Source organism: Anser anser (genome assembly GCF_964211835.1).
Source record: "Anser anser genome assembly, chromosome: 16".
NCBI lineage: Eukaryota > Metazoa > Chordata > Aves > Anseriformes > Anatidae > Anser > Anser anser.
In genome coordinates this window covers 10,770,825-10,882,356 of record NC_139737.1, presented here as the reverse complement: position 1 = coordinate 10,882,356, position 111,532 = coordinate 10,770,825, and the positions used below count along the sequence as shown (strand labels likewise).

The 111,532-nt window shown below is 40.3% G+C and overlaps 1 protein-coding gene and 3 long non-coding RNA genes across 8 annotated transcripts; 1 reads left to right on the top strand and 3 right to left on the bottom strand.

Moving 5' to 3' along the window:
* Positions 1 to 14,725: 14,725 nt before the first annotated feature.
* Positions 14,726 to 23,560, bottom strand: LOC310882459. 2 transcript variants are annotated; one of them, XR_014572980.1, is made up of 3 exons: positions 22,199 to 23,560; positions 21,413 to 21,593; positions 14,726 to 18,025 (listed from the first exon to the last, which is right to left on the bottom strand). It is a non-coding gene; the product is annotated as an uncharacterized lncRNA (long non-coding RNA). The 2 variants fall into 2 exon arrangements; XR_014572981.1 differs by having other exon boundaries at positions 21,413 to 21,590.
* Positions 23,561 to 23,710: 150 nt separating this feature from the next.
* Positions 23,711 to 109,133, top strand: ASIP (agouti signaling protein). 4 transcript variants are annotated; one of them, XM_083801216.1, is made up of 5 exons: positions 23,711 to 24,272; positions 25,596 to 25,716; positions 101,873 to 102,027; positions 105,508 to 105,569; positions 107,873 to 109,133. In XM_083801216.1, exons 3-5 carry the CDS (start codon positions 101,874 to 101,876, stop codon positions 108,047 to 108,049), a joined length of 393 nt encoding a protein of 130 aa, XP_083657342.1. In that variant the 5' UTR covers positions 23,711 to 24,272; positions 25,596 to 25,716; position 101,873; the 3' UTR covers positions 108,050 to 109,133. The 4 variants fall into 4 exon arrangements, with proteins under 4 accessions (XP_083657342.1, XP_083657341.1, XP_083657340.1 ...); XM_083801215.1 differs by having other exon boundaries at positions 23,711 to 25,453; XM_083801214.1 differs by having other exon boundaries at positions 23,711 to 25,716.
* On the bottom strand, positions 52,743 to 94,535 carry LOC310882447. The gene is made up of 2 exons (XR_014572971.1): positions 94,292 to 94,535; positions 52,743 to 54,296 (listed from the first exon to the last, which is right to left on the bottom strand). It is a non-coding gene; the product is annotated as an uncharacterized lncRNA (long non-coding RNA).
* Positions 67,202 to 77,516, bottom strand: LOC310882446. Its single transcript, XR_014572970.1, has 2 exons — positions 75,243 to 77,516; positions 67,202 to 70,417 (listed from the first exon to the last, which is right to left on the bottom strand). It is a non-coding gene; the product is annotated as an uncharacterized lncRNA (long non-coding RNA).
* Positions 109,134 to 111,532: the final 2,399 nt, after the last annotated feature.

Sequence of the window (111,532 nt, the reverse complement as noted above, 5' to 3'; positions counted from 1 at the left end):
ACAGTCGCTTTGCTAATATAGCCCTTGGAAGTTCCTGGGGCTCTGTGTGCAGCTAACCCAGTTCCTGCTCAGTCCAAGAGCTGTTCTGCAATCTGCCCACTCTTCCTAAAGTGGCATTAACAGGAGAAGAGCTCAGGTGATTGCTGTGGTTTTGCAATGCACAATGAAGTTAAGAAAACACAGATCGAGTCATATTCTTTCTGAACAGGCAACAACAGAAAGATTCTTCTTGGAGAGTCTAGAAAAAAGTCTTCTAACATTACAAAATATTAACAATATTTAAAAAATCTCTTAATCTAGGCCATCTTGTTGCAAGAAACCTGAACCTGAAATGAAAGTAGAAATTGAATCCTGATCACATAGTTCACTGGTGAACTTCCATTTGCAGGCGGGAGACAAATGCTTTCTAAAATGTAAACTGATAACATATTTTCTTAAGAAAGTACACACTTGCCACCAATTTTTTATTTTTAAACCTAATGTGAAAAATTGTAGCTCCTCAGTGTAGCCTTACAGGAGATCTGAGAACTACCAGCAAGTGGTAATCATCATCAGGTAATGAAATGAATACGCAGCTGTTTATTTTTATTTTTTTTCTCAAAGGAACATTTTCACTTCATTTTATCATCATCTTTGGCCACACAAAATAACTTCTTGCTTACCCCATCTTTAGAACACACATTAGAAAAATATATATACTAAAGGTATGTACTACATTTAAAATTAGGTGATTTTAATGAAGTTTATATGTTACTCAGACTCCTTACAGAAAAAAAGAAAGACATGGCTGTTAAGGAAAATTGGAGATAGTTTGCTCTTGGTCAGTATTCTTCCAATATTGCAAAACTGTTAACACTATCGGAAAGACAGAGACTTGACCTATTTCCAAAGCAATATTTTGGCCAGTAATAGGATCATATCAGTGATCCTATTATGCTCATCTTTGTATGTTATCGCACACTCACTTTTGTCTGTCTTACTGTGAACAGGTCAGTTCAAACAGGGTACTTGCAATAACAAGGTCTTCTTATGGTCTCTAACAACAGACACACCAACAAACCATGAAGATCAATAATCATCCATGCAGTGCTTGGCCACTAATGGAGCATTGCCTGTTTATCCTTCAATGTGTTATCTTTTTTGTCTGCTTCATCACTTACGTGTTGCAATATAGAGAAGTTTCACAGAGTGCTTTTGTGGATAACAGTGTATCAAGATATGCCTCTTAATTGGGAAACCAGACATGCCAGTAATTTTATGTAGGGTATCTAGTTTGCACATCTGATAAGCTACTGTTCAGTAGCTTATCATCCACTGAATTGCAATAACTCTCTGTATTTGAGTGTTTGGTCAATGGTAAAGACACAGTGATGCACTTTAGCTAGACACACTTTAATGAGGGATGAAGAGAAGCAGCATTTGCTATGGGTACAGAGTATTCACTTGACAGTTGCTGTGATGATGCTGAACACTTTGGGATAGCCTGCCTGCCAAAGTTAACTGCTTAAACTAACTTTGCAGGTAAAACAAGTCCTGAGACCAAAACCAAAACAAGACAAAACACAAACAGGGAAAAGAAACAGAAACCTCTTTACTCAGGAACCCACTCAAGTTCTGCTGATGCTGAGACAGGGAACAAGGTAAAAGGCGTTGGTTCTGTAGGTGTAGCTAACACAATTGTATGTTAACCACAAGGACAGGACGACCCTGAAGATAAGGGAGTAAAAGACTGTATGCATAGATAATGGAACCAGCAAGAACTGGCTTGACTGCTGAAGTCTGTCAAAGAAAGGAAAGGTCAGAAGTTTAGCAGTGAGGAAGACTTCTGGCCTTCATCAAAAGACCACCAGAGTACGCCGGACGACCACCCAAGGACTCCAGTACTCATGTGAATAGGGGCAGGAGCCTATGTTAATGATTCTTTGGATACCTAATTAATATGCAAGAAACTTACGGAGAAATGAGATGAATATGTATATATCTCACTAATATAAGACCCCTGCCAGTAACCCTTTTGTGTGTGTGTTAGGCGGAGCAATCCCACACACACCCGGTACCGTAATAAAGAATACCTCCTTAATAACTTTGGTTATTGAGTTTTCACTGCATCAGTGCCACCACTTCTGCCTCTGCCATTCAGGTGGCTGCTTTCCCACAGGCTTTTCCCAATACAAGAGTCATCTTCTGCCCTTATGGAAATCTCTAATGGCTTTCCCAGTAACAGAGGGTGCTGCCACTTTCCTTTTTATGACCCCTTTATCTCCGGGCAATCATAAAGCAATGTCTTTCTTTTGGTTCACAGTACTCTCTGACATGGTGTCTGCCATTCATCACGGTATTTGAAGTCTAAGAAGCCAGTTGCTCACCATGAGTTTGCAGACAGAGATGAAGAAGAACATCAGAGCCTGGATCCTCACAGGCATGAAGGAGCCTGTTTTATTTTCTCAGTTCAGCACTGTAAGAGTAAGTAAGAGCATGACCCCTTTTCACTGCATTTTCCAGTGCTGGCTTATCCTGTACTTACTAGTCAACACAATTTATCTGTTTTAAGAATTCAACTCAAAACTAACCCACAACTTTACAAATAATACTAATACTACTACTAATAATAAACAAGAAAAAGCTAGTTAAAACTTGCCAAAGATTCAGAAGTACCTTCTCCTACAGGTTAGTTTTGAGATGAAACTCATATGGTATTCCTATGGTGCTGTGGTAGCATGGTAGCAACTAAACATTTTCAGAAGCCCTGCTGTGTTTCCACATCCTCCTTCACCAGATTCTTGCAAAAAGCCCCAAGCTGTCAAGCACTGAAATAACATGCCGTCCTCCATGCCACCCCGCACCCCCACCATTGTAGTTGCAGGCAAGCAGAGACCGCAGAGTTCCATCTTCCACAGAACTTGTGCAGGAATAACATTCAAGTTTCAGCAGCCTAGTCCCTTTGTCATTTAGTTGGAGACTGCATCTTGCCATATGTAACTATTTAATCTTCTTCTCATTTTATATTTCCATGCTTGACACTGATTTTCTGTTATGTTTTTTTTTTACTAAGAAGCAGTTAAGACAGCAAAACAAACAACAGCAATACCCTTCCCAGAAATGCACCCGAGGGCAGAATACAATAGCTTTCAACACCCGGTAAACAGACATTCACAGGATGTCAGCTTTAGCCTTCCCCTCAAAGCTAACCAAAACTCAAGAGGTTCTGATTGCTCAATCTCTCCTCCCAGGAGGCCCCTGGTCTGCAGGCCAGAAAAGATGTGGAAACAAAACACAGCTCTCTGAGATTTCAAGAGATGCTCTGATTTAGTCATTTGGTATTTGAACTAGAAACAAAGTCACATCCTCACAGATTAGTCACAATCGTTCTCATTAGCTGTCTCCTCCAGGGAGGCCATCACACGTGGCCACACCAAAGCAGACCCAGAAGCCCTCCGTGACATTCTGCTGCAATGGCCGAGATGCTGGGTTCCTGCTCCCCAAAGGAGAATTAATGAAACTGCTCCGCTCTTGGGGAGTCTGAGCAGATTTTATCTCCAAAGTAGAGTGCCAAAAAAGATGAAGACAGCACAAACCTTCTTTGCTTTTTACCAACTGTTTCTCAGGTTCATGTGGAGACATCTCCCAAGCAAAAGGTCTCACCTGTGAGAAAAAGTGTCTTATTTATCATAGGATCTCTGCTGTCACAAGCATTCAAGATAATAAAATTAAACTCAACTTTAGAACTTACTCACCTTTATTACTCTATTTTAGCCCAATGAAGTCTTTATTCTTATTCAGGATCACTATTAGGAAAATAACGATCACCTGTCCTTGAGAATTACTTACTTTGTCCTAACTTAAGAATATTTGCATTTTTATCCCCCAGCAAAGAAAACAATCTTGTGGTTGGTTTGATGCAACCGAACAGGGCAAACAGGAATATTTTTGTTATGATGACAGGAAACTGACCAATACTTTGATGTTATGGACTTTGATTTTCTGAGCTCCGTTGGCTGTTTCTAATTTTATTTTCCTCCATCTCTCTCGTACCAGGGTCTTAGCTCAGTGCTTATTTCATTATTTGAATATTAGTTGTATTCATATACTCACAACAGGTACATATACATACAGTTACGGTGAAACAATGTCCATTTACTATTGGTTATATGGGCAAGGCTCATGTCTTTGACCCAAAGAACGTATTCTTCCTTGCCTGTATAGCTTGTCATGAGGAAAGCCTATGACCGTAACAATGCCTCTTCAGAGCTGTACTCTGTCAGTTACCACATTGTTTTTGTGCCTCTTTCTTCCTTCTTGCCTGTTTGTCCCTCCACAGCAGCTGGGAATGGTTTTGTTGGGCCCTGAGGCACCAAGACACTGGTCCCTTGTAATCACAAATTGCACCGTGCCTCTGGTAGATCTGTTTCTCTGCTGAAGGGATGCCTTGCCCCTTAATTCCTATGTGTAAGACAATCGTAGCAGTTTTAGGAGCTAGATCGGCTTTACCTTTGCATCGGCTCTGGCACAACGGCATGATGGGAGTGAACTGCTATCCACAGGTAAAACACGGGAACTCTTTCTGGCAGACTGAGGCACCTGAAATTCTGTCCTTTGTCTGGTGGGACAGTACCTGCGGAACTGTCCAGCAGTCTCTGCTAAGAAGATATAATCTACTGGAACAAAATTCTCTTCTAATTTATTTCTGTCTTTACTTTTGATCATGAGATTGGTTTAAATTTAGGAACTAACCTAAAGGACTACTGACATATACTAAACCAACAGCTCAAACTGGTATAAACGGACCCAAAGTCCAGATGGAAAGCCTCCCACTGCCTTTAGTGGGTTTTAGATCAGAACATGGAAGCAATTCTGCTGGATCACACTGCGTCTGAGACTACACCAGATTTACTCACACTCTCGCAATCTTCTCATCATTGACTATTTCAGACACTGGCAGAGTGACAGCGTTTCCCACATCCAGCACAGGGACACGGAGGCCTCATGTAGTTGTTAATGGGACCGGACCAGCACCTTTGGGCTGAGATGACAAGATTGAACTGAAAGCAGTGCAACAAAACGCAGCAGCAATAAGCTATAACTTCTGCCCTGAGAGCTACATTCATATGCCTGTAGCTGCCACACCACATAGCTGGTGCTTCTTAGCAATATGCTAACCCTACAAAAGATATTCATTAAAGAACAGCTGAGTTTCTCAAAGACTAAATTTAAGGCATTGAACTGGGATTCCTAACTTTGCTATTGACTCTGGAAAATCATCCAAATGAGCTAGGACTAGATTCCTAGCACCACTAGGCAATCCTTCGCAGCTTGTTGGAAATCCAAAACCCAAGTCACACACCTGAGGTGCCCAGAGCAATGGATAGGTACAGCCAAGTGGCCAGAGCTTCAGAGCCTGAACAAGGACTTTAGGAGCAGCACACTTAGAAAGCGCAACAGAGTACTCAGGGAAAAAAAAGTATGCTTTTCCGATCTCTTCTCCAATTTCTGCTTTGTTGAGGCATAAATGTATTTTAATAAGTAACTGCTTCTTTTCAGACAAATACTTTGCTTGTCCAGGAGGAAAGTCCAAACGTTACGTTAACAATTGCAATATCATTCACCATGGATATACCAAAAAGACTCCTAACTTGTACATAATAATTCTACTAAAAGTCTGTCTGTTCTTTCATATTAGGACATGACTCTGCATGAGCTCTGAGTACAAAGGACATCACATGTCAAACTTGACATGGGAACACTGCAATACAACACTGGGGATTGCTGAGATTTGCAATGTCCTTAGCCACTAGTATCCACTTCTGTGGAAATTTGAGGCACATCTCCAAGACCAGCAGGCAAAACATGCAACAAAACATGCATAAAATGCATAGGGGATAAACAGCAGGCTTTGGAAGTGGATCTCTTTGTACATGACCCAATTTAGGAGAAGAGTAACACTTCCTTAATCAACAAGGTGCCCTTCCAGATGCAGGTTTTGGCTTAAGCCTGCTTTATTCCTTCCCATCCTATACAATTTCTGTAAGATTTCTGATTGAACTCATGCCAGTTTTGTACACGTTGCTCCACTGAGGCTGTATCCCTGGGGGAAAACTACTGAATTGTTCCAGATGCTTTAATTCATAAATTTCAACAACTGTAATTCCCCAGCAAACCTTCCATTTCCCTGGGTCAACATGATCAAGGTTGTATTCTCAGCATATCTGTTTCTTTCCTAAAATTGGCCAAGTTGACCTACAACAGTTTTCCATCTTAAGTAGAACATTACAGGAAAGAAAGAGAAAAGTAAAAGACAGATTCTAATGTATTTGTGAGCAGCAAATGGTCCTTTGTACCACATTGGTTTATAGTACAAAAAAATGACAAAAGCTGTATTAAAATGTGCACTGCAGCAAACAGGAATATCTGGAGATGCTGAAAATTGTGCATTTTTGTAACTCTGCATTTGTAAATGAAGATGCTGCAAAATTGGCTCTCGTCTTATGGTGTTTTATGAGGACTTCCTAGACTCTGCTGATATAAAAACTTTTAAATAGGCAGGAATCAGGTGATGCTTTCTTCAGTCCATTTTCACATTTCTGTTTTGTGGTTTTTTGTTTGTTTGTTTTTTAACTTACGTTCCTCAGTTTGTTTTGTTTGTTTGTTTGTTTTTTTCCCCTCTTGGTTGTACTTTGACTTTGTTCCTCCACTAGCTTTTTCATCATTTAAAATGCTATAAATGGAGTTTATGATAATCTGCAACATAAAATAGGATCAAGCACATCCCAGGTTGTAGTGTAGCCCCAGTATGGTCTTAAAGGAGAGGAATGGGGATGACATCCTCCACCTGTTGGGTGAAATGTGGAAGATGACAACGTGTCTGTCCTGGAAAAACAATGTTGTTTTTCTTTGCTAAAGAATGGGTCTTTCAACCTTAAAAAGGAAGACTTCAGAAGAAAGATCTTGGAGATGGAAAATAGCACACTTAAGGAAACTCTAAATATAGTGAGAGGAAGTCAGAAACAGGACTGTCAGCATTTCAGAGAAAACACGGGTTGATAAAGCAGATAGCCCCTTTTGTCTTGAAGTTATTTGATGTCATATCACATCTGCAAGCACTCACATGAAACTTTATTCTTGGGATTATCTTGTTACTTCTAGTGAAGCTTTGCTCACTAAGTACCCTATGCTGTTTTTCAGATTTCTGTCAATGGCTCGTCAAAGCTAAGGGCTAAGAAACAACTCTGCCTGACACTTCAGGCTGAAAATAACTTCACCACCTTTAGATTTTTGTACAAAGAAACTCAACAAGGTTCTGATTGTCTATCAAGCAGGAAAGAAACAAATGTGAATGAACAGTGGTACTTTCTCTTTCAATATTTATATATGTAAACAGCAAAATTGATCGCAAATATTACAATGGGAAGCATCTGTTCATCCCACACTTTCATATGCCACTAGGAGTTGTAATGTTTGGATGTCTTTTCTGTAAAAATCACAGAAAATTTTATCGAGTTTCTAGAAAAAATGTCTTTTATGTTCATAAGTATTCTCAAATCATCCTTTTGAATCTGAAGAAACTTTACATTTGTTTGTAATGAAAGATTTCAAAAGCAAATGTTTCTTCAGACATTGACATCTTTTCTTCTAATGGACACACTTTTTAAAGGGTATGAACAACTCTGCATGAAGTTTCTATAACAATGAAAGAATTCTGATTTATTGTCAGAATGGTCCCAAATAGGAAACTTGATTTTCAATTTGAGCCAAAACTAAACGGCTCCAATTTTCATTCCTTCTTTAACTGGATTCTATTCTCTGAAATTTGAATCAAGCTATTTCCTTTGATGGAATCCTGAACAAAGCTTTATTTATTAAGATTTCGTGGAAATAGAGCCATCTGCAAATATATATATATATTTATGACTAAAAATACTGTCTTTGTTCAAAGAAATGTAAATGTTCAGCCGAGCAAATCACAAAAAAAAAAAAAAGATTAAAATAGCACAGTTTCCACAAGTACTTAGCACTGAAATGTCTTTCACATGTTTGTTGCATAAATTGTTACAGCACAGCTATAATAATTATTGAGTTCCACTAAGAAACTATGTAAAAGAACAGGTGAAAAGATAGGAAAAATACCTACGAAATCATGTGTGTTGTTATGAAAATTGGAGTAGATATATCTATGCAATAATAACAAGGGAAGATACAAGAAAATGAAAGGCAACAGATTTGAAATGGACAAAAAAAGGTGTTTTAGTACCTTGACGAAATAAATTTGAAATCCAGTCATGAAATAAAATTGTAGTTAAGAGCTTAAGAGGATCCAGAAAAGGACTAGAGACTTACATGACTAACAAGAATATTCATATTTACCAGAAAGAGGACAGAAATTCAGAAGAGTTCTGTGCCCTTCTGCTCCATGAACTAAGCCTTCTCCGTGCTGGTGATGGGTGAGTCACTAGCCCAGTGCAGGGCAGCATATTTTACGTAGTTACAAATCACATCCTGCTGACCTTTATGTATTTTTCAATTTCTTTGGACAAGGAAACTGAATCACCTCACTGCCTGTGGCATCTCCTGGGAGGTTCATGTCACAGTCACAGAAGAATTATTATATCATCTGAGATTATCAGAGATGCTGTAGTTGTGTGCTCCATTAGATGCACTCAGTTCCAGATGGGTCATTCAAGGGAAAATAAACAACAGTTAAAAGCAAATTAGTTCTAGGTGTTGCAAAGAAAATAATTTTCTATTCCTGGTGCAGTGGTCAGTGAATTAAGAACAGAAGCATGGAGCAAAAATGGATCTCAACCACATAGAAAAGGTGAGAGACAGGTCTACGGCATTACAATTATCCAGAGCCACACTGATGCCAGAACTGTGCACCACCCAAAACATATACCAAACGTTACATAGAATTTGTTCACTGTTAACTGCTCACTCATTCTTAAAAGTCAACATTTGCCCACACTGCAACCTTTAAATCTGGTGCTTCAAAAGAATGAAAAATACGTATTTTTGATAGCTTAAGAAAGGAATTAAATCAGCATATTTTTTGTACCTTACATGTGAATTACAAAGGATGTGGTAACCTTACTTCCATGTTTATAAAACATATTATGATGTAACATGGCTCCTATTTGATTTTTTTAGTGCAATTGGTAGAGTTTGAATAAGACTAATTCAAGAAAGTTTACATTTTTATTCATGCAATATGTGGGGGATGAACACTGGAGGGGATCAGAACATCAACGTTAACCAACCAGCAATGACTGTGACACAGTTCATTCTCATTTACTGGGGTACAGTGCACTGAAACACATCTTTATCTGTAGTACAGAAGGGGTCTACAGCAAAAGTTCCAACAATCATACCTGAAAAATAGCTAATCTTGTTAAGTCGTCTAGTACAAGTGACCCCAGTCTTTCAGACTGTTCTCTCCCAAACACAAAAACCTTTGGGAAAGTGAAGGGTCTATGACAAGCTGTACTGATGCATTACATTTGCGGAGTTATATTGCTGTATTATATCAGTACAGATTTTTGAAAAATAAATCTGTACAGAAAGTAAAATACAGAGAAGAGAAAACTAGTGAGGGGGAAACAGAGAAAGAAAGAAATGGAGGATAGGGGAAAGAAAAAAAGAGAGAAAGGAAGAACAAGGAAAGAGCAGACATTTTTCTGCAATAAATGTAAAGCCTGGCATAATAGGAGATCTAACAAATTCTTGGCCAGGAAAGAAGGAATTTTCTAGAACCTCCAAAACCAAATCAGGGATAGAAATCCAGCTGCAAAGGTTTATCTTCTCCATTAATCTCCTGCAGGTTTCCTATTTCTACACCTAATTTTTAAAGCCTGCCATCTGGTCTCTTCTTTGCTTCGGCTGCTTCATGTGTGCAAAACATGAAAATGACATTTCTGTTTCCAATTTGCATTACTTCCTGCCTGATTTGTAGTCCCATCACAAATCTGAAAAAATCAACATCTACAACTGGACCAGTGCACTCTTGGCTCATTAGCATTTTATAGAAGTGCCTTGGTACTTCAGTTCAACAGCACTGGTGCTGCTTTCCACATACTTCATCCTGTAGAGGCTCAGGAAAGAGCCAGGGCAAATTCAAGTCTCTTAAAGGAAATTCCTCTCCCCTAGATGTCTGTACTAGAAGTACTCAACTCACCTTCCTCGCCCTTCTTTAACACGGGTACAGAGTACGAGCAGGCTTCATGCAAAGGCTACACTCGATATGCTGTCCACTGTCAAGATGTCACGAGGGCATCATAGGTGGACAGTGGGAGAAGAGCCACGTGTTCCTCAAAGGCTCTGTAGGTTTATAGCCATCTAAGTACTGTGACTCTGTTGGTTACAGTTCTAACTGGTATGGCTTGTACAGTTTCTATCAATTTCCGCTAGGACAGAAACAAGATACTAAAAATTTTGCTGGCTTTTGTTGAGATTGTATCTAAGAATTTCATGCTTTTGAATGTATGCATTTGAAATTGAGAAGAGGGAGGAAATAAGAAAATGATGTACACACCATTATAATTTAGTCTGTGAGAGTTCTTTAAGCCAGACTGATTTAAAGCTATTTGAGTTAATGTTTATATAGGGTCTAATGTAATTTAAGCACCCCATTTTAGATTATGACCTTATTTTTTTTCTTAGGTGAATTCTGAGATTGACAGGACTCCTTGCTTTTTTGAGGGGCTCGTGTATTCCTAAAAGTGAAGGGCTTAATTTCATATTCCCCCATACCTTTTCACCAGTGTAATTCTGACTGATTTTGCAGGCAAACTAAACAAGAATTAGTTACGTGGTGGGCCTTTTGAATTGAACTGAACAACAGTGCAGGATTGAACGAGAACAGCTTGGATCCCTGCCTGGAAACAGGCAGGATTTCACTATTTGCCAGCATGGGACTACATTGTTGTTGTTGTTAAAACAGAAATTGAGGGAGGGGAAACAAACAAACAGGGCATGATGCTTACACGTAGATAGACACACACAGAGTTCTTCTCATTCATACTACAAGGGTCATGGGCCCTTGAAATTCAAGGGCCTTGAATTTTATCCTTCTGCAAGGGGGTTGGGTTGTATAACAAAGCAAAGCATGTCTGCAACACTTTCTTTCTGCTGCTGTCCTTGCATGGTAACAAACCAGTAACTAACTTCATCCCCAGCCTTCTTGCTGAGGCATCAGCTTTGTACCCGTATTCAGCATGTTTGCAGATGCACCGTCCACATTGGCATAGCTGGTGCTGCCTCTCCGCTGGGCAGCAGCGTTGTAGTCACTGCTGAAATGCCAGTGGGGATGTTTCTGCAAAGAACTCCCTTTTGGAGGAGCATGGAAGTGATGGGGGGGGGGGGGGGCGGGGGGGGGGGATGTTGTCTAACAATTACGCAGATCAGACCTAGCTGGTTCAGGCAGTACTCGTACACCATTGCTGGTCTGAAGTTGCAAGCATGCCTCTAGACGACCCGTTTTGAAGACGGCCTTCTTGTCCAAAACTATTACCAGGAATTTTATTTTGGTCTGTACCAGGTAGGCATCTTCCCAGCTCACTGTAAATCCTGTTTCCATAATTATAGCTAGCATTTGTTTAGTTGGAATTTTAACTTTTCTTTGAGTGTGACCATGAAACACTAAATTATCTGCACGTGAAACATGGGTTTGATCTGCTTTCACTGGGTTTTTCAGCATCCAGTTTATGGCAGGATGACATAGATAGGTCCTGTGAAATTCTTGGGCAACTGGAGTAACGCACTACTGCTGTCCTTTTCTTGTAAAGACGAACGTGTTCTAACACTTCTCTGCTTAGTGGTGGGGCAAGTAATGCATTAGTTAAGCTCACTATACTGAACCACTTTGCCCCAAACATTGCGGCAGTTAGGGCTTCTAACATTTATTTACACTACAACAAGTGCTGCTGTTTGGCGCATAATACCATTTAATACAAATTTGTATTAGCAATGTTAACACAAGTGTTATTGCTATGTAATAAATCAGAACTAAACAAAAACATGTTAGCTGGTGAGGTTTGCCATCTGCTTTCAGGGCATATCGAACTGGATCCTACAGGCACGTGCGCTGTACAGCTACTCCTTAGTCCGATAAGCCCCTGAGGTCTGGCTCCAGGCCTTCCACTGTGGCCAAAGATACTTTGGCTTTCTCTAAGAGACAATCAGGATGTTGGGCCGCTAAATCCTGCGTCAATTCATACTCTCATGGGAAGACTAAATACAAAAGGCCTTGCTCTCCTGGTAGCACACAGCCTATGCCTGCAGCCTGAGTGTTGTAGTTCATCCTGTGAAGTCAATATGTGCTTCACTATGGTTTTTGTTTTGTTTTGTTTTTTTGATTTTTCTATGTTCACTGAGAGATTTGAGCTTCACAGTTGTTGTAGCCCTGCTGGAGGGAGGTTTGGTGGGCAGGTGCCCCTGACTACACTGATGGGCACACCAGTACCCAGCACCATCCTGTACCCCATCACCTTGTAAATTCACTGCACCCACAGGCCCAGAGAAGACAGGTGACGGACATCCCTTTTTCACAACCAGTACAATGGAGGCCCAAGGCTCACCTCCTCATTTTTTATTTTTTATCCTGACCTCTATCAAGTGATCCAGCAGGACATGTCCTGGAGACTTGTCCCATATCCTCCCCAACCCTGAGGGGCCATTTCCACATGTGAGCTCACGTTTGCTCCTGTTGCAGGTTCATTGCTGTTATTGTTCTAACGCTCCCCATAGGGTTACTTTACTTTGTCCCTCCTTTTCTGTCCTTCCCAGGGAAAGGTGTCAGGGAATTACATTAGCAAAAGCTGTTCCTTTTCCTGACAGGTACTTTTTGTTAGCTATTTCTATTCTTTCCCAGCCTACTCCTGCCTGCCTTCCAAGAGCTTCCAACACATCTCATGCTGTTTCCAAGTCTACACATCTTAAGGCTAGACACAGACACATTCCTGGGGTTAGGCTATCAAACTAAAGCTGTTTTAAATGCAGCCAGGTTACAGTTTGGAGCCTGTCTGGCTCTTATTTAAAAAACCACAAACAAACTTTTCAGCCCCAAATATATTTCCGTACTTTCATTGGACTTGTACTCCCCTTGCTTTTGAAGCTTGCATATAGCATAGTGACCATTCGCTGCTGCAGGAGCTACATCTAATTGATAAGAGCAACAAAGCTGGTGAAGGGACTAGAAAACACCAAGTATGAGCAGCAGCTGAGGGACCAAGGGCTGTTTAGTCTGGAGAAAAGGGGGCTGAAGGCAGAGCTCCTCACTCTCTACAAACACCTGGCAGGAGGCTGCTGTGAGGAGGTGCAGGTCTCTTTTCTCAAGTGACAGGATGTGAGGAAATGGCCTCAAGTTGGGCCTGGGAAGGTTTAGATAGATATTGGGAAGAATTTCTTCACAGAGAAGATGGTAAAGCATTGTAATGGGATGCCCAGGGTGATCATGGTTGAGTCCCCACCCCTGAAGGTATTTAAGAGACATGTAGATATGGCACTAAGGGACGTAATTTAGTGAGGGGACTTGGTTGGTCATGCAGATGGTTGCACTCAATGATTTTGAAGATATTTTCCAACCCAAATGATTCTATGATTTTTTTAATTTTTTTTTTATTTTTAAATTTTATTTATATATATATATATATTTTTTTTTTTACAACTGCTGGGTCAGAAGCAGCTGCACAGCACTGGCTGGGCTTTCCTGGTCACTAATGGCTAAGTTGGTTGCCTGACCTTGGAGAGGATGCTATTTAATACATTTTTTTTTTTTTTAAAGGACTTAGTTGCTGGGCCAAAGCTTTTAATTGTTTTGGATCAGCTAAGCAATAAAGTGTTTCTCTGAATGTCTGAATATTTGGCATATCAGAAGATACCAGCTATAGGCGATATTTTCACATTCTTGCTTGTTCTTTCCTCTTCTGTTTTCACAGTAACCTAATAATAACCAGTGTTCCAGGATTCATTCATGTAAATGCTTCCAGCTCCTCAAAACAGAAATGAAACTCTTTAGATCTCATTTTTCTGTATTTTTTTTTTTCTTTTAAGAGTTCTTACTAACCCCTTCTGCACCCTACTTTACTTCTTTCAGCATCCAACATGGAATATATCGCAACAGCAAGGACCTAAGCAGTTTGGAGGGGAAAGTCTATTCCAAATTTGTTATACATGATATAGCTTCTTATACTCTCTGGTGTAATGTCTGCCTTTCCATTGTATCATGACACTGTAGGGGATCAGAAACAGCTTGTGAACAATTGCTGCAATGGTTCACAAGCTGGATCCAAGCCCACAGCATCTGTGGGCTCTGCTGCCTGCCACTTTTCTGCAGAACTGTTGTGTGGCCATTTGATCCCTGGTCCTTAATTTGAGAAATTGATTATTCCTGCTCCACATCAAGCATCCTCCACACAGCTATACTCTTTCACAGGAAGCCATTGTCAGAGCTTCCCCCCCCCCCCCTTTTTTTTTCCAGTAGTTTTACAGCTTAGTAGTTTCATTCAAAAATTGTTTCTCCATGCTCACACAAGTGTCATGTTTCTTAAGCCAACACACAAAACGTGCTGCTTCAGAATAGCCACGGGGGTTGTTTTTTTTTTTTTTTTTTTTGTCTTGTCAGCAGCTTGTTTGATGGTTGGAGAAACCAGTAGAAACATTACTCTCCCGCTCATCCTCTTTTTTCCTTTTGATGGTTAGGTGCTACACTTGCTGATTACATTCAGTCTTCTTCCTCAAATTCACATTGAAGTGAAATACATCAAGCCCACCTGATGTGAAAATCTTGAAATGAGCTAACCTCTGTACTAAGCCAGTGCAACATTAACATTTTTCCCCTGCTTACAACCCCCTGGAGGTCTTTCTAGACCAGAAAAATGGGAAATGGTAATAAAACAGCATTAGGTTAAAGTCACAAAAATACCTCTTACCAGCTGGAAAGGATATCTTGGCTAGGTCAAGAACATTTAGAAGTGGTGGTTCTCAGACATGTTTTAATGTCAAATACCACTATGGGTACTCATGTGCATCAGCAGAGGATAACAATTTTCAGCCCAGATGAGCTGTTGACAGCCTCCATACATTTCGTGAGTCCTTTGACAAGTCCGTCCCCAGAATAACAGCAACCTGCCCCATCTAAAACACAAAAACTCTCTTGAACATCACCAGGTAATTGCACCACCATCCTAGCCTCAGCAACAAGTTTGCCAGTTCCAGGCTTAGCTGTTGACATAGACCTGCCTTTAGTGAAGAACTAAGGTAGACTTTCATGCAGGTTATCTTTTGATGTGCAAGTTCTGAAAACCACAGGGTATGACATGCTGGTCACGCTATACCTGCATAACAAGGCAATCTCTGCACTCAGTGCTGCAGGGCTTGTTCCAGAATGAACACCCGGCTATTAAATTCTGCATTGGTTATCTCCTCTGCCACATACATTCATTCTGGTCTCACTGGCAGAACACGCTATGTCAGCACTTCTTCCACTCTGTCTTACAAGTTGGATCTCTCCCCTTTCTCTCTAAGGGGATGTGTAGCAACCAACAGGGCCTGTTGGTTTCTGGCAATTACATTAACTGATATAGAAGCTAAAAATGCACTCCTACAGATGCTGGGAAAGGCCAGCCAAGTTCTTCCACATTATACTGTGACTGAACATATTGATCAACCAAGAATCAATCAATACAGCAAAACTTAGAACAGAGGTATAGCCTAATATAGTACCAGCTACAGCCCAGAGTGACCTATACCTACTGAGGCCAAGCAAGCCAACAGTTTCCTCTGTGGTAGAGACAAATGCCAAGCACAGACACCTAACTCCAGGAGTGGTGAACACAGCCGGCTCCAATAATTTCCAGGTCACAGGTCAACATCTGCTATTCTTTTGCCTCCATCTGGTGTACAGATGGAGATAGCTGTGTCTGCGCTTGGGAGGGCCTGAGAGCTCTATCTCCAAGTTCAAAGGCAGCCTTGCAAAAAGTGTCACTTGCAACTTTTATTTGAAACAGCTTCATCCTTAGAAGAACAGCAAAGCAGTATGGACAATATTAGCACTAACAGACCTGGACCAGTAGGACTGATCATTTGCACATACACATTGAGTTGCTTTATGCCATGCTGTCTTAAAAAGAAAAAAAAAAGCTACACCACATGAGGTTTTTATTATTTTTTTAAAAAAATCATTAAAAAATGAGACAAATAACATAATTCACTTCTGCCTATCCAGCAATCAAGTAGCTTAGACCCAACAGCAGTATTTAGGCTTCCAGCTTAGACACTTTTACCAACCCCCGGCTGGGCTCTCTGTGTAGTCAGGTGAGAGCAGCTTCTCCATGGCAGCCCTTTTTCCATTCTCTGTTTAGAGCAAATCCATGCTTTGCAGCCTCCAGATATCTAAGCCTAATTAAAAAAAAAAAAAAAAGAGTCTCCCTGATCAAACTTAATGCAATTTGTATCTGATGCAATTTCAGAGAGCATTCTCAAACACCTAATTAAGTTACTTACAGTGCTTGTATTGGAGACCCTAGGACACTGCTTATCCATTCCTGTTTAACTGCTACATCCTTTGTACAGTTGCTGATTTCCATTTGGCCATTCTTTATGTATGGCCTGCATGCTTTCTTTCTAGACATGCAGTTTTGCATCTGGTTTTACTAAGTCAGATTTATTGGTTGAATGGGCACAGGTTTTCATGCAATCCTGATTTGTGACATTTCCCTATTTCCTTCAGCTTTTTGTCTTTGCAAGACATCCTGGTGAGCTGCATGGAGTTTATGGACAGAGCTGATCCCAATGCCCATCAGCACAATCAAAGGAACACTTCAGATAATTTACTATTGCAAAACACCCAGTCTGAGAATAAGACACATCACTGCCAAGAAGCCCCAGGCTGCCATGCTGGACCATACTGTTGCATCTAAACATTCCTTTACCATGTCCATTCAAGTTCCCACTTGTACTCCTGCTAGTCCCCAGCAGGAATGCAGTCACTGAACATTCAACAGCCCCTGGAGGAAGATAGTCAAGGATAAGTTGGTTTGCTCTCCACTTAATTTGCCCCTCTCCACACACATGTACTGTCAAAACTCATCTTTTTTTGCAGTTTTGATGCAAAGTTTTGATTCAAGTCCAGCATCCAAGCCAAAGAAACATCCTTGTCAGGATACAAAGATGATTTGCTCATCACAACTGTTGCTTTGGTTCACATGGCTGACAGCTTTGTTTCTGAATCTGATCTAGAGACAGTGGCTCTGTTCCCATCTTGGAACAATACAGCTGTGTGTCCATGGGCAAGGAAAAAATCTAGCCAGTGAGGAAGAAATCCTGTGGACACAGTGCATGGAACTGGGCCCCTGAACCTGTTTTGTATCTGGCTTTAGTAAAATAAAGTATACATCTAGAGCCTGTTCCTGCCATAGGAAAGCACAATCTTGCCTCTTATCAACAGGGATTAAGGAATTTGTCAAACCACATTCCTGGTTGCATGTAGTTCACAGAGGTGTCATGATACAGTCAAACAGGAGCACAAGGGGCTGTAGTTTACAGTTCCAAAATATGGAGCCTGAATTTTGACCCTGGAAGCACACGTGAAAAGATAACTCACCCCCTCCGGCTGCAACCCAAGCAGCTGTGGGTAAATGGTTACTTAGCATCATGGCCAGAGCTGGCAGACCCACACAGAAGGGCTTTGTCTGAGGATCAGCCAGTATATCTCATCTTCGCTCTTTTGAGGAGACTTTGACCCCAAGGAGAATGCACTGTTTACACTGTTTTTTTCTCTAAGGGCAAGAGATGTTCTCTAGTGCTTGGAAGAACAGAGTAAATGCGGAAGTCTGAGTTATGCAAGGTATTCTCCCAGATTACTGTTCTTCTACACTACAGAAAAAAGTTAATAGAAGTCCAAAGTCAGGCACAGAATGAAGCCCTAGCCCTACTGAAGTCACACTTGCCATCATTTCCCAAGTACGCTTTCTGTACAATTTCTTCCTTTCTTCTGTTCTCCTTAATACCAACACAGCTTGGCGTCTAGTTATAAAACTACCTAAAATTAGAACAAAACCAAATGTTAGTACTGAGGGTGGGCTGCTCCCCTCCCTCCCTCATGTAGGCATGACAGTTACCTTGCTCCCTACCTTCCCCCTCTATGCTATCAAGAACACAAGTAAGATGCTCCAGCAGCAGCAACCAGAAAATTAAAAATTGATTCTGGAACAAGCAGAGTTGTGAAATATTTCTTCTCATGCTGAAATCCCCACAGATTTCCAAGCATCTTTCAGCAAATAGATGTTTCAAGGCACCTTCCATGTAGAAAGGCTTAAGCTGCATCTAATCAAGCCTGACTACTTTGGATTTAAATTCTCCAGACAGAAATTGTTACTAGACAAAAGTACCAAATTTTAAAATAAAAGTTTGTTTGTTTTCCCTTGGCCCGAGTGACTACTTCATCTTTCTTTACTTAACTACTTTTTGTCAGGTAGAAGTGTCTCAGGACAGTTACCAGCCACCATAGATATTCACATTTTTCCTTTGAAACAGATAGCAGAAAAGCTCCTGGACTTATAATCAAAGATTATCAATAAAAAGCTGAAGACTCTCAAAACATCTGTATGAAACATAGAACATATAAAATATAGTAATTTCATTGGGCAACGTTCAACATAAGCACATTTACACCTCCTGAAAACGGTCTGAATCTCACTCGGTGGAGAGGTTTTGACAGTGGTCAAAAGTTTTGGCCCACATACTATATTTGGAGAACTTCTACTGCAGGGAAAACTATTAGAGTTTATCATTAACTCATCTGAAAGGGTAAGAATAGATGTCCATTAAATCTATAGATTATATTTTTTGCTAATAGCAAGTTGATAAAATTCTATTAATTAACAGTTTTCAATAAGTACTTTTTCTCCATCAACACTGATTCAGAACAGCAAATCCACAGGCATAGTTACTAATTAGGAGTCAAACTAAAAGTTTGTTTTAATAATTGCTTTTATACTTCTTTTACCATACTACCTCAGTATTATGAATTTTAGTTCATCATTCTACAGTTACTGGAAGTCAAAATATTTATCTTTCAGTAACCACGGTCTCTCCAATTAGTAATTTAAGACTGGAATTTGGGCATGTAATCTTGGAAAGTCTGAATTATCTTAAACTTTTATCTTAATGCTTATGTTCTGGATGGAGTTGCATTCCTATGTTAACATATCCATCTTCTTTATCTATTTTCACATAGCTGCAAAAGTTCTTTTTATGATGTAGCCTCAATAAATGTCTTGAAGTTATTTTACAGCAGCCTCCAAGGGTACATTTTGACTTCAGTGGATCCTGCTCCAACACAGATGTTCTGCAGAGAGGAGGGTACAGCAGCCTCATCCTTACAGTGAGGCAGGCCATAGGGAAGCACTCACGGAGAGCAGGGATACCCATCTGTGGATCTGGGGGCCATGCACTGAACAGACAACTGCTGCAGGTTGCCCTGAGAGCTGGGCCTGTTTAGCCTGGAAAAGAGAAGACTGAGGGAAGACCTCATCAATGTGTATAAATATCCGAGGGGAGGGTGTCGAGAGGATGGAGCCCATCTCTTTTCAGTTGTGCCCAGCGACAGGATGAGAGGCAATGGGTACAAACTGAAGCACAGGAGGTTCCGGCTCAATACGAGGGGGCACTTCTGTACTGGGAGGGTGGCAGAGCACTGGGACAGGCTGCCCAGAGAGGCTGTGCAGTCTCCTTCCCTGGAGATATTCAAACCCTGCCTGGATGCCATCCTGCGCAGTGTGCTCTAGGTGATCCTGCCTGGCAGGGGGGTTGGACTGGATGATCTTCAGAGGTCCCTTCCCACCTCGGCCGTTCTGGGGTATATCCTAGGTCCTCACTCCTCATTCCTGCACCAGTTGCAGAATTCAATGGCAACTGCAGGTCATTCAAATCTTCCTTTGCCAAATTTCTAAATTCCTCTTACATATCCTGCAGTATAAACATCTTGTGCTATTTTGTTTTAAACTACTATGTCCAAACAGGCTTTGAAAAGAAAGCAGAACCAGTATTTTGACATGCTCCTTGTTTCTGGAGCAGTCTGGAAGAGACTCATGTTTTCACAAGATCTCTCAGTAACCAGAAGACTTTAACTCTCCTTTACATCCTCTAAGTCTGCTCCTTCTTTTTAACTACACCACTGAAAGACCAAAGATGAGAACCAATAATTCTGGTATTCACATTGCACACAAAGGATTTATTTATTATTTTTTTTTATGTACAGACAAGGTTATTTTAAATAACATTTGTGATGAATTAAGTGGAGACAGATTCTTATTGGCTGTCTCCCAGAAGACCTCTATTGCTTCAAAGTTTGCCAAACTACGGAAAATAATAAGCCTAACAAAGAGACTTTGTATTGTCCTCCTTTATATTGTCGTAGGAACGCAAGGATTTATGAGGACGTCCATCCTGATCTGGCTTTGAGTCTTGGCAAATAGAAGATATTACTGACTTCCAAAAATTGCATGCTTTTTGAGGGGCACTGCTGCAGGGGTGAGCATCGAAGAGACTTCGAAGTGGCTGTCATGTTCACAGCATCAGAAAGCAACAATTGTTGCAGCTTTCCTACAGCATGTCTATGCTATGATTATTACTTTGCTGGTCACTAAACATCGGTCTCTGGCATTTGTTGCTTCTATTAACTAGTATTCGATATATTGCCTATCTGAATTTGAGTAAACATTATATGGATTTCCTTCAGACTTAGCTTGACTTGTAGAACACGCTGAAATTTAAATGTTGTAGCTGAAGATACACAGAATGTACTGTAATATATTCATTTTTAAAAGCTGAACACAAAAATATGTGAATTCCTAATTACATGGCAAACAACTAAATATCATAATTAAAGAGCATTTTATGACTATAAATATAATGGGGTAGAGCCAAGCTTAATAATTTAATTATGTAAAAATTTACTTTATGAAAGAACTTCATCCCTGTAAGCCTCATATTGTATTTCACCTCCATGTTCTTTAACTACCACAATTGTTTCCCTTCAGGTTTAAGTCAGATCAATTGACATTTATCTGTCCATACAATGTGCTTCCTCCTTATTTAGGGTACCTTCTGCCTGGGCTGCAATTCTACTCTAGTCTGGGATTGAGAGTATTCTTTCTCTTACCATTCATCTTTGCTTTCTTCTATTTATTTATTTTTCCAATCCATACTTTAACCCTCTTATCATATCTGCTTTTGCTTATCAGCCACAGTGGAAACCCAAAAGTATTCATTCAGTTCTCAGGCCATATCCAAGTTACCTCCCATAGTTCTTTAACATCAATACTTTCTTGCCTTCAGCCCTTTCATTTTAAATAATCAAGCAATCTTTTTCTCATATAGAAGATGAGATTATTTATAAGCTTTCTTTAGGCAACACTGCACCTACCCACTGCATACAGATGCTGGCAGTTTGAGTCATGATGGCCATGCTCCTGAACAGCTCTTCACCCAGGCCTCCTCTTCTTCCATGCAGAGGAGGGAATGACCCTGCCAGCACTTATCTACCTCAGGCAGGCAATACGATTCCTTGAAATCACAGTTAGAGGTGGTTTGGACCAGAAGACCTGCTGGTGACATTACACCTTGTGAGCTCAGCCCCGGTGACTGGTACCAAGCCAGCAAAGAAGCAGTGTCAGACAGCTTGGAGCCCATGGTACCTTCAATTACTGCAGCTGCTTTTGTAGCAAGCCTGACTGCTGCTTCTGAACTGCACTGTCATATTTGTTGAAATATTACATTTTAATCTATTGCTCAACTTACAGTAACAAAGCAAAATAAAGATGAATCATGCATGCTTTCAAGAGAAGGAGCTTCAAAATGACTGAAACATAAGACATCTAAGCCATCTTCTGCTACAGCTGCCATCCTGCCATTTAGTTCCATATTCACATCAGAAAGCAACAACAATGGGACTGTCCTGGGGCAAGGACAAGCCAAAAGGCCATGAGCACAGCGCAAGCCCTCACCAGCAAGGCACAGTACCACAGAATCTAACAGAACAGCTAACAGAGAATTTAACAGAGGTACGCATCGCTAACTGGAGCTATCAATAATCCAAGACAAGGCCAGCAATGAAGCAGGCCCAGGGTCAACCCGGGGGTCCAGTCAGGAGCAAAAGGAAGCAGGACTACACATGTCTGAAACCCCCCCAGGAGATATGTATGGGTACAACCTGCCTCCAAGGTGGGGTGGAGGTGTCTATCCAGCAGACCAGCTGCCTGCAGCATGCTTTCAAGGCCCATGCAGGAGAGCAGCCGTCTTTCAACACAGCTCAAGCAAATACTGAAAAAACCGCCTTGAGCTTAAATGGGACTCAGGGGCTCATGCGGAGGGCACATGGGTGGGAGCCTCAGGTGAGCCTGGGTAGGGCCTAAATTAAGACCTATTAGTGCAGCCAGGGCCCTGACATTATGCATCTGTGCTCAAGGTGTGAAGCCCACAGACAACTTTTGCTGCTACAAACCCCTCCTTCAGTGTAGGCACGTGCTAATATTCTCTGTGCTATTTTTGCTTAGCAAAGACTATAGGTTCAGTCTGGCTCCAGAGCTATTAAAACTGTAACGAGATAGCATCACTATATCACTATCAAATTCCCATAATTAGGTCTAAATCTGCAGAATCCCTACTTTCCCATCTGCTCATACCATATACAAAGGAAACATACAGCAGCTGCAATGGCACAGCCAAGGATTCCCAACTGCCAGCTGGAAGACTAGTGCTGAGGCTAGCTATAATCCGGTTCCTTGATAGACTCCGCACACATACCTGGGACTAGCATTTTTGGAGGTATTATTAGTCTCCTTGGAGAAACAAGGAAGAATAGGGCACAGATTTATCCATAGAAAATTTTGATGAATTTTTATTTTTAAAAGGGGAAAAGTAGGACAGGGAGAGAAGTGCAAAATAGTCTTGGAAATAATACTGCAAGAGAAAATGATGTGACTTTAGCGGTATGCAGGGAGAGGGGCAGGGCAGGGGGACACATGAAAAAAGAACAGGCAGCTGCTCCAGTTACAGCCTTCCCATTATAGTTCCTTGCCCTGAGCTCCCAGCATTTGCACCCAAGACTAGAACAGTTCAATTTCTTGCTTTTGATGTCCATGGATGGGATTGCTTGTCTTAAGCTAAAAATGAGTTGCTTGCAAACATAGAGATGGTCTGAGAATATACATTGCATAAACTGGCATCATGACATTGATCTTAGCAAAATTAGCTACATAAAAGAAAATAAAATCCCTAGTGTACACAAAAAAACTTGAGGAAAACATGGGTGACTTTTTTCATTGTGTCAGATTTCACAAATAAGTGAATATAAATTCATAATTCCTAAATAAATCTCAGCAGGTCATGGTTTCTACACTTTTGAATAAAATGGGATCTGCTTGAAATAATGATGAAGGAGGAAGGAAAAGATAAAGAGCCACGTTCTTATGGTTTTAAGTAACCTAGTCCTTCATTTTCTTTCAATTTTTTCTAAAAACCCTCCCATTTATCAATTCCACTTCCACATGGCCTATCAATGACATGCTTCCTGTGTTATTCTTGTAATTAATCTGTAATGTACTTTCCAGCATTGGTGGAATTTAATGTTACCTTTGTCATTATATGACTTTACGAAAAAATGAGACAAAACAGAGATAGTTTTGTACAGTGTTCTGAATATTTATTTCCAGTTTAAGGCAGCAGACTAATGAAAGCGCAACATAAGCAATATTTGAGAAAGGAAAAGGTAGTGCCTCTAAAAAGAAGGATTTCTGAAGAAAGCTGCTTTCCAGAAATACAGAAGTTATGTCAGCCACTGGACAAACTGGTGTATTAGTGAGAATAAAAGGACATTGATAGCTTGGTAGTCCATGACAGGAGTCAGGGAAGCAATTCAAGCAGAAGCACAACTGATTGTAAAATGAATGTACTTCCATTGCAAAACTTCATCTCAGAGCAAAGGGACGTAGTAGATAGTTTAAAAAGAGGCTTACGATGATGTGTTACAGTCCTACATCTCAGAGTAGGTAATAGGTAACAAAAAGAAGCCAATGGGTTTTATGTCTCAGGTCTTATTGAAAAATGCAAAGTGTATACACTCAAAGTGTAGCCTCAAAGTATTAGCGAGCTGGGACAGAAGATATCTCATAAGCTCCAGATGTCTTCCAAAAGAAAACAAGGACAAAAATTTCATATCTATCAATTTTAGACTTGTGAAAGAGGAAAACACCCACAAACAAACACATTGGCATAATTATGATAAGGTAAATAAGGAATGAATCAGGAATAAAATATGAATAAAACGAGAATTAAATTAGAAGAGTGGAGCAGCAATTTGGCACTGCAAACATGTTAAAAACAATTGTATTTCACCTATGCTTAAAGAGTGTATTTTAAAATCCTTGAAATGGGCTTGGTATGGATCTGAGATACAGTTCTGGCAAGTACTTCTGAGGATATTGTGGACAGATTGCCAGATAATATATTTTACAGCTCTTCTGTTCTCATTATTCTATTAATTCTCAGCTTCACTGCCTTTCAGGTCTTCTGCACTGTGATGACAAAGAATGATTTAGTCCTAACTGGCATCAGCAATGCTACTAATTTATTCCATATTTACTGTAGCTTTAGAAAAGTTTTGAGGGAAAAACAACAACAACAACAACAACAACAACAACAAAACAAACAAAAAAAACTTTTTATCTACAGTATTATAAGGTGAGAAGAAATATGTTCCAAAAGGCAAGACTCTGGTCTGCAAGTTGCAAGATGTCCTTAATTTATTAGTAATTTGCAAAAACTGCATAAGAAAAAGACTATATTAATGCAAGTTTTAACTTGAAAATGGCAAAAACAGCTAGTCCTTGAGCTCAGGTCAAAGAGCTGAAAGAAAAGGCCTGCAAAAATTAGTTATGCCCCTTTGACATGAACGCTAGACCTCCTGTATTTTTACAAAACCAGATTCAATTTGAAGGAGACTGATGCAGACTGAACAACTGAACCCGTAAAAATACATGGGTTTGTTGCCTGATAACTGCAGGACTAGACCCTGAAGCAGGTGAGAAAAGGAAAAAATACACACACACAAACAAAAAATAAAAAATAAAAAATAAAAAATAAAAAATAAAAATACAAACAGACATAAAGCTCTGAAATATCACGTCAGCCAGGTTATTATCAGGTATCGTAAAGAATGCTGTCTTTCTGCTCCAAAAAAAACAAACAAAAATTGACTGATTTTGTAAAGAGTAAATCTGTACCTTGATTTTCAAGGGATGGGAAATGAATCAAACTGACCTATGAATTTCACTGAAAATTAGAACCAGGAAAGAGATCCTAAACTATACTGCAATCATTGACTACATCTGGAAAAGAAAAAAAAAAAAACATACTAAGATGACTGTACACTGGTGTATTTCCTTCTCAGATGAGTTACATTTTAGAGGTAGCAATAAAAGCTTCTCAGACAGGGGATCAGAAAACCGATGGATTTGTGGTGCAGGCAGTATTTTTGTCCTTTGTTGACTGTTTTGGGGTTGACTCTTTTTTTCTTTCTTATGTTTGCATGCGTGTGCATTTTATGGAAGATGGTGCCAGATTTCCTCCTGTCTGAGAGGCTATAGCTTCTTAAAAGTGAAGGCTGTTCCAGTTACACCAGAGAGAATCCGGAGTCTTTGAGTTGAATGATTGGATCTGCTCTCTTCTCAGGTAGGAACAGAGCCTGTTGACTGTATTTCTCAAGTGTGTAACAAATCTTATTCCTATTCTTTCCTGTTCCTAAGAGTCCATTTATCTCAAAATCCTTTAGAGATATTGCAGGTTTTAGCGGAAGATGGAATCTCTTGTTTGTTCAGGAAATTGTTTTGTGCTGTTCTGTATGTTTTCTTTTTCAGCCCCAAATGTATGAAGACTTTTGGGAGAGGCTAATGGTTATTGTGTGATTAGAAGATAGCCAATTCATGCGTATCATTTGTGAAGGCAACATTTTGAGTTAAAACTGACTATTTTAATGGCTAACTGATCTTTTGAATGAGTTGCTGATAGCATCTATCATTTATGGCGACTAGAACATTAACTTGTTTTGCAGATAGAAAACCATCAGCTTTGCTATTTAGCTAAGCCTATAAACAGAGGTGCCAGAAATCACCTTATATTTTGAGTTGCTGATGAAAACACTAAGTTTTTTTTTCCTTTCAATACCTGTGAATCTACTTGTACGTAAAGAAACTCAGAAAACATTCAAAAAGTATTTAAATGTACTGATCATTGGGTATGACAGTGTGTACCTACAGGGTTCAATATGACAGTTTCTGTTTGGAAGGAATTTATTTTTCTCGAATTCTTTTCCAACAAGCACAATCTAAATTATCTTAGATTATTAATGAATCAGATTTGAATGTGATTATTATTGGTAACATAAAGCAGAAGATAAATAAATTTCTATGATATGCATATGCAGCCACACAAAATTCCAGTTGATGCTGCACTGATACTCAATACATTTTAATTTGAAATACATGCTTATGTTTTGTAGTATATTTCTACTTTTTTACTTTCTGAATCATTCTCAATTAAGATTTTATTATCCACTTTTAATTCTGAGTAGAATGCACAGAATCTTTTACCGCTTTAAAATACAATGTGCTATTTTTCCGAGACTCTTGGATTTATGGCATTTCTTGAACTACTGAAGTAGCGATAAAGAACAGTGGTTTTCTTCCTATTTTTATACTTACTCTTTAACTCACAGTTTTGTAAGGATACTTGGGAAATGATTTGACCAAATGATCTTTTACTGTGTTATTTTAATTACCAATGAAACCTAAATGTTTCCAACATGCAGTATGTAGGGATCATCTGTTTTATTTATTTCATGTTATAAGTAGATAGTAATAAAACCTAGCTATAACAAAAACAATTGATATTAGATGTGCTAAAGGAACCTTGAAATACAAAAAGGACCTCTTTAAAACTAATGAACGTATTTTTCCATGTTTTGCTTTGTCTTTCTTTTTTCTTAGTTTTCTCAATTAGTATTAATTTGGAATGTATCAAAAGATTAGAGAGGATAATGCAGCTCATTTCTTAAAGTTACTGCGTTTTACAAACTGAACTTCCTTAAAGCCTTCTGCTAAGAAATGTTTCACTTTTCCTGGGAAGATAACTGCAGCAATGACATATGTCCATTTACAAAACTCTTTAGAAATTCTTCTTAAGAACTGCTCGGTGACTTCACATTCTCAGTATATTGCAGGTATCTACGAGGAGATGAAAGTATGTATCCATATCAATAGATTTTTTTTATATTTGGGGGAAAATCCAATGTCTGTCTTTTAAGAGTATTTCAGTAACTGTTTTTCTCTATATGTACCTAGAATGTCTGATGTAGATCCTGCCTAGTCTGAGTCAATTTATTGCATTCCAATGTCATGGAGTTCCATGATGACAGTAGATTGTGAACTAAGTACCCAGTTCCAGATTATTTTAAAATAAGAAGCCCAAGAAGTGCCATCTTGTTAAAACTCTTATTACAGTTCTTTTTAGTCTTAAAAGTATAATAATGCTCAAAGACTGCATATTAAAGTTTCAATTGAAATGTATACTTATAGCAAACTTAATGCGTAATGTTCTTTTCATGACTTTACTAATGTCACAGATATGTGCTAGCTGTGCATTTACAGATAGCTTTGAGTTATTAAAATGGCAAAATTAATTTCAAACATACTATAACAGTTTTAACATTCTGATTTAAATTATTGCTGGAGAGTTCTTAAACAAGAATTAAGGTGCAATTTAAACAGCTTTTCTGTTTCATTTGACATCTATTGAGATGTTTTAAAGTCTATAACTAAGCACAGGTTAATTCTTTCCTGGCTCTCACATAATTAATAGATTTACTCCTTATTTTTTCTTGCTTTCTTTTCCAAAATATAAGTTTTATGTGATTGGCTTAAAGTTGTCTTTCAAAATGCCATATTTCTACCCCTTTAGTATATGAACCTTGCTTTGCACAGTGCATTTCAACAGTCTTCATGTTGAAGAAATGCAAGCTACGAGTTTAAGTCTTTTTCTCAATGTAAAAGTTAAAGTGGTCTTACTGTCCGTTCATGTTCCGTATGCACAAAAGCAGTCTAAGACTTATACAACTGTAGAAAATAACCTTGCTATTTTTGATAAGGTGGAGTCCTTTTTGAAACATGTAGTTGAAATCTGAAACTTTAATTTAGTTTAGGAAAGAAATAAGTACGTATCTGTTTAGAAGGCAAAAGCAGCCTTGCAGGTAAAATTGTACTTGCCTCATTGATTTTTTCAGATTTTCCATAAAGTTGAAGAAACAAAAACTTTACTGATAGAGAAAGCTGTTTCTGCTCATGAAACAAAAACAAACAAATAAACAGAAAATAAATAAATAAATAAATAAAAGTCTAGATTCATATTCATACCAGGAACAAATTTTAACAATGTTGTAGAGCATCTCAAAGCTTAATATATAGTTAAGTACTGACAGAAATGGAGTTCTCACTGTCCTGTCAAAAATATGAACTTCTTACATATCCAAGTCATAAAGGATCTTAAATAACCATTGCTTTTTAATAACCTGAAAATTAAACTCTTACATGTTTACCATAGTCATCTTTCTTAGAGTCATGCTTTCAATCTCCTATGTGGTATAACAGATTGTTATCATATTTGGAAACTTCTAAATCTCATTTTCTACGCAACTGACATCCACAACTCACTCAATGTCTCACTGAAACATGGAGAATCCTCCCTAGTAGGTTGGTGAGGTGAAGAACCTTTCTACAGAGTTTTCCATGTGGGACCACAGGTGTCAAAAGACATGTCGAAATGGTCCATGTCTTGCAAAACCTGATTTACGTGCTTAACTTTACACACTCCAGATGGGATAATTGGCTTCAGTAAAGTGTTGTACAGTATTTAAGCAAGGATTTTTATTATTATTGATAATTATAGTGTATATTATATATTATTTTAATTATTTAAACAAGTAAAAATATCTTTGTAGGATCTAGGCTTGTCCACCATAAAACCAAAATCAACACATTTCCAGTCATTCTGTAGACCGAAACCCAGCTTGACTCTCCCCTGCTCCCCCTCTCTCCCAGTCTCTGTCTCCATCCCCAGCCCATCAGCTTCGGCAAGTGTTTGGCTTCAGGGTTGGGGTTTTGGTGTTGTTTCAGATTAGTACTTTAGAAGTGAACTTAGAATTTTCCTAGCACAGGTAAATGAGCAAACTCTGTTTACAGCAATGTTGGACACCATCTTATAGTACTAGTTTATCCAAGAACCCATTACTGCATTAATTGAAAGCAGGAGCAATAATTTTTTAAAGTGGCAGAATAAGTTTGAAAAGTATGCCCAAGGTGAAAACGAAAGACAAGAGAAATGTATTAAAGGACATAATTGTGGGATCCAAGAATGTGCAAACCCTGTGGAAATCCATACCTGTACTTCCATTTAACGATGACATAAAAAATTTCCAGTCTAAACTTCCTGGGGAAAGAAAGGAGGAGAAAGATTCTGCAAGATTTTTATTTTTTTCTTTTCTTTTTTTACAAGCTATACAAAATTCACCAAAAATTTTATTTTATGGAGACAAAATACACTAGCACGTTTGGCTAAAAGAAAGGAAATGACAATGTCAAAATATAACACTTATGAAAAATGTTGCCTTTCAACATTTCCTTTATGAAATGTATTGACACCTTCATTCTGTGTGTACCTTAAACAAAAGTGCTAAAGAATCTAGGCAACAGACAGGAATGTCAAGATGTGTTCATTTAACTAAAATTTCTTTTGCTATTTTCCCTAATATATTTGATTTTTAAAAATATATAAAATACAAAATCAGCACTTAACGTATTTCATTTTCGAGGAAAGAGTCTGTGGTGCAAACACTTTGAGAAACTTTAATTTTATTTTCTGTTTTGATGTTAAATAGGAATTATGGATTTGTCCTGGATCTACTTTGATATAATTTTCTCATCACTTTAAATATTCTTGGAATAAGGGTTTGTTGCAGACCTTCTGGTTAGAAAGCCTTGCTCCCCATGGTATCTGAAGTTAGAAGGTCAACCTGCATCTCCTTTTGGGAAGGGGTACGTTTGAACCATGCCTGGAGCCCCTTAAATGTTTTTCTTTTCCATGAGAAATCCTCTGTCCAAGAGTAAATGCCTGAAGGCATGCACAACATGGACTCCTGATGGCTCTTCAACAGCAGGGCCTTTATTACCATTTTTCACCACTACGTATACCTTCCCCGTAGCCCCACACGCTGTCCGTGCGCCCGAATCTGTCTTACCATTGGTTAGAGACCCTCAGACACACGCCTCGAGCCAGCCAGAAATTGGCCACTGCCAATTCCACTCATCTTTTTCAATTCCACTCATCACTGCCAGTTCCACTCATCTTTAACACTGTAGCCAATTTACTTTATCTCATCCTTGCTCAAGTTTTTGGTTCTGCCGCTGTTTTCCTCATTATCTGTAACTCAGGGACGTGTGAAACAGCACGAAGCCACCTGTGAATTCCTTTCCCACAAAACAGCACAAAGCTCCCTGCGAATTCTTCTCCCACAATTCCCCCTTTTTTATTTTCAATCAACCAAACGCTTTCTATAGATTTTTCTATCAATCACCGCAGACACTGCAATAAGCAAGGTACAATAAGCAACAGGGTGAAAATCACATGCAGAGCTACGATTGTAAAGTAGCGTGCCTACTAGAATCTACATCAGTCAACAAGCCACTAAGTGCTAGGAATGTTGCTTTGCAGCGATACTGCTTTTTACTCACACAGCACAATCACACAATCATGCAAAGAGGCCTCTTGCACTTCTCATTCATACCACAAGAAAACATCACTTAAAATAATTTGTGTGCGGCTTCAGGAGGTCCTTGTCTGCTCCCGTGGAGAGCGGCTGAGAGTGGAGACCCCTCCGAGGAAAAAATGCTCGGGGTGCACCTAGGGGCGTCCGTTCCACAGTCGATCCCACAGCCGAGCAGAGCGGCTCCTGGTGCAAGGAAGGATGCTATTAAAGTTTTGTATAATTACAGCAAAGAGATGCATTGCAATAAGAACCGTGTGGCGTTGACCATTTGTTTCATGATTTGTTTTTTTGCCTGAGCAATTAAACCTTACACATGCTGTTGCTGTTACACATCCCAGGATGTCTAATTCCTGTGGCTCTAGGGGCGCTTGCGGCAAGTAGACAGTGCAGTCTTTGTTATCTGCTGGGTTCCCCACCAGACATGTCGTGAATGGATCGTTAGCACTAGCCCGGGACAGGCACATCGCTTCTTGTCCTGTCATATTGGCAAGGGTGACCCAGATGTTGTGGCGTGGTTGGATGGAGACCCAGGGCTGGCAATAACTGATGACGGCGGTGATTGTGAGGAGGAGACCAACCATGGCCTTACCCCCCTTGCTGGTACCCATCTTGGTCCGTGACCTGTGGAGACACAAGCATACCCTTGACCCCAAGTTATTAGAGGCTGGGGTCCCTCCCAAAGACCTGTATTTAAATTTACTATTACTAAGGCCTGCTCTGACCGTGGCACCCGTGACAGTGCGGAATTCATATTTTTGTAATGTTTTACTATGGGCGGTACCTCTTTGTGAGGAAAGGGTAATGATAGGTGAGTCATTACGTGAAGTGCCTTTCCCAACCTGTTCTGTGGTGTTTCCTGGGTGTCTCCCCCTTTTTGTTTATTTGGCAGTGTTTTCAAGGTGCGATGTGTGCGCTCAACAATGGCTTGACCCGTAGGGGAATGAGGAATGCCTGTGACGTGTCGGATACCCCAAGTTTGAAAAAAGGTTTGCAGGGAGTGACTACCATAGGCGGGGCTACTGTCGGGTTTTATTTCTTTTGGGATGCCTAGTGCCACGAAAGCAACACGGAAGTGAGCCTGGACATGGCGACTACTTTCACCCACCACAACTGTCACCCAAATAGCATGAGAGAAAGTATCTACCGATACGTGAACATATTTCAAGTGACCAAATTCTGGAATATGCATTACATCGGTCCGCCATAACTGTAAGGACCGTAGACCTCTATGGTTTACAATTAAAGACAGGGTCGAAACATGTTGTTGACAGTCATGACATGTTTGGACAATCAATTTGGCGTCAGTGACTGATATAGTGGATTGTTTCGCCAAGACTTTGGCGGATTGATGGAAAAAGGCATGGGATAACCGAGCTTGCTCCAGCACCTTAGGCACCAGGGCAGTCAGGGTCATATTAGTTAGCTGGTCAGCGTGTGTGTTGCCCTCTGCAAAAATACCGGGTAACATGGTGTGGCTCTGCTTATGTATAATACCATACAGGTGCACTCGCTGCTCTACCAAAAATAACAGCTCTTTAAATTTTAGAAACAAGTTTTCCTTTGGGATGTGTCTCAAATGTGCCCTCTCAATGCGCTGAGCAACACCTACAGCATATTGCTAGTCCAATGCAATATTCAAAGGTACTGTTTTTTTTTCTTTTTTCCTTTTTTTTTTCTCTTTTTTGTCCCTTTTTTTTTCTCTTTTTTTTTTTTTTTTATTTTCTGGCTGCAATGTCCTCGATCACTGCATTGATTCGTCACAAATCATGCAGTAATCTCCATTTCCCGCTCTTCTTCTTGATAACAAACACTGGTGAATTCCATGGGCTGTTTGTCGGAACAATATGTCCTTGTTGGAGTTGTTCTTGAACCAAGTCCTGCAGACTACTGCTCGGAAAAGAATTAATTGAGCAATTCTAGTTCCCTTTGGTATTGACAATGGTGGAGACGGTGTCCAAGCCATAGTTTGGATTTGTCCATTATAATCGACATCAATTATCCCCGGCAAAACAAACAATCCGGTCAAAGTTGTACTTGATCATCCTAGCAGCAATACACTACAGTCATTCGCTATTGGTCCTTTGACATTAAATGGAATTTTATGAATGTGAGTACACCACAACGTGGCATCTGTTACTGTGGAGGCATCCACTCTGGCACTCTCTCTGGTTCTTGCTGAAAGGGTGTCCACGGTGGTAACCGTGGCAGTGGGGCTGCAGCGCGGAACCCTGCTCCACCGTGGTACTCCGTGGGCTGCAGGGGGACAGCCTGCTTCACCGTGGCCCTCACCACAGGCCTCAGGGGACTTCTGCTCCGGTGCCTGGAGCACCTCTCCCCCTCCTCCTTCACTGACCTTGGCGCCTGCAAGGCTGTTTCTCACTCCTCTCACTCTCCCAGCTGCTGTGTGACAGTGTTTTTTTCCCTTTTTTTTTTTTTTTTCCTTTTCTTTTCTCTTTCTTACATCTGCTCTCACAGAGGCTCAAACAACATCGCTTATTGGCTCGGCTCTGTTCAGCACCGGGGCCCTTACCTAACATGGGGCAGCTTTGAGATTCTTCTCACAGAAGCCACCCCTATGGCTCCCTGCTACCAATACCTTGCCACGTAAACACTACATTCCATATACTCTTACTTTACAATTATCACAGTCTTCACAAACTTCACTTACATCAAAAAGAAAAAGAATTCCCCACACCAAAATAAACATAACATCATCACAACACTGACAAGGTGGACAACTGACACACAGACCACCCCTCGTCCCTTCACCATGCTAATATGAAACATATTCCTCACAATTGCTGCTTTCTTAAATTCTTCACAACACTTACATTCATAAAAAAGATCCAGTCCATGTTTTGCCCGCTACTTCTCTCGACTATCATCCTATCTCAAATTCCTTGAGCCCCATGTTGGGCGAATAAAAACCATAAGAAGTTATCACGGATTTGGGGTGGGAGGTTTAAAGAAACCAATCTTCCAGCAGTATCGGACAATGAATGGCACAGAAACTATAGTAATGCTGAGTCGTACTGGAGCAAACAATTTGTGAATAGCATATGCCAACAGAAATGTGCCTGTACCAGCAGCCCTTTTAGATTGCAGCGATGATTCACTGAAACCAAGTTTGAAGAGAACCGCAGTCATGTCCACACCACTTGACACGGCCAGGTAGAAGATTCCTAGAGATACTAATGAAATTCCAACGCGGAAGGAAACTCCTACAGCACCATATTCTTTGAAAACGTTTTTCAGCCGCTGGGATTTATTGAGCTTGTGTTCACTGCTGAGAGCCGGGGCTGCCTTTCCAGCGCATCCACCCACACCCTTGGCCGAGCTGCCGGCGGCGGCCCGCAGCGCCAGCAGAAGGGCCGGCGGGCTGAGGGGGGGGGGAGGACCGGGGCCGGGCGGGGTGGATAGCAGCGGCGGCGGCGCTTGCGGCCGTGGGGGCTGTCGCGGGGCGCGGCTCTGTCCGGCCTCGGAGGGCAGGCGGAGCGGGGGGCCGCGGGGCCGGCGGAACGCGGCAGCGCCCGGTGCGCGCGGGCGGGCGGGCGCCCAAACCGGAGAAACGCCGCAGCCGCCGGCGGGTGCCCGGAGCTGACAACGGGGCGGGCGGCGGCGCTGGCGGCAGTCGTACGGCACCGAAAACCGACCGGTCGTAACGTTTTCTGACAACGGCTGAGTAAACGGTGCGGGTAACCCGTAGGTAGTCACAGTCTTTCTTAATTCTTTAATTAGGTCCCCGTGGAAGGCATTATATTCATTTGGACCGTTGGGCCGCACCTGCATCGGGAAAGCCGTTCCTACCGGGTCCCCGTCCCTTAGCGCTCCCCGGCGCACCAGCTCCCCTCGTTGCCGCGGGCCGAAAGCTCGGGCCCGCAGGGAGGCGTTATGGGGGCAGGCAAGGGGGGAGCCGAGGGGCTCAGCGGGCAGGGGCCCTCTTCCTTGTCATCCCCCAGGTCTATCAAATCGCACCGCTCTGGTGACCTTGCAGGCTCCGATCTCGGTTCGGCTGCTGTTATTGCCTGGGCAGCGGCGTTCTGTAATTCCTTTTCTGCCTGCCACGATCTTAAAGTCTCTGTCACTAGCCGCCACATAGTCATCACCTCAGCAGCATTAGTATCCCCACTGGACGCTGCTTCCCATATTTTTTCCCCCGCTTGGTCCCAAGTTTTTACATCAAATACTGTGGAAGCCATTGAGGGGAACCCTTGTTTTCGCAAAAATTTCAATAATAGCTTTATCTCAAACAGATCAGATTTTACTCCCCTGTCTATTAGGAGTTGCGTTAGTAGTTTCACTATAGCCTCTTCCTCTGCCGAAAGGCTAGCTCCTTGATCAATGCCCAGCCGCTCACCTGTCCTTCAGGTGATGTCCCGGGGTTGAAGCTGCAGTCCAGCTGCGAGCTTGACTCGTTCGGCTGGCTTCCCTTCGGACGCTTGTGCCGCGCTGCTCCTCCCCTATCACATCGGGGTCACCAATTGAAGGCATGCACGACATGGACTCCTGATGGCTCTTCAACAGCAGGGCCTTTATTGCCATTTTTCACCACTACGTATACTTTCCCCGTAGCCCCACACGCTGTCCGTGCGCCCGAATCTGTCTTACCATTGGTTAGAGACCCTCAGACACGCGCCCCGAGCCAGCCAGAAATTGGCCACTGCCCAAAACTCATCTTTAACACTGTAGCCAATTTACTTTATCTCATCCTTGCTCAAGTTTTTGGTTCTACCGCTATTTTCCTCATTATCTGTAACTCAGGGACATGTGAAACAGCACGAAGCCACCTGTGAATTCCTTTCCCACAAAACAGCACAAAGCTCCCTGCGAATTCTTCTCCCACAAATGCCAACAATTTATCTGCAGTGAATAGCAAAGTCAAATAAACAAATACTGGTCCTTAACGTAGCACTGGTGCATGTTGAGATCTTGTACCTTGATTTAGTTGGTCCAAACTGACACCACTATTAAGCCAAGGATCAAACTATGATAATTTCAATTGAGATAAAAGGTACTACCCTGCATCCAAGCCAGGAAAAATGTTTGACGATCTAATTCATGGTAACCAGAACTTTTTAGGAGTCTCTTTTCTGTTCTAAGCAGGTTCTATGGTCTATGCAATGAAAAACACAGATTTTAGCTAGTGGTTGAGATCTAAATCTAGGTCTGCACTGATATTACTTGATGATTTAACAGTCCCGGTTACAGAACTATGCCAAACAATAGAATAAGAGTAGTGCAGTTTATCATTAAAGCTTCTTTTGCCTGGAAATGATATATATTGCATCAGTAGAAGAGGACATGGGGATACAAACACACAATCTCAACATACACCAAGTTTTGTTAGTGTGCTTTCGACCTTGATTTTTCTTACTGGAGGAGATGCGTGCTGCCTCTAGTATAGCGGGCCAGTCATTGCAAAGAATAAATCAGTCTCAACAGGTTGTGAACTACTAAGAAGTTTGTCTTTTGGCTACAATGGCAGCAAAACTTCTAGCAGTGAAAAAGACTGCCCATACCAGGTATAGGTTGAATGTTAAGAATGTATCTATATATTATATATTAAGACAAATGCAATGAGAGTCACCCTTAGGCAACACAACAGAAATCACCTCTTGCTTTTTTCTTGCTTTTTGTTATTGGTAGGGAAAAAAAAAAAAAAACAGTCATTGTAGGTTGACAAACTTCTTCACAGCTGAATAAAAAATTTCTGAGCGTTTTTTTTAAATGAAGCTTTCAATTAAAAAATAAAAAAATAAAAATACATAGTGATTGATACCTGAAGGATGGGAGCCTGGATTTCTGTCTTCCCACTTATCATAAGAACAAATGTCACCTATCTCTCATGTGCGGTGGGAGTCAGGCAAGTACCTGATGCAGAGGCACCATTCATAAACAGGTCCTTGTCAGCTCGAACAGGCAGCAGAAGGCTAGCAAAGATGCTGCTCTGGATTTTGCCCTGAGCTGTGTGTAGCAGCAGCTCAAACTATCAGTTCTGAAGAGCCAGTCTATTGCTACAAGCTGTATGCAGGAGTCAGGACTCCTGCAGAGCAAAATAAAGAAGAGGCTGATGTGATTATGGAGCAGAAGAGAATGAATATACAATAATAAAAACTAACAGTGAGCTAATAAAATATGTTATATGTTAAAATATGAGTTAAGGTAGACCCAAGTATTTAGATAAGAGCCAACATAGCTTTTGCAGAGCAAAATCTTTCCCAGAAATACAAAAAGGTTAAGGCATTAAGAGGCAGAGATAAATATCAGCTGCTGACATAGCACAGATTTTTTTAAAATGTGACTTTCAGCAGTGACTTTATGAACATGTTTAAAGAAACCGTGCTGTTACAGAACAAGAATTAACTGCAAGACTTTATGCTAGCTTTGTATCACCAGTTTAAAAGGTAGGAAGGAATGGTTGCTTTTCAGAAAGAAGAGTAGAAGTCCAAAGGGATTTATGGGATGCTCATAGTTGCCACGTGATCTCTCTCCCTTTTCCAGGTTACTTAATACAAAGTTTGTTTTTAAGTACAGTTATTCAGAATAACGATGCACAGAGCAGAGATTTTGCAACAAAGGTCAATAAATTTCATCAGTGAGAAGAAACAGATATGGAAAGTGAAGTCTGAGTCTGGAAAGAGTTCATGGAGTCGTCAGAGTGACTTTCTAAATCAATTCTTAGAACTGAAATAATAAAGTTAGCAAAAAAAAAAGAAAGAAAATCTGGCTGCGTAAACCAATGAAGTACCTATGTTTGGAACTCTACATGCAGTTATAAACATCAAAAAAGTCCACAAAGAGGCAAAAAAGATTACTAGAGCTGGGGAACCACTTCCTATCCAAATAAAACTGTAACACAGGTTCTCAGAAGAGATGACAGAGGAACATGTAAGTGAAAGGCCTAAAACACAGTCAACAATGCAGAGGGGAAATGATTGTTCAATATTTATTGAATTCAGGAATTCAACTACATTATCAGACAGCTGTTTCAGTAAAAGATACATAAAATAAGTAAGCAAGTTGTCAATCTCCTTGGCACAGGACACTGTTGAAAAAGTAAAAAAATAATGTACTTACTGTACTTTTGACCAATTATGGCAGTTCTTCAGAAAGGGGTATCATCTAATTTTCTCAGATCCAGAGCCGTATTTAAAGAAATAGTTTCCTTCTAGTCTGGCAGCAGAACAAAATGTTGTGATAAAAACATTATTCACACTTCCCCATACAAGTGCTTGTTTTACCCAGACAACCCAAGCTGTGCCATGCTGATAGGGCATTGAATTCTTACATTTTTTGAAAAGAAATTTTATGTATGTAGAACAAATGAATATTAAAATCTGAATCACTACACACAAGTAGAACTTCTGAAAATCATTCCAATTAGCTGCAGTCATAGAAATGCACAAGCAATTGTGCTCTCACCTTCTGGTGTGCCCAGTGGAAAAAGCACCAAGCAGGAGCAGTTGTCAGTTGTGACATTTTCAGCTCCTGGGTTTTTGATGCAATGCTGTATACTTCTCAGTGTCGACTTTTGGGTAAGCACACTAATATCTTGTGCCCAAAGGCACTGGCATATATATTGCTGTAGGCAATGTAAGATAAAATAGTGCAAAAGGTGGGCTATTTTTAACTGAGATTCTTCTGTTTAGAGGCCTGGATGTATAGCACTTTTCCTCTGGCAAGCTAAAGTTCTCTAAAGTAATGAATCTGACTCCCCAAAGGAAAGAAGTTCATGCTAGTCTTTCAGCTGGGCCTGTTGCAGTTGAAATAATGGCCTGGGTCTGAACCTCATCCCGTTGGTCTCTGCCCATCGACCCAACCTGTCCAGGGCCCTCTGCAGGGCCTTCCCACAGTCTGGCAGATCGACACTTCCCCCAACTTGGTGTCATCTGCAAACTTACCGAGGGTGCACTCAATTCCCTCTTCCAAATCATCAATAAAGATATTAAAGAGGATGGGCCCCAACACCGACCCCTGGGGAACACTACTCATGACCGGCTGGCAGCTGGATTTCACTCCATTCACCACCACTCTGGGCCCAGCCATCCAGCCAGTTTTTAACCCAGCAAAAAGTGTACCTGTCAACAAAAATGACTGAGAACAGCATTTTCTGCACAGGTCTTGGCACCAGTAGAGACGCTCACTCTCTTTTGTGTCTTTAGCAGCTGATCTAAATTGTAATGACTGCAATGTCTTACCCAAAGTGGCTGTTCCTGTTCTGTCTGCATCACATCTTAATTCTGAGAAAAAAAGTGTGGTTTTTTTTTTTGTTTTTGTTTTTTGTTTTAAATAGCCAGCTATTTTCTTAATGCTATTTGTAAATAGCTATGCTAGAGTCTGTGTTGCTATAGTGTTTGGTATGAAACAATCTATCCAATATTTAAATGTTTTGGCAGTAAACAGCTTTCTGCTAGCTCATTACTACCAACAGGAGCAGTACAGAACAGAACTCTGCAGATCCTTGGCACATAACAGTGGTCACGTTTGTACAACCATGCAGGCACAACCCCTTAGTGTATATCACCAAATACAGCTTTAATCTGAATTCAGCGATTAGTAAGTATTTGAAGCAATACAATTTTATAGTCCCATGCCATATAGAAATTGTTGAACTAATATCTTTCTAATGCTGTATAAATGCCAACACTGTAGGACTGAGCCCCCTGTTTGTCTGATTGTAAGGATATAGGTACTCTGAATGGTAACACCTGTAATGTCAGGTACTTATTTCTTGAGTAGAGCGCTGGCATGTGTCTTAGTACAGTATTTAGTTGTCCTACAATGTCTCCATTGAGTATCATTTGACTAACATTACTAGTGACACCAGAGGTATCTTCTAGCATTAGGGTTGTTTTCCCAGGGCTTTTGGATTCATCAAGCTTGCATTCTCTGCTCTAAGCATGCTAGTAGTCTGCAGACCTCACTTCAGCCTTCACTTATGTTACACTCCCTCAGAGCTCATGCAGGCCAAGTCCTCATCCTACACAAGATTTTCAGTACTGACTACTCATACATAGTTTTCAAATCACACTAAACCAACAATCAAAACCAAGCATGGGCTCACAGGGTACTGGCAGGGACAACAACAGAAGCTGCATGTTGGAAGACGATCTTCATTTTCAGTTTATGCTGTAGATAGGCAGGAATGCTGAATGCCATTCACTGAAGTGCAGCAAGCAATGGTGCAGACAAAGGACTGCATCAGCTCATACAATGGATCCTTCCCTCTTTTTAAGATCATTTGGGTACCCTCACCAGTCCATTGCCAGCAGAGCAACTCCAGAGATGCACAAACACTCCGAAATACCACTGCATAGCATTAGTTCAGGTACTTAAAGACACCTAGATGTGTTAGAGTGAAGCGATGGATGGATCTGTTGAGCCGTTTGCTTTACCTGGTGAAGCAAAGACACTTAGTCCCTAGGATCTACACTTCAGTAATTAAAGTGCTATCAGTAACATTAGTTTGTTTCAAGATTCAGTGTTATTTCCAACAGAGCTTTTGTTTCCTTGTTTGTTTTTCTTATTATTACTTCTTTTATAGATCTACAAGCCTTCACAGGCCAGTTACCAGGTGGCTTCTTCATTCAACCCTGACATATAGGAGTGTCTCTAAGTACTGACATCAGTCTGCAGTTAGGACATTGTTCATAATTTTTCCAGTTAAATTTAAGTAATTTCCATCTCATACTGTTTTGGATAACGAAATTGTTGAGTTTCTCTGCTTTCTTGATGAAGAAAATATTTTGTTCATTCTTAAGATGCAATGTAGTTAAAGAATAAAAAGCATGTGCTGCTCATTTCTCTACAAGTCCAGTTACAGCAGTTAGGTAAATGGCATGCAAAAATGCCCTTTGATATGTAAATTAGAGAGTCTAGAAAGCTAGTAAATATTTCTGTGGTTCAGTGGGAGGCATAGTCTTCGCTTCTTTGGGGAAACACTGACACTCAAATCTATATGAATAAGCAGTGATCTTTGGCCACAAAAGAACACTTGTTTTTGCTTCCAAACAAAAACATGTCATTTATGGCTTTGTATGCACTGGATGGAAATTTGAAACATGTGGATAGGCTGTACTGACCAAGCAGTTCTGTTCTACACATTGGTATTTCAGTGTTGAAGGACTATTGCACAACACTGCAGAAAAAGTGGATGTTGCACACAAAGTCTTTTCCTGAATCTCCCTGCCCTCCCCACCCACCAAAGATCTTACAGGACTGTGTTTTTTGAGATGCTCATCTGTGCCCTGCTCATACATGGAGATGATGTGAAGAAATGTATGCAAATTGGGGTGTGTGTGTATGTGTTTATTTTTGTTTTCTTTTTTTCCAAAAGGGGAGGTTTATGTGCTGAGGTGTGAATGCAGGAGATTTTAGTGTTGAATAAAGCCCTTCCACCCTCTTTCTTTTTTCCCTTCATTTTTCGTCCTCTTTTGTTTTTCTTTCTTTCTTTCTCTTTTTTTCTTCTTTCATTTATATGTGGGCACTTTCAAAACATTGCTCTTTTTGGGTGAAGGAGTCACCCCAATTCTTTTGCAGGAGCCCAGCTCTCTCCTGGCTCCCTGGCTAGCACAGAACTTTCCCCAGGCACACCTGCCTCCTGCACTGCTCTCAGCTTGTGGATGTTCCATACACCTGCCAGCTTGGGAACATCCTGGGCAGCAGCGTATGAAACATCTGTGTTAGTTTTAAAATACCATGTGCTAAACTATTGTCCTGGTTTTGGCTAGGATAGAGTTAATTATCCTTGTAGTAGCCGGTATGGTGCTGTATTTGGGACTTAGGATGAGAACAATGTTGATAACACACTGATGTTTTAATTGTGCGGAGCAGTGCTTACACTAAGCCAAGGACTTTTCAGCTTCTCACACTGTCCTGCCAGTGAGGAGGCTGGGGTGCAGCAGGAGCTGGGAGGGGACAGACCCAGGACAGCTGACCCCAACTGGCCGAAGGGGTATTCCATGCCATATGGTGTCCTGCTGAACAATTAATATGGGGGGGGCTGACCTGGGTCGGGGGGCACCGCTGCTTTGGGATGGGATGGGCCCACCCAGACAGGTGGGTGGCAAGCAACTGCATTGTGCATCACATTGTTTTGTACACGTTATTCTTATTACTATTATTATTATTATTTCTATTTCTTCTCTGTCCTATTAAATTGTCTTTATCTCAACCCACAAGCTTTTACTTCTTTTTTTCACGATTCTCTCCCACATCCCACTTGGAGGGGGGGGAGGGTGAGCGAAAGGCTGCCTGGCGCTGAGCTGCCTGCCAGGTTAAACCACAAATATAAAAGAATTTCTCACCAGCATGGCTAGCTCTGGGGCAATAACTTCGCCTGGCCACCACTTCTGACATCCAAATCAGAGGTCTTGCTGCACTAGGGCAACTGCAGTTTGTGTTCTGATGTTTCCTTAGAAAGTCTAGATCAACGTCTATATTAAAAAGGAGGAAATCTAAAAATAAAACCAAAAAAGCACAGCCCTCAATGCCTTTAATAACAGTGCTGCAATCAGCACAATGCAAAACTGTGTCTAGCTTTAACTGGTGGGAGCCCAAGGAGAGGTGCTGCAAGGACCTCTCTGTGAGGAGGAACCATCCCTTCCTCTGCCATGTCCCACTGAGCAGCTCACCCTTTGTAGGTGTATTGGAAGTCTGCAGTGCGTCAGGAAGCTGTCTTCCACGCACTCCAGGAACCTTCTAGGCTGCTTCCTCAGGGCTGTGTTGTATCTCCAGCACGTGTCCGGGAAGTTGAAGTCCCCCATGAGAACAAGCACTGGCAATTGAGCGACTTCCACCAGCTGCTTACAGAACGCCTCTTCTGCCTCTTCATCGTGGTTTGGTGTGGTTTGAACCCCCACCAGGATGTCCGCCTTGTTGTCCAACCCCCTGATCCTTACCCACAGGGACTCTACCTTATCATTCCCAACCCCAAGCTCGACAACATCGAAACACTCTCTAACATAGAGAGTCACGTCACTTCCCCTCCTAAGTTGACTGTCCCTTCTGAGGAGCTTGTAGCCATCCATTGCAGCACTCCAGTCGTGGGAGTGGTCCCACCACATTTCAGTGATGGTGACTAGGTCATAGTTTGACTACCACACAGTGGCTTCCAGCTCCTCCTGTTTGTTGCCCATGCTGCATGCATTGGTGTAGACGTTGTGCCATTGCCCTCACCCCCAAACCCTGTGAATGCTCCCCCAGACTCACCTCTATCGAGCCTCATTTCATCCCTGTCCCCCTTCATACTTGGTTTAAAGCCCTCTCAATGAGCCCTGCCAGCACCTGGGCTGGGATCAGTTTCCACCTTTAAGACAGGTGGGAATCATCTGCAGCCATCAGGCCAGGTGGAAATGCAGTGATGGAAAAAAAAGATACCTTTCTACTGATTCCCAACTACTTTCCATTTAGTTGCAGGTTTGAACCATTGGTCCCACGAAAAGATACCTTGGATAAACATATTAATCAAAGTCTGAATTTCAGTGTTGCAGGTTCACATATTTAAAGTTAACAGTGCTCTTGAATGTTTTGATGCATAAGAACATTGATTTCAGTCTAGTTAAATGAGATATAAAGGGCTGGGGAGAAAGATAGAAACCAAGTAATTTACTCATTTTATGATAGAATCCTGTGGGATTATATACTTCAGTTTTCAGGATGCACAGTTGTTGTGCTGGATACCAGTGTAACAATGCTGCAGTTTGAACAAACACACACACATACACAAGAAAACATTGATATATCTAAAGAGTGGCTATAATATGCAGCTCTTTGGTCTTTTTGATGGTGAGTTTCAAATTAGAAGAAACAAAAACTCTGCATGGCGCAGTCCCTTATAGGTAAATACCAAACTGAGTGAATCCAACTGTTTCTAGGACATATTCAAAAGCATTTGGTGCCATTTCCCACAGCATTCTCCTGGAGAAACTGGCTGCTCATGGTTTGGATGGTTCACTGGGTAAAAAATTGGCTGGATTGCTGAGCCCAAAGGATCATTGTGAATGGAGTTAAAGCCAGTTGGCTGCCAGTCACATACAATGTTCCCCAGGAGTCAGTATTTGGGCCAGTTTGGTTTAATATTTTTTATCAATAATCTGGACGAGGGGATTGAGTGCATCCTTAGTAAGTTTGCAGATGACACCAAGCTGGGCAGGAGTGTTGATCTGCTCGAGGGTAGGAGGGATCTGCAGAGGGACCTGGGCAGGCTGAGTCAATGGGCCAAGGCCAACCGCACGATATTCAACAGGGCCAAGTATCAGGCCCTGAACCTGGGGCACAACAACCCCGGGAAGCAGTGCAGGCCTGGGAAAGAATGGCTGGAAAGGTGCCTGGTGGAAAGTGACCTGGGGATGCCTATCGATAGCCTGCTGCACAGGAGCCAGCAGCATGTTCAGGTGGCCAAGAAGGCCAAGGGCCTCCTGACCTGCATCAGAAATAATGTGGCCAGCAGGACCATGGAAGTGATTGTCCTCTTGTACATGGCACTGGTGAGACTGCACCTCAAATACTGGGTTCAGTTTTGGGCCCCTCACTGCAAGAAGGACATTGAATTGCTGAAACACATTCAGAGAAGAGCAACAAGGCTGGTGAAGGGACTAGAAAAGAAGAGGCATGGCTGAGGGAACCAGGGCCGTTTAGTCTGGAGAAGAGGGGGCTGAAGGGAGACCTCCTTGCTGTCTACAACCACCTGGCAGGAGGCTGCAGTGAGGAGGTGCCGGTCTCTTTTCTCAAGTGACAAGGGACAGGATGTGAGGAAACGGCCTCAAGTTGGGCCTGGGAAGGTTTACATTGGATGCCAGGAAGAATTTCTTCATGGAAAAGGTGGTTAGGTGTTGGAATTGGCAGTTCCCATTCAGAACTTATCTAACATGGGTCAGTTTCTGGAGTTTTCTCCCAGAGGAACTCCCTATGCACACACAGACACACACAGACACACACACACACACTGCTACATAAACCCAATACACACATTCAGGAAGAGTTTATTTCCCAAATATGCTGAACAGGCTGTGATTCTACCCGCGTTAAATAACAGATCTTTGTTTAAGAAAAATTTATCTGTGAAAATCATTCCTCATTAATGATGGAGAGGTGCAGAATGCAGCCTTGTTTTTAAGTCACTGCTTTTTCTGTCCGATTTGCCTGTTTCTACAAACCTGTTATTTGTGAGTGAAGTCAAGAGGCTGTAGCTCCAGTGTTATTTATTTCAACCACATTCATTCTAATTTCACTTTCAAATAATGGCTGTGAAACAGATACATTTATGCATCTATTCTACTTTTTGAGTATTTTGGCATCCTGCTAACTGCAAACTTTAAAGTAAATGCTGTAATAAAGCCATTCTGAAGGATGTAACTTTCACAATTACATATAATCTTGGGCTATTTGTTGTTCCTTTACAGAAAACTAACATTTTTGAAAGATTAAAATGTAAGATTAGGGGCATCCTGTTTACAGATAGAACCTGAAAATATACCCTCTTAAATACTGCAGTATCAAGTAGCAGAGTAGACTAGCTTGTGAGGTTGCTATATGTCTTTACCTTAAATTGTGTGTTGTTCTGTCCTTTGGACTCTGGGATACTGGTCATGTCTCTTCTGGCATTTCTTTTTCTGCTCACTCTGGGTCACATGACTTCATTTTCCTTTTATACAATTTTTCCTTCATTTATTTCTTCATTTGAATAGAGGAAGGAATAAATGCCTTGCTTTTTAAGTAGCTGAATAACTAACTTTCTGGTTCATTTCTGAGTATACTTCCAACTCTTCTTTATCCCTGCGTAGCTGCAGCTTGTACCTCTGTCTTTCCTTGAGGAACTGGCAGCCTTCAAATCTTTTGCTTTTCCTTGCCTTTTCATTACCATGTCTGAATTGGCACACTTTCTGTATTTAGGTCCTAATGTTTACTATACACATTAGTACCAAGACTGGTGTTATCTGAACCAGGAGAGCAGCTACACAATATCAGCATAAAGAAGTTCTCAGGCTTCCTGCACAAGAGCATCCATTGCAGACCACATCACTACTGCACACAGCACACTGTTCGCCAGCCCACAGGTAGGCAGCTGATATGACCACCACCCATAAAAGCATGCCACCACCATCTGCAGAGACCATCCCCCTGAAACACTGCAGGAGGATTTGGAACCGTCTCCGCGCTGCTGCCCCGAGCTGGGCAGGGTGCGCCGGCAGCAGCTGTCCAATTCAGCACCATTGTGGCACCGGGGCAGCTGGGGTTGAACCCAAACAATTAAAACAAGAAGGCATGAAGAAGATGATGGATTGTGAAATATACGACCGTTAAATATATTTAAAAAAAAATATATCACAACATCTAGAGGGTTTAGTCCTACTTTAGTCCATCTCCAGTTCTAGAGATGCAATAATGGGATTTAAAGCAGATCAGAGATTCAGGCAGGTGCTGATTAGTCTCTTCAAGACTAGAATATTCTGACCTGCAGAAAGGGTCACTAATGACAGAGAAAAACACAATTTACCCTTATCCTCTAATTTAAACCATTTGATCTTCTTTTGGAGAAGAGGTAGGAAGAGGAAGAAAGGGGAAAAGAAACTGTTCTTGCAGACAGCGTATCACAGCCTAGAGTTCGGATTGCTAAGAAATGACTGTTGAATAGCTGGGATTATGCATTTCTGTGCACAGCACTGCAACCTCCACAGCTTTGAGTCAGCTACAGCAGAAGGTATCTTGTAGCTTCTTAAAGAAAAGCAAATGTACAAGAATCTGACACAGGCACTGACTGAAAGTAGATGAAACTGGCAATGACTCTGCAAATTTTTTTTTCCTTGTAATGCTGTGGTTATTCAACTAAAATATCTTGGAAGGAAGTGCTAATAATGACATCATTTGTGCTTTGAAACACTCTTCTTTCTATATGTTTTACCCACTTTACACCAGCAGTTAATCCACATGAAATTCAAATGTTCCAATGAGTCCCTCTCCCACACAGTGTGTCTTTAGCAATTTTAGTTGTTAAGGAGAAATGAAACAAATGAAAACAATTTGGAAATACTGCATAAATAAAGCAAAACAATAATGGAAGAATACATACATTTTTTTCCAAGAGCTTGGGAAACAGATTGTAATAGAGCTTTTAAAAAAGTGTTGACAGAAATAAGGAAAATTTATAGGAGACCTTTTTATTTAATTACAATTGTTTTCAAGGAATGAGAAACAGCAAAACCCACTCAGCTTTGGAAAAAAAAAAAATCAGTCATTCACATGAACAATCACATATGCACTTCCATGAATAGCCTATTCAGCTCCAAATAGTGAGGGTGCTATATCCCCTTGTGGCGTTGCTTCAAGATGAACTCAAATTTGGTGAGACTGCACGATATAGCATAGCAGGAAGTTCTTAGTGGAATTTCAGAAGCTATCATGCAGGTCAGTAACAGCAGATGACCCACAGGGGTCAACACAGTCAACATTTGTGAAGGCAGCATCCACAATATGCCCATTTCAGAGGTTTTTACATTCACCCAAATCTAACCTGGTGCTATTGCCTGACTGCCAGTTAGAGGCTGAAGTGCAAGTGCATTCAGCCACAACACAAACCCAAGGGTGAGAAATGGAGTCTGCAGCTCTGCAAGAACAAGACCTGGGAGTCCTCGTGGACAGCAGGCCCACCATGAGCTAGCAATGTGCCCTTGTGGCCAAAAAGGCCAGTGTTTCCTGGGGTGCATTCAGAAGAGTGCTGCCAGCAGGTCAAGGGAGGTGATCCTGCCCCTCTGATCAGCCCAGCTGAGGGCACACCTGGAGCATTGTGTCCAGTTCTGGGCTCCCCAGTACAGGAGGGACATGGAGGTACTGGAGCGAGGTCAGAGGAGGGCTACGAAGATGATCAGAGGACTGGAGCACCTGTCATATGAGGACAGGCTGAGTCAAGTGGGCCTGTTTAGCCCAGAAAAAAGACTGAGGGGAGACCTCATCAGTGTGTATAAATATCTGAGGGGAGGGTGTCGAGAGGATGAGGCTGGTCTCTTTTCAGTGGTGCCCAGCAACAGGATGAGAGGCAACGGACACAACACAGGAGGTTCGGGCTCAATACAAGGGGGCACTTCTGTACTGGGAGGGTGGCAGAGCACTGGGACAGGCTGCCCAGAGAGGCTGTGCAGTCTCCTTCCCTGGAGATATTCAAACCCTGCCTGGATGCCATCCTGCGCAATGTGCTCTAGGTGATCCTGCCTGGCAGGGTGGTTGGACTAGGTGACCTTCAGAGGTCCTTTGCAACCTCAGCCATTCTGTGATTCTGTGATTTCCTTCAGAAGTGCACTCCTGGTGTGAACTAAGGCACTAATGTAGAGATCTCTCTACTTTGCGTATGCACTAGGCATATAGAAGCACTTTCTAATGTAACTACATTGTCTTCATTAGATCCAGACTGTTATATACAGTCGTAATAGGTATTATGTTTGTTAATGCTTGTTTCATTTAAAAATATGTACTTGCTAGTCACTATTAGTTATTTGCAACTTTGGTTAGCTATATTCTATCTGGATTGCTCATCGGTAACCACAAGGAAAAAATTTTCAGGGTGCATGCCAGCTAGCACTGTTTCTTATTCAGCTTCCAAAAATCCCCCAAAAGAAAATCAATACCTTTTTGTCAAAAAAAAAATACACTACATTGACCACTTCAGTTAACTGATTCATTACTTCTTCACACACTATCATCAGTGGGAAATAAAACAATTGGATCACAGTAATAAGAGCATGATCCTAAGATGACATTTGTGGTTCTGTAATCAGAAAAAGATTTACATAGTTGCCAAATAATTGTATGTCCATTTGGTAGCACTTATGTACCTAACTACCTAATTGTTTCCAGGAGAAAGTTATCCTGCCTTCACTACTCCTTTAAAATGGTTTCCAGGTGCAAACTCCAGGCAGACTTCAAGTCCATTTGAGAGCATAGGCTTATGGCCATCCTGTTATGCTGTAACAGTTGACGCCACGCTGGTATTTGCATCATCCAGCCACCAGAACAAACACAGGACCATGATGCGGGTAGCTTAGTTACAACACCCTGAGTAAAGGGGGAGAGAGTACCAGGGCAGCAAAACACATTTCTGTTCCAGTACACATGCTTTCCTTGAATAGCATCTCATCCTGCTACTGGTGTAAACAAAAGTACAGCATTAGGCAAACAGCTGGTCTGCCCTGGTAAGAATTGCTCGGTTTCTTATATGTTCATCGTAAAACTTAACATCTTGGATGGCACCAAGGATAAGGCTCAATGGGAAAGGCTGGCTTTCTGGGACTTAGTTGTTCTAGTAGCAAAGTCTTAAGTTAATTCTGTGGGTGGTTTTTTTTGTTTGTTTTTTTCGTGGTGGTTGGTTTTATTTTAAAATTTTTCCTCTTTAAACAAGGTAACTTTCAAGTTCTTGTTCACGTTTTTATTGAGTACATGCTTTAAAGCATCTTTTTGTGGATAATGCTTTGAGATGATGTATGGATGAGCTCTGAACTTAGATACTTCTGCCCTGAGGATTAAAGAGAAACCATGAAAAAAACATTCAGACACTTGAGACCTGACAAATCTTATCACAAGAAAGATTTGTTGTACATGCATCTCAAGTTCAGAAGTTTCTCTCCTACCAGCTTTTATTAGCTTACAGACATCAGAAAATAAATAAATAAATAAAAATTTAAAGGGTCACCATTGCAAAAAGAGCACAAAGTCAAGGAAATGGCTTTCACTATACAAGTGTGCACAGACAAAAAACAGGCAAGTTGTCAAAACCAAAGTGTTTTGGAGAGAGTTCATTGAAATTAATGTATCTCTACAAAACAGTTTGATTTTTTCAAGGCAGCATTTTCCAGACTACATGTAACTGACAATCATCATCTTTACTTCATTTTCAGTGGATCTGAAAGTCCAAGTTCTTGGAAAATCTATACTTCAAAATTCTTAATTACAAAATAAATAAATAAATAAATAAATCTGTTTAAGGCATTACTATATGGTATTATAATTCCATCTTTGCTATTTTTAAAACAGCATGAGAAAACAACAACAGAATATAAAATTATATCACCAGACAAAACGATGTGCTTGTAAACACACAAAAGAAAAGCATTATAAGACTAAGGGTGGAAAGTCATAACATTTACAGACTTCTTCTGTGAACCCAGGGAGTCATAAGCACCATGGCAGCTGACAGAAGTAGCAGTTACAGATTTATTGTAAATGAAATACATTTTAATCTGGAATACTTTAAAATAACGGTCCTCAAGTTGTATCATCATACTTAAGATAGTAGCTGAAGAACTATTTAAGTGTCTGCAGGAAGTAAGCCAAATGATTTTTTTTGGCAAGGTACGGGGTATGTTTCTTCCAAGGACTCTCAATGCTCTTTCAGACACTTTCGTGCTAAGGTACCATCCTCGATACTGTCTTCCCTGCAGATTTTCTTTTCAGGAAACACTCGGTATGTTTGTGCAATATGTACATTAAAGAGAGAAAAAGACTTATTTCTTTAAATTTGTCAAACAAATAATTAGTAAATTAGTGCCTAATCTGGATAGTTTTTTGTTTTTTTTTTTTTTTTAATTTTATTTTTTGAAAGTAAGACGTCCGTTAAGATGATCATTTGCCCTCCAGTTGCCACAAAGACTGTAGAGCCTTCGGGAGTAAGACTAATTTCAAAACCATCTACTTTCTGCTGAAACAGTGTCCAAAAAAAACACACATATGGTTTTGTTGTGATTTTTGAGCTTTTTTTTTTTCTCCTTAGAGTATCAGTCCTTACATATGGTTTATTATATTTGAATCATCACTACAGATCTATGTTCTTATTCCCATAACTCTTACTCTCCATGGCAGTAATCACAGATTTTCCGTCCCTTTCACCACTGGTTGTCTGGTTTCAATCTTGAAACTATGACACGTCAATGCCATAAGTCAGGTTATCTGGGAAGATTTTCTTGTTTCTTTATGTTTGCTAAGTTAGCACAGAAAGAAAACAGAAAAAAAATTAGCAGTTAGATATGGCCAGAACATAAGAGTCAGGGACTGACTTCCGTACAGCTAGATGCAATCTCTGCTCCAGCAGAGAGAACTCCTCCTGAACAATGAAGCCAATACTCAGCTTCCTCTTCCCTATGGTCATGAACACCAATATGTTTCAAGAAGTGGTCATTTAGAGCCACATCTCATCCAAAGTGCGCATCACACAAGTGTTTACAGTTAAAAGCACACAAAATAATTCTGTAAATTCTGCTTTCAGACTGAAAGTTTTCTTTTAATTTCTTAGTTAGATGATTGAATTCTCATCACATGTATGTTCAAACAACATAAAAACAGTTTCTCTGAAACTACTTATGATGCTAACAAGTGGCAGATGCTATGAATCCAAAGCTCTTAACTGCATTCTCTGTTACAGCTGAGTGATCCTAACACCGCAAAAGCAAAGACAAGTATCTGCCTCCACATTTATATGCCAATGCTCAGTAAGATCCCTTCAGTAGTAAATTAGGCTTCAAAATAAGACCTAATTTCACTATTATAAATATGACCAACTTAGGAAACATATCTTTATACTAATATGGTGGGTTGGTTTTGTTTCTTTAAAGCTTTGAAGAAGTAGGATGGTACTTGACTACATGTTGAAGTTAGTCTACAAAGATAAAAAGGAAAACACCATATTTTTGGAGAGGAACCACTTTCTTGGACATATAATTGATTCTTTGTCACTTGAAGCTTTTAACAGATCCAGGCAGCAAAGCGGGCAATGAGCAAACTACTGAAGGATGTGTGTAGTTAGACACGGATGTAGCCACAGATCAGTCCTTTGGAGGTATCGTTCTGAATCTACCTGAAATGACCCTGTAGGAATCAGGCATTTCAAAAGCAAAAGGTACATTTCTTGCACAGATACCATAAAATCGTATTTTTTTCCTCACAAGGAAAGCCCGCACTGTGTCACTTCTAGATGTTGTCCTGCTGTGGCACAGATTCAGTTCCCAGCTGACATCCACAAGCAGATGATTCTCTTCATTCTATAGTCTGTACACATTTTGCCTTAAGCAAAAGTCTTTTTAAGCAGTTTTGAGGTTCAAAGAAATGCTTTATTTCTTTTTCAGTTTTGTGTATTTTTGTCTTTGAGGAGAAGCAGAGAACCATAATTTCTGTCTCCTTCAATTCATGCTTCACAGACAAGCCTCTATTTATCTCCCAGCTCAGTGTGCAATTTTACAGCAAAACTGTCAGAGAAGTTAAATTTTCACTCCATAAAATTGCAATCAAAATCAAGTTGAACAATGCACGTTTAAAACACAGACTTCTCTTTCTGAGAATAAATAAAGCAGTAGAGGATTGTTATGTAAATCCAAGCTCAGCTGTCTTGTACGGGAGTCAGATTTTATTCTTTGTATACTATCTTGAGTCCACAAACTACTTTATAAAGCAGATCATATGATCATGATTTTTTCCCCAAAATTAGTTTAAAAAACAAGCCTTGCTTTCCTTTAGAGTTTTTTTTCTTATTCTTTCCCCCTATTACTTTTCTTTCTGCTGAAGAAGAGACAGACAAGCTGCTCAAAATGAAGAATACTTAAATCAATAATAATCAAACATCCTGAATTCAGCAAGAACTTTCTACAAAAAGCGTGTTTTGTTTTTACCAAAAATCTTCATGGTACAAAACATGTTCATTCCCTTTTTTAAAATTTTTTTATTATGTTTACTAATATTCAGATGATTGTTGGATATTCAGAAGAATATTGCAACCTGTCAAACTGTCATTTTTGCAAATAATGATCCTGAAAAGGTAGACTTAAAACTAAACCATTATTCTATGTAGTAAGAGCTTTGCGTATGCAAACAAGAAAAAGATCTGAATCTGAGATCTTCTGAATTCAGAATGAAAGTCTGCTCAACTGAGGTTCCAGTCTCTGCAGAGATGCAGAAATATGTACCTACTGGACAAAAGTAAGGAAAATATATGCAGATATTTACTTTTAAAGTCACTGCATTTGCTTTGGCCTCTTTTCAGTGTTGGTCCCATGCAGTCAGAGAGATGCTAAGTAACAAGCATGTTTCCTTCCAGGAGTTAGTATTTCAAATATTTATCATATATCATGTGTTGCACTGAAATATGCATCCACAGTAAGTCAATAAAGAGTTCAATAACTGATTAACTCATTAAATTATAATCTGTCTGCAGACTAATTAGGAAAAGAATTGTTACTAACTTCACTGAGCCATAAAAACCAATGCTGGCTGCTCTGTAGACCACCTTGAATTCCCTTCTCTACTGGGCATCTCATACAAATTTAACAGAACCCAACTTCTAGTTACCTCTTTCTGCCCTTAGAACCACACACACACAAACACACACGTGCTTGAATGTCATGGCTGAGCTCAAATGTTCTTTGGCCCCTATTTCCTTCTAGAGACTTTTGCCTCTTTCCAAGCATCATTCTGGGATTTATCTCTTATGAGTATCTGCTCTGCTCTTTCCATGCTCTGCAGGAGTATGTTCTGCCCTCTCCTGTTTATTGCATGTTCTCTAGAGGTCTAGGCAAAGTTTATTCAAGAGATCTGAGTAGGGGACCTGCTTTCTGCTCTCACCAACTGAAATCAGTCTTCAGCAGCTTTGTTTTTTCTTCCTAAATTCCCACATTCTCTATTATATTGTGCTTGAATATGTTCAGTTTGCCATGAAGTAGGAGAGGCTACACAAGCAGGGACAAAACCAGAACAACTCGTGGACATTTCTTCTTATTTGAACATGTCCCAACAGAATGATTTTCTTCCCAAGCACAAAGGAGATGGTGAAGGATGTCTGAGACTCATTAGGAGACAGGGCATGGCAGCTTTTCTGCTTCGTCTGTGTGCACAACCAAGGGCACTGTTGTACCACGAAGAAAGCTGCTCGGCACATGCTGCTCTAAGCGCAGGGCTCTGCACATCAACTGTGTGGGACTGAGTGAGAGACGTTATTTCTCTTATTTCCTCTGACAGTCTTTGGTACAGGTTGGTCCTCTTGATACCAGTGTTATAAACCTCAGTGACTTCAAAGGCAGAAGACCAGGCCAATATGAGTGTAAATTAAATTTCATAATCATCATAACTACGACCAGAAAATATATTTTGATCATCTTCCTAAACCACTTTCAACAAGCTACACCTACAGAGAGGACTCCTGTGCAAAACAGGTACAGAAACATAAGATCAGTTAGGGTCATTCAGTTAGTTTGGAGTTTGCTTTCATTTGTGCTTGTGTGGTGTTGGGTTTTGTGTGGGTTTTTTTGTTGTTGTTGTTGCACCAACCCACCCCAAACCCTTAATCTTTGCTTCTTTGAATTAATCTGGTGCAGTCTGCGTCTTGCAGCATCTTGCTCAGGTCTGTGCTGAAAACCTCCCTGGCCAATAGTTCTGGCATGCTTCTGTCTTGAGTTTTTTATTTTTTTTCCTATGTAAAAAAAAAAAAAGATTTAGTGTCTGAAAAGCTGCTTACTGAACAAATAATCTTAAGCTACAACAAGAATTTATTAGCTTCTTGTTCCCCCTGCATAGGAGGTTACACTAGCAAGTTAGTCCAAGATCTAACTTTGTTAGTAACACTCCATCTGGCTGAACACTGCCTGGAGTCTAGAGACAAATTTGACTGCTGGTCAGTGGTCTTCTACCCTATATCTTACAACAGAGGGAAAAGCTGCAAAATTCAGTATTTCTAGCAAAAGCAGGTAGCATATGCATCACTGTTGATGCCTTTAAACCACCAAAGTCTACCACAGCAGAAAGGGTTGTCATCCCTGGCTACGCACTCTTGTTTTTACCTGATGATAGCACGGTCAGAGTAATATTAAGGCCTACTTAATGCTTACTGGCTTTGTTAGATTTATTTCTGATAGTCACAGTGAAATTATTAATAGAGACTCACAGATTTGTTACATAAAAACAGGAGGTTGACTTTAGTGAATGAGGGGAGAGCAGGGACTACTAGGACGACATCCTGGTGTACAAGTCAAGACATTGCAGTTTGCATAGCTGGGCAGACGAAGAATTAAAAAGCTGCTGGAACGAAGGGCTCAGAGGATAGGGCTTAATGGGTTGTGCTCTAGCTGAAGGCCAGTAACAAGCAGAGTACTGCAGGAGCCTCTTCTGGGACATGTCCTATTTACTGCCTTTATCTTTGACATGGAGGAAGCAACAGAGCATTTGCTGTAGGCGACAATACACTCAAGAGCACAGCTGCCATCCCAAGAGACCTAGACAGGTTGGAGAAGTGGGCCAGCAAGAATTTTGCATTTGCCCTTGACAAAGTTCACAAAGTGCTGCACTTGGGAAGGAGAAGTTCCTTGCAGCAATACAGGCTGGGCACTGACTGGCTGGGAAACAGCATGGCTGGAAGAGACCCAGAGATGCTGGCAGACAGTAAGAAGAACATGAGCAATGTACCCTAACAGCAAAGATGAAGGATGGCCTGGGCTGTAGGAACAAGGAGAATAGCCAGGAGACCAAGCGAATCTGTTATCCCCTTTCAATAGTCCCTTCTATCCTCAGCCATATCAGCACTCATTGGACCACATGCAGAACACCACACCCATTTTTGGGCTTCCCAGTACAAGACAGACATGGAAAAACTGGAGTTCAGCAGAGGGCCAAAGATGCTCAGGGCACTGCTGCACCTGGTCTGTAAGGGGACACTGAGGGACCTGGACTTGTTGAACCAGGAGAAGAGAAGGATTCAGTTGACCTCATTATTAATAAATTTTAAAATTGAAACAGATGTTTGTTGTGGTTTAACCTGGCAGCCAGCTTGGCACCACACAGCTGCTTGCTCAGTATCCCCCCCACTCCCAATGGGATGGGGAAGAGAATTGGAAAAAAGGTAAAAACTCTAAAGAACTGGGGAAGGCAGGCACCAACAGAGACAATCAGAAAGTTCACTCACTGATTTGCAGGATTTTTTGATGAAGCTGTGGACCCCCATCTACTCAACCCAGAAGTGTTTTTTTTTTATTATTATTATTATTTATTTTAACTAAGCATGTCAGAACCCTGCTAGGGAACGTTAAGTCCTAGCTCTCTGCAAGCACTGCATGTTTGTCCTCTCAAAAAAAATAATCAACAACAGTCTAATCAGCTAACAATCATATACAATATTGAAAAAAATTAATGAGACATGCAGTGAATGAGCCATTTCAGTATTTCTCCTCCAAATCAGGAACAGGATGACACAAAGACATCCCATTAGAAAGTGATTCCCCCGCCCCTTATTGGGCATGAGTTTACACAATACCTTGGTCCTCACTGTTCAGTGCATCTTAAATGCTTTTTGCATAAGGATTAACAAACCAAATACATTCTTTTCATACGGTAATTCACAGGCACTACTCTTGTATAACCTCTTCAGTTAGGCCTTTCTCAATCACTGCTTTACAAACTCTTTCTCAGGGAGTGCAGTGATGTGACAAGGGGTAACTTTAAACTAAAGTTACTTTCAACTAAACTTTAAACTAAAGGGGCTTTAAACTAAAAGAGGGCAAGGTTAGATTAGATGTAAGGGGGAAATTCTTTACTCTGAGGGCGGTGAGGTGCTGGAACAGGTTGCCCAGAGAAGTTGTGGATGCCCCATCCCCGGAGGTGTTCAAGTCCAGATTGGCTGGGGCTTTGAGCAATCTGTGATTTTATGAAACTGTCAACAATGATTATCCATTAATCAATGCTGATTTCCAAAGTGCTAAAAAACAAGTAAATAAAAAAAAAGTTTCTTTTCAGTTAGAGAAAGAGCAAAGTTTAATAGACTCCAGAATTTTAGAGATTAAGTTGAAAAATTCCACAAAAAACTCAAAAGCGGATGATAATTTTAGTGCAAAGTACAATAAAAAATGTAACATACCAATAAAGTCTTTGAGCCATATCAAATAACCACCAAGGTTAAAATGCTTCCTGATTTTACAGAGGCTACAATTTCTGTGGTAACTTGTTTAGTAATGATACCAAAGAGCGTTTCTGATATAGATTAATTTCATAAAAACTAGTACTTAAGTAAATGCAGACTCTATTATGTCACTTAAATACATTAAGAGCATTCTTCCCTGATCTTTTTCAAAAGCATCAGAAAAGTTTAATTGGAGAAGATACATTATGGAACATACACAGAATATTTGTGCATCTTGAAAGAAAGTAATCAAATAAGAATTTACCCTATTCTTTTTAGAAGCTGAAAAAGCAGGTAAATGTGCCGAACAGCACTTTGACCCCAGAAGAGACAGACTTCACACAAAAGATTAAAGGTCTGCAAAATGGAAAGTTTCTGCTATTCAGTAAAAGTCATAGAAGTTGTCAGGGCTTTGACACTAGAGAGTTGGAGAAAACTGCAAATTTCATGCCACTAAAGCTTTTGTGATCTTAGGAGGACCCTCATCTAGGAGGCAGGAGATAGCCACATCAACCTTTGTTTTACCTGATTCAAACCAGAGATTTTACACAGCGGGGAGGCTCCCAGCACCATGCAGCAGGAGAAAGTGCTGTTCACTCCACCGCAGTACAAAAAAAAATTCAAGCTGCTCATCCTACAAGCACACACTTTTTGAGCTAGAACTTGAATGATGGCATCCCACATCCCCAGCCAAAAGTCATGAGCACTAAGGTACACTGCCTTGCCTCTCTGTATTTAAATGGTTAAGAATTAGTTGAGTCAAAACTAAGTGTTTCAGTAAATCAGTAAAACAGGTTTGTTTGTGAAATGCGGAACACTGAAATTATAGTGCCTGATCTGAAATCTTTCACGATGTGCAGCTGCCCTGTAGGAAACATGAGCATGTTTTGTTTTGCTAGCAAAATTGTACTCTTGTGGAAAGAGGTGATCTAGCTCTACAAAAGTTTTCAGCTGAATAGTCGAATTCATTGAAAGGACTCATATTTTGTCAAAAAGTGCCCAGTAGACTTCACTGAGGCATCATTACTATATCCTCATTCACTCTCTTCAGAGCTGGACCAGGAATGGGGACTTTTTGGTCTTCATTCTGTTATCGCCTCCAGAGCACTCTGTTATTTCTTTTGCATGGGTCTCAAATTAGTTTTCTACTCTGAAAGCACCTCCTCATGTAGATGACTCCATACTCCCCAAGCCAGCAAAGCTCCTAGGCGCACTGTGTATCACCTTTAGTCCCCACTGCTATTAATACTCATTTGAGGGTTTCTCCTGAACTATCCCATACCCAGGCAAGTCCTAATGGTCTTCCCTACAAGGGAATCCCCTTCTATTGTTCCTTTTCTACTCCTCTCTCCTTTACCCCATTTTCTCTTTCTATCCATCCTTCTCAGATACGTTAAAAAAAAAAGAAGAAAATTAGCAGTAAGGAGGTGAAACCATGAGATAAGTCCACTATCATGTGAAGTCATTGGCATCAACACTTCCACAGGCAAAAGGTTTTCCCACCCAAGCTCCTCATTTTGTCTCTGCTCTGCTCTCCCTCCCTTGCTCTTGTACAAGCCCCTGTGCTGCCAGGTAAGGCTGGCACAAGCAAGGGAAAGAAGGCACTGGGGAACAGAAGAAAGATGAAATTGCCTCTTGCAGTAGCAATACCAGATTATGTTGGCTTAGTGTTCCTTGAAGTCTAGCCTAAGAAAAAAACTAAAAGGAAGATGATGAAGAAAAACAACGAATGGGGCATTTTGCCACAAAATAAAAGTGTTTATTTTGCTTTCCTTGTTCATTAATCCCCATGTATCACATGTAATTTTATTTCAGCACTTCACATAGAAATAACAGCAGTAATAGAGAACAGTTATCTTTTTCAACATACGCACAACCTTTATAGTTTAATCATGCAACTCCCATCCCCAAAATTACAAGTCACTAACCCATTCCAAATTTCATTCTACCTTTCTGGAATTATCTCAATGCCCTATTTCTTCATACACTACACTCACTACTACTATTTCCAGCATTATGAAAATTATCACAGGACTAAATCTATTTTCACTTGAGTCTTCTGAATGGTTTCAAAAAGGCATACTAAAGTGTCCTTTCTTCAAAAAAAGCACCTAATTTATGGAGAGTAAGGTTGATATGCAACGTTGTAGCAAGAGTCTGACCAACCAAAACTGTGATTTGGCAATAGTCAACCCAGAGGGATAGATCTGACCTCAGCAAAGGAATTAACTCCTCTTTGCTCAGTATGAAACCTGCACAGTAAAAATTAACTCCATTCAATATTTGGAAAGCGTCTACTAATAAGTTGAATACACATTTGTCATCCCTTGATGCTACAGATTTTTATTGTAAGCAACACAAAACAATACAAAAAACTCAAATTACAAGAAAAAGGGCGTATATAAGTCTAATACGGTTCACTAAGGAATAAACAAGTTAGTTTGATACAGAACTTGGAGCAAAAATGTGTATTTTCTGTGAATGTTACAGCAGTGTTCCATGTTTTTACCAGCTATCCCCTATCAAATGTACACAGCTTAATTATTTAAAGATGTGGTTGTTTTTTTCCCCTAACTTTCAGCAGTGCAAGTTCAACAGAATGATCAGCTCTCCCCTCAGTCAGCTAAACATAACCAGTGGAAATGCAAGAAACTCGACCAATTTTTTTTTTGGCACAGCTGAAGAAGTCCAGTTCCTATCTACATTTGAAATATACTAAATTGGTTCAAGCCCACAAAGTCATGCACATTCATTCAAGCATTCTCAAAATAACAGTGTTTTCTGTCTGCTTGACTATTGGCTAAGTGACTTTTGAGAGAAGAAAACAAGTATCTGTAAACCAGCTGGAAGTGTCCCATGGATCCTCTAAATCTGGGGCCACTTCCAAACAAAAGGTCTTGCAGAATATTTCTTACATTAAAAATAAATATTTGAAAATCTGCTATTTTGAAATAGTTGAGAAGAGGCAGTAAAGCATGACTGAACCTTTGCAGAACAATCAAGAACTTTGGAATTCCTCTTCAAAGGGATGTTGTTTAACATTTACAGCAAGGGCTCTCTTAACAAATGACAATACCAGACCCCAAGCTGGGAATCAAGTTGTATATCCAGAGGTTTAAGTACCTTTCTCTGGTTTCACGTGTCTGTCTTTTAGATTATTTATTTCCATGAAACCTGAGGAACTCTAGATTTGTCAAGAAAAACTGAATTAACCAACAAGAAAACTTAAAAGAAAACCAGATTATTCTATCAAACAAAAATTAACCAGAAAGAAATTTCAAAGAAAATAATTAAAAATAAGATGCAAATTTAAAATACACACCCACCTCTTTCACACACATGAAACTGCAGCCCACTTCCAGAGCGTTGCCTTTTCAAGGGAATAGCCCCCACTGTCAACAGGACTGGCACATTACAGAGACCCTTTTGAATTTCTCGCTTTATTCCCATCCTTCAGCAACAGCACTTTCCTCCAACTCTTTCCTATTTCTGTATTTTGTCTGAGTCACTGCGGCACTCAGTATAGGGTAGATAGAGCCCTTGCTCTCCCCAGGATCGTGTGCTTGCAAGTCTGCTGCGGCATGCACCCAATGCATTCCTCTTAGCCCTAAAGATTCAATATGAGACATTTGTAAGGACTAAATATGACAGTAGGACAGTGCAGGCAGCACATCCGGCACTGTTTTCTCTGTCCCTCATCAATCACAATAAGGCTCTTGCTATCACAGCAGTTCTTTTAGAAACCAAAAAGGATGCACAGATTTGACATAGTCTGCAAACCACATGGCTCGGTATCAGTCTTAATGTCAACGGCAGAATCTACATATAGCCATGGCCCTTATGCGATCCACATCCGTGTGACTAGCTGTCTCCCACTGAAAAAAGGGTATGCATTCCTCATCAGGCAGGGCTGACAGAGGGCTTACAGCCTTGCCACCTCCTTAATCAAATGTGCTAGGCAAGTTCAGGTATGACCTAAAGCAAAAAAAAAGAAAAACAAGTAGAACTAAGACCTTCAAGACCAGTACTGCTCACAGACCTTGAAGATGAGGCACTGTGAAATACTTGCTCCAATCCTGAAGAGTCAGGACAACACGTACAACACTTAGAACATTAGTAGCAGTCATCTGCAGTAGTCTATTCTGTTGAACTGCTAAAGACATTGTACAATGAGCTTGAGGTCAGAATACATGATCACCGTCTAGATATTTGCATAGCAGTACAAGTCTGTGGGGTCTACTTGAAGACAGGAGCCAGTGTTCTGAAGATTGCACGTGCACTGAAGCCTTTGGACTTCCAGTGCCTTTACAGAATTAGTGTATCATAGGTCACATTGTGGCCCAGCATATACCAGTAAAAGAAATACATAGGTAACTAGCACTTCAGCTTCATTTTTGACATAGCACCCAGTGAGACTATAAAGGAGAGACATTGTGTCATCAACAGATGTGGAACAGAGGGTGGGGGGTGGTGAAGGCAGAAGACTGAAGATTTAGGACCCTAGAGACCAAAACGAGCAGAATAAAACTCTGCATGTACCAGTGTGCTCTCAGGGAAATCCGAAGTCTATCTATTACTTAGCTCATAAGGCTAGTCCCATACAAGGGGACTGCAGAATAATTGTATGTATCCTAAACACACTGACAAAAGCAAGTGGTCCCTTCCAACTCAGGGTATTCTACAATTCTATATTCCAAGCTGCAGTTTTTAGGTTTCTGAAGTAATTGGAACCTTATAAAAAGGAGTCAAATATTACTCTGAGCAAGGTTAACATATTTGTTTTGGTGAATTATGAAATTTAAAGCACTAAACAAATTTTATACGCTGAAGCTGCCCAGCCTAACAAATGATCCCAACTCAGCTGAGCCTTAGATCTAACCATTACAACCCAATTCACTTTAAAGAATTATGGGCCAAGCTTTATTCATCATCATATCAAAAAACAGACTTTCCAACAAAAAGCTTTGTAGCTAGGGAGGAACCAGGTTTTCCATTTCATAAAAATAGTGTTGGTCTGCAAAAATCCTTTGGTCAGACAAATTGAAATGTACAATTTGAAATGAAATGCTGTCTTGAAATGTGAAAGCAAAGCGTTACATTCTAGAGAAGTTAAGAACCCACTTCAGTATTATTACACTCTTTTGTTGTTCAGAAAGATATTTTGTCATAATTTCTGCGTTTCTACAAAATATTGCACTTACAGGAAAAACACAGCATTTCTTGCCAGGAAAATATTTTTCAAAACAACCCCAGCAAACTGCATAATCTCACTCGTGGTGAAAACAAACTCTGTCTTTAGTGATGTCTGTCACTAGAAGACCGATTTGTTAATTTTCCTGGCTGATTTGAACAAAAGTCATTATCTTTGTAATTAGAAAAAAGAGCAATGAGCTAGAAAAGCCACTAGTCTGCTAACAATCAATTGTAATTGCTTTGCAACCATGAATAAAATTGAGGTTTATTTTATTAGGACTCTATTCAGAAATATCTAGTCATCCAACTTCTAAGTAGACAAGGCTTTCTTGACTGCAGATGAAGAGTTCAATCCCTGTTTCTTCTCCTTTTTCCTCATAGATTTGGGACCAGATCAGTAACAGATAATACTTTCAAACATTTAAAACTACTCTTATCCTGGACTCACCTCTTCTTTCTTGCCCAGCTGCAAGCAAGTATGGTTGCTTCTGTCCAGATTTTGCACACTACCTCCTACTTCAACAAAATCACAGGATGGTTGAGGTTGGAAGGGATCTCTGGAGGTTGTCTGGTCCAACCCCTCTGCTCAAACATGGCCACACAGAGGCAGTGGCCCAGGCCCACATCCAGACTGCTTTTGAATATCTTCAGGAATATTTACCCTTGCAGTCAAAAAGTGGTTCCTGATGTTCGGAGGAAACCTCTCATTTTGTGCCTCTTGTCTTGGCACAGGGCGCCACTGAAAATAGACTGGCTCCATCTTCTCTGCAAGTATTTATAGACAATCATGAGATCCCTCCCGATCCTCCTCTTCTCCAGGCCAAACAGTCCCAGCTCTCTCAGCCTCTCCTCATAGCAGATGTGCTCCAGTCCCTTTGTCATCTTTGTGGTCCTTCACTTGGCTCTATCCAGTATGTCCATGTCTCTCTTGTACTGGGAAGCCTGGCACTGGACACCATGTGCCAGTTGTTGCTTCTCCAGTGCTGAGTAGAAGGAAAAGATCACCTTCTTTGTCTTGCTAATATTTATTAGTGTATTTTTTGCATATCTCAATTTCCTAAGATATACAAGGTTCTTTGGAAATCTTGGTTCTCTCTCTGCTCCACGTCTAGTGAACCCAATCTGACTGATTTGCCTTCTGTACCTAGTGTTACACAATCTGGTCATAGAAGTCTATCCATCAGATGACGAATATGTTAGTTTACTTGTTCAGACTGCATTTCTGATTATCCTTAGTTCCCAGTAAGCAAGAATTTACCTACACAAAAGCCAAGGATTCCTTAAATACCAAGAAATAATTCCTAGCCAAACTTCTATGTGCAGTTCAAAATTGCAGTGCAACCAAGAGAATTGTTATAACAGGGAAAACAACCCCCATGCGCTTCACCTCCCCCCCATCTCCTCCTCCTAATAAATAAATAAATAACCTTTGTTCAAAGCACGGAAATGGTGCTGGGCTTTACAGACCTTTCATGGTAAGCGAGTATTTGTCCATTCTTATGGAAACCTACACTGCTATGGAGATAGAGGCAACTCAGACAAAACACTGCAGTGTTTAACAAAATCAACTCCTTAAGGAAAGAGAAATGAGAAAAAAATGTGTCACTTATTAAGAGAGCAACAATAAAGCATTGACTACTTTGCAAAGAACTAAAATAGGGAAACAAAGAGCATTCTTAGTCTAAGAATTATTTCTCAGAGATTCACCAGACTTTTACCATGAAACCCTCCCCTCAGACTCAAAGAGTACCATTTCAAACTGAGGAGTTACAAGGAGATGCCACTTCCCATCTATAAGTCAACTGAAAGAGGAACTTTATGCAACATCTGGAGGGGAGTGTGACCTTCCCACAGCAGGGCTTCAAACACCAGAATTTATTCTTCCTATATCTAAGAGGATATCAAGGCCAGATGCTGTTATAGGTAGTTAACCAAAAGTGGTAATAAAGTTTTACTTCCATAGCACTCCTCTATCATTTCTGGTCTTTATTAAACCTTGATAAATTAAGCCCTATAAAACAGAGTCCAAAGACTTGAATATTGCTTTTATTTTAAGAATAAATTTAAAAATGGGGCAAACACTGTTCTGGATCTTAGGAAAACAGAGATAGCTAAAGACCATGACAAAAATCAAGAAGTTAACATGATATTTTCTCTTTCTGTGTGTTTACTACCTGTGCTCCAAACCTATTTCTGCATCTGGAGACTCAGTCTTCTAAATTCTTCTACACTTCACCCAGTACCTATGTTACCAGACAGCCTAATTCTGCATTCCTTATAATTCTCAATTTTCATTGAAAGATAAGCATCAATACCCCACATACACCATGAATCATGTGCCAGATCTTGCCTTAAAGAACTAAATGTTTTAGTACTTGCCACTCAACATTTATAAAGTTCCTGTTAGTGTTATTCTTTGCTGCTCCTTTAATCAACACACAATTACTTTGGTTTTCAGAAATGTTTTCTATTGAACCAAAGCTTTTTGCATTATCTGCAATGCTTGAAATGTTCACTGCAGCAAATAAACTCTACAATATTATTTTTACTTGTAGATCAGTCTAGACACCTGCAAATATCATCTTTTTATCCACTGGAGAGAAACAGATCTTTCCAGGGTGAGAATCACGCAACCTGAGTCAGATGTTCCTTTTAGCAAGAGATGCTCTGAAGGCACAATTTTCCATCTTTTGACCGTAAAAAAATGTGGTATGATCATCTCAGATGTTGACATCTTCATTTAGCTACATTAATTTTACCCATAAGGACAGCAGTTTCTGAACACCAAATATTTCTACCGACTCTTAAAAGCTCCCTGATAAAGAGCATAGGGTCAGCAACTCTTTGTAGACACTATATTCAAAGCAAGGAAACTTCACTCAAATTCAGAAATTGACTTCTCATCTCCAGAACAATAAACTTCTTACTGATGAGTTTAAATGGTGACTTTAGCAAGGGTGAGCACAACACAGAGCATCAAGACATGCTGTTGAGGCGGGAGATAAAACATCTTATTCTCACCAAACTTGTGAGAGACACTCAAGAATCAGCTCCAAGTGAAATGTGTAGATAAAGCAGAACAAGAACTCAGCTATTCAACAGATTCCTTGTCTGTGGGGAATATTACCTGGCCTAGACACAGTCTTCTGTGTTTATGGGCTCCTTATTTAACCAAACATTAATAAAGATGCATTAAGACCCATGAGAGCCTATATTTGTGAACTAACAGAAAAATCAGAGAGAAAATAGACTGAAATTATCAACAAATTCTCCCATTTTAAGAATGTTCTTTTTTGTACACTTTGGTTGTATAAAATTGTATGTAACTGCTTAATAAGTGAAATCAATATCTTCAAAATTTGTTTTGTACTTTCACATTCTCCCATATAAACATTGGCACCACTGAGATGAAACATGCTTTGGCCAAAAAAATCTTTTAGCGCTGTAATCAGGTACCTTTGCGATTACGGATAACTTTCACTAGAAATGGGAAGTGGGAAGTTTGTCACAAGCTTAAAAAGGGGGAACAATAACTGTCATATAAATTATATTCTTAAGAAGTTGTATATTTTTTGACTAATAAAAAGATGCAGATATTATTGAATATCAAAAGTATCAGTATCATGCTGATTTAATAACAAGTACAAGTGCAGAAACCGGGATGTGAAACCTTTCATCTCTTTCCCTGATATTAGTCAGTCTAGCAAGCCTAGTCATTGTATAATACAATAAACATAGGTATTTTAAGAAATAGAATTCCTACCAGAGCAAACTGATAGACATTAAAGAAACATGGTTCTTGAAACTCATCTCCTCCTTGACAGGAGCTGGTATAAGAATCATTCTAGCATAAAACTACCATCAGTGATTTCATATTAATTTAAAAATAAAAGCAAACAGTTTGAATACAGTGTGAAGCTAAAAAAAAATAATTGCCATAATTGGAATAGCACATAAAATATCTATTCTTTGAGAGGGATCAAAATTACTTCAGTTTATCAAACCTTACACGGGTAAGTCATGGTGCAGTATGAAATGCTGTGTGCAGTTTTATAGGCATGTAACAGGCATCACATTTACAAAGAGATTCAGCTGAGAACACTTTACTAAAGTTTTGACTGTTAAACTCCACCTAGATAAAATTAGAGCTTCTTTGTGAAAATACTACTTTCAGCAATATTTCCGCTAAGAAACTTTTTTTTTCTTCAGATCTGTGGGGCTGCATGCCCTGTTTTTACCCTGTAATTTGAGTTTGGGTGGAAGAAAGGAAAGATATTGGAGAAATTAGGTCATCGCCACAGATTTCTTAGAGGTAGCAATCCATGCAGCACAGTAGGAGTGTTTCTAATTGTCCTGCCTGCAGTCCAGGCAAATGGCTGCGCATGTAACATTCATGGACAGTGAAATCAAGATGTTGTTTACTGCTCAGAACTGCCCCACACCAGGGAGACAGCTGTGCCCATGAAAACCCATCTCTTCTCATTTGAAGTTAACCTGTCCTTGTGTATTACTCCCAGATTTCTGTCTAGGACTTTCTGGGCTGGAATGCAGGCATCCTGTCCCAAGCAGAAAGAGAAGAATATTATCTTTATCTGTTCAGCAAAACTGAGAAAGCTCCATTAAATGAAATCTATCATATAAATTTTATGGTTTCTATTCATTTACAGAAAGGAAAACAATGTGCTTCACAGCTCAGTGGCTTGAGCATTCAAGCTGCCAGTACAAAGCTTGAGTGAGACTTTTGTTTTTCCCATTTTCCGACAAAGCACCAAGGGAGGATCTGCTAGCAGCCACACAAGCATCCTAATTACTTGGCAGTGGCTAACATTTTTTCCATACACATAAAAGAAACCAAGCATACATTTCTAATATGTATTTCTCATTTTCATTAAATTAAATTTGATTTTACAGCTGGCACTAGTTGTAACTAAGACTTACAACCTGAAGAATCAGCCTGGAGAGCAGAGAAGCACATCCCATTCAAAGAGCTCTTAGAGTAATGCATCCAGTTACCTTTTAGCTGGGAGAGAAAGCTCAGAGACTAGAGGAATTCCTATTCTGTTCATAAAAAAATTGATGCAATATGAATTACTACATGATTCAGAAGTTAAAATAACTCTTAACCATCTGGATAAAATAAAGAGGAATATGGTAAATCAAGAGAGAGGAGGAGCTGTAGGCACTGAACCTTTTTTGCCACACATGTTGGCGTTCATGAAAACACATAATCCACAAAGTGATTATATGAAGGTGCTTTATTAGGCGCCGGAAGTTAGGGGCATGCCTGCCCAAATCTAACTTCGTCTGATTTGTTTTCTTAGTTCTCTTTTATCTCCTAAGATACTACATATGCATTAGGTTTCACAACTCATCTATGCATATTCATTTCCTAGCTCCACCTAGCCTCGCTTCGTATGCTAATTATCTTATCAGTCCTTCTGCGCTTGCGTATCACTCTCTGGTGGTCGTCCGGGTGGTCGTCGGGATGAAGTAAGATGTCTTCATCAGAGTTGAACTTTTTAACCTTTCCTTCTCACGCATGCTCTCTGAACCCTTGGTCTCAGTCCAAACCGCAAGGTTGGTTTGACCCAGTTCCCAGAGTCCAAGAAGCCCCAGTTATCTAGATGTCTTGCAAATTGAGCATTCTTTTAATCCTCCTTACTCCTCATCATGAATTGGTGCATTCTCATGTTACCCTTGCACATATATTTTGTATCTTCCAAGCGCAGCCTCGGAACAGTACATCGCAAATGTAACATACTAAACAATATTGTATTATTTCTTCTTCTATTACTAACATTTCCCCCCTTTGAAAGCATTTCACTCCTTTCGAGGAGGGCAAATGCTTTCACTAACTAACTAAAATATTTTACACTCAGTGCTCACCAATAATATAACCACGGAAAATTACATCATTAAGAATCAAGGAAATTACAAAGATTAGGATTGTCACAACATTTCATAAGTCCACCACTTCTGCTTTATGTTACATTCGCTCTTCTGGTTGGGTTCACTTGATCTGAAACTGATCTTGTCTATTCGGTTTTCATTCCATTTCACCTCCTGGGTTCCTCAGATTCTTTCTCTGAAATCCAAAGTTGTTAGATGCCGGTGGAGGATATTGAGGATGTGGTTCCATTTGCCGAGCAATAGTTTGCATCACTGTCCGGTTCCAGGTTGTCTTCCTTAGAATCAGACTTTTCAGCATTATAAATGTTAACCAAATTAGTACCCCTACAATCACCAATATAATTATTGTCTCCAGTAAGGACTTAACCCAATTACTAATATTCCATCCACTAAAAATTTTATCCAACCAGCTTGTTGTCATATCTTTCTCTTCCTGTTCTGCATCTTGTTCCACTCGAGCCAGTTGTTCTATGTCATGTTCTACATCAATAGTCACATTTGGAATGTGGATGCAGCAATGATCAATACGATCTTTTAGAAATCCACATACTCCATGTTCCTTTAATAACAGTGTATCTAATGCCAATCGATTTTGTAGCACCATTTTAGTTGTAGATTGTAGTTGGATATTAAGGTCTCTAAAGCCTTCTTTTGTGGCTCTCGCAAGCCTACTCACTTGTCCTGTAAGTTTATAAATCATTTCCCTATTTCGATAAGTAGCTACCTGTGCAAATAGAGATTCTAATGCCCAACTGAATTTTACTCCATCCGAGGGTTCATGCCATGTATCTTCATCTTCCCCTTCTTCTAAACTTCTTTTTGCCCTACTAATTTGTAGGGTTTCCAACTTTCCCTTAAAAGGAGACTTTTTCCATATTGGACGCAGTGTGGGGTGGGAGTCCTAGAGTTATTTCTTTTACTTCCCCATCTATCAGTGGGTGTGTAGTCCAAGTTCCATTACTGGCTGCCCATACAAATTGTCCTAGACTTTGTATGGTACTATAGCTACAATCCACTGCGACTTGACTAGCCTGGCTATTTCTTTCCGAATTGTACTTAATTCCTCGGCAAGCATATCCTGCCCTAAGAGCTATCAATACCGGAAGTAAGTGCTCGATATCTTCATTATTACTGTCGCAAGTATATTTCTTCTCACAAGTCCACCAAGCTACCTTTGTTGACTCTTGTCTACCACTACTGTCAACCCGGCTTACTGTATAAAACTGATCAGTTCCATTCTGCTTTCCCTGCCATTTAATACACCATGATGTATTCCCTCCATACTGGAATTTCTGCAATAAACTTACTGTCCAATCACTATCCCACCCTTTCATTCCTTTTGGCTCATTTTTCTCTTGACATTCCCAAACAATCTTTTCTCTAACTCCTTCTACTACACGTAGTTCGTCGTAATAACACTGTCCCACATTCTTAAATCTGCCTATCATTATGAAATGGTAGTTCTTCTTTTCACATTCAGACCTTGATGTTGGGGGGCTCAGTTTCCTATAGTATTGTGTAACATTTATCCTCTCTAGAACTTTCACTTCTTTACATTGAATTGTTTCATTTCCTTTTACTTGGGGCAGTGGCAGGTGGTTATACCCCACTCAAGCGGGTCCCCTGTTGCTTTTGGAATGGGCAAACAAGCAGTAATTCTATCAGTTCCTTTCATTATGGCAAAATCTTTAATCAATCCTACCAGTAAATTCTCTGATGGTTGCCTGTGTGGGATCTGTACCACTTGTGTCCATGGTACCTGGCCCTCTCTTTTTCTTCTAGATCCTTTTTGGTGGGCTACCAATATTCCTTTATCCAATTTCGGATATACCAATATTTCTCTTATCCCGTAATCTGTGCTATTTTCATGTGTTACCACGCACCGGTAATTTCCTTTGTTGACTTTAGTAACACTAAACAGGGTTAAGGTGGTAGCTCCTCTCAGTTGTTGGCCCAATTCTATGGTTATACTTACGTACGCCTTCCCCTCCCATCCAGCCTTCAATCCTGTATTGTCCCTGGTTGTGTCTACGTATATTTCCTGGCTCTGTCCGGAGTCATTTATTTTTTTCCCAGACCACCTGTAGAGAGCTAATTGTTATTGGTTTATCGTTGTGCATTCCACATTCCAAAGTAACATTTTCTCCTCTGAATATTTCCTCTTTCTTATATTTTTCTGGTATTTCTAGGAACCCAATTACAAGGTATTTACACAAAACAATTACTGTTATCGTTACTGTTGTCAAGAACCCCAACATTGTATGGTTATACGCGCTTCATCTGTAGTTTTATATCTCCGATTGCTCGCACTGACCAAAATTCAGGAACCTTTTTCACCCGAGTATAATGAATCCAAGCATCCACCCCTTCTACCTTTACAGCTGTAAAAGTAGTCAATAATACTTGATAAGGTCCGGCCCACTGTTCTCTCAGGGGTTCTTCATTCCAGTTTTTAATGTACACTTGGTCACCTGGCTGAATGTCGTGGACAGGATTTTCCAGTGCCAACGGTCGGTTCCACACCAGAACACTTCGAAGTTGAGCTAAAGTTTTACCAAGAGACAATACATAATTATAAACATCCTGGTTCCCTGTTATATGCATATTAGGATTTGGTTCTGGGGATTCATAAGGCTTTCCATATGTAATCTCATATGGGCTTACTGACATTCCACTCCTTGGCTTTATCCTTATTCTCAGTAAAGCTATAGGGAAAGCTTGTGGCCATTGTATTTTGGCTTCCTGGCAGATTTTACTGATCTGTCCCTTTAGAGTTTGGTTCATCCTTTCTACCTGTCCACTAGATTGGGGTCTCCATGCAGTATGTAAATTCCAAGAAATTCCTAATAGCCGACTTACGTCTTTAACCACAGATGCAACAAAGTGGGGTCCCCTATCCGAGGATATTCCTAATGGTACCCCAAACCTCGGAATGGTTTTCCACTATATAACCATTTTACTGTCTCTTTAGCTTGATTGGTGCGACAGGGAAGGGCTTCTGGCCATCTGAAAAAGGTGTCAACCCCTACTAACAAATACCTATATCCCCTAGTCCTAGGTAACTCTACAAAATCAACTTGCCAGTAATCTCCTGGTTCTATTCCTACTCTAACTCTTCCCATTTCAGCATGTTTTCTTGCTACTGGATTATTTTTCAGACAAATCTCACACTTTGACATTACTGATTTTGCCATTGTTAACATATGTGTAGAGATAATGCTACGTTTTAAAATGTTACCATTGCCTCTGCACCCCAGTGACACTCATTATGTCTTGTCTGAAGTATTTCTCGCATCACCAAGGGGGGTATTACTACCTGGCCCATAGCAGTTACATACCGTCCATCAGAGTTCTTTCGGGCCTTTAGGAGATTTGCTAATTTCTCATCCTCTGGTGAATATCTTGGTTCCTTGGGAAGATTAAGACAAGTGGGGCCTACCTTGAGTGGTACCAAAGCCATTACATTCCACACCTCCCGAGCAATTTGTCGAGCTGCTCGATCTGCCAGCCGATTCCCTTCTGATATTTTCAAGGTTCCTCCTTGATGAGCTTTACAGTGCATAATAGCCACTTGTTTTGGTTTTTGTACCGCATTTATCAAATTTAACACCTCCTCTTGATATCTTATATTGGCTCCTTGTGAGGACAACAGCCCTCTTTCTTTCCATAATGTTCCATGAACATGGACTACTCCAAAAGCATACTTTGAATCTGTCCAAATATTTACCATCTTCCCTTTACTCAGTTCCAGTGCTCGAGGTAGGGCTATCAGTTCCGCTCGCTGTGCTGATGTTTCAGGTGGTAAAGGTTTTGCTTCGATTACTGTCTTCAGGGTTGTTACTGCATACCCTGCATATCGTGTTCCATTCTCCGCAAAACTACTACCATCAGTAAAAAGTTTCCAGTCATACCTTTCAAGGGGTACATCCTTCAAATCCTCGCGGCTCGCATGGTTATGTTCGATTATTTCCACACAATTGTGTTCCAACGGTCCTTCTTCTGGAACAGTTCCTAGAAATACTGCTGAATTTAACAGGTTAGTTGTTTTCAAGGTTACGTCATCTTGTTCAGTTAGTATTGCCTGATATTTCATCATTCGGCTGGGTGATAGCCAGTGGCCCCCCTTTTGTTCTAAAACAGTTGTTACCATATGTGGTACAAAAACTTCAATATGTTTTCCCATTTGAAGGCAAATAATTTTCTACTATCTTTATCAAGAGGTATGCAAAAGAAGGCATCCTTTAAATCTATCACAGTAAACCATTTATATGTCTCTCTCACAGATGTTAACAATGTATAAGGATTAGCCACTACTGGGTGAATGTCCTTTGTTATTTCATTTATTGCTCTAAGATCTTGTACCAATCTATACTCACCATTCGGCTTCCTTACTGGAAAAATTGGAGTATTGTATTCCGATTTACATTCTTCCAGAATCTGATGTTTGAGAAATTTGTCAATAATTTTCACTGTCCCCTGCCTAGCTTCTATCTTAAGTGGATATTGTTTGATTCGAACAGGTTTGGCTCCTTCCTTTAATTCCACCTTTACCGGTTGTGCCAGTTTCGACTTCCCTGGTACATCTGTTTCCCATACTGTTGGTATAACTGCATTTTCTACTTCTCTTGGAATATTAACAAAGGGTTTATCTTTGATCATTAGGATTTGTCCTACTTTGGACTCAGGTACCTTCATTATTAATTCTCCATCCTCAAAGGTTATTGTTGCATCTAATTTAGCTAATAGATCCCGTCCCAAGAGTGGAATCGGGCATTCTGGTACATACAAGAATTCATGGGTTAGTTCCTTACCCCCAAAACGCAAATCAAGGGGTTGTAAGAATGGCCGTTCCTCCTCCTTCCCTGTGGCTCCAATTATTGTAGTTGTCTTAGTTCCCAATCGTCCTTTTAAACTATTTAACACTGAATATGTTGCTTCTATTACATTTACAGACTAATTAACACAGAGAAAGAAGCTCCTGTAACCAACAACAACAAAAAATTCAAGCCTCTCTCTTCGTTTCCTAGCTTTATTTCAACTAGTGGACCTGCTAGGGTAGATGCCCCAGGTCCCCGTCATTTCTGACTGTTGTAAGTTTATCCTGCAGCCTAAGACAAATTCTTTCTGATATCAGGGGCTGATTGCCCTAGAAAGAGGCTAGCCAATTGCCTCTGTTTGTTTTCTGAAGCCAGGTCCAAATTTTCGTCTTTTTTTTTTTTTTTTTTTTTTTTTTCCATTGCATTTCAAAGTTGGTCCAAAAATTCAAAAATTCCATAGGGTTTTCTTTTGGACCTTGTTGGAACAGATTCTCAATTCCCAATTTAACCAGATTTTGGTATTTACATAATTTCCGGGGTGGTAAGGGTCTCGGGGGGGGGGGGGGGGTCGGTCAGGGGAATGCAGTGGTTGAAAGTTCCCTGAGCGGTCCCATTGGCAATCTGAGCTCACACAGGAACTCAGGTTGTTTTAAGAGTTAGCTGCTTTTCTGTTTCCATGACAACTCTCTCCCGGACCCATCACGGTCCCCCTGCCCCAGAGGGCTCACACCACGATTTAGAGATCTCAGCCTCGGGTTGAGACGGAACTATTAACATTCCTACATCCTCTTCCCCTGCTCATTCAACTTCAAACAGCTCTGTTAAATACTACATGCCACACAGCCTTTAACACCTTCAACAACCCTTTTAACACTTCCTTTATCTTCTTCCAGCCTGTACTTTTCTAATGCCAACACCAAAGGCTCAGTCAGGGACCAACTTAATTCCATACCTTTTCCCTCCAAGATGCTGAAACAACATATCAGTATACAACATTTCATCCTATTTTCCTTCTCCTCACAAACAACATTAATTGCAAGACACTGTTATAGTCGATTGATCCATAAAGCGGCCATTTAGTTTATATAGTGGCCACAATTGATTGCAATACTTAGTGGAAATCCTCTCGCTTTCCGCGCCCCCCCCACTCCCCCTTCCGACAATATCCTTGCAATGTGCCAATATACACCCAAGGAGGCTTTCTTTAAAACGTCTTTGTTTTGGATATTACCCATTTCCTTGATTTCCCATTCCCTTTTATTTATTTATATTAATTACTGTCCCTTGTTTCAATTTCCACGCAAACCTTTTTATTGCAGGTTTTTACTATGTTTTCCTAGTCTTCTCAAATGTCCCAATTCTCTGGGATTAAACTCCACATACAAACTTCACTATTTCAGATTATTAATGACCCCCGTTCCAATCGTAAATCCACAGGACTTCGGAAAAACACCTGAAGCACTCAGCCTTCCATCTTCTAGACAAACAATACCACCTTTTCCACAAAATTTACATTTCAATAAGACCGAATTTCAAGCCAAATGCTAATTTTTCTCATGCACTTTGTTAGTAAGCCTACACAAAACAAGGAATCACTCCTGTGTATCCATCAAGACGGGGGTTTAAAAGGTATTGAGGCCTAAATAAATTCGCTCTCCCCCTTCTTACCAAATTCCCAGGGCTCAGGCCCGAACCACCAAAGAAGTGGCTCTCCATTCTACCGCTTTGATAATCAGTCAGCCCCCTTCCCCCGATACTTGGGAAACTGACCGAACACCACCGCGAATATACCGAAACTTTTAAACTGTTACTTAGATAATGCTCCCACCTTCCTCCTTGTCACACTCAAAACATTTAAGAACGAAATAGGATTACAAGATGCACGGCCGGGCCCGTGTATTGGGCACCACCAATCAACATTTGGATAAAGCAGCACTTCTTTTCGGTCTGTCATGCGCTTCGTTCATCTCCGGCCGCTCCCCTCGCGGAGAATACGGAACCGCGGATCGGAACTCCGCACTCGCTTCGCAGCGATGCTGCGTCTCACTCACAACACAATCACGCAATCACACAGAGGGGCCCCTTGCACTCTCGCTCACAAAATAACATTAATTGTAAGATAGTATTGTACTGTAAGGTTCCGTTTTCTGGCCAACTTTCTTGATCTTCTAGTTCATACTGTGGCCACCAAACATTACAGTAATCAACCAGTTTACCCTTTCGTAACTCCTGCCCGAAACACCCCTCCTTCCAGTGTGCTAGTAAACAGCCCAAAGGGGAGGATCGCGGTCCCGAAGCATTACCGCCCAGAATACTTTTAAGTTTTTCCATTATCAGCTATAGCTTTTACCGAACCGAACCAGATGCTGAGCCTGCAGCAAAACCAGACCACTGATGCCGAACCTGCAGCGCTTTCGCGACTGTCTGACGGACGGCGCCTAGGCTTACCACGGGAATTCCCTAGCCCAACCGTGCGTGGCTTTCGCCGCGTCTGACCGGCAGGCTCCCAGACCAGATCGGTACCGATTACCAGAAAGCACCTTTTTCTTACCCTTTCAGAGGTACGTTGTGAGCAGCGGGGGTCGGTCGCGGCCGATGGCTCCCCGAGAAACTCCTCGGTGCCGGCTGGAGCGTGATCAGTTCGCGAGCCGCCTCAGCAGTGCCCACGAGGTCCCATCTGGGTCGCCAAAATGTTGGCGTTCATGAAAACACATAATCCACAAAGTGATTATATGAAGGTGCTTTATTAGGCGCCGGAAGTTAGGGGCATGCCTGCCCAAATCTAACTTCGTCTGATTTGTTTTCTTAGTTCTCTTTTATCTCCTAAGATACTACATATGCATTAGGTTTCACAACTCATCTATGCATATTCATTTCCTAGCTCCACCTAGCCTCGCTTCGTATGCTAATTATCTTATCAGTCCTTCTGCGCTTGCGTATCACTCTCTGGTGGTCGTCCGGGTGGTCGTCGGGATGAAGTAAGATGTCTTCATCAGAGTTGAACTTTTTAACCTTTCCTTCTCACGCATGCTCTCTGAACCCTTGGTCTCAGTCCAAACCGCAAGGTTGGTTTGACCCAGTTCCCAGAGTCCAAGAAGCCCCAGTTATCTAGATGTCTTGCAAATTGAGCATTCTTTTAATCCTCCTTACTCCTCATCATGAATTGGTGCATTCTCATGTTACCCTTGCACATATATTTTGTATCTTCCAAGCGCAGCCTCGGAACAGTACATCGCAAATGTAACATACTAAACAATATTGTATTATTTCTTCTTCTATTACTAACACACTTGAAGCATTGTGTGATACAAGATGTAGGAGAGGTTCACGGGCTGTATAGCCCATTCTGCCCATAGTACTTACACAATTACACAACCATTTTACACTGCTCCATGCATTGCTCCTTTCCAGGATGCCATCATTTTGTTCTCCTGGCAGTCTGAATTGCCTGAAGTCTGAACAGTCTGAATTGCCTAAGCCTGAATATCAACCGTGTCTGCCAAGTTCTTGATGTCATCTACCTACAGAAAAAAACTCAAATCTCTAAGTCACCTGATTCTGTGCCCATTTGCTCTTCTAACAACTACATCATCTTTAAGCTGTTGAGGGCAAGGAGAATTCATGTTTTTAACTCAGATTTTATTTCCAAAGTTATTTAATTTACTCTCAAGTTCTTATGGTACTGCAGCTGTTTTTGTTTGTTTGTTTTTTCAAATATACAAAGACTTGAACAGCCATATGTTTCCAAACCAAGTCTGTGCTTTATACACCTGTGTCAGCTCTCCTGATGGTGGAGTGCCAGGACTTCATAAGAGAAATTCGAAGACTCCCAAAGACCTCTTAGCGTAGACTCCACCAAGGACAGGTACACTTCTGGGAAGCGTTTCATCTGGACAAATAATCATCTGGAAGCACCTGCAAGAAACCCTGACCAGTGCTGGGGCACTGCAGCTTCAGGGAGAACAGGAAAAGATACCTGGCCCTCTGGACAGAGTTCCAGTCTGAATTCATGTGCAATACCATGATAACACCCTGCATTAGTTGCTGAGTAAGAATTCTAGAGCACATATATGTGTTTGGCAAACACACACAAATACCCATCAAACATCTTGGTTTTAAGTAGTGCATTTGTGTCATCACCAGATAGTGTTCTTCCACCTTGCAGCACACATTTTGAATGTCTAGTATCCAGTTCCAGAATCAGGCAACCGAGCTGTTATGAAGACCTTGTTTTCACAGGTCTGTGAAAGCAGAATATATTCAGGCGAGGGGAAAAAAAAGTGTTATTCTACAGCTTTGGGAAGAAACATATACACACAATGCCCAACAGGAGCTATGCTGGGTCCTGAAATGGATTGCTGTATGTTTAATAATGCTGATGTTTCCTTTGCAATATCTTGCTTTCACAAAATGCATAATTCTTAGTAAGAGTTTTGATACATGTTTTATTAGGATGTGCTTTTTATTTAATTGAACCCATTCAAATTAAAAAGAAAACCCTGCAAAGATGGCAAATACTAACAGAAGGCACATTTGAAATTGGGAAGCAATAGAGGGTATTTAATCCATAAAGACCTTGCCCTCTAGCTTCAGTAAGAACAAATGCACTAGCCAGATTCTGAAGGGGCTGTGAAGTTAACTAGGCTATCTTACAGGGAAAAAAATGACAGCACATTTTCATATTTCAAAGTCAGTCTTCTGTGCCTATTTGTAATGAGACCTTTCAAAATTATTAGGAGTTTCTACACCAGCTACAAAGTACTTTCAGGTCAAAAGTTACAGCTAGTTCAAAATGGCACAACTCCATTTGGACCTATGAACTTCAATCACCTAAAGATCTGGACCTAAATATTAAATATTTTTATTTTATTATTATTTTTGAAAAATAAAACTGTATCTTTATGCTTTATAGAAAGGAGCAGTAGGAAACTATATAGCCTGTGGAGAGAAGAGAGATTGCATCTTACACAGTCAGAATGAAAAAGTAAAATTGAGGTTTTACTTGAAAAGCTTCAGTTACAAAAACATGTCTGTGCCTTTTTCAGTTTAATTTTCTTTATTATACAACCGAAGAGGCATGTTGGGTGAATACAAAACCAAATTCCCTAGGGAATATTCCCTGTGTAATCACTGTCAGAGGCATCTGAAATAATCAGAGGTTTCAGGCAAATGTGAGTAGCCTCCAGCTGGTTCTGGCAGAGTTATATGCAAGTCATATATTAGGCCAGGTTCAGCCTGATGCGAACCAGATAAACCAAAACAAGGGCAAAAATGTCAGGAAAATACAAAAAAGGCAAATTGCCTGTTTTTGCCTTTAAAAAGAAAAAGAATAAAAGTGTAAATCCAGCACTGTGCAGTTCCAAAACTCAACCAAAACATCCTAGAAAGTTCTTTTCACTGAAAGAACATCCAAGAATGCATGTTTTGGATTATATCACTCTTTTCAACCACTGTTCACCAACAGTTTTTAAGGTTCCAATCTTCAAGCATTTATCTGCTTCAAGAAGTTGTTCTGCTTTTTAATTTCCCCTTTGTGAAAACTTGAGGAAAGATTGCCTATATGCGTAGCTCATTCCCTGCATGGAGCAATGAGTGACGTGCTTTCACAGCCTGTGTGTGGTACATTCTGAACTGTGAAAAAGCACAGCTTCCCATGTGCAATGCCCAGCACCACTGCTATGCCTCTAGCAAAAATAAAAAGCAACCAAAGAGAAGGATTTTTTTTTTTTAAGCCTGCGTGATGTTTATTCATGTTTAGTAATTGCTTAACAAAATTTTCCACTCAAATAAATACCCCACACATCAGAGAGGCAGAGCTGCAGAAAGGGAAACAGAATGGAACCTACACCAGGCCCCATTAGCCTGGTGCCCCATTAGCAGAAGGAACAGCAACCAAGCAGGTCTTGCAGAACAGGACTCACCTCACCAAAATATCATATCCCTAGCCAGTAGGGAAGAGGGAATTGGTTTGGATGCTACAACTCCAGACCTTATCCACACCTTTGTCCTGGTATCACCCCTTTGTTTCTCGTCAATACCACATCCATTTGGTAGCTGTAAAGAACAGCCTTCCCTCCCAGCCCTCACACAACATAGGGTGAGAAGGAGGAAGGAGAAAGCATTATCCATCTAAAAGCATTATCTTATAGCATTATCCATATCTACATTTTCTATGAGCATGGCTTGGACAAGGTGAATACCTTGTGAATCAAACTGTACAAAATGCTGTGGGCTCTTCCCAGGCTCACAAGTATGAGAGGCTTTTGGTCATGTCCCTGAAGTCCACGGCCAGCAGGTACCAGGCAGGGCCGTGGCTCAGGACAGGCCCCGCACAGCACACAGCGCCGTCAGCATGGGGAAGGATGAGGTACCGACACCACAGCAGTAGCGATGCTGATGGCACATTACAAGCACATACCAGCTACCCATATAGTCACATTATCCATGATGGTAGCTTTCTGCTTCACTCTGCCACCCTACACAGCCCACTCAGACCGTCTTTTTTTTTTTTTTTTTATCCTTAACCCTGCGGCATCCCTGCCCCATCTCTTCTCTGTCTCCAGGCTGTGGTAGTGTTACCAGTGTGATAGGAGCGGGGAAAGAAGAGGAGCCAGAGCCAGACTGCGCTCCCCCTCCTCTGCTGCTAGCTGTTGGCAGTCCTGTGATTCCTGAAACACTGCTGGAGCAGAGCTGCAGCACTTCTGGGATCAGTGATGGTCCTGGGCTGGGTGGTGGGGGGGGAGAAGGGGCGCGGGGAGGAAAAATGCTTTTCTGTTGGGGAAGGAAGAGGTTTCCAAGCTGTTGAAGGGGGCAAAGGAAAAGCGGCCCCAGGCCCACAGCTGCACATAGATCTATAAGCCACCAACATCCTTGGCAGAAGAGCCCTGGAGCTAAACCAGGACTTCCTGGCAAGGGAACTCAAAGGAATCAGCAAGAGGTGTTTGCCCTCTCTGCACTCCCCCAGAGCTCATCAACCTTTCTCCCCCACCACACACAGGACAGAAACCAAGTGTTCAGTGGCTTGATTTTAGTGTCAAGATAATCAAATGCCCTGCCCCTCCGAAAAGAAAGGTACTAAACCCACAGATCTCCTTCTGTGATTAGAACCTGCTATGAAAGGGACACCAAATAAAGCCTTCAGGCCTTCACTTTCAGCTTTTAATAGGTGCCAATACCAAAGGCACGAGACAAGTAACCAACAGGTCTGAGCAAAAACCACGTTACGCTTCGACAGTATCAGCTGCTTGCTCCTCTAGAACTATATACCAGGTCTTTTACATCTTGCATACCTGATGTACAAACTTCTATTGTGTACATACAAAGGACCACATGAATTGACAGCATTAGTCCCATTTGACATTTGCGTTGGAGAGGGAGGGAAAAAAATTATAACCCTTTAAAAGTACCACCCCTGCCAACATGACTTCAATATTCAGTATAAGCAAGTCCTCTCACATCTTCAGTTCATGGATTGTAAGTTCTGATTTATATGAAAAGGAAGCAGAACCAGAACATTAACAATACAGACAGCTGAAGACCGGTAAGAAAGGTATGTAGTAAACACTTTTGGAAGTTCATTTCTAATACAGCTAAACAAAATCTATTGAGCACATCCTGCTGTCCTTTCTGCCCATAGGCGGCTACTACAATGCCAGGATGCGTTAGTGCTACTGCAGTTCTTTTACAGTTACCTCTTTTTTGTCAGTCACTTATTTTTTAAGAGAAAGAAAGGCCTTAAAACCTTAGCTACCTGTAAAGCTCTAGATAAATCAAAGGATTTATCAAAGGATTTAGCAGGATTAGTTTCACCTGACTTGTAGTGAAGTCTCCTGCAATGAGAAAAGCCAGAACTGCCGGTCAATGTACAGCACTTCTGCTATGACTTTCAAATATGGCTGGAAGTACATTCTCCTCAGCTACATGCCTGAGGTGAGTAAATGTTTTGTTATTTAAATGGATGTTATATTTTTATTCATAATTTTTTCATAAGTTTGTACTTTCATATTCTTTTTCTAAATTACAATGAAATATTTTAAGAAGATATATAGTTCCAGCAAGAATTTTACGTGCAATATGGAGTTGTTTAGCAAGATAAAATGAAAATGCAGGGACCAGAGAAATCTATGGTTTAAACACTCTGCTTATATATAGAAATATATCATCTACTCTGGGAGTAATAGCACTGGTCAGTTGGAACATGAAGGGTAATAATTATTCACCAGTTTTGTGAAATAAAAACTGGTTATATTGAAATGAAGAAAATAAGTTTTAGTTAAATTAAAACATTAATTTCTGCAACTGTCATTTATGGGCAAGATAGTGGTTTTTTTCCATTTTTCAAATGACCATTTTGCCTTCAGAAGTTGGACACTTTAGACTGTATGTCAAAAGATATTTAGAAATGTATTTTTAATGTGTTCAGAATTTTGTCTTGTACTGGCCTCAAACTCTATATTATTGGACAAAAAGAAAGTTTCTTCATAGTGAAGAGTTAAAATTTTTGTCTGATCTAATTGAATGTTAGAGTGGTGTTGGTGGGTTTGTTTGGTTTTGCTGTTTTTTTTTTCATTTATTTATTTTTTTGAGTTGCCCTCTTTCAGAACCAGAAACTCTTATTTGTAAATGTTACATAGTGTATATGTTCAGATTTATGCAAGATGTTTTGATGTTTTCCTGGTATACATAGAATTCTAAACCCTGTAAACACACTGATGGCATTAACAAGGACCAGATGTCAGTTGCCTTTCTCATATAGAAAAATCAAAGGTAGGAGTTTTGACTATTTGAAGAATTTAATGAATAGGTGCTCAGCAGCTATAGACTTTTATGACTTAAGATTAATCCTACCAAGGTTCCAATAACATTAATTCCATTTGTTGAGGGAGGATGGCAAGTTCAGGTAATTTTTTGTGGTACAATTAAATCAACAATTCACTTCAAGTAGCTTTAAATGGGGGGGGGGGGGGGGGGGGGCGGGAAACAAAGTTTGTGGTAAAGTTGGTTTTGGGTTATTATTTTTCCCCCCTTCCCTTCTAATTCCTTTGCAACAAAAAATATACTGGATTTATTGTGAAAAAAGGAGTAGAACTACTGAGAACATTACAATACAAAATGTTGCAACAGAGAAATGAGGGAGTGTTAATTTAATCCTATGAGGTACTTAAAATCCTTTTCTATGTTTAGTTACAAATTAGATGTAGTAGAACAGTTAGAATCTGTTTTGGAGGTTCCAAAACACTAAGCATTAAACCAGGCTGCAATGTTAAATACACCTCTCAAAGTGCATGACATATCTAAGATGTGGCAAGTGTTATGACTATAATCCAGATAAACAAAGCTATGAACGCAAGATATAAATCAGCTATGTCATTAAAATGTTATTTTTCCTTTCACGGTCATGACTGTCACTAGAGTTTGCAATTTAAAATTCAAAGAATTAATGTAATGAATGTAAGAATTGAAACACTTCCTAAACCTCATTTTATATATCAGATGTATACTGTGTATATATTTGACATTTTGAGGCATAAAGATGCACCACAAATTAGTTATGCAATGACCAGCAATATAGCAGGTACTTCAGTAAGTAATGAAAATATTTTTCCCCCAAATCTTTACAATTCAAGGATTCAATCCTAAAAACCTATCATGGAGGCAATCAGAGTTGAAACAGATGCAACAAATTACATATCCACAAAATAATACTGTCAGTAATTAATGTATACCTGCCAGATTTAAGTTTATTTTGCAATTGCCTCCTTCTTCCCTGCATTATCCCAAATGCTCCACTCTACCTGTTCTGTTCTTGAAGCTCTGTTATGAATACTGTACATACTCTCTATTCATCAGAGAAGTGAAATAAATTTTTAGGACACATGTTCTAATGTTTTACCACTGATTTCAGTATAAGCAGAAGCAAGACAAATAAGTTTATAAAGTAAATTTTAAACATTTAGCCTTCAGTTAAACCCCTTTCTGATTAAATACGACAAAAAAGTTGGGATTAACTCTTGATGGGTAGATAACTTTATTAAAGGAGCATAATGAGAGATGGCATGGATTTATTTTTAAGCTCTTTAATCAACACTGCCTAATATTTTTCCAATCTCAATGTTTTAATATTTTCAACAATTCTGTTATCAACATACTCTCTATATTTCTTTCCTCTGAGGAATAAGGCATTTAAATTGCAAAGCAAAATTCATATCTCAGATCAGGCACATCATCAGGGAGGAAATTCGGAAAGTTAGGGCAACAAATAAAGAAATATGGTTAAATCTGTCTGGAATACTATAGATCAAGGGAGTGAAAGACAACCTACATTATGAATTTCATAGAAATGAAAAAGAATGAGGGAATGACCATGGCATCAGTTGGACAACATTGCAAGCTTCTGATGTTTCTTGTTATTACATAAATAACTGTAGCTGCGTGTTGATGTTACTAGTTTTGACTGCTTCCACTGAAATTGTATCCTTTGATTTCTCAGCTTTAAGGATAAACTATGAAATACCAAACCTCTCAAGCTTAAAGATAAGGCATTTTTTTCTGAATGGATGTAGTATTATTTTACTAAAGTGTTCTGCAACTATTCATAATATTTTACTCAAAAGCAGATCTATTTCATTTGTAAGCACCATATCACGTATCACTTCTCCAAATGCTAAGGCTTCTCTGATCATTCTCCAAATAGACCTGTCTTCTTCCTTGTTTATTACAAGAGAAACTAATTTTCTAGCTGTGCGACTCCACAGAAGTAGCAGTAAAACTGCCTCCCACTGATTTTTTGCAAAGCTAGGTGTGCATTAAGTCTTATTTTCATATCTTATTTTTTTCATTTCTTATTTTTCATATCTTTGTTGCATCTACTCACAACAACAAAGTAAGAATTAGATCAGAAAAAGAGGTTGCCCAAAGACAAGTGTTACTTCTCTTGGAGAAGAGCAGCAATTCTCCCTCCAGATTGTCCTTCTAGCAAACGTGCTTAGATCACCTGCCAATGTTACCATCACAGAAGCAGACACCCTTCTTTCTACTAAAATCAGTGAGAGTCTTGTAAATGACATCAATTTGGCTTTATGCCAGGCTTCTTTCTCATTCGAAGTTTTCCAGAATAGCAATAGTTCCCTGATAAAAGCATATAACGTTTTCCCTCAGTTGCAAATTCTTACATTGTATGAATGTGAAGAGATGAGGGCAGACCAGGCTGTTTTCTCTCACATAAGCACAATCTCAAAATCAAAGAGATGTTGCGGAGAGGAGTCTGATCTCATACACCCATGAAAGACATCAAGTCTTTATTCTAGGGTAGTATGGGTCAGTTAAAATATGATCTGTAACTATCCACAAACTGCTCAATGGACCTTGCAGAGATCCACATCTGAATGTCCTACAGACCGCGTGTTTCCAGATCCTCATGGGAACAGGGAAAAACTCCTTGTCTCATCCCCGTCCTAATGCAACCAAAAACAACTGCAGAAAGATGTGCATGTGAGAAGGGGTACCAGGTGCAGGTTTGAGGCAGTTAGGAAAGAATCAACATGCTGTGCCGTGTTGTGTTAGGGATGTGATGAAGGGTATGGTGAGGGAGCCAGGAGAAATTGAGAATATTAAGAGGATGGTAAAACAGGGGGAACAGATGAGAGCAAACAGTATGGTTAATAAAATAAAAATAATGAAGCCTAATGAAAAAAATAAAAGTGAACAAAGGGGAAATAAGAGTCTGGAGAAAGTCAAGAAGAAAGGACTCTGGAGAGTTGAGGAAAATTGAAAACAGTTGGGTAGAAAAAGAAGTGTGAAAAAATAATTTATGTTCGTTTGATAGTACAGGAGAGGAAGTAAAAACAACTATGGAAAGAAGGAAGAAGTAAAGAAAGAAAGTTTTTTGTTTTTCTTTAAAAAACAAACAAAAAAAGACAATAGAAAACATAAGCTAGACAGGGAGAGAATAAAAAACAGACTGACATCAAACAGAGAAGAGGAGGAGGCACACAAATGCAGATGCACACACAGGTTTTCCACAAGGTTACAATGGCTGGTACTGTGAATGCAAACCAATGTTCCTGACAATCTAAGACTCTCCAGAGTGACAGCTGAGCTTTATTTCAAAGAAGCACAGAACAAATCCCTGGGATTTCTTTTTTTTGATTTTTTTTTTAAAGGAGAAAGTTTGTAATTATCTTGTAATTAAATCCCATAAATGTTTACAAAGGAGATACAGATTTTGTGACTTGGTGCTGGAATAGAAACTAAGAAGAATCATGCCTTAATAAGCACTGTCTGAAAAATAGGTTTTCCTTTAAGGGAAATTTTGACTATGCTATTTTTCATTTCGAAAGGAAAAAAAATGTTTTGAAGTTCTAAAATGGAAAAATAAGAACAGTGTTTTCAAAAGAAAGGAAATTGTTGATACCATAGGTTTCCCCTGCGGATATCAGCACAATGTTTTAATAGACATTTTTTCGTTTTGAAATATTTAATTGCTTTTAAAATTTTTCATGTGATAACTGATAGTTGTCAATTTTAAAAAACGAGAATGTTCCAACTCATACAATTCAACTGGTTCTACTGCTATGTCATTTTATACTCATCACCCAACAAAACTGAAGATAAGTAGAGAAGGATGAATGAAAACATCAATACACTGTGTTCATGTCAGCCTATCTTCCTCCCACTGTCCTAGGTTACTTCTCACCTTCACCACACCACACATTTGCTCATTCTCTTTGCCTCAAACATTGCTCCTCGAGCATCTCAAACATGTTCAGTAACACAGAAAACATCTTTTGCCCATGTTTCTGGTCGTTGAACACGTTTTTCCTTTGTGCAGGTACTGTTGGAGGGTAGTCCCTAAGTGCTCCAGGATGAGCTAACATTCTGGATGCTTTTTGGAAAAAGGAAGGCTGTGTGCTGTTTCCTTCAGTAGGAACAAAACAATCCCCAAATGTTCCGTGATATCATTTTACTGACAGAGTAACATCAAACGTGATGGCTTCTGAAGACCTTTTGCTACGTTTTGTCTGTAAAAACAGATAAGCAACGTCCAATCTTAACTAAGTTGCCTAAACTGATGTCACAAAATCTGTGTAAAGTTATCTACACACATTTCAAATCCAAAATGGAGAAACTAACTTTGAATTAGATAATCAAAGGATTGCAAGCAAAACAGTCTACACATGTGAGACTGCCCCACACGTCCCTATTTCCATAGTACAAATCATGGCATCATACGCAAGCTTGAACAAATAACTGGTTATCTGCCAGCTGGCCAAGTTCTTAAAAGGCTTCTACTGGCTTCCAAAGCACTGCAGCTTGGCCAGAATTAGCTGGTTTCCTATGAAAAAAAAAAAAAACTTAGGGAAAAAAAATATGATGAGGAGCTATTACTGCCATACTAAAGCAACACATCTTAGTAAAAAGCTATTAATTAGCTTTAATTTAAAGTCATGTTATAAATGTGAGGTATAGCTGCCTCTTATTCCTTTATGATGTAAGTACTAACTTCTTAGTTACTACTCTGATTGCACTTAGAGATCTTAGTTTGACAATATCGGAGCAAAACATAGGAAAACACATTTTGTCAACTGCTCTTCCAAAAGAGACATCCTGGATGCAGAAGGTTTTCATTGACTTATACAGTCTTTCCATTTGGAAAAAAAAAAAAAGATGTGAAAAGCCCCCTTGCCCCACCCCTGTGGGATTTAATTTAAACGCTGGAAGTCTACATCAGCACCATAAATTTGCTTCAATTAATGATACCCCGTATCTATTCTCATTGATATTGTATGTTTATGCAAGTCTTCTGTGAAAAGCTGAGTTTGGGTCAAATTTTATTCTCCGGTTCTAATTATCCTCATGTAAATCTGGAATTGTTGCTCTGTGACTTTACAACTGCTTTTGATGTCTTTATTTGCAAAATAAGGTGACCTTGAATCAGGAAAGTATACTAAACCATAGTTACTTTTAAGCATTTAAATATTCTAACTCATTTTAAATTGTGTCGGCAATCTATTAAAGCACATTTATGGGCTTTTTGTACCTTTAGCATTTCACCTTCCATATTTGTGTCATATATTTATTTTTATTATTATTTTTAAATGGCACAACCCTGACCTCTTTGTTGTTCTGTTTCACTCTGGGGCAGGAAAACTGGAACTGTAACACTGGGGAAACATGAAATCTCCAGAAATTGAGGATTTATTTTTTTTAAATAAGCTAGCCTATAATGGAATAGGCATCCAATACTGCTAGTAACAGGAGTTTCTTACAAAATCAGCCATGACAGATATCTAGGAGAATAATACAAGTGCAGTATTTTAAACCAAGCAAATACATGGCTGCAGTCAGCAAAGTGTTCTTTTAATCTCATGATTTTTGCAAGTTTTTCCAACACATGGCGTGCGTGGAGTTGTTCCAGCAATTCCCATCTCCCCATGCTTTTTACAAATGTTTATAAACCCGTATCCTCAGCTCATGTTATCTCAGTGTGTTCTTTCTCACCTAAACTACCATGCTTTAGGAGACATACCAAGAAAAACAAAAGAACAGAACAGCCAAAGGAGGTATTTTTCCTATTCAGAAATAATCCTTGCTGTGTTATGAGATCCAGAGGGAACAGTGAACAACTGCCTTCACAAACGGCTTGTTAATCACACAGAGACAAAAGGAGACACGACTTTATTTCATATTAGCCCCCCCCCCCCCCCACCACCACCCCATTCAACATACAAAAACCAATTGACACTTTGTTGCTTATTCTAAAGCGAGTCTTGGTGCCCTAGGCTGCAGCTTTGTCAGTGGCTAAACATCTTCCTGATTAATTATTTCCATCTATCCCATTGCACTGAACTCAACCAAGTAGGTATAAAAAACAAAAACAGCTTGTGGCACACGTGAGGCACACATGGCTGTAAAATAGCCAGCATGAAGGATTAATATACCATTACAGGGTACAATTGTAGTGTATGGAAAGCACAATTATAGCCTTGAAATCATAGAGGGACATTTGATACATTTCAAATACTTGTGTCCCATTTCCGGTAAACTCATCTGGTTTTTGCACATGCAATTATTAAACTTTAAAACACACACGAACATACAGACAACAAAAACCACCTTTCCTCCTCTACGTTGCTCCAGCTATAATTATCTCATTGCAGTAGAGTTTAAAACACCACTGTTATCGCATTCAGGCAACTGCTGCAGATCTGCTCACACACATACCCAGCATCTGCAATGATCCCTCCAGGGAGTGTGGCTGCCCGATACCGTCCCTTGCAGGAACGGGCCCTTAATAAGGTCTGACGAGCATGATTTCTACCAGCAGGTCTTTTCAGTTGTTCCCATTACATAACTGTTTCTACAATAGTGACAGAAAACAACCCCTAGCTGCCTTTTCTCTGCTACCATCAGCTGAAAATGCCTCTGCCTGAAGACTGCTGCAACAGGACTGTCCCCCTGGTTTTCAAGTGGGAAGAAAGAGGCGGAGCTGAGGGTCAACTTTCCAACAGATTTTTTCAGAGCAACAGTTAGACAGAGAAGGGTGTTCAAAAAAAGAAAAAAAAAGCACTGAGAAGAAGCAGAAATCCAAGTAGAAGAGAATAGCTGACAAAATTATAACCACAATGGACAGGCTAATACATAGAAAACACTTCTGCACTGCTTTGGGAGGAGGTGATATTTAAAACAGGCTGCTCAGCAGTGAAAAGGGACTAAAAACAACTCCAAAAGCTTTGCCTATATTCTCTGCAGATCAGCAGAACAAGGGAGAACAGCTGCTTTAAGTGTCATTTGAGCCTGATAAATAGAATAGCGGCTTGTTAATTTGGTAGGACCAAAATGTTTAGCCTCTTCTGCAGGGCATTTAACTTCCACTGTATTGCTTGGATGTAAAAAGTTGCATTTTACTGCTACATTGCACCAGAGATATTTGTCTTCCTTTACATTCTTACCAGTCGTGCAAATCTATCTTCATGGTGTGGGAAGCAGCGAAGTTCTGAAACTGTCTTTACTTTGATATTTTACTTTTTTGCATTTATTTGCTCCCGTTCTGTGTTTGGCTTCAAACTCTTCTTTTTCAGCATCGTCCACGGTTTAGAGTGCCTTGTTTCTGTTTGATCTATCTGTATCTTGAGTTTTGTTGCAAATTGTGCTTTAGTTTAGTTGACATATATCTAAGTTTCTTCTGAAAATATTTATTTTAAATGCTATATTATCTCTATGCACTACTGTATTATGATTTTAATGTTAAGTACATTTCCGAGGCTGTATTTCTCCACTGCTTGAAGAAGTTCACTAGAGTTTTAATTTTTGTCCTCCAAGTGAAACAAATAAACTTACTGCATGACACTGAAATCTTTATTTTCCTGAAGCTTTTATAATTCCTGAATGATTTTAAGGCTTTAGATTTTATTTTGGGGACAGTAATGTTTTTTTCTTCAAACTTTGGATTGTAATTCTTTTTCTAATTTGCTCTGTAAGTTCTCCCTATAGCACGTAGTATTTATAATTAGTGTTCCACAATTAGTATTAATAGTATTCATATATAAAAATATCTTATATAAAAGATATTAAAATATATTTTGTTCATAATATTATGATATAATTTTATGAGAATTAAAGCAGCTGTTGCTTGCTTCTATGTAGACATGATTTATGATTGCCATTTTCAATACCAGCATTTTTCTTCACAATTTAATTCTGTTGGTTTTTATAGTGACTTCAGTTTATCTGTACGTTTCATGACATTTGTTATTTCCCTAAAGAGATGCGTTCATTACTGCTGTCCTGATATTTTTTGTTTGTTTTGCTTCCCCCTCTTCCTTTCTCCTTGTATATTAAACTGCTCTTTTTTCTTTTGATTTTTAGCTATATGATGAAAGTAATAGCTTATCACATAGCTTCAAAAGTGAATTTGTTGCTTCTCTGATATTTTCGTAGTTTATGGACCATCTTAATATCAGAAAGACTTCTGACTGAGACAGGAGGATTTCTATAAAGACAGTATGACTGTAGAATCTGACTTTTTTTTTTTTAAATAGTTGCATGCATTTTATTTGGATAGTTTGAAGTCTCCTCATAACATCTTGGGCAGTTGTTTTCACTGTTTCTCTCAAAAGCTCTTTGGAGGCTACATGTTTTATTGGTTGTTCTGTTGTTAGTGTTTTTGTTTGTTTTACAAAAAACATGCATCTTTGTTGGGTTTCCAAATATTAAGGCTGCCCTTCCCTATGCATCTCCCACTCTATGGGAATTGTTCTTCTATACTGAAACGGGCTCAGAAATCTTTAGTGAGTGTCCCAGCTCAAACATAAAAATAGAAAAGCAATCACGGCTAGGGAAGATAACCAGAAAAAAAAAGATACAGTTCTCATATATGCAAGAAAAACTATTCACTTTGAAAACTGGAAAAAAATGCCAACTTCAGTATAGGTTTTTCTCGTTAGTATTTCCTTTGATCCGTTATGCAGACCTACATGCATTAGTTCTCTGTACTTTTCAGGGTAAAAATCTACTAAAATTTTTGTTGAGATAATTAACATCTTGTTAATTAAGCATATATATGTGCTTGTGTTGTATACATACTGCATAAGAAACTTATTGCATTGTTGTTGTTTTTTTTTAAGATGTTTTTCATTTGCTGTTTTTAAGAAATGTGTTAATGGAAAAAGCCACTGACTTCTTGAATAGCAGTTGCAATTTATTTTTCAAATCACACTTTCTTTCTGATATTTTTTTGACTGTGGGTTAAAATTTTAAATATACTTAATTCATATTAAATAAAAGAGACCTAAGGAAGCAGAAGGCAGTATGGAGCAGTGCCCTGCTCCAACAGGGCTCACTACACCTTTTCACTCACTTCTCTCTGCATTTTTAATAACTCGTGACAAAAAACATCTCAGAAAAAAAAAAAGTCACTCATCTGCAAATACTAAGGAAACCATTATATTAATAACAGCATTTAATTAAGCATTTCAAATCTATTTAACGTGATCATTTTCACTATTTTCCAAAATATTAAGCAAGGTTTCATCCCATCAATAGAAGTATTCGGTTTAAGATATGTGAAGATACGTACTCATATAAACCTGTAGTGGTTTTTTTTTTTTGCCTGTAAAGCACACTTTTTAGTGGATTTTGCCACGTGTCCACCACTGATGTATTCCCTGCACCACTGTAAAGCAACCCTGCCACACGGAGCTGAGCTCAGAGCAGGCTGCAGGAGCCAGCGGCTGATGGCAGCAGGTAGGTTCTTTCAGCACAGAGCCCTTACAAAGGCTGCTGCCACCAATGAGACACATTTATAGGTGGCAGTAATATACTTGCCTTAAAAACAAATGTTTTAAAGGTGACAAATCCTACCGAGAGGAAGCACGCACAGTAACCCACACTGAATCATCAGTTGTGACATCTGATAAAATCAAATAAAGCTCTGAGCTGACCAGATCCAGCTCATGCCTGTAATCAGTTTTAAAAAGTTAGAAAGAATCCATAGTCGCCTTTCAGATCCCAAACCATGCTGGATCAGCAGAGACTTACTGTCTATCTTCTTTTCATAAAAAGTGGCATAGAAGCAGCTCCAGGCAGATCATCTGCAAACAATACACTTTGCATTTGAGGGAATACAGTGTACAAACAAAGTACAAAATTAACGTATACACACATATATATTATTTAGGGATTTGCCCTAAACTTTTTAATCTTTTGAATGTTGAATTTCAAAGCTTGTTTAGCTTGTTTTCCCAATGTATGTTCTCTAGGATTCAGAGGCATGCTGCTTCAGTATGCCTGACTCAAAGCCTGATGCTCAAGATAAAAACAATCAATTTTCCTGGAGTTAGAGGGGTTTCAGAGATCTCAGGGTTTGAAAAAAAAAAAAAAGAAAAAAATTGAAACACCACACTTTGAAATAAATAACAGGGGATATATGTTGAGCAAGTAGGAAAACCAAACATGGCAGTGCAATAACAGCAAACACCGCATTTTGTCTCCAAGATTACCAGCGAGAAGAAGTGTACCCCTTGCATGCCCAAGCTGAAATGAACATTCCTACTCCTGGCACAGGTTCAGACACTTGTAAAATGATAAATAAAAGTGAAGGTCTCACTAGTAGTTATTGCATAACAGAGACAATGATGCAAATACCAGCAGCTTGGCTCAGAATTTTCATTTCCTAGTTCAAAGAAAAAAAAAAAAATCTATTGTTTTAAGTCTTTGTAATAGAAAACTCATTTCAGCCTTTGGGCAGTTGTTCTAAAACATAATTATTAACGAACCAGAATAGTCAAGAGCTTGGAAATACTCAAGGCCTGAATTTTATTTCTAGTGACTTCATCTCACTATATCTTTGCCATTTTGCTCGAAAAGTCTTCTGCCACTCCCTCCCCCCATCCATATCAAGTATGTTCAGTGATTGAGACATTCTACGGTTTCTCTTTGATATCAAACAGATTGAGCTTCAAGAGCTCTTTTCAGACACACTTTTCCATTCCTTTGATCATTTTTGTTTTATCCAAACTCTTTCCACTCAACAAGTGTTCTTCTCGGAGTGTCTTCCAGTAATAGCCATACCAAATGTCAAATAAATATTCTCTGCTATTGAAGTCAGTCCTCTTTTCTCATTCAAGTGCTAAGTGCTTTTGAGCGCTTTTGACCGCAGTGTTACACTGGGAGCTGATTTCCACCACAACTCCCAAAACCTTTTGATTCACTGCTTTCCAGAAGAGAATCTCCCCATCCTTAAAGCATGATGCTTATTTTTTCTTAGAGTTTTTCTTAGATTGATGACTGTATTTTTTTCCATTTTTAAAATATTGTTTTCCTATGGGTAGTTTATCAATTAATACATATTTCAGCCATTTGTCCTCATCCTTATTTACTGCTTATGGGGCACACATGGATTTCCCTTCTTCTACAAAAAAAGCTGTGCCTTGAAGCACTTTGTAGAGGCAGTTCAGATCCCTTGTTGATCTTGTGTAGATACCAGAGATTGTTCCAACGTCTTTCTTCCATATGGTACACCAAGTCTGACTCACTGATGCTAGGTTTCTCCACACACAGACAAAGTTAGTCATAATGTTATTTTTTTTAATTTTTTTTGTTAATGTTAGTTATAATGTTATTTTCTCACTTCTAAAAGGGTACATAACTGTAACAAATGATTTACCTTAAGTAGCAGCAAACTCCAATGGCTCCAACTGCCATTATTTGTCCAGAGCATAGCTGTGATAATATAAACTTGCTTAGATGTGGGAGCAATGTCTAGAAACCTCAGTCTTCTGTGCATGTACCACACAATAGAAACTACTACTAGCAGTAGATCTGTTATTACTCATTTTGCTTTCCATCCACTGCAAATGGACATCATATTACACTCTGAACACTTCTTCCATTACCTTCCCAATAGAACCTCTCTATCCTCTGATTTTCAAGCAAATCTCTTAAAATTAATCAACAGAAAAAGCCAGAGTGTTATTTTATTTCATTTTTACTATTAGATATAATTTGATCATTGCTCTGATTTACCACTTTGCTGTCATCACCAAGAAGATTATAATTGCCCAAATGATTTCTGAAAGTTATCTAATGTCAGCCTCTACCAGTCACAAGTTAAGTATCTCATAACTCAGATCCTTAAAAATAAATCACCACTTTGACTTTTATGTCACAACTAAGACATCTATCTGTTCCAGAATATACAAAGAGAGTAAACCCAGCACACAAATCTAAGACAACACAGGTTTTATATAGAATAGAAATAGGAAAATTCCCATACTCAAACCCATAGAGCCTCTGACATAGTCACACGTAAGGAAGGAACAGAGGGACTTGTCAAAAAGATAATGTCTGTTAATCAAAGCAGTACGTGAACTTTTAGAAAATAACAAGTGAATGAGAATTTAATGTAGTAGTCTCTCTAGAAAGTGAGCATAGAGCAACCATAGTTTTACAGCTTCTGCTTTCCTACGTTCTTCAAAGACATGTACTTTCCCCATTTCCCATCTTCTGAAGACATACAATTCCACAGAGCTGAAAAAAATATATATTTCTCCCAAATAAGCTAGGCAAAACAGAAATTGAGCTCAGAACACTTTAAGGAACATTTCATACAATGACCAGAATCCCGGTACTGAGGCAGGAGCATGCTTTCAAACAAAGAGTCCTGCCCCTGAACTTCAAAATAACTTGAGAACCAGAATGTTGCTTTAAAATAAATAAATTTTAAAAATAAAATTAAAATTAAATAAAAAAATAAAGATTTTATAATAAATTGATATTAGTAAAAATAAAGGAGAAGATTAGAATTGCTTACAAACAGGAATCAAAATGATAACCTATGCGGGCAGATTAGATTCTAAATAGGGCTCATAGATAACACGGGAGAAAAGCCCCCCTGATCTGTATCTATTACACGAGAGAATATGACTTAAGCTAAAAAGAAAAAAAAATAAAATAAAAAACAACACAGAACAAACAAAAATAAAAAAAACACCTTTACTATTGGGGTAAAAGAAAAACCACTCAAACACACTTTACATTCCACCAGTTGTTCAGAAGACGAGTATTGAAGCTTTTTTAAAACAACCAGTCTAAATCACTTACCACAAAGCCTTTAACAGGTCACCTTACGAGCTGGGACTATCTCATAACTGAGAGGAGAATTCAGCATCAAAGAGGAGCACTCCTTCCCCCTGAAATCCTTAGGGCAGGAATCTGGAGCTCCTTCTGTAGTCAGTGCTTTGATCGATCGATCTGCTCACCCGTTCACCCATCTTGCCATACCCCCATGGTTTCACCCTATACTGGTGGAATCGTTTCCTCTTTGAAGGAAGACTGGGTAACCAATTTAAAGCAGGTGCTATCTGTTAACTGGGGAAGCTGGGTGGGAAACATTTTCAGTAAGTCATGGAACAGCTAAATAATTTCTTATAGTTAAACAATTACATGGATAATAAGGCCATCACATGTGTGTTGGTTTGACATAGATCTTAGAAAAACTGGAAAAGGACTTAGAGAGCTTGATTTACAAAAAACCTAGAGTAGAGTAAGGAGATCACTTGTCATCAGCAAAGTCACTAAAGGAACACTACCTCTGCTTCTAATGCAAAAATAGACAACTGAATAGTGGATATATCCACGTGGATAACAGAAGTACTGAGAGAAAAGTAATTTATACTTCTTTTATAATTTTGTAATTCTTTGGGCTCAACCTGTTCAGCTGAACCAGAAGAATATTAGGAAGTTACCTGCTCAGCTAGCCGTCTCTCAGGAATTAAAAAAAAAAACTACAGTGAAGAGAAAGGTTTAGAAGGATTCAGGTCCTGGAAAATGAAATTGAAGCAATCAGATTAACAAATTACCAGAATCTTTATCACTTGGTTTAATTAAGAATTAAGCAGTGTAATCCAGGCAGGGTCTATTAATTAAGAATTAAGCAGTGTAATCCAGGCAGGGTCTATGGCCTGCCACAGAATAAATCAGACCATATGATCTCAGTGGTCCTGTTTGGTTTTGTAAGCCTGTAGCTTCACTACAACTCTGCTCTCCCCTAAATATTTAGCAGCATATTGTTTATCCAGTCTTATTGTAGCAGCTTCTGACTATTTTCTCAAGAGCTCTTCTAAATCATCAGTTCAATAGTCACTTCTAAATCTAATATAAACTTACAGTAACAAGCCTAACAGCCATGTTACAGGCAGTATCCATAAAACAATTTACAAGAACCCCATCCTTCATACTGATCACTACAAATTTAAAATTATTGATTCCCTGTGCCTTCTCCACTTTACTGGAACAACAGCTCCCATCATTCAAAGTTGTTTCCTTCAATATTAGTTGTGTCTAATTGTTTCCATTATTAACAGACTATTCTCAGTTTTAAAATTCACTCCACCCTCACTTATAGTATCTAACGTCTGTATGAAATGTGAAATGAGGATCCATCCCTTTGCTTTACACACACCATCACACTGGCTAGTTTTGAAGAGGGTGTAATTTTGCCTGCTTCATTGATTTTATATGTGTTAGTTTTAAATATAAGTGATACAGCAGACCAGACTGACAGATATATCTAATTCATTCCTCAATATCTCTGACTCTGGAGAATGCATAATTACCTCCAGGCAAGCTATTCCAATATTTCCCTATCACAAATATTTGAAAGGTTTTCCTTATACCTCATTTAAATATTTTCTCCCATAATTTAAATCTCTGTTCGTTGCCCTTTCCATCCTGAACAATGAAAACAGTGGACAGAGATGGCTCTAGTAGGCTCTGAATGAGCAATAGCAGGGAGGAGAGCAAGCAGTGAACATTTTAATGAGTTATAGCAAGTGTAATGGACAAGTTTCTCTCCTAATAGGACTCTAATCCCAACGCAATTGATCTCTGAACCCCAGTGAGTCATAGATTCTAGCTACTGTAAAGACTGATTCTCACACTTTATTACCATACTAAGACTTGAGCTACGATGAATTTATGGCACAGGGGGCTCTGCTGAAAATCCTCAAAATGGAAATTTACTTTCTTCCTTTTCAGCCCATCTAAGCTCAAGTGATTTTGTTCTAAACTGTGTGGCATCTGGTTTATATAACTACAAGGGTTTTGACAGACCAGTGTAGCTGCAGAAAATGAAAATAAACTCAGTGTAGTTTGAAGGAGTCTCTGTGTGCTGAGTTATCCCCCACTTATATAAACACATAGAGAGTTTAAAATGACTTCATTTATATATAACGGTAATAAATACAACATCTGTAAATCAGGGATTTTAAATATATATAAGCCAAGTCATGGTAGACATCGTGTATTCCTGCATGACAAATCTGTGTAGATTAGCTGGGCACCTCACTTACCGCTCTGAACTGTGCTCAGGAAGCCTCAGGCAGCCTGTAAGCAGGGTTGATGCAGTCTGTACAACTTCTGCAACTGCAGCTGTGTGTATAGAGATCAGACACAGAAAAAAGGAAGGGTCTGTTTTCTTCTGGTGATCAAATGATGACTACTTTTAACAAGAATAGACTGAAGAGGATGCCATCAATGTTATATATTGATGCTTTTGTAACGTACATGCGTGATATGAGATATTTGGACCAGGAGCACGGTGAATAGAGCGGGCAGGGCCCGGCAGTTCATGCAGGCCAGGCAAGCAGGGAGTGCACTGTCACTGCTGTTTTCCAACAGTGGTTGTAACCTGCTCGCAAAGAGCCCAGCCATGGTATCCACCCAGCAGAAAGCCTTGGCCTCTGCATCCCTTGTGACCTCTCCAGCCACATCTAGCGATGTGGCTACCATACAAAGATCTCAGGGAAACACGTGGCCATCTAGGCCTTGGGCTGCAGGGTGTGCCCGAGTCTTCTGTCGGTGTCCGACAGCAGCAGCGGTGGGTATGTCTGTGGGAGGTGTGCCCAGGTTGAAGAATTGCTCAGCCTGGTGGCAGAGCTCCAGGAGGAGGTGAACAGACTGAGGAGCATCAGGGAGTCAGAGAGGGAAATTGACTGGTGGAAGCATACTCTGCCCACCCTGAGACAGACTCAGGAGACAGCCACCACACAAGACACAAAGGTTCCCCTATCCCACTAGGCAGTAGGAGGGAATCTAGGTCATGGGGGCGAATGGAAGCAGATTTCTGTTTGGGGTGGTAGGCATGCCCTCTCCCTGCCTACCTCGCCTTCCTGGGTACCCTTACGCAAGAGGTATGAGGCTCTGGAAATTGGCAGTCAAGCAAACGATGATGTAGACGAAAGCCCATCCCAGTTGGAAGGGGTGCCTAAGGCAAGGAAACCTACCCCCCACATCACCTCTCCTACCAAGAAAGAAAGAAGGGTTGTCATCATAGAGGACTCCCTTCTGAAAGGGACAGAGGGTCCAATTTGCTGTCCGGACCCAGACCACAGGGAAGTCTGCTGCCTCCCTGGGGCTCGGGTAAGAGACATAGCTAGAAAAGTCACTCACCTGGTACAGCCCTCTGACTACTACCCACTACTGGTTTTTCAAGCTAGTAGTGGCGAGGTAGCAAGAAGTCCAAGGGCAATCAAAAGGGACTTCAGGGCTTTGGGGCAACTGGTTAACAGATCAGGGGCGCAGGTTGTGTTTGCCTCCATCCTTCCAGTAGCAGGGATCAACATCGAAAGGCAGACTCAGCTCATCAGTGCATGGCTCCAAGACTCCATGGCTCCATGGGTCTGCTGCAACCACCAGAACTTTGGGTTTGTTGATCATGGGAAGGTCTATGCGACACCAGGCCTGCTGGCACCAGATGGGATGCACCTCTCTCAGAGGGGGAAAGGGATTTTTTTCACATCATGCAATGGGTGAACAACTGGCTGACGGGTAGGGCTCAAAGGGTTATGGTAACTGGGGCTACATCAGGCTGGCAGCCAGTCACCAGTAAGGTCCCCCAAAGCTCCATTTTAGGGCCAGGTCTTTTCAATGTTTTCACAAATAATTTGGATGTAGGACTAGAAGGTGTTTTTGGGCAAGTTTGCTGACAATACTAAACTGGGAGGAGCTGTTGACTCTGTTGACGGTGGAAAGGCCTTGCAGAGAGATCTGGACAGATTGGAGAGCTGGGCAATCACCAACCGCATGAAGTTTAACAGGAGCAAGTGCTGGGTCCTGCACCTGGGACGGGGCAACCCTGGCTATATGTACAGACTGGGCAACGAGAGGCTGGAGAGCAGCCCTGCAGAGAGGGATCTGGGTGTTGTGGTTGGCAGCAAGCTGAACATGAGCCAGCAGTGTATCAGAAGCCAGGAGAACCAACCATACCCTGGGGTGCATCAAGCACGGCATTGCTAGTCGGTCAAGGGAAGTGATTGTCCCGCTCTACTCCGTGCTGGTGCAGCCTCACCTCAAGCGCTGTGTGCAGTTCTGTGCACCACAGTACAAAAAGGACATGAAACTGTTGGAGAGCATCCAGAGAAGGGCTACAAAGATGGTGAAGGGCCTAGCGGGGAAGACGTATGAGGAGCGGCTGAGGTCACTGGGCCTGTTCAGCCGGGAAAAGAGGAGGCTGAGGGGAGACCTCATCACGGTCTACAGCTTCCTCACAAGGGGGAGTGGAGGGGCAGGCGCCAATCTATTCTCTTTAGTGACCAGAGATAGGACCCGAGGGAATGGTGTCAAGCTGCGACAGGGGAGGTTTGGGCTGGATGTCAGGAAGAGGTTCTTCACTGAGAGGGTTGTCACGCACTGGAACAGGCTCCCGAGGGATGTAGTCACGGCACCAAGCCTGTCAGAGTTTAAGAAGCATTTGGACTGTGCACTTAGTCATATGGTCTGAATTCTGATTTTTGGGTAGACCTGTGTGGAGTCAGGAGTTGGACTTGATGATCTTTGTGGGTCCCTTCCAACTCGGGTTATGCTCTGATTCTATGATTCTTTATTTAATCAAGGAACAGGTAATACAGACACAAGAAGAGTATTGCTCAAAGTTAGTACAGCCAAATTTGCTGCAGAGATAGAACATATCTAGCTACCCAACGAATTGCTTTCCTTTTCCAAAGTAAGAGGGAACTCTGAAACAATTTTCATTGTAGCACATTTTACTTTTTCGAAAATATAAGAAAACCATTTGATACAATCAAGGAAATGAGGGAAAGGTATATTTTAGTAAGATGCCTTTAAAACTGTGAAGTTTTAACCGTGAGAATGTAGTAACAGTGTATTAGTGCTGTGGGTTAACCCTGGCTGACTGATAAGTGCCCAGCAAGCTGCTCTGTCACTCCCTCTCCTCAGCAGCACAGCAGAAGAAAACACAGAGAAAAAACTCATGGGTTGATAAGGACAGGGAGACCGCTCACCAATTACAATCACAGGAAAAACAGACTTGACTTAGGGAAGATTTAATTTATTGTCGATTAAAAATACAATGCTATAGTGAGAAACAAACAACAACAACAACAAAAACAAACAATAATTTCCCCTACCCCCTTCTTCCCAGGCTTAGCTTCACTCCCAGTTCATAGAATCACAGAATGGTTTGGGTTGGAAGGGTCCTTAAAGAACAACTGCTCCAACATGGGTCACCCACAGGTGGCAGCTCCCCCCACATCCACCTGCTCCACCGGGGGCTCCTACGCGGGCTGCAGCGTGGAGATCTGCTCCGTGTGGGACCCATGGGCTGCAGGGGGACAGCCTGCTCCACCAGGGGCCTCTCCCCAGGCCGCAGGGGAACTGCTGCTGTGAGCCTGGAGCACCTCCTGCCCTCCTGCTGCACTCACCTTGGGGGCTGCAGGGCTGCTTCTCTCCCATTTTCCTCATGCTGCATCACACTGTCACTGTCGTGATGTGATCAATACATCCAGTTCTTTCCCTTCTATTATTTGAAATCCAAAAGTTGTTAAGTTTGGATTTTTTTTTCACTCAAACTTAAGTGTTCGAACTTGGCCTGTGTACTGTGACATATTCAATTTCCACTCCATTCCTCAGGAATATCCAGTTGGGGATGATGAGAACTGGGTAGGGAAACAATGAAAGAGTACAAAAAGGAAAAAAAAATAAATGCATGAAATGCTTTTGTCTAAGGAATCCCCATGTCAAAAGCAACAGGACATAGGGGATAGCTGAAAATGAAAAGAAACAAAAGGTAGAAACAGAAATCAGAAAATAGAAATAAAAGGAGTAGGGGAGCAAGAAAGGTAGAATGAGTTCAATAACTTCAGCAAGATGCTTAAGTTAAAATCACAATGAAATTTAACAAACAGCTTCAAATGCTTGTCTCTGTACACTTGTCTCTGCACACTTTTCTCTGTACAACATGCAGAATTTGTTTTAGTAAACTCATTGTGGTTATGGTACTGAAAAACTAGAGAACAGACAGTGCCTGGTGCTGGGCCTCTGTACCTGGGAATGAAAACAAACAAACAAAAAACTAGGGGAAAAGAGTCTGAAAGGAAGAACAAAAGTAATGAGAATGAACTGAAAGAAGCCCTCCTATGCCCTTTGCCAGACTTGACTCAATAGTATTTCATAGCCTTTCTTCAATTTAAAGAGGAAGCAGAAATTTAGATGTATCACACTGGCAACCTATGAAAATTTTAATCCTAGAAATTCACGTTATTTTTTTGGCTAAAAACAAGTTAAGAATTGCACTGTTTTCTGCAGGTGATTAAGGATTTACTTAAACCCATTTTATAAAAGGGGAAAACTGTGTTCTTGCTGCCAGCTGGCCACAGCAGGGAGTGGATTGGTGTCCTGCATCGCAGGGGCATCAGGAAGACACACTCATCTGGCAGCACGTTGGGCAGATGAATGAAATCCCCAAGCTGCAGATATGTAACCACTGAGCTTCACCTGCAGTTCTGCCTCCAGAGTAACTTCTGGAAAGCCAAAGGGAAAATAAGTAGGCTGGAGAAGAAACAGAGCTGATACCAGCAAGTAGAGGCATTAGAGAAGAATTATAAAAATAGTCTCAGGGTATGTCTTGAAAATACCCTAAACAGAAAAAAAATAAATAAGTAAAAATAAAAAAGGGATTTTTGATTATGGTCAGTAGCAGATAGGCAATATACAGGATGTTTTCCACAGAAAAAAAAGCCTTTCACACCAATCTTGCACTTATGGCCAGAGGGAGGGGATAGATGTGTGCACAAGGAGACCCACTGTACTCCATTCTGTCTTTGCCATATGCAGATTGTGTGGATAGCAAGTCCGTAAAAGTACTTTTGCTATGATGATTATTGATGGTGATGGTGCCCATCCACGCAGCCAGCAATGACACTGCCAAGGGAGGCCTTGGGCCCACTGAGAGGAACTCAGGTTCTCAGTGGAGCAGGGATATATAAAAATCTGAGGTACTCAATGTCTTCCTCAGCTTTCAAAGGTCAGGTCTGCTTTTGGCCTCCCAGGTGCCTGAGCTGAGAGGCAGAGCCTGCAGGAACACAGCACTACATACTGCAGGCAAAGATGCAGTCAGAGGGCACTTAAATCAAGGGGATGTAGGAAAGTCCATGAGACCAGGCAGGGTGCATCCTGAAGGTACGAGTCAGTGCCTCTGCCTCTGTTCGCTATCATCTTTAAAAGGTTGTGGCAACAGAGGGAGGGTCTCCAAAACTTGTCAAAGGTATGTTGATAAAATTGCTCAACACAATAGCAAACCATTGCTGAGACTCATTTCTTGCTTCTTTTCTACATACAAGTTTTGACTGATCTTGTTTTTTTGACAATGGGATTTTTTCTCCCCAGGATGGAAAGAAAGAACCTCTTCCTAAGCCTATTGCTCTGCTACAGTTTGCTCAGAGCCACCAAGTCTCACATGGTAATCGAGGAGAAGATAGAGCGTAACCTGTCAAGGAACAACAAAATGAACCTATCAGATCTCCCACCCATCTCCATAGTAGGTTAGTAAAATCTGCCATTCAATGCCAAATTAGCAGCACTTCCAGACAGTACAGCTGTTGATTAATATGTACTATTTTGATAGCTTAGTACAACATTGCAATTTTGTACAATGCCTTAGTACTATACAGAAGTGCAATAGCAGTGCAGGGGCAGTATCCAAGAATGGCAATGTGGCAAACCACAGTTAAGTGTAAGAAGAAGAAAAAATGTAAGAAGAATAAAAAAATCTGCCTTTTGCATTGTCCTTGTCCTATATGCATATAAACAGAATGAACTTTTGACATCCAAAATACAAGAATAACTCCAAAGAGTTATAATATTCTAAATGATATAATACAATATGATCAGCTAAAACTGAGCATATCTTGGCATAATGCTCACCTTTTCTGTAGACTGCTATCTTGGTTGATTATTCCAAAAAGGAAAATACAGATGCAAAACTCCCTGTACTGAAACTCTTGTACTCCCTGTACAAAACTCTTGACCATGGCTGTGCTCACTATCCTGTGCCAAGAGGCATCTACAGAGGTATCTCAAGGCCTTTCTACAGCCCAGTTGTTCAAAGGTGAGAGGTCAGCCTGATCCTCCGCTGCCTCATATCTACACTTGGAATGATACAAAGTGAGTAAGAAAACTGAGACAAATCATTACAATTTTTCTCACTCGGTAGAATCGACATACCTTTCAAAACAGTTTACTTTGGAGCTGAAATGGCACATGCTCAAAACCTTTCCAGGTTTTATTTTAGACAATTGGAAGCCACGATACTTTTATCATTTACTAGCTAATAAATAAATAAATAAATTGAGTTATAACTTGCAAAGCTAAATATAACAGTCCATCACCTGCCTCACTCCAGCATATTGTGAGATGTAACTAGAAGCCTATCCTTTTCCCCTTATTTTTGCTGGGCTCTGTGCATTACACAGCAGCTAGATGAAGAAATGGAGCTGTGCTGAAATAAGTGTACACAAGAGCATGAGAGGAAAGCATTGCTAGAGGGAAAGAGCAATGATTTGGAGCCAGTCCTGCCTAGAACAAGGGGAGAAACAAATGCAAATGGGGAAAGCATCTGGGAAAAGCAGCCGGATATAGAAGTGGGCACAGAGATGGGTGCAACCAGCAGTGCAGTCCTACAGCAAGCTGCTGCTGCTTCCACTGCTCAGGGATGAGAATGATGCCGCATGTGGTGGTATTTATTATAACAACAGTGCCGTGGTAAAAGGCAGATGGTATGGTCTTTCCCATCACCACCACAGAAACAATTAATTCAGAATTGATAGTAAGAGTGTTCAAATAACCAAAGCCTACTCTCCAATCCTAATACATCTAAGGAGTTGATTTCTTTATGATTTATCGGTTAGAATTTATCATGGTGATCCACATAATCTACTACATGCAAACAGAGACATTTCTCATCATCTTTGTTTTAATATTTACAATACCACTTCCTATCCGAATCACATTTTCTTACAAGTCCTGCTCCTTCTGATCGGCCACATAGAACAAGGATGAGGCACTCATATTTACAGCTTATTTTTTAAATGTTGCTATAGCAATACTCAAGTAATAAACCTCACTTGCAATCAAGTTTACACACCTGCCAATAAATCACAGTGGTCATGGTATCAAAGGATGTTATGAGTGGCTCTAATTCAATAAAACCTGAGACTGGAATTGAATCATGTCTTAAAACATAAGCAGAGGAATTCCTAGCATCAACTAGAACATGATGCAATCATCTAATTAATGCAGGGTTTTTATAACACTTCAAATTGCAGTTGTATCAGCAGAAGTTAGAGGTATGTATTATTGATATTTGCACAAGCCTGTATTACATTTCCCTGTATCTTCATAGATGAGATTTGTAAGGAGCTGGTTAATTAGGCAGTAGTTGAAAATATGGTAAGTAGAACATGAGGAATATGAAATTACTGGCAGGTGTTTTACCTAATGCAGAGGAACTAAGGAAGAGATGACTACAGTACAAATCCTTCAAAAAAAACATTTCCTTGTTTCCCTCTCAGCTGCCAACTGGGCATCATTTTCTTTGCCAAATTGCCTGGAACAACTAACACACATTTTTGTCACAGAAATGTATAAATCTCAGTTTAATGACATCATACAACATTTAAATGAACAAAATGAAAACAATTCTGTAATTAAAACATTCCAATACAATTGCAGTTGTAATGTAGAAAATTAAATGAATGTAGAATTAAATGACTTAGAAGCAACTCAGTTACCAAAAGGTAACTCAGTTTCAAAGGACAGTATAACAAAACCAACACAATGTGCCAGCTGGAACTGGATCTAAACCCCTAATACCACTTGGTGCGATGCCTGCTTAAGCCATGCTCTTACTGAGTGGCCTGAAATACTTTATGCCTGAAATACAGTTGTTCCTCCCACTGTCTCTTAGAGACAGATGTGTAACTCTGTAATAATGCAAGGATAGTAAATTAAACTGCTAAGCAGTGCATTCTTAACTGTGTAATTCTGCAAATTCTGGCAAATATTAAGTGTTCACATAAATCTCTATAGCAAATTCTGGAAAAGACAAGAAGCCACTATTCAACAGTGGGCGTATGTAAATCTTTTTATGCCAGTCATTCATTACATGGAGCTTGTGCTTATTACAAACCTCACACACAGATAACCAAGATTTTGAAAATACCGTGATAGGTTAGTGAGACAGGAAGTGTCTCACACTTTAGCAGAAAAGTCTTGCTGTGTTAGATCCCAAGAAAAGTCTTAGTCATGAAGTTAATATACACTAACAAATAATTTTAGAGCTGATATAATAATAATGCTAATATTCCTCAAAGGATAGTATGGGAAATTTCATAATACTGGTGTTTTCATCTAAAAATAAACCCAAAAATTTTACATCAGGCAGTCTGAAATTCTCTCTTTCCCCCCCACGCCCCCTCCCCCCCCAAAAAAAGTACCAAATCAAAAAATCAGCTACCAGAGTTGAGAACCCAGAACATATTTTTTAATTCCTGACAAATTTATGTAGGTAACACCTCCTCTTACAGAACAAATTTTGGAATTCTGAAGGTTTTTCCCATTTTTGTTCATGTGACTGATGTGCATTAGCACCCTAATTTTTTTACAGAGAGACCTTGAATTTTATTTATCTGAAACTATTGTTCACATTGGTCCAAATATCTAAAAAACACATAACACATTGGGCAAACGCGGAAAAAAAAAAAAACACTCCTAAAATACAAATGTCAGTGCTCTTCTGTTTTACACGAGCAACAGTGACAGCACAAGTTCAGATGCTACTTTTAAGTGAGGACAGTTCCTAGAACTTTATTACTGCAAAACATTCAGCTGTGGAAGACTGCAGTGGTGTGGTAGCAATGCAGGTTATCCGCCTTCTGTTGCACAAAAATAGTATCAAGCATCTCTATTAAACTATATTTGCTGTAAGACTGATTTAATAATATGTTTTGATATTCTCTTTGAAGATTTAACTAAAAGATCCCAGAGAGTCAGCAGGAAAGAGGCAGAGAACAAGAAATCTTCCAAGGTAGGTGGCTGTTCAGAAAATATCATCAAATTGGAATGGTTTGCTACTTCTATAATTTTCCTCAGCGCATTCATTTGAAAAGCTTTTACAGTCATTCCCTGATTTAAATAATTTGCATACAGTTTGAAGCTTAATACAGGAGAAACAGATGAAGAACATGAATGATGGAAAGAAAAGTATGGTCTTAGATTTGTTACAGGTTCCTGGGTTTTGTGTTTTGTTGTTTTTTAATTGGTTTTGGTTTGTTTTATTTTACAGTCCTCTTATAGAAAGGTAACTTAGCCTTAAGTTGCTTTAAGTATTTGAAACACTGTTTAGATATCTGCTAAAAAAGATACCATTCCCAGTCTTGCCATGTAGGTTAACTGTCCAGGCTCTGCAGCCCAGGGGCATAAACTCACTGTCTGCTCATTTTTAACTACGGGTGCTAAAAAATAGAAGTAGAGGCAGCCAAAGAATTTGCTATTTGCTTGGAAAATATTACTAAGTAATTTATTAAATCTGTAGATACAGATTCATAGATTTCTTTAACCTGTAGCCATTAGATCTTAAATGTGAAACATTACCTGGACCAGACTCCTATGTTTTTAAAGACTCTCTAGGAAGAGTAGAGAACAGCATTCTTACTTCATTTTTAGTTTGTCACGATAGACATCTACAGTCACGATAGCCATTTACAGCCAAACCAGTAATAGCTGCAACCAGAAACATTTAGAGCTCCTTCTTTTCCTTTCTAATTGGTGTCTTGTGTGGTCAACCTTCCCTGGAACACTTCCTAAATCCAAAGGATGGCTCAGATTGAAAGAGGCCTCAGGAGGTCACGCTTTTCCACTTTCTGCTCAGAGCAGGACATTCTGGTAATCAAACTGTGTTCAAGTACTTGGTCTTAAAAGTTCCTAAAGCTTTTAGAGACCACATAATGTTTTACCTCACAACTGAAACTTCTGGCAAACTTACCGAGTTAGAAAATTGCCTATAGCAGCTCTAGCTGGAAGGCTCCAGCGATCCTGCCCAGGTCCCAGGCACACGCTGACCAAGCCAAAGTTTTCTCCCTTTCCAAATCATATTGTACTAACATTCTTCAGACAGGCTAGATCTTTTTCAGCTCACTCAGCTGTGTCTGCATTTAAGGATTCCCATGCACAAATCTGATGCACAATTGATTACCGAGCTTCAAAAGCAGACTGGCAAACAAACCTTGCAAGGTAGAGTGTTGCCAAATAACCTCCCCTCTTTCTCTCAGCTGCACAGTCCATAAAACAAAGTGGATCCCATCCCCACAGATGACAGGGAGGTTCCACTCTTCCATTTGAAAATTTTGGGGATCCAAGAGTAACTTGTTACCTATAAAAATGTCACCATCTTAGAAGATTCATGTGTCCCTTTCTTTGCTGATGCTACATTCTTCCCTTCAGTGTATAATCCAAAGCTCTATCCAGTCACATTTATAATTACTTATAATATGGGACTCCTGTGGTTTTACCCAGCTGGGCTGCCAAACTCCACCACAACTGCTCTCTCACTCCCCATTATCAGAAGAGGGGAAGAAGAAATTATGCTGGAAAGAAAAAAGGCTTACAGGTTGAGATAACTTAATTAAAGAGAAAAGGAAGAGGGGAAAAAAAAAAAAAAAAGGCTGCATGGACACAGAGAGAGTAAAAAAAATATATATTCTCTACTTCCCACCAAGAAGCAATGTTTGGCCACATCCTGGGAAGCAGGGCCTCAATACACATAGAAGTTGTTTGGGAGGACAGTCGTCTTACCAATGAGAGGCTCCCCGCCCCCTTCCCCTTCCCCACCTTTTATTGCTGAGTGTGACACCATATGGTGTGGAATATCCCTTTGGATGGTTTAGGTCAGCTGCCCTGGTGATGTTCCTTCCTCACCTCTTGCCCACCCCCAGCCTGCTGGCTCTCGGGGTGTTAGAGGGAGTCCTGATGCGGTGCCAGCCCTGCTCAGCAGCAGACACAACACCGGGGTGATACCAGGGCTGTTCCAGCTACAAGTGCAGAGCACAGCACTGTATGGGCTGCTGCAGGGAAAGTTAACTCCATCCCAGCCAGACCCAATACAGGCTCATGCAGTTGTTGCTTGATAGGCTGCAGCAAGACAGTATTTCCCGTGATCCAGTCCCACCACATCAATTCTATATTGCTACCTAATATAAGTCCCACTGCTAGCAACCACCTACTAATCTCAAGCCACAAGTTCCCATAACTCATTTTATTTGCATCTACCCTTTATTCTGACCCATACTTATCTTACATTTATATGAATTTTCTTTTTTTTTGTTGTTGTAGAAAAAAGCTGAACTGAAGAAACCTCCAAAACCAAGGCCCACACCTGCAGCTGACTGCGTGCCAAACTTCAAAACCTGCAAACCACACTTGAATTCATGTTGTAACTACTGTGCCTTGTGCAAATGCCGAATATTTCAGACCATCTGCCAATGTCTAACGTTAAACCCAAAGTGCTAAACCAAACCAGGAACACATTACGGCTTCTGTCTTTCATTAGCTTCTCAAGTATACATGTCAAACTGTCTAATGTGCATAGCAATTTAAGTAGAGAGCTTTGAAGCTGGTAGGTTGGATTTGCTCCTCTTCAATGGACAATGGTAGTTTTCTTCACATGGATAATTCTGTCATAAACAAGATGGGTTTTTAGTGAGCAGACAACCAGGGAGATAGACCTTAAACAAGCATTTTTAGCAAAACTAACCTGCATTTAAGAAGAATTCTGGGTTCTTGGTTTTGTTTTGTTTTAGGGTTTTTTGATTGATCAGTGGGATTTTTTGTTTGTTTTTGAAGGGTTCTGTTAACCAAAGAATTCAGTACAGTCTAACCAGCACTGCAAAACCTGCACCAACAGCACACAAACAGTCACACTGAAATAGGACTAGTTAATCCAGTGAGGGACCAGAGCTTGGGTTTGCCCACAATGACAGCACAACACTAGCTTCCAACAGAGCCAAAACATAATGCTGAAAATGCAGGTTTCAGGGTGAAGTCCTTCCTCACACATTGAGCAAAAATCAGGACTCAAATCTACACAGGTTACTCTACATAAAAAGATGTGCACAAAATAATAAGGCATTTTTAATCATCCCCAGCTGAGCATCAGTATCAGTACATCCACCTCCAGAGTTTTTAGTCCTTCTACCAGTAATCAGTATGTCCAAGGTGTATAACCTACACATATTCAAACCCTGAATGTACCCATGACTCATGAATTAAAAATCAGAATTTTTCCCCACTCATAGCTATAGGAAAGAAGTCTTAGGCCAGTCTCCTGCTTCCATAGAAACGTTCTTATCACTTCACTTAGAGTACAAAAGCAGGGACAAATAACCAGGACTTTGAGGAAGAAAGGAAATGAAAAAAATGAATGTGTTGCCCACGTGTATATCTTGAAGAAAACCATTTAAAAGCAATCAATTTATCTTTTGAGTCCACACATTCATTCCCTGTTATGTTCAACTCCCAGCAGCTACCCCAGGCATGAATTTACGTGGTAATCTCTACATGCGGCATGCAACCAGTGACCACAGGAGAAAAATTATCTAATATTACGTCAACCTTTGAAGGTTCAGAAACAGCCTTGAAGGTATGGATGAAGCTCAAGGCAGCAGCAGCAGCAAACAGGTGGCTAGAAACAAGACATCTTCCTCTTGTTCTTGAAGCTCTTTGCTTAATCTTGATTGAAGAGATACCTTCCACCAGACCAGGCTGCCCAAAGCCCCATCCAGCCTGGCCTCGAACACTTCCAGGGATGGGGCATCCACAGCTTCTCTGGGCAACCTGTTTCAGTACCTCACCACTCCCAGAATGAAGAATTTCTTCTTTACTTCTAATCTAAACCTGCCTTCTTTTAGTTTAAAGCTATTACCCCCTTGTCCTGTCACTACACTCCCTGACAAAGAGTCCCTCACCAGCTTTCTTGTAGGCCCCCTTTAGATCCTGTAAGGCTGCTGTGAGGTCTCCCTGAAGCCTTCTCTTCTCCAGGCTGAACAACCCCACTTCCCTCAGCCTGTCTTTGTAGGAGAGCCCCTTGATCATCTTTGTGGCCCTCCTTTGGACCTGCTCCAACAGCTCCACATCCTTCTTGTGCTGGGGGTCCCAGACCTGGATGCAGGGCTCCAGGTGGGGCCTCAGGAGGGCAGAGCAGAGGGGGACAATCACCTCCCTCAACCTGCTGGCCACTCCTCTGTTGAGGAGGTCCCAACAGTCTGTCCCAAGAGACCTCTGAGGGACACCACTTGTCACCAGCTTCCACCTGGACATAGAGCCACTGACCAGCACTCTCTGGCTGTGGCCATCCAGTCAATTCTTTATCCACTGGATGGTCCACCCTTCAAATCTGTATCTCTCCAATTCCACTGCCTGTGAATTTCCTTATACACCTCAGTTTGACCAGCAGGTCTTTGCTCAACCATGCCAGTTTCCTGCCTTCCCTGCTTGATTTCTTACACATGGGGATGGAGAGAGCTCTTACACTCTAAGAAGAGTCCTTAAAGAGTTGGCAGATCTGATCTAAGGATCTAAGGACAGTGTCCCAGGAGGTTTCATCCACTAATTCTTTAAAAAGCTGGAAGTTCACTCTTCAGAAATTCAGGGTCCTGACTTTGCTCTTTGCCATGTCCACATTCCTCGAGATCATGAACTCAACCAGGGTGCAGTTGCTGCAGCCCAGGCTGCCTCTGATCTTAACCTCTTTAATGAGTTCATCTGCACGGGTGAGCACCAGGCCTAGTAACGCTTCTCCTCTGCTTGGTTTGTCTAACACCTAGACCAGGAAGTCATCCTTGATGCACTCCAGGAGTCTCCTGGATTGCTTACAGCCTGTTGTGTACCTTTTCCAGCAGACATCCAGATTGTTGAAACCCGCCATCAGGATGAATGTACAAGCATGTTGCTTCATGTAGTTGAAGCAAGAAGGCCTCATCAACAGGTTCCCCTTGATCAGGTATCCTGTAGCAGACCCCAGCCACGAGGTGTCCTTTATTGATCCACTCCTTAATTTTCACCTACATGCTTTCAATCAGTTTCTCAGAGGCAGCCCTTTGCAATATATCCATTTCTTAACATAGAGGGCAACACCCCTACCCCTCCTTCTCTGCCTCTCCTGAAAAGCTTGTAGCCCTCTACTGCAATGTGTCCAGTTGTATGATTTGTCCCACCATTTCCATGACAGCAATTAGGTCAGTTTTCTAATTGTACTGTGGTTTCCAGCTCTTCCTGCTCATTTCCCATGCTGCGTGCATTGGTGTAAAGGCACTTCAGCTAGGCTATCAGCCACATCACCTTTTTAGAGGAGCCCACCCTAATTCCTTTGGCACAATTCACAGGTATTTCCCTGCTGATTCCTAAAATGTCAGTGTTCTCTGGTTCTTCTCTGTCACTCAGAAGTGCATCCCCTTCCCCTGCTGAATCCAGTTTAAAGCTCTGTTAATAAGGCCAGCCAGCTTGCTGCCCCACTTAGTCAGGTGCGTCCCAACTAGTGTCAGCATGCCCCATCTCTTGAAGGTGTATCTGAGATCCTGCTGCTTCTCACATCTGCCAGACTTCACCTCTCCTACTTTTAAAATTCTCTGTTGCTCTTTCTCCCCCACTCCTATACAATCCTTTTTCATCCTGGGAGCCTTACTTGATTTTAGTCTTTCCCCTTCCTCCCACTTAATGGCCAGTCACCTGAGGAGCCATGTACACCCCCAGGGCTAAACTCAAATCTTTTGTGTTCGCTGCTTGCCTGCAAGAGGACTGCAGCAATGTTCCTGCCAACACCTTTTTGCTTTCACAGGCAGATATTTTCTGATGATGAATTCCTAACCCCTAAACCTGAATTTTCTAATGCTTTGTGCAGGTCTAATTTGGAGGAAAATTCTCTACTAATTTAGTTCTAAGTGTAGCTAGGGGGTACAAAATCTTCCAGGAAGGAAAAGAAAATATAGGTGACAAATA

Bases quoted from the DNA above. Each gene is read 5' to 3' on its own strand.
- ASIP (XM_083801216.1), top strand. From the start codon at position 101,874: ATGGAAAGAAAGAACCTCTTCCTAAGCCTATTGCTCTGCTACAGTTTG. The intron at 102,028-105,507 runs GTTAGTAAAATC...TTCTCTTTGAAG, and splicing joins CCCACCCATCTCCATAGTAG to ATTTAACTAAAAGATCCCAG. The intron at 105,570-107,872 runs GTAGGTGGCTGT...TTGTTGTTGTAG, and splicing joins AGAACAAGAAATCTTCCAAG to AAAAAAGCTGAACTGAAGAA.